We start from the raw sequence: 144,179 nt of genomic DNA, 5'->3' as shown, positions 1-144,179 counted from the left end.
ACCACCATCGTATATATATCGTATATTGACGCTTCCTGACGACGTGGCAACGCGAAACGTATGTCGAGGCGCCTGGTTACGCGCAATCACGTACTTCCGGTCCCGCTGGCTCTCCGAATCTGAGGGTTGGAACGCACGCCAGCTTCCCCAGCGAGGATTATTCTCTGCTTACATTGCAACGCTTCATAGCCTCAGTGCCGGGACTAAGGCACCAACTAAAGTAAGGGGCCACTTGGCAATGTTATGCTTTTAATTTTTTTACAATAAAAGTTATTATACGATGGTGGTCTTCTCTTCTCTCTGTTGGGTACTATGACATTCGGAGTCTGGCTGCTTTAAGCACCAACACTAAACAAAACGGACACATGTGAATGGACTTTTATTGATTTGTTTGCATTGTATATTGGTAGTGATTTCATTACCTTCATCACTGGTTTATTATTGGTATTGTAATATCATCATAATAATCGTTTCTTTAATTATGCGCTCACTTAATGTTGGTTTACCACTTTAATCATTTTATTTATTTACTCAAACAATTTATTTCAGCGCCCCCAATTTTCACTTCGCTTCCGAGCATGCGTCGACTTGATTCTGAGCATGTGTGGATTTTTGACCGATGGATTTCCCCACAGACAATGTTTTTTTTCTATTGGTTTTTTAACCATAAGAAAAATTTAAAACAGGTTCTATTTTTTTCACGGATGGATAAAAAACCGATGGGGCCCACACACGATCGGTTCATCCGATGAACCGATCGTGTGTACAGGGCTTTACTCTACACTATACCATATAATATACACACTATATATGCACTACAGCAGTGATCATCAACCCTGTCCTCAGGGCCCACTAACAGGCCAGGTTTGCAAGATAACTGAAATTCATCACAGGTGATATCATTTGCTGCTCAGTGATTGCAGTATTCTGGTCTGCATCTCCCCAAGGTAATACATAAAACCTGGCCTGTTAGTGGCCCTGAGGACAGGGTTGATGACCACTGCACTACAGTATACTACAAAACTCAGCATTCAGTAATACGAAGCCAATATTTATCTATTGTATTTTTCATTGTGATACCTGTATTTAGCAAAAAGGGTACTGTTCCGTAAAAGTTACAGGGCTGTAGCAATAACAAAAGCCTTTCTGTGATATCCCTTGCCTATTCGTGTTACAAACATAACTTGCTGTTGTACACAGCATGCCTCCCTGCAGTCAAATGTCACAAAGAACTGTATGCGCTGTCCATAACTTTGAAAGTGATTCCCCTTTCTTCTCTAATTTATACTGGAGCAACTAAAAGAACAATGTGATTGGTTGCTTTGTGCAGTATGGACAATTCATTTTTCAGAGACCTATTTAATATAGACAGCATGTATCAATGTCTTATAGTCTATAAGGACATATATTTGCACCACTGGCCTAAAGACACAATGGGGGTTATTTACGAAAGGGAAGTGCACTTGAATGTGCACTTGGAAGTGCAGTCGCTGTAAATCTGAGGGGTAGATCTGAAATGAGTAGAAGCTCTGCTGATTTTATCATCCAATCATGTGCAAGCTAAAAAATGTATTTTCCTTGCATGTCCCCCTCAGATCTACAGCAACTGCATTTTCAACTATACTTTCAGTGCACTTGAAGTGCAAATTGGATTTGCCTTTAGTAAATCAACCCCCATGTCACCAGACCAGTTAAACCAAAATCTTTCAATAAGATTAAATGGGCAACTAATGCATTTTACATATTTTATTTAGCTGTAGAAACCTCCCTTATTGGATGTCATCTTAGAATCCCCAGCAGACGCAAAGCTGTCATTAAGTGACTCTCTTTAGTATTTCCCGTAAATTTTTTCCCCAGAAGCTACATAAAAGGTTATGAAGGGGAAGGTAAAGCAGTTGGACCAGCACAGATTGTATTTAGACATTGCAAATATGCATTTAAAGCGGGGGTTCACCCTTAGAGGGCACTTTTCCCCCTTAGATTCCTGCTCGTTTTTACTAGGGGAATCGGCTATTTATTTTAAAATATGTGCAGTACTTACCCGTTTACGAGATGCATCCTCTCCGTCGCTTCCGGGTATGGGCTTCGGGAATGGGCGTTCCTTCTTGATTGACAGGCTTCCGAGAGGCTTCCGACGGTCGCATCCATCGCGTCACGATTTTCCGAAAGAAGCCGAACGTCGGTGCGCAGGCGCAGTATAGAGCCGCACCGACGTTCGGCTTCTTTCGGCTACGAGTGACGCGATGGATGCGACCGTTGGAAGCCTCTCGGAAGGCTGTCAATCAAGAAGGAACGCCCGCTCCCGAAGACCCATACCCGGAAGCGACGGAAGAAGATGCAGCTCGAAAACGGGTAAGTACTGCTCATATTTTAATACAAATAGCCGATTCCCCTAGACCGAACGAGCAGGAAGCTAAGGGGAGAATTTTTTTTTTTTTTATAAATGGGTGAACTCCCGCTTTAACAACTTGCCGACCAGCTCACGCCGATATCCTGTGCAAACTGACTTACCTGTACTTCAGTCCACAAAAATAGCAGAATAGGAGGCTCACGCTCGTGTGCCACGTGCTGTAGGAGCGTGCCTGCAGTTCTCGCGGACTTGGTGTCTGCCGGTGGCCCGCGATTGTGGTGGGGAGAGGCAGAACGGGGAACTGCCTGTGTAAACAAGGCATTTCCCTGTTCTGCCTAGTGACATGACAGGAATCTACTGCACCTAGTGATCAGTAGCAGTGATCTCTGTCATGTCAGTGGTAACCCATCCCCCCTACAGTTAGAACACATTGAGGGAACACACTTAACCCCTCGATCGCCCCCTAGTGTTAAATTCCTTCCCTGCCAGTGACATTTATACAGTAATCAGTAGTCATTATTTTTAGCTCTGATCGCTGTATAAATGTCAATGGTACCAAAATAGTGTCAAAAGTGTCTGATCTGTCCACCGCAATGTCGCAGTCCCGATAAAAATCGCAGATCACCGCCATTACTAATAAAAAAAAATGCCATAAATCATCCCCTATTTTGTAGATGCTATAACTTTTGCGCAAACCAATCAATATACACTTATTGCAATATTTTTTTACCAAAAATATGTAGAAGAACACGTATCAGCCTAAACTGAGGAAAAAAAATCGTTTTTTTATATATTTTTTGGGGATATTTATTATAGCAAAAAGTAAAAAATATTGTTTTGTTTTTTTTTTCAAAATTGTCAGTCCTTTTTTGTTTATAGTTCAAAAAAGGTGATCAAATATCACCAAAAGAAAGCTCTGTTTGTGGTAAAAAAAAAGGACATCAATTTTATTTGGGTACAGCGTTGCACAACCGCACAGTTAAAACAACACAGTGCCGTAGCGCAAAAAATGCTCTGGTCATTAAGGGGTAAAATCTGAAGTGGTTAAAATGTTTTGGATTTGGATTATTTACACTTGTGATTGGGGTAGTAAAATGTAAGCAGCATTTCAGGAAAATGCCACATTATGGCCAATAGATGGAGCTGATGATCATAGAAAATATACAAGATAGATAGATAGATAGATAGATAGATAGATAGATAGATAGATAGATAGATAGATAGATAGATAGATAGATAGATAGATAGATATGCAAATGAAAAGCTGTACATGTGTGTTAAAGTCTTGCTTTTGGGGGTACCACCTAAAAATGTTATAATTTCTTACCTCTGCAGATTTTGCAAACAAAAAAGCCATTATACACAATGGGCCAGATTCACAGAATAGATAAGACGGCGTATCTCCTGATACACCATCGTATCTCTTGTCGTATCTATGCGGCTGATTCATAGAATCAGTTCCGCATAGATAGCCCTAAGATCCGACAGGTGTAATTGACTTACACCGTCGGATCTTAGGATGCAGTACCTCGGCCGCCGCTGGGTGGAGTTCGCGTCGTTTTCCAGCGTCGGGTATGCAAATTAGCAGTTACGGCGATCCACGAAGGTTTTCGCGTTCGTTACGTCGGCGCAAGTCTTTTTTTCCCGTCGCAAAGTTAAGTGTGCTATTAACATGGTGTAAAATTACTCCACCATGTTAAAGTATGGCCGTCGTTCCCGCGTCGATTTTGAATTATTATTTTTTTCGGCGTAAGTACGTTACGCACGTTGCGATTCACAAACACGTCGCGCCGCCGTAATTTTGCGCAAAGCACGTCAGGAAAATTGCGAACGGAGCATGCTCAGAACGTCCGCCGCGGCAGCGCGCCTAATTTAAATGGTACACGCCCCATTTGAATTGGGCGGGCTTGCGCCGGACGTGTTTACGATACACCGCCGCAAGTTTGCAGGTAAGTGCTTTGTGGATCAGGCACTTACACTGAAAACTTGCGGCGGTGTAAGGCCCCGTACACACGGTCGAGGAACTCGACGTGCCAAACACATCGAGTTTCTCGGCATGTTCAGTCCTGGAGCCGCCGAGGAGCTCGGCGGGCAGAGTTTTCCCATAGAACAACGAGGAAATAGAGAACATGTTCTCTATTTCCTCGCCGAGGTCCTCGTCGGCTTCCTCGGCCGAAAGTGTACACACGGCCGAGTTTCTCGGCAGAATTCAGCTCTGAACCGAGTTTCTGGCTGAATTCTGCCGAGAAACTCGGTCGTGTGTACGGGGCCTGACGTAAACGGGTTACGTTGCGCCGCCGCAATTGTACCTGAATCTGGCCCAATATACTTATTATGGAAGTCAACCTTTGTACATCATATATGAGATCCTCACGAGAGGTTGATCTGAAAATGTTGCCTGTAAAGTTAACCTATGATTATATATATTTTTTCTTGTTAATCACATACACATACCTCCCAACTTTTGAGATAGGAATGGGGGACACCTATTACCAAAAGGATGTAGGCATAGGACACACTTAAAGGAGAATTATACAAAATAAAATGATTGGTTGAAACCATATCTTATTTGAAATAAAAACATTGTGAACGGCATTCATGTTGGTAATCCAAAGCGATTCGATTTAGCTGCGTCTTTCTCACAATATTATTTTTATATATTTGTAAGTTACAGTTTAGGTACTGATACTCAGTGTACCTTTATATACTAACCAGGAACTTTTCAGCTGCCTCACTTATTTCTCTTATGCAGTGACAGCTATGTGGCAATCAAAGACCCACAGAATTGAAGGATCTTCAAAAGCAGTTCTTATGTGTCAAGCAACATTTGCGAGGGATCCTTGCCGATGTACAAAGATACAGATCAGAAGGGACATAAAACGGTTAAACTAGCTCAAAGGCAATGTCACAGTCTAACAATTACATGCATTCTACGCCTGACAGAAGAAATAGCACATTCTCAGCTACGTGCTCCTGGCTGTAGGCATGCCAGGAAGATTATAAAAATGCCATGCTGTGATATGCTGCCCTCCTGCCTGAGAGGCTACTATTAAGAGACTTATTTACTGCATCTGTGCAGTCTGCAGTGCAGTTCAGAGTGCTACCTGTCTTGTTGTTTTATAAATTAGTTGTGGCTGTCACAGGATTATTACTGTCTAAGTATTCTGTCTGCTGAAGGTGCAGACAGATGAAAGGAGATGATCTGACCTTGTTATGCTTTTTGTGAAACATAAGGGGCTTGTAGAGTATAACAATACCATCCAGGCTAAGTAAAATCACGTTTTAACTGAGAATAACAGACGATGCAATGTGTAAATAGGGCCCACAAAAACCATGTAAAATTTATTTTTTACCAATCATATTTCACATAAGCCTTTTGAGTAGAGATGAGCTTCAGGCCCTGGCAGATCATGAGTTCAACCCAATCACAGCCTGTCTAAAGCTTAGAAAACAAACTATCCATATTTTTGGCCATTTCACCTGCACAAACCTGTCATTTAGTGGCCATAGCATCACGTGCACTAAATGACATGATAGATCCCTGGTGTTGCTGGAACATAAACAACAGCACCAGGGATTGTCAATGTCTATTTGGTCATTGATGTCACGCCGGAGCCCCCCGGCGCTGTTGTATACACTCCAAAAGCACTAGGGATCTGCCATCTGTGACAGTAGTAGTGTATCAGAGTAGTATTATTGTGGCAAAGATCGTTGTGGCTGTGGTCAATATTCATTGTCATTGATGTGGATCTACATCACTGAATGAGGTTATTGACATGAATCTACATCGGAAGACATTGTAATTTCTATTTTTGTAAACAAAGGACTTTCTCAACAATGTGGTATTTTTAAAAACGTATCTTTTTTTGTGAATAATTAAACTCATTTACATGGTAGGCTAGATATCTATAGACTCTCTTTTTTTAAAGTGGGCTCCCACTTTTCGATAAGTCCCCCCCAAAGACCCCCACATTCCTTTTAGGGAAAAGGATTTGCGGGATGAGACCCATTTACCCATCAACATAATGACAAGGTGTCTTGCAAGAGCGGGAGACCTTGCAAGAGGGGGGTGTTTGACCCGATCTTTATCATTTGACGGTTCCATTCTTGGGCTAGATCTGAAATGTCAAAGATGAAATATGAACATTCATACATTGGTGGTTGGACATTCTCTACAGCAGGTGATGTTTTCCATACTAGGCCAGAATCATGGTCTATGGCAATGGTCTGGCTAGAAGATCCTCAACTTAAAGTGGATGTAAACCCTCACATATACCCAGTGAATAGCCTGAGGCCTCGTACACACGACCGAGTTTCTCTGCAAAAACTGTTTTTTTTTTTTTTTGCAGAGGAAACCGGTCGTGAGTACACTTTTCGACGAGGGAACTGTCGAGGATCCCGTCGAGAAATTTGGCTCGCTGAGATCCTCGACAGCCTAACAAGGGACTCGACGAGCAAAATGATGTGTTTCGCCCGTCGAGTTTCTCGGTCGTGTGTACGAGGCTTCAGATGATACACAGAGATGAAGCAAATCCTCCTACATGTTTTACTTGCGCAGTCTTCCCCTCTCTACACCCCTCCACAAGTGCAGATGGTGTTAAAAATCTTTCTTTGACTGTCAGCAGCTCAAAGGGAAGGACAGAGAGACTTCAGTTACACTGTGTGAGAGCTGATTGGAGGAAAGGTACACACAGCAGAAGGACTGTGTCCCGAATGGACAAGATCCGTTCTGAGCTCTCTCTCCCGACACAAATTTATCTCATGTGTCGGAAAACATCTCAGAAGTGACTCGTGCTGATAACAGAGGAATGAAGCACCATAGAAAAATGACACTTAGAGCTTTGGAGAGAGATAGTAAACACTGCAGATATAGTGTGCTTCGTTCTAATTCCATGAATGAGGTTTACAACCACTTTAATGTATGCCAGCAACAACTGGGCAAAATTGAGGTGACTATTATCATCAGTGTTAAGTAGTACAGAAAATTTACACTTATAATGTATTAATGGGTTAAGCTATGCATGCTTTTAACACCATGTTGTTTGTTTGTTCTTTGGGTTGTTTCTTTATTGTACCCACTTTATTAATATGTACTCGGCAACGATTCTGCTCTAACATGGCATTAACAATGCTGTGAATTATAAATAAGCTGATGGCATTAAAGCAATTCTGAAATAAACTTTGTTAGATAAATGGCTTGCTTATTTTACAGTGTAATTGAGGACGCTGTTTACTGATTTTTTTTTTCTTTTGAATATAAACATGATAACTTTTAATTAATTCTAAGGCTTATTTTCACTTGAAAACACCACGCAGTCTACAAAACTACCAGAAAAAAAACTTCAACTTGTATTAATATCATCAGAAATACACAATAAAGGAGATATTTTTACAACCCTGCAGGCTTAATTACAGAGTAAGGACAGAAATGCAGAGAAAAACTAATTTCAAAACTCTTTGCCATACAATATAAATAAATGATTATCTATGGTACCATTTGACCTAGATCAAAGGAAAATATACCAAAATATGGTCTAAATATGTAATTATTTATTTGTCCTGCTACATTTTATATGTTGAATTAGTCATATGTTTGTGTTTTTATGTGTACTTAAAAAAAGAACTTTGTCATTAAATAAACTTAGTATGCATTATAGAACCACACTGACATTTTAATAGTCATTACGATTTTTTGCTGTTTCTAAATGATTTAGGAGAGGAAAACTTCAAATGTTCTTTAATTTTAATTTGCACATTTGTGTCACGCATTTCTTTTCTATAAACAACATTTATTATTATCTTTTATTTAACAAGTACCACCATATACTGCAGTACTGTAGAAATAAAAGGAAATAGAGTGTAGCTTACTGTTATACGATATTGGGTATAACAAGAACTCCTTTTATCAAACAGAGCTTGAATTCTAAATGTGAGATCACATTCACATTTAACTCACTGTTACAATAATGTTACAGAAGTTAAATGAAATATTGCATACCAATTAATAATTTTAATATAATTTATTAGTGAACAGTTTTACAGATTATTTTAGGAAGAAACAGTTAATAGTAGTAAACTAGTTAAAAGGCAAGCCTATTAACCACTTAAGACCCGGACCTTTAGGCAGCTAAAGGACCCGGACAGTTTTTGCGATTCGGCACTGCGTCGCTTTAACTGACAATTGCGCGGTCGTGCAAAGTGGCTCCCAAACAAAATTGGCGTCCTTTTTTTCCCACAAATAGAGATTTCTTTTGGGGGTATTTGATCACCTCTGCGGTTTTTATTTTTTGCGCTCTAAACAAAAATAGAGCGACAATTTTGAAAAAAAATCAATATTTTTTACTTTTTTCTATAATAAATATCCCCCAAAAATATATAAAACCTTATTTTTCCTCAGTTTAGGCCGATACGTATTCTTCTACCTATTTTTGGTAAAAAAAAATCGCAATTAGCGTTGATTGATTTGCGCAAAATTTATAGCGTTTACAAAACAGGGGATAGTTTTATTGCATTTTTATTAATATTTTTTTTTTTTTACTACTAATGGCGGCGATCAGCGATTTTTTTTGTGACTGCGACATTATGGCAGACACTTCGGACAATTTTGACACATTTTTGGGACCATTGTCATTTTCACAGCAAAAAATGCATTTAAAATGCATTGTTTACTGTGAAAATGACAGTTGCAGTTTGGGAGTTAACCACAAGGGGGCGCTGATGGGGTTATGTGTGACCTCATTTGTGTTTCTAACTGTAGGGGGGTGTGGCTGTAGGTGTGACATCATCGATTGTGGTTCCTAATAAAAGGGATCACACGATCGATGACGGCGCCACAGTGAAGAACGGGGAAGCTGTGTTTACACACAGCTCTCCCCGTTCTTCAGCTCCGGGACCGATCGTGGGACTCCAGCGGTGATCGGGTCCGTGAGTCCCGCGGCCGTGCCATTCTGCCGACGTATATCGGCGTGAATGGGTCGTTAAGTGGTTAAAAAGATATATTTTTGTTAGTGGGATCTGAAGAATATGGGTTGATTTACTAAAACTGGGAAGTGCAAAATCTGGTGCAGCTCTACAAAGAAATCAATCAGCTTCCAGTTGTTTTTTTTTTTTTGTCAAAGCTTATCTGAACAAGCGGAAGTTGGAAGCTGATTGGCACAGCTGCACCAGAATGTCCACTCTCCAGTTCTAGTAAATCAACCCCGCCAGTCCTGCCTGGCTGCTTATATATCGTGTAATCTCCAACAGTGGGATCTCACTCCCATCTTTGTTCCTATCCACTGCTCCTTTCACAATCTCCATAAAATTAGTCAGAAAGAATGCGACCCATTCATAGGTGTGCAGACCTAGAAACCCGCAGAGATCTCACCTATATGGACAAAAACAGAGTTTACAGAAATGGTTTAAATCTCCAACATCTACCAAAAAAATATGATATTTTTGAGTTGACTGTTACACAAATTGCGTGCTTATTTTAGTTGGTTTTGTAAGGAAAGTCTATTCATTTACATCCTAATTAGATAGAACGGGTAACAGTAAAGGCTGGTTAACACTAGCCTGCATGATAAAATGCAACAATTTACCGTTGAGGAAGCTGTCAGTGTGAGATCCGGGAGAGAGCGATGTTATACTGTTTTTACGTTTCCTTTTTATTTATTTTATTTGAACCGTACAGCAGCTTGGCGCATTATGCTGCAGTACAGTGACATGTTGTGTCATCTAGTATGCTTCAGACTCCTGTCATTTTCCTGCACTGCACATCACATCATGACAGTGTAGGGTGACCACGTGTCCCGGATTGCCCGGGACAGTCCCGCATTTTGCAGGTCTGTCCCGGGCACCTTCATTTCAGGACAATACAGTGTCCCCGAATGAAACTGACAAAGACACCCCCCGTGCCAATCTGATGCCCCCCAAAATGGCCACCACATCACTGCTTTACTCACTGACAGTACTTTTTCTGTCTGTGAATGCCTGGAGGAGCACAATCCCACCCCATGCATGTGATTGGAGAAATCATAAATCCCGCCTCTTGTGTCCACTCACTGTGCTGTGATTCGTTACAGCACAAGCTGATTTTTGGGAAGGGAGGGTGTCCCTGAATGGTAGTTTGGAAATGTGGTCATCCTATATCAGTGTGGTAGTGTAAACATGGCAAACAACTGCTTTCTATGTGCCTTTGCAGTGACTCGATTTTATGCAGTATGGAAAAACACCAGTCACTTCACATAGTGTGAAGAAGCCATAAAGACAGGCACACATGGATAAAAATTCAGCCAGTTGAGCAGGGACTGGCTGAATTGCAATCCATGTGTGGGCAAAGTGGATGTAAAGAAGTCAATCAACCGATCGACTTCTGTACAACTGCCCTGTCAGAGTTTTACTGCTCGATCAGCACTGCCAGCTATAGCTGGCAGCACTGATCAGTGTATTCTAACGGTGAGGAAGTCTCCCCACTGTCCCCACAATGCAATACAAAGACCCAGCAGGGATGTGGATGGGGGAATTAAGGTGGAACTTCACCTAAATAGGGAAGCACAGCCTGTTTGCATCCCTCCTTCGCTGTCACATTCAGCACTTTTCGTGGGGAGGGGGGAGCGGGTACCTGTCAAAACCAGTGATCTATGCTGAAGTTTGGTCACCTCCTCCTTCCCCATGCAGCCTCCTGGGACACATCACAAGTCCCAGAAGACTGCTGGACCATTCACAAAGTGCAGCGCAGCTCACTCAGTAGGAAAACCAGCTGTTAAAATAAGGACACTTACCTGTCCAGGGATCCAGCGATGTCCTCACCTGAGCTTCACTGTAAGCTTCACAGCCGATTTCCCTTACCTAAGATGCAGATGCCTACACCCAAAGCTGATTTAAGAATCGGCTCAGGTGAGGACATCGCTGGATTCCTGGACAGGTAAGTGTCCTTATTTTAAAAGTCAAAAGGCTACAGTTTTTGTTGCTGCTGTCTTAAAAAATAAACTGGGGGGGGGGGAGACTGGAGCTCCTCTTTAAGTCAGTTTTTGTGTCCTTTTTGTTTAACATGCTGGTTGAATGAAAAAAACAGAGCCATCTATAGGCTGTGTATTGTTGATTGTCATGCTGCTGACAATCTTATCCCAGTGGGGGTTATTTACTAAAACTGCATGGTGCAAAATCTAGTGCAGCTCAGCAGAGAAACCAATTAGCTTCTTTTTTTTTTGTTGTTAAAGCTTAATTGAACAAGCTGAAGTTAGAAGCTCATTGGTTACTATGCCCAGCTGCATCAGATTATAAGTGCACCAGTTTTAGTAAATTCCCCCTAGTGATACCAGTAAAAGAAATCATGGGAACAGGTGTTACTGGAACAAAAAGGCATCAATAAAACCTGATACAGGTTCTAACCAATCCCCACACCACTATATATATATTTTTATTGCTGTCTGTAGCTATACCAGAGAAAGTTCTCATTATTCCCATCAATTTAACACCATGTGATGGGAAAACTCATTGCAAACTGGAAGATTTTTGAGCCTTCTGTACTCGAAAGCCAAGCAATCTGGTTGTTATTGTTGGAGTGTAACATTTCATAGTGTTAAGCTCTGTACACACGATTGGTTTGTCCAGGGGTCAAGTCCTGGGGAAAAATGTGTGGGAACTCCCACCCAAGATCCACTCCCCCACCAAAAAAAAAAAAAAATGATACGCTCATATGCATAATTACTAAACCGCATGTTTTTTTTTTTTTTTGATCCACTGTACCTTAGTAATTTTTTATGTTACTGGCCGCTTCCTGTATATGGATTCATCGGGTGGTGTGCGGGTATTCGCAAGTTACCCGCAAGTTTTTTCGAAATCCCACGATAACTCACGGCAGACCTCCGCAATGTCTCCTGGGAACAATGACAAAAGCTCCCAGGAGACATTGCGGCATCGAGGAAGTGACGGAATACCCGCACACTACCCAATGAATCCATATACAGGAAGCGGCCAGTAACATAAAGGATTACTAAGGTTCGCCTGCCCCTGACAGTGACTCGAGCTGGGCATCGCCGCTTAGTGAAGGATTGGCTCGGGCGGCTCGGCTGCTCTAGTCCTGCAAAGGGAACTGAGTTCCTGCTGTGAAAAAAGTGCAGGAACTCCGTTCCCATGCGTTCCCGCAGGACCTAAGCCCTGGTTTTGTCCGATGAAAACAGATCGATGGACTGTTTTCATCGAACAAACCTATCGTGTGTGGGCCCCATCGGTTTGTTTTCCATCTGTGAAAAAAATAGAACATAAAAAAACGATAGAAAAAAACGATCGTCTGTGTGGAAGTCCATCGGTCAAAAATCCATGCATGCTCAGAATCAAGTCAACGCATGCTCGGGAGCATTGACAATCAGCATGTCGTAGTGTTTTACATCACCGCGTTTTGGCACGGTAAGATTTTTGACTGATGGTGTTTAGGCGAGACTGATGAAAGTCAACTTCATCGGATAGCCAACAAAAAAAACCAACGGACTAGATTTCATCACATATCCGATCGTGTGTAAAAGGCTTTAGTGTTCAGTAAAAGGTGAGGTGCATTTTGTCAATAGAAACTGAGAAATATGTTATAACATTGAGTTTGCACTTGTTTATCACTGGTGCTGAATTGCAACTCCCAGGTAGACAATTGTTTTGCAATTGGGGAGAGCTGTAAGGCAAGAAAGTGAATCAGCTTTTCAAAATTTGCAGAAAGATGCATACTATATTCTAAGTGTAAATGTCACCAATATACTTTTAGCCATTAGCATTAATTTTTCCAATTTTATTACATAAGGTATTTTTCATTCATGTTTTAATTAATTATTTGTACTTTTGAATAAAGGACATTATTTAATTCTTTGAGGGATATAATTAAAATATATATGTACTACATTGTTAATACAGTTGACAGTCAAGTTAACCCCAGGGTTATAACTGTAGTTAATTATCGACTCCAATAGTTGTTATGCACTTGGTACAAATTTGCTGAGGTAAAGGTCTAATGTCATTTTATATTCTCTCAGACAGTTGCATTTCACATATATGTGCATATTTACATACATATATTAATCAAAGAAACCCATCTGAAAAAAAAAAAAAGTAGATAACCAGATGTATCAAAGTGAGTGCCTCTGGCTCATATTAATAAGCATGTGGGGATTTGGTCTTGTGGATATGTACTTGAAGATTAGGTTCTTGAGAAGGTTTGATGGCATCGAGGGCAGCATGCAAGAAGGAGTGACTGGAGCCTTCCTGTTACGGGTCACAAGCACCGTGTTGAGTCAGCAAGATACCTGGGACTGTTGCTATTTTCTTGTGATCATTAATCAAAGCATTCTGACTATATTAATGGTACAATAGAGTTGAAAAAAAAAAATGAAAACAAGACGTTTTGACCAAAAGAATTTCCTTTTTTTTTTTTTATGGCTATTACAAATGATTGAAAAAAAATGTAGTTTAGTACGACCAACAAAGGATATTACGAGATTTATTTAAATTGCACATGCTAGGTCATTACACAAATGACAGTTGTCCAATATTGGATATTACATCATTCACATCCAACATCTGCACTATTAAAATATGTAGATAATGATCAGACTTTTAGTGACATAACATCAACCTAACTAGAAGTCCTTAAAGGATAAGGGGCAAAGGCATCCGTTAATTCGGTTATTTTGGTATATTTCTTATTTTCCCCTGTTAGATATGCACAGTGCTGGGTGCCACTGTTCTAAACAGTTCACATATACTGTACATGAACACTATTAGCATATCACAGGTTAGGTCAAGCACACATCAATATCAATATTTTAAATATGTTTTTGGTAAATTTTACATATACAGTTGAATCTCGGATTACGAGCATAATCCGTTCCAGAAGTAATCCAAAGTACTCGCATATCAAAGCGAGTTTTCCAATTGAAGTCAATGGAAACTAAAATAATTTGTTCCACATTGACTTCAATGGGATGCAATACCGAATGCGGCCAGAGGTGGGGGGCGCCAGAGAGCAACGAAAACGGTCGAAAAGGCCCGAGGACACTTCCGCTCATTTCCTGCTCCCCCGTACCTAAGGCCAAATGAGGTACTGCAGGCCAATCTTCGGCTTTTCTCTGTTCCTGCACCCCCCTACCTCAGGCCAAATGAGGTACTGCAGGCCTATTTTCGGCTCTGCTCGGCTTCTGCGACCCCGTACCTCAGGCCAAATGAGGTACTGCAGGCCTATTTAGCTTGAATTCTGCTCGTCTTGCGAGTAAACACTCGCAAACCGAGTCAGAATTAAAAAAAAAAGTTGCTCGCAAATCAAAACGCTCTCAAACCAAGTTACTCTTAAAGCGAGGTTCCACTGTAGTAAAATGAACAGTTCTTATAAAAAAACAAAGCTGTCTATAATATAAAATAGTAATATAAGATGGACATAGATTGTACAGCATATGGTGCTGCGAGCAAGGAGCAGGAGGGTTTTACAAGAGTAGGAGTTTATGATATACAATACTTCCTGTATGCCGAGTTAGGAACAGTATAGAATGAGTGAAGTTGAAGACCTCACATTTCTTTCAATATGACCTTCTTAGTGAATGATTTCCTTTTAAAAAAATCTTAACAAGTATTTTAGGGTTATATTCTGGATATAACTAGGACAAGAGTAAGATTTTGCACACAAAAAAATAAAAGAAGGCATTTATTAGGATCATTTAACCTCTTACCATTTAACCAGAATTTGATTTTGTCCTAGCAAACAATCTGCATTATTATTATTTATTTTTAATTATTATTGAATTGCAAAACAAGGGTGGGCATTAATGACTTCGTTTTACAAGCAGTTATGACTGATAACTATGCAATTTTGAAACTGTAAAACATTCAATAGGGATAAAGGCAGAACTTTCAATTAAAGTGTAACTCTACTTTTGTTGAGAACAAAATCATTACCCTGTGTGTGATCTATGTACATTACAAGGATTTTAACAAACTTTGATGCAGATTTTGTTATTCTGAAGAAATCCCTGTGTGTTTCTCTGTGTCCATGTGAAAAAGTGAGTCTAATGGGAGTGGTTTCATAATTATCAATCAGCTACTGCACCTCTACGACACTAATGAGCAAAGCTACAGGGTCTGTATCCCTTTAGACATGATTTCCTATTGGGAGTATCTCACCAAATGTGACATTTTTGTTCCAGGGGAGGGCTGAAATCTGACTTGTATCCTAGTGCAGACTTCTGGGAAAATCAATGAGCCAATCACACAAGCAGGAAATTATATATCTGGGGGACGTTCTGTACACATTCTCCAGGTAGCCATATTGCATTTTCAGAAAATTACAGGGGCTGCAGATTAAAAAGGAAAGGTAATTTTTAATAACATTCACTTACAATATGATTTGTGTCACAATTGTATATGCTATATTATATATTCTTTATTTTTTATTTTTTCCCCTAACGAAAGTGGAGTTACCCTTTAATTTACTTAATCAGTTCATCCATTCACATGATTTCCAAAGGGCTCTGCAGATTTTGATCATATAATTTTCCTTTGTACAAATTCTATGGCCTGGTCTACAATCAGAAACACTTGAAGCGCATATTCAAAAGGTTCAGACCTCAGGACAGGATGTTTACATCAATAATGGATTTTCAGCAGTGTGGTTGCTTGATGCTTCATGGCAAAGCCACCTAAGAAAATACTAGAACTTAATGTTGTTCCCTGCTAAATGACCTAACAAGAAACGGATCACTCATAAAACGAATGTTACATGTGCATGTCAGTAAGTACAAAGGAAAAAATATATTTTGGTTGTTTTTAACGGGTTCCTTACCGAGTCATTGTAAAATTACATCGGCAGGAAACTTCCCTCCCTCCGGGTGGACGTCATATGACATCCTGGGCTACCCAGCCATCTAGGGGGCGCGTGCGGCCGCCCCATCGCTCAGGACACAGTGCGCATGCCCGGCGGCCGCGATGACCGCCGGGCACCCGCGATTGCCCGCGATCACGGCAGGACATGGATCTGTGTGTGTAAACACACAGATCCATGTCCTGTCAGAGGTGAGGAGACCGATGTGTGTTCCCAGTACAGAGAAACACAGATCGGTTTCCTCCCCTTGTGAGTCCCCTCCCCCTACAGTTAGAATCACTCCCTGGGGAACATATTGACCCCTTGATGCCCCCTAGTGTTAACCCCTTCCCTGCCAGTCAAATTTACACAGTAATCAGTGCAGTTTTATAGCACTAATCGCTGTATAAATGTGAATGGTCCCAAAAACATGTCAAAAGTGTCCGATATGTCCGTCACAATGTCATGGTCACAATAAAAATCGCAGATCGCCGCCATTACTAGTAAAAATATAAAAATAAATAAAAATGCCATAAATCTATCCCCTATTTTGTAGACGCTATAACTTTTGCGCAAACCAATCAATATACGCTGATTTCGATTTTTTTTTTACCAAAAATATTTCGAAGAATACATATCGGCCTAAACTCAGGGAAAAAAATGTGATATTTATTAAAAAACATGTCAAAAGTGTCCGATATGTCCGTCACAATGTCACGGTCACAATAAAAATCGCAGATCGCCGCCATTACTAGTAAAAATATAAAAATAAATAAAAATGCCATAAATCTATCCCCTATTTTGTAGACGCTATAACTTTTGCACAAACCAATCAATATACGCTGATTTCGATTTTTTTTTACCAAAAATATGTAGAAGAATACATATCGGCCTAAACTCGGGAAAAAAATGTGATATTTATTAAATCAAAAAGTAAAAAATATGTTTTTTTCTAAATTGTCGCTCCTTTTTTGTTTATAGCGCAAAAAATAAAAACCACAGAGGTGATCAAATACCACCAAACGAAAGCTCTATTTGTGGGGAAAAAAACCTATAAAGATTTCATTTGGGTGCAGTGTTGCATGACCAAGCAATTGTTTTTCAATGTGCGACAGTGCTGAAAACCAAAAATTGGTCTGGGCAGGAAGGGGGTAAAAATGCCCTGTATTGAAGTGGTTAAACAACTCTCTCATCTCATCAGAAAAAATCAACCAGTTAATGGGACTTTTTAGGTACATAAATGTGAACAGCTATCTGAAATATTAGCATTCAAGATTTTCATTTATTGAACTTTCTCTGTGCTCCCCTGATAATCTGTTCATTTGTTGGAGTCATAAGCCGAAATGTGTAAGCCAGTGTCAAACCTTAAGGTTAAAGTGGTATTAAAGTCAACAATTGCCTTTTTCTCTAAATCAGATAAAAATAACATAAATAAATACATTTACTTTTTGGAGCTTCCCTTTTCCTGTCTGCCCAGGCTGCAAGGCTATATTTCTGTTCTCTTGTGCCCCCTGTACAGCCAGAACCTATGGAAACCTGTGTAAGTATCCATAAACTGCGTGCTCCTGCTCTGTGCTACAACTCTATGTGCAGCCATTCAGAGAGCCACACATAGCAGGTGGGAGATGGGCACAGAGTTGCTGTCAATCACCACTGTGAAGGAGGAGGAGATGCATGGATTTTATGTGAATGTCCCTCGTGCGCTGGCTGTATGTGTGCTGCACCCAATGGCTGCATGGAGCGTTGTAGTACAGAGCGGGATCATGATCACTGCAGAGACTCACACAGGACTCTGTGGGTCTCAGTGGCACAGAGGGAACAGGAATATAGCAGTGTGGGCAGGGAATAATAATAAAAAAAAGGAGCTCTAAGGAGTACATTTTAAAAAATTCAAATGCATGTGAGTTATGTTATTTTTATCTGATTTAGAGAAAAAAGATTTTGACTTTAATATCATATTAGCTTCCCTGGCGGTATGATTATGTCAGATTTTTGAATCTCAAAGCGGTACATTGTCTTGAATAGAAATGTGGTGTTTTATATTGTAGGCCTGTAATTCTTAGTAATAACACACTTAAAGGGTCACTAATGGAAAACATTTTTTAAGCTAAATAGCTTCCTTTAACTTATTGCAGTCCTGGTTTCATGTCCTCATTGTTCGTTTTTGCTCTAATCCTTCTCTGTTCTGAACACTTCCTGGTTGTCTGTTTCCTGATGAAAAAAGTCATGGGAGCTTTCTCTCTGTGGTCACTAATCAAGGAGGTGTGATTACTGTGTGTCTAAAACCCCACAGCACCAATCAGTTTCGTTTTCTAAACCATCACTGCCCTGTATTGGCTCTGTGCAGCAGAGAAGCAGGAAACATGCAAAAACGAAACTGAAACTGCAGGTACATTATATGATTGATTTTTATCTATTTTTAATCATTTTTAAAAGGAATCCGTTGTCTCTATACCCTGTAAACAGTAATTTCAGCAAAAAAAAAATGTTCCTTTACAACTCCTTTAAATCTGTCCAAACAAGAGTCTAGTAGACATCCCGGGTATGATAAAGTTTGAAACACAAAATCATAAATTATAATATAATAAATAACTATAAATAATTATAAAAAATATAATAATAATACATTTCCCCATGAATCACTATGTTCTAATGTAGAATCGCTGTGTTCTAGCTAAAACCACTTTTGACATAAAGGGACACTTTTTGGTTGCCATGGACAATCTCAAGTTTCCAGGCAGAAAGAACTGTGTATATATATAATATAAAAGTACAGGCAGGGCACTGGACAAAGCATTAGGGACAAAAGGGATGTGAAAGGATTTCATACAGTAATATAATCTGTAAGATTCTGCTTTTTGTACTTTTTGAATTTGCCGCCGGGCTCTGCCCCCATGCGTCACAACGTTTGCAGGGAACGAAGCCAGGGGCACAGGACATCGGGCAGACGATCTGGCGTGGGACAGAGCAGGTGGATATCGCAGGATCCTGGTGACAAGATAAGTATGTTGTGCCAGGATTTTGCAATGCAATCCTGAGTGTGGCTCGGGGTTATCGCTAATGGTACTGAAATTTAACCCCGAGCCACACTCGGGAATACCGCTAGGAGGGTTAATACATTGTTCTCCTCCCCCACATGAGAATGTTTGAGCACAGAGATTTGCACTTTAGGCACCATGCATTTCATCCTGAGCAGAAAGCGAGATTATTACATTTTCACACATATCGAGAAGCTCAGCATGTTTTCCAATGGCTTTGACTAATGGCTGGAGTGGCTGGGAAGTATTGGTTTCAGGCTGGGTTCACGCTATTTTCGCATTCGTCTCACAGCAGGTGTCCAGTGCGTCCTCGTTCACCGTTTCAGGTCTGATTTCAGCCCCAATTTGTGACTGAATTCACACCTGAAACGGACCAAAAAAATTCACACCTGAAACGGACCATAAAAATTTGTATCAGAGCCACTGCGGAGATGTGTAAACCGACTCCATAGAGAGCCGGTCAAAATCTCTTGCAATTGCGAATTAGATGCAGTGAATCCGCATCCAATTTGTAGTATGAACCCAGCCTTAGGGGAGGTGATCTTTCAAAAAAAAAAAAAAAAGCTTTTTTAAACAATACTTATTACAATAATACTAGTAATACCATAATACTGGCATACCCCTACTTTTAAAGCGGTGGTTCACCCTAAATAACAAGTTTCTACCATTAAATCAAGCATACTAGCGTGAGCTACAGTATGCCTTTATTTTATTTTTTGGCGCCGTACTCACAGTTTAATCCCGTAGTGAAGTTTCAGACTCCCCGCGGGGAATGGGCGTTCCTATGCAGAGGGAAGATGATTGACGGCCGGCTATGGCACATCACGCTTCCCGAAAATAGCCAGAGTAGGTCTCGGCTCTTCACGGCGCTATATGGCGCCTGCGCACAGACTAGGAGCTGACTGCGCAGGCGCCGTGAAGAGCCAAGTCCTATTTCGGCTATTTTTGGGAAGCGTGACGCACCATAGCCGGCCGTCAATCATCTTCCCTCTGCATAGGAACGCCCATTCCCCGCGGGGAGTCTGAAACTTCACTACGGGATTAAACTGTGAGTACGGCGCCAAAAAATAAAATAAAGGCATACTGTAGCTAGCGCTAGTATGCTTGATGGCATGCTAGAATTTTTTTTTTAGGGTGAACCCCCGCTTTAAGTACACAAAATCAGGTTCACTTGTCCATAGAAACCAATGCACTTCCAGTTTTTTTTTACCAAGCTTAATTGAACAAGCTGGGGTTAGAAGCTCATTGGTTTCTATGCAGAAGTGAGCCTGATTTTGCACTTTCCAGCTATAGTAAATAAACCCCATTATGTACTTCAAAGTGGGGTATGCCTATAACATGCTTTTATTACATGCATCCATACAATATGTTACTAAAAAATCAAAAAAATACTGACTATCTCATTTCACTTTAAAAATGCAGTCAATCTACTGTTTAGTCTGTTGAGTGTTGGTTTTCCTTTAGTGAGACTGATGAGGGCCAGGGTTGAGTAATCCTTTTGTCCATGTGGCATTTTGTCAATATAGTATTGGCAGTTCAATTAGGAACAGGCTAAGGGAAATTATTTTACTGTTGGAGGTTAGTGAATTATCTTGTCTGACATCAATCAGCACGTTAAGCTAGAAACCAATGGCCACACAGAGCTGTTCCCCAAAAGACTGACTTTATGAAACAATTTTTTTTTTAACATTAAGTGAGAACCTAAACAAAGTACAGGACAAACAGTCAGTAATAGACTGTGAATCAAAGAGTTTTGTTGAAAAAAATCAAATACTTGATGTTGAAAGAAATGTGATAACATAATGCAACTTTACATTTACAAGCATATAAGGCCTCATGCACACTGGATGTTAAAATAACTTTATAAATATGCCATTAGCTTTGCAGTGAGCTTTTCAAAGTGTGATAATGTTTTTGCAATAGCGTTTTTCCGCGTGAGCTTTTTTTTTTAATATATATATATTTTTCTCAACTCATCAAAAATGTTAAACGCTGATGAGCCACGTTTTTGAGCGTTTATCAGCGTTTATCAGCGTTATATGATGTTAGAGCATTTAAAAGCCCAAACATGCCCCAGCCAAAAACTGCTGATAACAGCCTATGTGTGCATGGACACATAGGATAACATGATGGGGAGTTTAGTGACTGTAGAAAAAAAATTCTAAAGCCGAAAACAGCTGCTGTAAGGCCTCATGCCCACAGGCGTTTTAAAAAAACGGGTATCGATGCCAGAAAAAAAACAGCGTTAAAAACGCAATTTTATCGGTGTTTTGCATTTACGTCAGCGTTTCTCTGCCTCTATTCAAAATCAATGGTTCCCTATGGGATCCCATTGATTTGACTATAAGTCGCACCAGAAGTCGGATCACGATGATGTGTACTGAGGATCTTGAAGGGGAACCCCTACCAAAACAAAAAAATTGGCTTGGGGCTCCCCCAGGACGACACCAAACCCTTCAGTCTGGTATGGATTTTAAGGGTACCCCCTCCACTCTAAAAAAAATGGCATGGGAGTCCCCCCGAGATCCATACCAGACCCTTATCCGAGCACTCAGCCTGGTAGGTCTGAAAAGGGGGGGGACGAGCAAGCACCCCCCTAGACCATACCAGGCCATATGCCCTTAACATGGGGGGTTGGGTGCGCCCTCCACCCCAAAGCACCTTGTTCCCATGTTGATGAGGACAAAGGCCTCTTCCCGACAACCCTGGCCATTCAAAGATTACATAATTCATAATACATGATTTCACATCCCTTTTGTCCTTAGTGCTTTGTCCAATGCCCTGCATGCACTTTTTTATATTATACTGTTCTTTCTGCCTGGAAACTTGAGATTGTAAATGGCAACCAAAAAGTGTTAAAATGTTAAAACTTTTTTGGCAATGCAGTCCAAAGCCATTTCGAACACATGAAAGCAAACCATTTTACATTCTTTTTGTATTTTTTCCCACAAAAAGTGCATTTGAAAGACCGCTGAATAAATACTGTGTCACATATAATATTGCAACAATCACCATTTTATTCTTTAGGGTCTCTGCTAATATATATATATATATATATATATATATATATATATATATATATATATATATATATATATATATACATACATATATAATGTTTGGGGGTTCTGAGTAATTTTGTAGCAAAAAATACAGATTTTAATTCCTAAGCAACAAATGTCAGAAATAGGCTTAGGCATGAAGGGGTTAAACAGTAATAGCATTCCTGTTCAAATCACATATGATTCTTCAGAAGTGTGTTTGAACCATTATTGGGTATGGCTCAAACTGCACCAAATTCGCACCAAAGTTGTGCAGGACCCTTTTTTTGGCTGCTCCAGAATCGGATCGCTTGGATGTTCACACTCATGCAATCTGATTCTGCAAATTGCACTGTGTTTTTGAGGTATCATTACCTTAACATGCACGCCCGCAGCGGTTCACATGAACAGGGTGCGATTTGGATGCAGTGCAGAACCAGCGCACAAGTGTGAACCGGCACTCAGAGAAAGGAAAAGCATAAGCTGCAGCTGCTCCTTCACTGACCAGTTGGTGGGCTGGGGAAGTATTTTAGGCCTACAGTAGTTAGGCTGCTGCCCAAAATTTAGGGACCGGACTGCTTGGAAAACAAGACTGACTGCACACAAGATATTTGCATATTTCTGTGTTTTTTTTTTGGGTGATATGACTAGCCAAAATAGTAGATTTCGTGGTCTTAATGTATATGTAACACCATAAAGCAAAGGTAGACACATCGTCACACTTCTTAACAACCTTGATAAAAAAAAATCTTGAACAATTCAAGAGGAAAGACTTGTAATGCTATCATTATTCAATTTTTACAACACAGTATGTCTTTCATTAAAAATATCATTTAAAGAACTGGGTAATTGACCTGCATTTGATTAAAGCTGGCTCTATTGGCTTAACTTGATGAATAGGTAATATTATGGGGAAGCCTGTCATTGTTGGGCAGCCATGGAACATAACATTGTTCAAACCAAATTATTAAATCAGATGTTGGATTTATATGTAGTCCACTGCTTGACATCTGATATCACCTATCCTAGCTTGAAGCTAACCACTAGAAAGCTGATTTCTTATTTCTGTATAATCCTTTCATTACCAGAAAAGCAAATGTCTGATTATATTTATTTAAGCTTTTAGGGGTTCTAGTATTACAGTTTGATCATCAGGCATAAGTGGGGAACTGAGCCGATATACAGGCATAATCAAAATAAGTGCAATCTTTGTATCTATTCAGATCCAATGTGAAATGAAGAATATGGAGTTATGTTGTATAAGGTGAAAGACAAGCTTTAGTTTGTAAGGGTTATAGTGTAAGTACCTGGGTTAATATACTTCTAGTGATATTGGATGACCGATAAGTGAGTGCTATCCTTTCTTATGAACTCTTCTTTGGGGTTAATAGGCATAGAAAATACTGCTTTTTTTTTTTTTAACAGCACCATTTTTATAGGAAATGTCACAGGAGAAATACAGGGGCTTACATTGCTTTGCTGAAAATGCTAGTTGACTGACTGCCATACTCTTTGAGTAATTAATATGGAAAAAGAATGCAGGTCAGCAGTTTTGACATCACATAGACATCACTTGCTAAATGGTTGGTGTGGGTAAGTGAATCAGAAATTCCTGAAGCCACAGAGGACAGCTAGGCAATTAACATTTTGGATTAACATGGCTGCATATGTATTTATTTTTACCACATACATCCTAGAAGGTTCCCCTATACATGTGTAGTTGGGGGTCACACGCCATAATTAGTAGGCTTACAACAAGACCGTAATTATAGTCAAGGCAGACAATGCAAACTGCTATAGGTTTACGTTATCACAAGAAGATTTGTACTGACTATATAAATGCTTAGGGATTCAGTTAGCTTAAAAGTGAACTCTAGTCTTTAAATATAAGAATTTTGATTCCCTTCACTAGATAAAAATGGTTAAATGATAATTTACCAGTGGCGGCTGGTGGGTTCTTCTTTTGGGGGGACGGCAAACAATGAACACCCCCTGGCAGTGTGGCAGGGCACTGTAACACCCCCCACCCCCCGGGTGGTCTGGCACTTACCTGCGGGGCTGTGGTGTCCTCTCCTACTCTCCTGGAGTGCAGGCAGCGGCCGCGGTTGCTCCGGTGTCCGCTCCTCAGGCTTCCTCCGCCGTGTGTCTCCTCTTTAGCCAAATCGCTAAGCATCCAATAGGATCGCCTGATTGGCAAGATGGAACCTTATAGCCAGATTCAGAAAGAGTTAGGCCGGCGTATCAGTAAATACGCCGACCTAACTCAGAATCTGCGCCGACCTATATTTAAGTGTATTCTCAAACAGAGATACGCTTAAACATATCTAAGATACGACGGCTTGCGCCGTCATATCTTAGGATGCAATATTTCTGCTGGCCGCTAGGTGCGCTTCCATTGCGGTCGGCGTAGAATATGTAAATTAGTAGATACGCCTATTCACGGATGTACGCCCGGCCGCCGCAGTACATTTACGCCATTTACGTAAGAGATAGGCCGCCTAAAGTTATTCCATCAAATAGATGGAATAGTAATGTTAAGTATGGCCGCCGTTCCCGCGTCGAAATTAGAAAATGTTACGTCGTTTGCGTAAGTCGTCCGTGAATAGGGATTTACGTCGTTTACGTCCACGTCGAAATCAATAGGCCCGTGTGGCGGACATAGCCGCAATGCATACTGGGAAATGTAGGCGCACGGCGCATGCACAGTTAAAAAAAACGTCAAAAACGTCAGGTCAAGCCCCATTAACATAAAACACACCCCCTTAGACAAATTTGAATTAGGCGTCCTTACGCCTGCACGCTTTAGGCTACGCCGCCGTAACTTAGCAGGCAAGTACATTGTGAATCATGTACTTGTCTCGCTAACTTACGGCGGCGTAGCTTAAATGCCTTAAGCTACGCCGTCTTAAAGTTGCGGCCATGTATGTGAATCTAGGCATTAGTGTGAAAATAGGGAAAGTTCATGTGCTATGGTCACACAACTGGGGAGGCCACTCTTTTTTGAAGCTTATTAGAGCCTCTGGCTATTAGAGCCAGGTGCATCAAAAAAAACCCCACACTGCATTGAAATCCATGGTCCGGCACCACTGATATATAGATCAGGGGGCCAGACACATGGATAGGGGAGGTGGCGCCTGTGCGCCTTCTATGGACCGGCCACCACTGCCATTTTCTCTAGGAAGTAAGGAATAGGAAGAAATGTGTAATTTAAGGCTCCCACAGGTACCCTCCCCATTAGATGACCAGTCCCATGAAGCTTCTACTCTTTGCTAGTCTTGCAGCCATCCCTTTACTGACATTATTATGTACAATGCAGAACCACTAGCTCTCCATTTTAATATGCATGGGTGTCTTGGGCCCATCCACATTCTGAAAGAGCAGAAGAGTGTAATCTGTTGGGAAAGTGGGAAATAAGATAAATATTCCTTTAGAGCCCTTTCACACTGGAAACGCCTATATTGGAGCGTTAAAATAGCGGTAAAACACTGCTATTTTACTGTGATTTTACAGCGTTTTTACAGCAATTGTACCACGTTTTTACCGCGATTTTACCGTGTTTTTACAGCGTTTTCAATTCATTTCAATGGAGGGGCATTTTTGGAGCGTTTTATGAGCATTTTAATAGCGCTATTTTTAGCGCGAAAACACGGCAAAAATGCACCAGTGTGAAAGGGCTCTTAATGTTCACCATATTGTAGACTAAATGAGCATTTAACTCTCACTACCTTACATTTTATTGGCCAAGGTGAGTTCAGTTTTAAAGCCTACTGTCAACCATTTATATATTTATTTATTTTAATTGGAACAGGAAGGCACAGACAGCAAAAAAAACGTGTTTTTGCCTGAATTCCTATTAAAAATACTTCTCATTACATCCTGCGTTCTTGTACTTGGACTGAGCTGTGCAATCTCATAAAACATCAGACTGCAAACAGATGCATGGCCCATCTTTAATATATTTTCCAGCTTCTTTTTTAAAGAATCCATCTTTGGGCAGTACATGACAATAGCATCCAGCTTCTGTTCTAAAAAAAAAAGAAGGCATTGGTTAGTCAGGATGTTTTTACTTTGACCATAGATAACATAATGAAAAGCTGACCTTCTGCCAAGCCAGTATAATAATCATTTAATTAGGGTTCTCAAAAGGGCAGCAGTGGCTGTTTTCTTGCCAACGGCTCCAGACTTTGTTGTGCTTGTCAGTGTTACTTGACATTTGATGATTGTTACTGTACTCCTGTTTAAAGATTGTATTTGGTGAAAGAAGGTCACAAGGAAAGTTTGTTGATTTTCTGCTTACCCACAATCCACAATGTGCAGTTGGTTGTCTGTACACACAGGCTATGCCAAGTAATTGCCATGCTTGCCTAAAGCATTTAGACTAAATTGGAGTATTCAGCTTCTTGGGTTCACAAACACTTCCAGGGGAAAGACCATCATGTGCCAATCCGCAGTTTTGAAAGAAAAAAAATGGTAGCGCCAAGCTGCATCCTGTTAAACAATCCTGAAAATATATGTGGGGTCAGCTTCTTTTTCCACCAAAGACTTTAAATGAATTTTACCTTACATGAATTGTACCTTAAAGTATAACCTATGCTTCAGGTTGGGGGGCAGTACAAATGTGCAGTTGAGCTGCCTTTTTGCTACCTGTCAACTGCCCCCACCCCCTTAAGCTGCAATAAGCTTACATGTTGCAGTAGAGATGTTTCTCTTTGTGAAAAATCCCTTATTTTGAAGGCTTATATGCAAGTAAGTGGTCATAAAAAGGGTATGGGGGTCCGGGCACTGAACTGTGGGGCATGAATCAACGCAATTATTTTTTTTTTTTAAAGATTGTTTTCACATGAGCAGTGATTTTAATGATGCTTAAAGTGCAACAATAAAAATGAAAAATTATTTTAAATATAGTGCCTGGGGAGAGTCCCCTTAGTCTGCCTGTAAAGTGGTGCATCTGTAGATAGCATGTATAGAACATGCTGCAGAAAAAAATGACATTTCTAAAGAAAAAAAAATTATGAAATTACATTTAAATTGCTGGCAGTTCAATACCATTGCCGGCAATAAAAAAAATAGACAGTTTTTGACTCCTTTATAAAAAAAAACACCTGCAGAAGATCTCTGATCACTTCTGCAAAAAAAGAGAATCACTGGCTGAAAAGATTGATACCGGTATAACCACTGAAACCCAAGGACGTCAATGTATGTACCTTGGGCATCAAGTGGTTAAGGTTTGCTGCACAACATTTAGACAAGCCTATGAAAAATTGGGAGAATATAGTCTGGTCAGATGAAACCAAAATTAAAGTGGAGTTCCACCCATTTTTTTATGTTTGTCTGTGCTGCATGCCCTAATCTCATAGTGTTCAGAATGGACAATTTTTATTTATTTTGTTGCTTGTAAATACCTTTATTTTGTAGTCCTTCATTACTTCCTCCTCCTTATTAGCCTAGGCTATTAAGTCACAAGGCTATTCGCAAGGGCTTCTGGGATAGGCATCATGTATCCCAGTAGTCCTTGCAAATAGCCTATTTGCGTAGAGAAGGAGCGGCAACTTCCTCTGACACTCCCGTTGCTATGGAAACCTGACTGAAACCTATTACATCGCTTGTAAGCAGCACTGAGCATGTGCGAGATCTGCAAGGCTGAAATCCAGGAAGTCACACAGTCTGGCTTCATGATGCCCACACTTAAGATGGCCACGGTCTATTTCTAAATTATAAACTAACTAAATGCTCTAACAACCTAACAAAACGGACCTTAGTTTACAGACTAACTTTACTAGACTACATTAAGCTTGTGTATTACAGGGGTATTTATTAAAGTGAAATCTTCAGTTATTTTTTTATCTTTCCATCTATTAAATCTTCTGCCCTTGTCGTTTTAACTTTGGATAGTAAAACATTTTTTTTTCTACCAGTAAATTCCTTATATACACCACTTCCTGTTTCTTGTCTGGTCATTTGCCTAGGCTTATGACATAATTTAAGCATACAGCAATGGCAAACTTAACTACTTGGGACCCGCGCTATAGTCAATTGACGGCTACAGCGCGGATCCCAAAATCCAAGTGGACGTCAATTGACGTCCGCCCCTTTGGGCGGTCCCCGCACGCGCTTCAGAGCGCACAGCGGGGAAAATCTGTGTTGGCCGTGTCCCTTGGACACAGCCAATTACAGATCGCCGCGAACGGCCAATCAGAGTGGCCGTTTGCGATGCGATCTGTGCGACCAATGAGAGATGATCTCATATGTAAACATATGAGATCATCTCTCATTGCCGTTTTACACAGAGACAGCGGTGCTGTCTCTGGAGAGGAGACCGATCTGTGTCTTTTGTACATAGAGACACAGATCGGTCACCCCCCCCAGTCACCCCCCCTCCACCTACAGTTAGAACACTATATAGGAAACATATTTAACCCCTTCCTCACCCCCTAGTGTTAACCCCTTCAATGGCAGTCACATTTATACTGTAATTAGTGCATATTTATAGAACTGATCGCAGTATAAATGTGAATGGCGCCAAAAATGTGTCCGATGTGTCCGCCATAACGTCGCAGTCCCAATAAAAATCGCAGATCGCCGCCATTTCTAGTAAAAAAAAAAATAATAGAAAATAATAATTCTGTCCCCTATTTTGTAAGCGCTATAACTTTTGCGCAAACCAGTCGCTTATTGCGATTTTTTTTTTTTTTTTTTACCAAAAATATGTAGAAGAATACGCATCGGCCTAAATTGAGAAAAAAAATGTATTTTTTTTTTTAAATTGGGGTATTTATTATAGCAAGAAGTAAAAAATATTGTATTTTTTTCAAAATTGTCGCACTTTTTTGTTTATAGCGTAAAAAATAAAAACCGCACAGGCGACCAAATACCACCAAAAGAAAGCTCTACTTGTGGGGAAAAAAGGACGTAAATTTTGTTTGGGAGCCACGTCGCACGACCGCGCAATTGTTAGTTAAAGCGACACAGTGCCGAAAGCTGAAATTTCACCTGGGCAGGAGGGGGGTATATGTGCCCAGTAAGCAAGTGGTTAAAGAGGTTGTAAAGGTACAATTTTTTTTCCTAAATAGCTTCCTTTACCTTAGTGCAGTTCTCCTCCACTTACCTCATCCTTCGATTTTGCTTTTAAATGTCCTTATTTCTTCTGAGAAATTCTCATTTCCTGTTCTTCTGTCTATAACTCCACACAGTAATGCAAGGCTTTCTCCCTGGTGTGGAGTGTCGTGCTCGTCCCCTCCTTTGGACTACAGGAGAGTCAGGACACCCACTAACACACAGCTCCTTTCTCTATCTGCAAAGTAGAGAGCATCCTGACTCTCTTGTAGTCCAAGGGAGGGGGCGAGCACGACACTCCACACCAGGGAGAAAGCCTTGCATTACTGTGTGGAGTTACTGACAGAAGAACAGGAAGTGAGGATTTCTCAGAAGAATTAAGGACATTTAAAAGGAAAATTGAAGGATGAGGTAAATGTAGGAGGACTGCACTAAGGTAACGGAAGCTATTTAGGAAAAAAAATTGTAACTTTACAACCCCTTTAATATCATTGAAGGAAGGATGAATTGAAAAATGTACCAAGACATTCTTGATAAAAAATTTGCTGCCATCTACCAGGATGATGAAGATGGAATGAGGCTGGAGAGTTCAGCAATACAATGGTCCCAAACACAAAGCCAAGGAAAACCTCAATTGGTTTCAAAGAAAGAAAATAAAGCTGCTAGAATGGACCAGCCAATCACCTGACTGGAATCCAATAGAAAATCTATGGAAAGAACTAAAGATCAGAGTTCATAGAAGAGGTCTACAGAACCTTAAAGATTTGAAGAGTGTGTGGAAGAATGACCAACATACCACCTGAGCAATGAATGCGACTAGTTTCCCAATATAGAAAGCATCTTGAAGCTGTCATTACCAACAAAGGATGTTGTACAAAGTATTAAATACATTGAAGTTAGTGTGTTCCTTTTTTTTTATTTATTACACTTCTAGCTAGATTCACGTAGGGTGTCCTAACTTTGCGGCGGCGTAGCTTAGCGTGTTTAGGCTACGCCGCCGTAAGTTAGCGAGGCAAGTACTTGATTCTCAAAGTACTTGCCTGCTAAGTTACGGCAGCGTAGCCTAAAGCGGACGGGCGTAAGGGCACCTAATTTGAGGGGGCGTGTTTTATGATAATGAGGCTTGACCCGACGTGATTGACGTTTTTTTTTTAACTGCTCATGCGCCGGGCGCCTACATTTCCCAGTGTGCATTGCGGCTAAGTCCGCCGCACGGGCCTATTGATTTCGACGTGGACGTAAACGACGTAAATCCCTATTCACGGACGACTTACACAAACGACGTAAAATTTTCAAATTTCAAAGCGGGAACGGCGGCCATACTTTAACATTACTATTCCATCTATAAGATGGAATAACTTTAGGCCTGATAAAGCGTTACGTAAACGGCGTATCTGTACTGCGTCGGCCGGGCGTACGTTCGTGAATGGGCGTATCTAGTGATTTACATATTCTACGCCGACCGCAATGGAAGCGCCACCTAGCGGCCAGCCTAAATATTGCACCCTAAGATAGGACGGCGCAGGCCGTCGTATCTTAGATAGGTTTAAGTGTATCTCTGTTTGAGAATACACTTAAACTTAGGTCGGCGCAGATTCCGAATTAGGTCGGCGTATCTACTGATACTCGACCTAACTCTACCTGAATCTAGCTATTCATTTCTGAACCTATTTGTTTTGGGTTCGTTGTATGTATGGGTTGCATGGGTTGTTATCGACATGTGGTGGAAATTTCATGTCAATAGCACCTTTAGAAATATATTTACCTAGAAAAATAATGACATGTTTAATACTTATTTTACCCGCTGTATTTCCAACCGCAGTGACGAGAAAATTTGAAGGAGCAGAACGCAATATTTTTCTCGTACAAAATTTTTTCTAACAGTGTATGTGATTTTTGTTTGATATAGTTACAAAATCGAATGTCAAAGGGGTTGAAAAGGTTTTTTTTTTTTTTTTTTCTAAATAGGTTCCTTTAAGCTAGTGCACTGTTGGTTCACTTACCTTTTCCTTCGATTTCCCTTCTAAATGTTTTTTTTCTTTGCCTGAATTTCTCACTTCCTGTTCCTCCTCAGTAAGCTTTCCACCATCATCCGAGCCGTTCTGGCTGGGGGTTAGTCAGCATGCTCGCCCCTTCCCTTGGGACTACATCCCTGCGGGGAGACGCTGTGTTCAGCTGTAGGGATGTAGTCCCAAAGGAGGGGGCGAGCACGCTGACTAACGCCCAGCCAAAACGGCTTGGATGATGGGGGCAAGCTTACTGAGGGGGAACAAGAGGTGAGATATTCAGACAAAGAAAAAAAACATTTAGAAGGGAAATTGAAGGAAAAGGTGAGTGAACCAACAATGCACTAGCTTAACCTGCCTGGCGGTATCCCCGAGCGTGACTCGGGGTGGATTTTTTCTGCTGCGATCGGTATCCCCGAGTCACGCTCGGGGTAAGCTATGCAGAGCCTGCAGCGCGCGCTGGCTTACCTTGTCCTGGATCCAGCGATGTCACCGCGCTGTGTGAGCGAGCGGGACCTCTCTCGATTCACACAGCGTCCTCCTGTGCCGCCGATCTCCGTTCCCTGCGACGTTACGACGCACGGGAGCGGAGATCGGCACCAAATTCAAAAACGTAAACAAACACCTTACATACAGTATACTGTAATCTTATAGATTACAGTACTGTATGTAAAAAAAACACCCCCCCCCCCCTTGTCCCTAGTGGTCTGCCCAGTGCCCTGCATGTTCTTTTATATAATAAAAACATTTCTTTCTCCCTGCAAACTGTAGATTGTCCATACCAACCAAAAGTGTCCCTTTATGTCAAAAATGGTTTTAGATCAGCTAGAAAATTATAATCACTTGCAGACTTGTGCGATAGCGATTTGTGGGGAAATTCGTCATAAAAAAAAAAAATAATGACAGCAACAATTCTGCAACTGAGCAAATTTCAGTGATTTTGAGTTGATTACATTATTGAATAATTTTTATTAGAATTATATTATTATTTGTTATAATTATTTATAATTATTTATTATATTATAATTTATCATTTTGTTTTAAAAAAAATGTCATACCCGGGATGCCTATTAGATTCTTGTTTGGACAGATTTAAGTGAGTTATTCCTAAGAATTACAGGCCTACAATATGAAACGCCAAATTTCCATGCAAAATAATGGTACCGCTTTTGGTACGTAATTCCAGACAGAATTATACCGCCAGGGAGGTTAAAGGATCCTATTTAGAAAATTAAAAACAAACCTTTACAACCCCTTTAAAAGTGAAAAAAATTGTAACAACATTCAACAAACATACTTGAAATTTTTGCACAAACGTTTGTATAAATGTTCATAAGAACATTCATTTGAAAATGTTCTAGTGTATGACCCGCTTTAGGCTACAGACTATGTGGGATAGGTGGGATACGCAAACATTTGACCTGATTGACTTGTGTAATTAAGTAATTTTAGTTTTATTATGATATGTTAGTATACTGTGTAGGCTGTTATCTGTTCACATATATAATTTTATGTTTTATGTGTAAATAAGTCAATTTTCAATTAGCAACGTAAAAAGATACATTTATATGTATCAGCAGCACATTTGTGGAAGCATACAGTATTTTGTTATGCCAAAAAACATAACAATAAGTCATTACAAAGACAATATCTGCAGGACATGATGAAAAGTTGGATGATAGAGAAAGCAGAAGTAAAAAGCAAGGCTTTGCTGATAAAACGGAACAAAGCTATATTAGAAGCTAAATAAAAATGTAAAACCTGTCTTATACATCTTATTCTCTGTAGCCCCCCAATTGTTTCTCTGATGTAATTTTAAGACCTTTAAAGAATAAAATACCTTGTAATATTACCTCTGCTTTCCCAATTAGCTAATAAAAACCATCATGTTTCTCTCCAATTACTTGTTTTTTACATCTCTAAATGTTACTGAGCTAAAAAAGATTTCATCAAAGGCTGTTGCAATGCTAACCCCTCCAGCTAGCATTAAATTGGTCCACTCTATGTCCTTTGCTTACAAATCATTATACTCTAGAGCCCCACCAACCATGGAAGTGTCTCAATTAAGGAAAAAGATAAAGATGCATAAGTATTATAAAGCTATATGGCTCTCTGTTATTCAAAACACCTTCAATAAGAAAGAGAAAACTCATGTCTGCCTTAATAGTACCTCCGATTCTCAAGCCTTTTTCTATAATTTTTACAACATGAATCACTGTAACTAGACTATACTTCACTGTTTGATTCCATACAAAACTGTCATATAAGGGTTTGGCAAGCCTCTCGCTGAATCACATCACATTATGTTGATGCATAGGGGATCCCAAACTAGAAGACTGCAAAACCACAGTTAAAATAAAAGATAAAATTATATATATATATATATATATACACACACACATTATGGGGCAGATCCACAAAGCGAGTACGCCGGCGTATCTACTGATACGCAGGCGTACTTTCAAATTTCCTGCAAATTTCCTTTGTTTTGAATCCTTAAAACAAGATACAACGGCATCTGGGTTAGATCCGACAGGCGTACGTCTTCGTACGCCTTCGGATCTAAGATGCAATCCTTCGGCGTCCGCTGGGTGGCGTTCCCGTCGTAATCCGCGTTGAGTATGCAAATTAGCTATTTCCGACGATCCACGAACGTACGAGCGGCCGTCGCATTCTTTTACGTCGTCTCTAGTCTGCTTTTTCCGGCGTATAGTTAAAGCTGCTGTTTGGTGGCATACTCAATGTTAAGTATGGCCGTCGTTCCCGCGTATAATTAAAAAAAAAAATTTGTTTGCGTAAGTCGTCCGTGAATCGGACTGGACGTAATTTACGTCCACGTCAAAACAATGACGTCCTTAGTGTTCCTGTGGCAGTGTCACAACCCGCAACCTACCTGTACCAACCGCAGGGGACCTCACACTCACAGCATGTCAGTCTTTGGCACTTTTGTTGGTGGTCTGTGGCTCCCGTGTGAGTATAGTGAGGCCTCTAGCACATGTCTTATGGCATTTTCATATCAAGATGGCAGCAAAATGCTTCCTGTTATAGACAGCAATTGCATCACTTCCACCATTCCCTCCGGAGGTCATTTCCTGTTTAATCACTATAAAGCTGAGAGGTTCCAGAGAAAGAGTGCTTAATTGTTTTAGAGCTACCCACAGTGTGTACCTGGTCCTTGCCATGTGATATTGCTACATTTATTGACTCTGATCCTTTGCTGTCTGCCCTGACCTTCTGCTACATTTGACTTTGATTATTGGACTTTCCCTTTTGTACCATTTTTGGAAACTGTGCTGGATTCACCTCCTGAGTACCCTTATCCAAGGTGTGTGCCCCTGCTATTGCTGTCTATATCACATATATCACACTGGAGAGACAACAGCAGCTGTTTCAGGTCACTTTGCAGGCGCTATTTTAAGTGTTATAATGCCTGAAAAGCGACCCAGTGTGAAAGGGGTCTAATTGCTGGCTTTATGAAAGAGTGTAACATACACTCTCAGCTCAGACAACTGCAGCTAGCAGCAACCCTGCTGGGAAGCCATAGTCCAGTCTATATAATATGTCTGGGTTTCAGGCAGTCTGAAACCCGGACGCATGATTTCAAGCCCGAACTGTCAGGGTGAATCCTGGACAGGTGGCAATCCTAGGGATCGGGGATGCTCTGTGCAAAACAATTGCACAGAGCAGGTAAGTATAATGTGTTTGTTATTTAAAAAAAAAATCCTTTATCACTTTAGCTTTATGAAAATGTCACAACAGTATTTAGATGGATGGAGCACATTATGGTAGAATGGTAAACAGGATGGTGTAGACACTTCATTTTTGCAAGGTATCATTATGCTTTACCCACAACACCTTCTTCATGTGTATTGGGATCCTGTATATGTGCTCCATAAGTAGTACTTTGTGTGCATCTGACCGCTTACTAATTGAAAATCTTTGTAGACTTTTGATTCCCAACCACGGCACATACATACACACACAGGGCTAGATTCAAGTAGGGGCGCGCATTGTTACGGCGGCGCAGCGTATCGTATTTACGCTATGCCGCCGTAAGTTAGAGAGGCAAGTGCTGTATTCACAAAGCACTTGCCTCCTAAGTTACGGCGGCGTAGCGTAAATGGGGCCGGCGTAAGCGCGCGTAATTCAAATGAGGATGAGGGGGCGTGTTTTATGTTAATTCTTGGTCACCCGACGTGATTGACGTTTTTCCCGAACGGCGCATGCGCCGTCCGTGGAATTTCCCAGTGTGCATTGCTCCAAAGTACGCCGCAAGGACGTCATTGGTTTCGACGTGAACGTAAATTATGTCCAGCCCTATTCGCGAACGACTTACGCAAACGACGTAAAAAATTAAAAATTTGACGCGGGAACGACGTCCATACTTAACATTGCGTACGCCTCATAATAGCAGGAGCAACCTTACGCCGAAAAGTCTAACGTAAACGACGTAAAAAAATAGCGCCGGGCGTACGTAAATTTGTGAATCGGCGTATTTAGGACATTTGCATATTCTACGCCGAAAACGACGGAAGTACCACCTAGCAGCCAGCGTAAATATGCACCCTAAGATACGACGGTGTAAGAGACTTACGCCAGTCGGATCTTAGGCTAATGTCGGCGTATCTTGCTTTCTGAATACAGAAAGAAGCTACGCCGGCGCAGCTTTGAATTTATGTGGCGTATCTATAGATACGCCGGCGTAATTCAATGCTGAATCTAGCCCATACTCTTGAATTATTCTGAAGGAATGGATGGCTCATAAATGCAAAGTTATTTCATGAAAAATGTAGGCAAACGTTCTATTGAATTTAGAAAATACATCTATTATGAGGCTCTTTTGAGTTTATGGCAAAATTTAAATGTTTACAGTGGATTAAATAATTTCAATAATGTCCGGATTTTTGTGTGACTTTATAAATTATCCAATTTAAACTATTTATGTCTGCTGTTTCTTAGGAAAAAGATTAATGTAGCCTAAAGCCTGGCATGCAACTTTGCTTTTAAATGCAAATATTATAACAAGTATAACACACAAGGCATGAACTATATCAATTACCACCAATTGGCATATGTAAAATACCTTGTTTGTCTCTCACTATTTTAATTGAGCTACAAATCCAGGATACCTTTATACAAAAAAGATATTATACAACCCCCAAAAAGAATCTAAATGACACACCTTTTTCGCATATGTTGTAATATGGGGGAAGTCTATACATTTTCAGTGAGTTCACAACCAAAAGGAACTTTGGGTTTTAGGGTGTGGTAGCCCACTTTTATTAAAAGTAACAAAAATAGAAGTTCATACATGCATGGCTTGCCCACACAGGAGTTCTTCTGCAAAAAAAATACAAAACAAAAAGGCCAAGTCACCTAGCTCTCAAGGCTCACTCAGCCTTGGTCGCAATACAAAGCTGCGCAGGCCCACTCCTGGCCTCTAGGAAGGGGCTCTCCTGACACTCCAGGCTTTTACACTCCTCTAAGACGCACGGTCCCCTCTGGTCCCCAGGACACTCTCTTCTAGTTGTCTCAGCTATGATCTCCACAACTGGCCCAACTCTCTCAGTCCACTGACCTGGAACCTCTCCCACATGGAGTGCCCTCTCAAGTATATTGCCTGGGTTCCAAAACAGGAGAACACAATATATACCAAAAAAAATACCAAAAAAGATAAAAGCATGGAGGGATTTTTTTAGGCGCCTTACATAACACTAAAGTCTCCATTAAACCATTAAACCAGTAATATATTTAAAATCATTTTTTGTAAAAAAAAAATCCATAAAAACACATATAGGTTAGGCTGACAAAGAATAATAGTGATGAGGAGGCACTAATATGCTGCACTGATAGGTGACTCTGATATGCGGCACTGGTGAGCACTGATAGATGGCACTGGTGGGCACTGAAAGGCGGCAGTGGTGGGCACTGAAAGGCAGCACTGGTGGGCACTGATAGGATGCATGGATAGGCAGCACTGATGAGCAGGCACTGATGTGCATTGACTGGCATCACTTATGGGCACTGACTGGTGGCACTGGTAGGCACTGATTGGTGGCACAGGTGGGCACTGCTGGGGCTTTCCTGTAATCAGGACACTGATGATCAGTGCCCTGATTACCTGCCTAGGTCTCCTCTGCGAGAAGATGCTGCTGACTGGCACGCCTTGCCACACACTGTGTCAGTGTGAAGCGAGGAGAGCCATTTTACGGCACTTCCGTATTTACATGTGACCGGCTGTGATTGGACATAGCTGATCACATGGCTAAAAAACCACAGCTCTTTACAGAGACTGGGGTCATGCCATATCCAAGCAACATGGCGCTGCCATGATCGCGGACGTTCTGGGGTGCAGTCATATGACTTCCTTCCAGAACGAGAGCCGCACCGTCCCTTCATCATTTCATGGTGGGCAGGCGGCAAGCGGTTGAAGACTCTTCTGCAACAAGTAGATCTAATCTCTAATTCATAATTTTCAAACAGGGCTCTGTGAGCCCTAGAGTTCCTCTAGATCAGTGGTCCCCAAACTGTGGCCTGTAGGCCTGGTGTGGTCCTTTGCTTGTCTTTATGCAGCCCTTGGAACATTATTTCTCCTACTAATATGAGGCACTATTCCCCCAATGATGGTGCACTCTTCCTACCACTGACAATGATGACGGGGCACTATTCCTCCTGCTGATATCAAGGATGGGGCACAGTTCCTATCACTGACACCAACAAAGGGGCACTGTTTTTCAAACTGATAACAATGATGTAACATTGTTACCCCCACTGATGCCAGGACTTTTTCTACTCCAACTTGCAACAGTCTCCCCCCCACCCCTTCTTCTTAAAGTCTGAAGGACAGTAAAATGATCCTTTATTTGGAAATATTGGGGACCCCTGCTCTATAGGAGTTGTAGGAGTTCCTTGAGCAATGAGAAAATTCTGTGCCACAGATAGGTAACCAATGGCACCCATTAACTTTTTAGCTATCTGCAAGGGGGGTAGAATTCCATGCAATGACTACTAGTGTATGGAGCCTTCTAATTCACCATGAACTATATTACTATTGTAATTATTAGCAGGCGTAAGGCTGAGCCTGAGACTGAGACCATAAAGTTTTTTCAAGAGTTCCTCCATGTTAAAAAGGTTGAGAAAGACTGCCCCTATCTGTACAAAGGGATTCTGCTTTAGCACGATTTTTTAATGGATAATATTAGTTTTTATATTTTCCTCACTTTTGTTTACTTTGCTTAAATAAATAAATTGCAATAAAATGTAAAAAAAAAAGTTGTGATTAACTTATGTAGTTTGGTGACCTATTTTACAGACTAGTAGTAAAGCTGCTGCTCTTATCTTGTATTTTTCTCTTGATCTTCGTGATAGGTGCAGTGATAAATAACCTATGCCTTTCAGAACACTGTAAAAACATTATTTTTTGATTCGGTAACCGATAGCAGAAATTGGAAATTAAAACAAATATTTTTGTTAAGTAGGTGCAATGAACATAGACCTAATGCCTCATGCAGGCTCCCTGCTCCTGACCTTGACTGCACTCGTATGCTTTGGTGCTCCTTTGGACAGCTTCTACTTGCATCTGAATAGATTAAACCTTGATCTCATTTATTATCTCAAGAAATGGTCTCAAGGTCACAGGGCTGGAAATTTAATTATGGTGGCAGTATATTAAGTGGCAAATTTAAAGATGCTGAATTGCAGTAATTAATTTTTTGGACGGTGGTCTCTAGGGAGCAGGTCTCTTTTCCCACTGGCTGTTTAGGCATTTATCACGACCACTGAGCTTGACAGCTGTCTTTTAGCTTTTAACCTGCTTCATTATTCTTCTTTTATGGCAGCCTTTAAAAACACTAGACAACTATATCTTCTTTTATTGTAATATATGTTATGTGCTTGTATTAAGCTATGCTTCACCTTCGCTATAAAACATGATTCCTGTATGGCCATGAGCTATTGTACCAAAGCCAAGTCTAAGCTATTGCAATGATTACCTTTGACTGACACCTAGTGTCAAGGGATGAGATGCATCAGCCAAGCAAACTACAATTTTCTTAATGATTTATCAATAAAAAACACTGAATACGGCAGCTTTCAGAAGATAATGCATTGAAGGAAATCAAATGTATTTTTAAAGTGTTTGTCGATACAGATAAATGTGATGTGCTTAATTACATTAGCTTATCAATCTTATATCTTAAAAACCTCTTTTGTTTGTACAGCTGTCCATTATTTATGTTCAGGGGAGCAGCCATATGTACTCATTACACACACAGGCTCAAATTCCTTCATAGTAATGATGAACATTGACAGAAACAGCATCACTATACTGTACGTAAAAGAAAATATCCAACATAACCAATGATGTGGTCAAGTCGGAGGAGGAACTGGGGACACACCTAGTGGAGGAAGAGTGAGAAAAAATGTCGACATTGCATCATATAATTGACTATTAAGCCTCGTACACACGATTGACACAACCAGCTCTCTTTTTTTCCGCCGGGATTACCAGCGTTTTTTAACCCGGCAGTTTTCCTATGGAAAACACTGCGATTGGAGCATACATACAAAGCTTCATGGCTTCGTGTGTAGGGGAAAAAAGTTGCCGAGCAGGTTCTCGGTTTTCCCCTTGGGTTTCCCGGTGGATTTTTACCGCTGGAAATCCCATACTTGTGTATGAGACTTTAAACATAAATTCACTGAAGTCCAATGATAAGCTCCTTATCTATTGGTATTTAACCATCAACAAAATATCACATGCTGTAGCCACATACCCTCCACATTGCTTTTCTGGTTGCTGCACAGATGAAAAATGTAAACATATTTCCTGACAGACTCCATGGCAGCCTATGTGTGGCTTTACCCCACCTCCTCTCCAATTGCTTACATGCACGACAGTGGATTGATGTCCCAGTCTTTAGGAATAAGCCCCAGTTACAAGCGGGCTTGTTTCGGGCATATTGGATAAGCGGTGTAGTAGCCCAGGGCCCAGCCACAGGTGGGCGAGTGGCAGTTAAGGTGGTTAAACCTTGCGATATGGGTAGCCTGTGTATGCCCATGATGAACGTTCTCCCAGTGCCCATAAATTCTGCATAAACCTTTTTATAGCTTTTTCTGATAAAAGATGAGTGGACCTTCAGAAAAGGAGCCATGCTACGAAGCATAATTATTAAAATATTATTCATATCAATACTGTCAAAACGGCCTCTTATTATAAGCATCTGCCATTATGGTTTTTACAATGTAGTATTTATAGTAAACGCACAGCAATTAGTTCTTTGGCACTACTGCTATTGCTCTAGTTGTACTTTGTGGCTCTCCAACAGAGTTTGAGGTACAGAGGAAGTGAACATGTACGTATATCTTTCCTAAGGCTCGATTCCAGAGGCAGCTCTTTAATTAGGCAAATTACCTAAGGCTTCGCGACCACCTAATTTGCCTAGTTATAGAGCAGCCCCTGAGGCTGACAGCAGTGATCTCCCTGCCATCAGCACAGTGTCAAGTCCCAGCCGGTCTGTAAGCTCTGCTTTGGAGCTATGATCTGGACCAATTTACCAGAAGACGGGAGCTAACTCACAGCACCGGATCACCACAAGATAGAGCCACTGCGCTGACAGTTCCCCCCTGCCGCACAGACCACAGATGGGAGAGGAGAGAAAGCTGCTTCTGCTCCTCCTCCTCCTGTCCTCTCCTCCTGTGCCTGCCCCACCCACGTTCCCAGACAGTGTTCTGCCTAAGACAAGGGGATGTGTGGGCGGGAAGTTCGAAGACCAGCAATCAGAAGAGGAAAGATGGAGCCTGATGTATCCATTCGTCCACTCCCTCCCTTCTCTTTCCTGCCTCCCAGTGAGTATTCTGATGTAAGGGGCACTGTTCCTTGCTTCCTCCCTCATTGCTTCCACCCATCTATTTCCCCCCCATCACTCATGCCAGCACAAATCATCCTTCCTTTTTTAGCCCCTGAACCTGCCCCCCTAAAAAAAAAAAAAAACAATTGCAGCTCCCATATTTTTTTTATTTTTTGGTTTCTTCCAAGTTCCTGTCCTCTCGGAATAATCGGAAACAATATACAAAAAATATTGTATACAATTCACCGCGCTACTTCAAAAGGCATATAAATGGCAGCCAACACAACAGAACTAGATCAGTCCCGCAGGTAAGAAACAAAGAAAACAAAAAATTGTAGCGCTAAATATATACATCAAATGAATAGGAGACTATAAAAATTAAATCTTATAATCATGAAAAGTTAACACCAAAGTGCTCCAAAGTCCATAGTAAGTGGTAAACGGCAGTAAAATTAGTGAAGTTCAAAATCTAAAACGTTCCAAAACAGATGTGACATATTGTGGGTTTGTAGAGAGAAGAATTGATAGTAGATCCACCACCAATGTATAAACTGGAGGCTTCGCCGTCAACACTACATGTTTACCATTAAAAACGGCCGGCGTAATGTCGCGATGTCGAGATGTCGCGTGATTACAGGACAGCGCGTCGACCGAGGAGTTCCTAAATTGGAGTGACAGGACGGGGGAGAATGGACTTACATGCCCATTCCCCGCGGGGGATATTAATTGACAGGTCGAAACATCGAGCTGCAAACGGGTAAGGAGGACTCCAAAAAAAATAAAAAAATCGTTTGGTCTTTCTTTTTGCAGAGCATTTGAATAGACAGAATGTTGTAAAACAGGGTGAACCACCGCTTTAATAGGTCATAAACGCTTAAAGAGGATAGCGATATCCCAACTCCAAAGCAGCTTTTAGACAGGAAGGTAGACCTCTGAGGGTTTCCACTATATATGCGATGTAATTGATGAAGGATGATACCAAATAGCAACCAATGAAGACCATGGGAAGTATCCAGAAAATCCAGAGGCATTAGGGGCCAGCTGTGTGCATAAACCTCTGTCCAGACCAAACTTAGCGTCACTTGTTTCCTCATGTTCACTGCATGCTCCATTCTGTCAGTTTCATCACCAACATCTTCGTATGACAGCGGCCTCGTCCTAGTCTCCCTCTGAAGGACATCCTGACTGTCTTGCCACTATGAGGTTTTTGAGACATGTGACTTCTTCCCGAGCTTTGGGCTATTTCCCTCCAACCATTGTTTACCAGGATGCTTCTCAGATCCTAGATGTTCCTCAAACCTCAGGAAACCTTCCCCAGAATTACCCTTCTGGACCTGTAGGGGGCCTAATTCTGCTTTACCTTTTACCTCTGTGTCAAACCTATCATTTCCTGTATCACTACAATTTTCAGGGTTTGCTACAACCAGATCAACTTGACCAAGACCATCAGGTCTACCATTTTTTTTGTTGTCACCCATGGTAACCAAACCATCAAAAATCGCCAACATGCTGCATTTTTCATCATGGTCAGAAATATCACCAATGCATTTGTCATATTTCTTTTCACCCATGTTTGGCAGGACAGTGTCTGGAGAGGAACTGCACCCAGCGGAGTGGTTGTCTCCGGCAGCTTCCCTATACACAAACTCCATTGGCATGAGATCCTCTGCCAGAAACTGTCCCACCGCTGAACATCATCGCATAACACAACATTTGGACCTTTGACTACAATCACTTCATTTACTGCTGTGTCATCTGGCACTTCCACCAACATTAGCTCATTTGGCACGGCGCCATCCATTACCACATCATTTGAAACTTTGTGGATCGCAGACATGACCTCCTCTGTGCGGTCGCCGTTACTTGGCGCTTCCATCTTGTGAGCAGCATCTGCAGCAGCAAATGCACCATTGCATATAAGTTTCTCTGCAGGTCCTTAATCTGGCACTGCAGAAATCATGTCTGCTCCACTTTTACCAACAGAGACGTTTTCCAACAAAGCCAACAGGCGTTTTGCCCATCTGTCCCAGTCTGTTATCTCTGCGCTACCAGAGGGACAAAGTGGCACACCAACAGACACATTTCAAACGTCACTTTTGTTTAAACCAGACTGTGGTAATACATTTTTAACCCGCGCAGGCTGCAATACCACACCCTCACCACCTTGCTCTGGTGGCGCTTCATTAAATGCATGAACACCTTTACACCTGTCATTGCCAGACTGCAATAACACACTTCCATCATGAGTGTTTTCAAACATATCAGTTTTAGCATTTAACACTTCATTATCACCATGTTCATGTACCATCTTATCCCTCAGAGCGGCACCATAGTTGTCCCGGGCAACCTCCGGCTCCAAAATGCAGAGCTCCCTGGGGGTTTCTAGGGACACCTCTATAACCTTTGTCTCAGTTGCTAGGGGAGATAGCACATCTTTAACTGCATTCATAGCAACATATTTTATCTCTAGTGAGCTGCACTAGCCCATTAGCAACTGGACCATCAACTTAAGACAACACAATATTATCAGTTTTACCCATCACATTGTCATATTCAACTTTACCACTTGCCTCCCCACTGGACAGGGCACTGCAGCGAGGCAAGTCCTTTTCCACACAGACAATGGATCTCCCATTTGGGGTCACTGCAACTCCAGTGTGCACATTCACATAGTCAATCTTTTCCATGCATTTACCAGCAACAGTCTTACCGATCACTGTAACAGGGGTTGTCATGTTCATTTGAGTACGTTGTCTATCCTTTATCGCACTTTCACTGGTCAACTCTCCCTGGTGGCCATGGGATGAAATTGCAGCAGCCATTTCTGACTCCTTAGCACCCCCTGCAGGCACAACAGGTACTTCCTTACTGTTGCCAGAGGTGATTGCAAACACACTTGCACAATATCTGGGCTTGCAGACAAAGACTTCTGCCCAGTAGCCATGTCTCCAGCCATGTTCCATAACCTGGGACAAGAAAAAATGCCATGCCCCAGCCGACCACATTCAAGGCATGGTACATTTTTGCACACATCTTTAGTGGGACGCCTCTCCACATCTCCACTGTAGCTCCTCCTTCCGGTTACTATTTGATCTCTCGTTGCTAAGGGAGACGGCGCTCTTCCAGCTGTACTTTACTGACTCTCCCAAACGCGGCGACTTTGCGATCCTTGACCCATTGTTGCTTTCAACTTGCTACGCTCCTCTGTCGGCAATACGTTTCTCACGTGGTTTGGAGACTTGATATCACCACATACCTCTCGAACTTCGGATCCGACTTTTGGACACTCCTGGCATTCAAATCAGGTTTTCCAAACATGTTCGCAGACTTTTGTCTGGCCAGGTCACCTTGTCTTGGCGACTCAGACAAAGGGCACTTGGAGACAACATGCCCCCACTCTCTGCACCGCAAACAGCGCTCTTGCTTCAGAGCCTTAACAGGGCCTCCCCAACTGCATCCTCTTTTAAGCATGGGACTTTGCATATTAACAGCTGGCCTGCCTGCACCAGCGTTGCCAGGGGCAACCACATGCACTTCCCCTTTAACTGGAGCTGGTGTAGCAAAAAACAGTCTGCAATACTCTCCAGCAGGCTCAAATGCTTGCATCATCTTCAGTCACTCCACCACACTTTTGCGCCGTCCAGCAAAAAATGAAGCACTGTCACTTTAAAGCAAGTTGCTTTTCACTTCATGCAAGCTTTCCTCAGCTGCACACACAGATTGTGCTGTCTCAAGCACACAAACACAGTTCATAAAACAGATGAACTTACTTTTCCAGGGATCTCCAGTTCTGCCAAGATTCTCCTTTCACAGGTACATAACCTGCAACATGCAATGCCTTTTGCCTGGCTGCACTTCCGCACACAGCCAACTGTTCCTGACGTGATCTCACTGTGGAGCAAGGACCCGGATTCCACCGTCTTGTGCCCGCATTCTCCACCACTTGTAAAGTTGGGGGTTGTTAGCTCTCGTGGTATATGCGTTTTTAAGTGATTCATGCCAGTCCGGAACTATATTTAAAGGATCACTAAAGGATTTTTTTTTTTAGCTAAATAGCTTCCTTTACCTTACTGCAGTACTGGTTTCATGTCCTTATTGTTCGTTTTTTCTTTGAATTTGCTGTAATTCTGCTGTGATCTCCACACTTCCTGGTTGCCTGTTTCCTTAGAACCACAGTACTGGGAGCTTTTCACGGTGGTCTAAGCTGTCATTACTGTGTGTCTAAAACTTAACAGAACCAATCAGATTAATTTTAAAAACAAAACACTGCCCTGGATTTGTTTGTTTTTGTTCTGTGTGTCTCTCTAGTTCACAGGAACATGAAACCAGTTTAAAAGTGAAACTAACCTGCAGGCACATTATATGATTGATTTTTATCTATTTGTAATCATTTTTAAAAGGAATAAGTTAACTATTATGTCTCTATACCCTGTAAACAGTCATTTCAGCAAAAAAATATGTTTTCCTTTAGTGACCCTTTAAGGGCATGGTAGCCCATTTTATTAAAAAAAGCAAAAATAATAGTCCAAACAAAGGTTTCCCACGCAGGGGTTCTTCTCAATCAAACACAAAGCCGAAAATACTAGCCCACCTGGCTCTCTGTAGCAGTACTTCTGCGCTTTGTCCTGGTCACCCAGACCAGCGGACTCCTCAACGTAGACGGCTTCCCTTCAGCATCTACAGCTCTGCCTCTTGCAGTAGCCAACGTTCTGGCTGTCTCCTACAGCCTCTCTGATTTCTGGAGACCTCCTGTCTCTTACCATGGAGCTGTCTCCAACTGGGAGCCATGAGGACTTCCCACACTTGCATTATAAAGGCTGTGCTCACCTGAGCACACACCCTGCTGATCATCCACAAAATCTGGATACAGGGTTGAAGATTCCGTCCCACCCCAGACACTGTGGAATCTCCAAACTACAGAGCCCCATGTCAAAGTACCAAAACCTGGAGAAAGCTGCAAAAGCAGTCTTCTCCAGTCCACATATTTGCTCTGTATAGTTGCACCCAGCAAATGTGCATACCCTGCGTCCAGCCAACTGTTAATTTTACCGTGACAGTAGCTCCTACTGTCACGATCCTTATAGATCAGCACTATGGCAGTAGTTTAGAAAGGATGAGAGTGGGTTTACATCCACTTTAAGGACAAAAAGATTATATGGATTTACATGGATTTTGAGCGTGGACACTATTATTGGACATTCTGTATGTATCTATATACACTATAATTGATTAATGTATTTTATATTGCTGCGCAATATAGTGGCACAATTACAGTAATTTAATTCAATATAATGTAATATTACATTTTTTTGGTGTTTTTCACTAATCAGTGCAGGCTAGCTACAAAGTTGCCATAAGAATGATCCCAGCACAGGTGAATTAAAAAAAAAAATACAATTAACGCCACAATGATTTGGTAAAATACTCCAATAAATAACACATGCAGTATACCGCATGTACAACTAATGTGTTGTAATCTCTTTTGTGATATTTCTGCATTTAATAAAAGTACATAATATATGCGGTATAAGCTTTTGTGAATCGACCTTATTCTCCCACAAATGCAAAGAAGCCTCAGGACCTTTTTGTGATAACTCCCTCTGGGGCCAGGGGCGCAGTAAATCCGCTCTGGTGATCACTCTATACACCTGGAGGACATAGAAGAATACTCTGTATATATCTTTTTTACATTAGCGTGCATTTCCTGGACATATTTGTTCCATCTAGGTGTGCAGTTGAATTTTTGCTTTGGATTAAATGACTTGTGCCCTTTCTGTTCTCCAAGGTGAATTAACACCGCTTATGGCACAAAGTCATTTTTCTCCAAGCTTAAATTCATAACACAGCGGGAGAACGAGCTTGGCAAGGAAGAATATTACATCAGTCTTTCTGTAAAACAGAACATTATACCATGTGACATGATCCTGAGTAATAAGTAAAATAAAGGCAATTTATCCAGGAGCTACGTGAAATTGTATCGTCATTTTCCCTTATAAATAGATAGAGATCACCGCCTAGAAGTTCTTCTAACCATCCACCCTGAACCTCATTCAACTTTCGTAAATGAGATTTTATTGGAGCTGATTATGATTAGACAAATGGGCGACTTCACTAATGTATAATAAAATTTCCAATTACAGCATATGTGGTGTCATTTACATTTTGTGTTTGATGGTGTAATATTTATGTGACGTGTTGTGGAGTACATCTGCAATTGTTTACACAACACTTTTATATGAGTTCCCCAACAAAGATTGTTTGTTCATTTTAATATGCTGTAATTATAGAATATACAAACACACAGCGTGTTGTGTGTGTGTGTGCGGGAGGTTTAACATTAAAAAAACAAGATATGTGCAAGCTTATCTTCATCATACCCATTACATGGTTCATAAAATTCTCCAGTTTCCAGTTACAAATTAAGATACTTTAAAATAATCAATGTACAGCCAAGGCCAAATATTAAAGTGACAAGTCCGCAAAAAAAAAAAATTACATTACAGCAAAATCATTATATGGCCCCATAGATCGAAAACATTCATCTCGTTCAGATCCAAAATAAAAAAACATATGCGATTACAAAATCTGTGACTGCTGTATTGTGCTCCTAGGATCGCTTTATATCTAAACTCCAGGCAGGTAAAAACACCAACTCATTAACCACTTAAGGACCGCCTCCTGCAGATATACGTCGGCAGAATGGCACGGCTGGGTACAAGCACATACCTGTACGCCCTCTTTAAGTGCCCAGCCGTGGGTCGCGTGCGCACGCCCCCCGACCCGGTCCGAAGCTCCGTGACCGCGGCCGCGATCGGTCCCCGGAGCTGAAGAACGGGGAGAGCTGTGTGTAAACACAGCTTCCTCGTTCTTCACAGTGGCCGCTTCATTGATCGTGTGTTCCCTGATATATGGAAACACGATCAATGACGTCACATGTCCAGCCCCGCCCCCCCTACAGTTAGAAAAACATATGAGGTCACATATAACTCCTAAAGCGCCCCCTAGTGGTTAACTCCTAAACAGCACTGTAATTTTCACAGTAAACAATGCATTTTTATAGCATTTTTTGCTGTGAAAATGACAATGGTCCCAAAAATGTGTCAAAATTGTCCGATGTGTCCGCCATAATGTCGCAGTCATGAAAAAAATCACTGATCGCTGCCATTAGTAGTAAAATAATTAATAAAAATGCAATAAAACTATCTCCTATTTTGTAAACGCTATAAATTTTGCGCAAACCAATCAATGAACGCTTATTGCTTTTTTTTAACCAAAAATAGGTAGAAGAATACGTATCGGCCTAAACTGAGGAAAAAAATAGTTTTTTTATATCTTTTTGGGGGATATTTATTATAGCAAAAAGTAAAAAATATTGCATTTTTTTCAAAATTGTTGCTCTATTTTTGTTTATAGCGCAAAAAATAAAAACCGCAGAGGTGATCAAATACCACCAAAAGAAAGCTCTATTTGTGGGAAAAAAAGGACGCCAGTTTTGTTTGGGAGCCACATCGCACGACCGCGCAATTGTCAGTTAAATCGACCCAGTGCCGAATCGCAAAAACTGGCCAGGTCCTTTACCTGCATAAAGGTCCGGGTCTTAAGTGGTTAAACAAATCACTAATGGATATAAAAAAATGTGTTAATCCATCAAACTGCATGTAAATTGGTTCTGTACAGATGGGGTGAAATCGAATGTTCTCAGGCTATATTATCTGCAGAAAAAAAACAGTCTGAATGGGGAAAATACTGCATTGTGACCACTAGATGGCACTGAGCATTGTATGAAATAATTATGCTCCTCAGCTCCATCTAGTGGCCATAATGCAGTATTTTCTCCATTAACCTTTGTTCAGTGAATAACATTTGATCTTGTCCCATTCACACAGAATTCATTATGTGCAGTTTACTTTGACAAACAGCTCCGCAATTTTTGTTAGTCACTTGCCGTCTACCTACCGCACTTTTACTGCAGAAGGTCAGCTCTGTTGCGCGAAACTACGTACCTGTACATAATTTCCTGCAATAGACACTAGGGGGCGTGGGCGTGCTGCTGGAGGCGTGATCCCATGCTAATTGGACACAGGGGATGCTGGTTGACTCGATGTTCGCCGGCCACCCGCAATCGCTCCCCGGAGAGAGGCAGAACGGTGACCTGACAGGGAAGAAGATAGAGATCGGTGTTCCTGCTTAGCACCGATCTCTATCTTCATCCTGTCAGAGCACCACCCACACAATTAGCAAGCACCAGCTAGGCACACAGTTAACCCTTTGATCGCCCCTGATGTTAACCCCATCCCTGCCAGTGTCATTAGTACAGTGAGAGTGCATTTGTTTGAGCACTGATCACTGTACTAATGTCACTGGTTCACCAAAAAGTGTCAGTTAGGTGTCTGATTTGTCCGCCACAATTTCGCAGGCCTGCTAATAATCGCTGATCGCCGCCACTACTATACTAGACTACAATACTGCCTCTTACCGGCTGGATTGATCTCTGATTAGGAGATCAAAAGTGCATGAGACAGATGACTCTTAGCAGCTCTCCACCAAGGGGGTCCTCGTAGTAACTTTCACAAGTATAGATGTGCCATGAAAAAGAAGGACTCGCATAGTATAAAATCCAAGGTGATTTATTATAAAGTATTAAAAATGCGCACTTACAATTAGCCAATTGTTATGGAGCATATAAATAAAATCGAGTCGGCCGGCTCCTCGATGTGCCTGCCCGTGTCTTCCGGGTTCAGCTGTTGTCGCGGTGACGTCAGAACGTCGCCTGCCCAATGTTTTGTCGCAAATAGCCACTGAACATAATATAGTATTGGGATGTAAACAAACTCACAAGTTTTATGATAAGATGTAAACAAAGCCACAAGCTTTATTACATTTTGTACAGCAGGCTCAGACTGTCATATTAAAGTGAATCGGGTGGCTTTGTAGCTATAAAGTTGCCCAAAACCTTTTATGTTTTATAAATCATGCCTTCCTCCCTCGAACAACACCTCCCCCGTCCCCATTTACACATTGTGCTGGGCTCACCTGTGCTGTTTGGCAGCCCAGAACAATTGGCTCTGTCGGGAGGGTGAGCAGAGATGAGATGAGAAACATCCATTTCTCAAACTCCTCCAGAAACAATTAACCCACATGAACTCTGCTCTGAGCACTTCCAGGTTCAGGACTGTCAGATCCTGCCCTATGTGACCAGGAAAACAGCTTCAGTATAACCTGTTCTTAACCTAGTGCAGGTGACACATTAGGTGTACAAGAGACCCATGATGCCTTATAACATAGGGTCAGCACTGTTGCTATAGTCCAGACAGGAGTAATGTTCCATGCACAGGTGGTGTTCATGATTTTAATACAACTGGATTGATATAATGCTTTACATGTAGCAGAAGTCAAATGTGAATGTATGATTTATATGTTGATGTAAACCCCATTAGTGTGAACTACTAATCCCATCATCTTCCATCTCACGCTGAGGCGCTTTTCAGACACTTTCACGCTAAAAAAAGCGAATTAAAAGCTCTCTAAAACCTATTTCCATTAAAATCAATGAATAAAAAGAAAAGAAAGCCCTAGCGCTGACGCTGCGCTATGAAATAAAAAGTGATAAGTATAATGCTAAGTTAGAAAAGAAAGCAGCTAACACTATAGTTCAGTACAAAAAACTTGGGTAAAGATAAAATTCAAAAGAATTCAAGAGAAAAAAGTGAAGAACAAAAAATGTTCCCAAAAGAACCAAAACGTGTCTTCAAACACCCAAAGTGTGGTTACCTGCTTACCAGAAAGGGTGACTGTTTTAAACCAGTCTTACCAAGCTCAGGGATATGGGTCTCCCCAAAACCAATCAGGACCACAGCTAGTAAATCCAGGGGTAACTCAGAAAATAAAAACAGAATCTCTCATAGCGCAATATTTTGATGCAATGAATTTAATGAAAAAAGTAGTGCACTTACAAAAGCGACGAGTAATCCAGCGTGACGAATCATAAAAACTGTGGCGTCTCCATCTGCTTCCTCTCACCGGCACCCTACGCATGTTTTGTCTCCAAAGGACTTCTACGGGGGATTACTCGTCGCTTTTGTAAGTGCACTACTTTTTTCATTAAATTCATTGCATCAACATTTTGCACTATGAGAGATTCTGGCCCAGATTCACAACGGAGATACGACGGCGTTTCTCCAGATACGCCGTCGTATCTCAGCGTTGTGCCGTCGTATCTATGCGACTGATTCTTAGAATCAGTTACGCATAGATATCCATATCTTAACTGCATTTTTTTTTTCCGCTAGGTGGCGCTTCCGTCGATTTCCAAGTTGAGTATGCAAATTAGCTAGATACGCGAATTCCCGAACGTACGCGGGGCCGACGCAGTAAAGTTACGACGTTTACGTTAGGTTTTTCCCGGCGTAAAGTTGCCCCTGGGTCTGTGAGGCGCAGTCAATGTTAAGTATGGCCGTCGTTCCCGCGTCCAAAATGTAAAAAGTTACGTCATTTGCGTAAGTCGTCTGTGAATGGTGCTGGACGTAATTTACGTTGACGTCAAAACCAATGACGTCCTTGCAACGTCATTTAGAGCAATGCACGCTGGGATATTTTAGGGACGGCGCATGCGCAGTTCGTTCGGCGCGGGGATGCGCTTCATTTAAATGATACACGACCCCTACCCGCCGAATTTGAATTCTGCCGGGTGATTTACGTTACGCCGCCGCAACTTTACACGCAAGTGCTTTGTGAATAAAGCACTTGCCTGAAAAACTTGCGGGGGCATAACGTAAATCAGATACGTTACGGCCGCCCAAATTTACGCCCATCTACGTGAATCTGCCCCTCTGTTTTTATCCTGGATTTACTAGCTGTGGTCCTGATTGGTTTTGGGGAGACCCATATCCCTGAGCTTGGTGAGACTGGTTTAAAACAGTCGCCCTTTCCGGTAAGCAGCCAACCACACTTATGGGTGTTTGAAGACACGTTTTGGGAAGATTGGTGTTCTTCACTTTTTTTCTTTGGAAGTTAACCCTTCACACGGACCTTTTCCATACTATTGTGAATGGGACTCTGCCTTATGCCGCGTACAGACGGACGTTTTTTGTGATGAAAAAAAACGACGTTTTAAATCATGAAATAAAACAACGTTTTTGAAACTTCATTTTCAAAAACGACGTTGCCTACACACCATCGTTTTTTCAAAATGCTCTAGCAAAGCGCGGTTACGTTCAGCACTCTTTTCCATTGAAGCTAGCTTCATAACTTGCTTCTGAGCATGCGCGGGTTTAAAAACTTTGTTTTAAACGTTGTTTTTCCCACACACTATCATTTTAATTGACACAAAAAACAACGTTTTGAAAAACTACACAAAAAATTCAAGCATGTTCGAATTTTTTTTTTTGTCTTTTTTCAGAAGACATAAAACGATGTTTTCCCCACACATGGTCATTTTAAATGACGTTTTCAAAAACAACATTTTTTTTCATCACAAAAAACGACCGTCTGTACGCTGCATTCGTTTCTCATTCACCACACTCATTTTTTTCTTTTTACCTTTTTTTCTTTTTTTGAGTGTTCATTATTATTATTCATATTAGTTTTGCATAGATCACTGTGTTTTATATTTTGATTCATGGTTCATTACCTATTTTCTTCATATGTATTTATTTAATTTCACAATTAGCGCTGCACTCTTTTGAATTAATGAATGCTTTCACACTGGGGCAATGCACTGGCAGTGTGGTGAAAGAATGCCCATCTCCATTGAAATTAATGGAAAGCTCTTCAAAAGCGCTCAGTGTTTTACTGGCAGTTCAGAAGCACCTCGGTGTGAAAGGGGCCTAATAGAAATGAACAAAGGCATACAGAGAGGGGAAAACAAATATTTGATCCCCTGCAGATTTTGTAAGTTTGCCCACTAACAAAAATATGATCAGTCTATAATTTTATTGGTAGGTTGATTTTAACAGCAAGGGACAGAATGAAAACAAAAAATATCCAGAAAAACGCATTTCAAAAAAGTATAAATTGATTTGCATTTTATTGAGTGAAATAAGTATTTGAACCCTTCGCAAAACATGACTTAGTACTTGGTGGCAAAACTCTTGTTGGCAATCACAGAGGTCAGACTTTTTTGTAGTTGGCCACCAGGTTTGCACACATCTCAGGAGTTATTTTGTCCCACTCCTTTTTGCAGATCCTCTCCAAGTCGTTAAGGTTTCAAGGCTGACATTTGGTAACTCGAACCTTCAGCTCACTCCACATATTTTCTATGGGCTAACGTGCTTATTCTTGAGCCACTCCTTTGTTGCCGTGGCCGTGTGTTTTGGGTCATTGTTATGCTGGAATACCCATCCATGTCCCATTTTCAACATCCTGGCTGAGGGAAGGAGGTTCTCAAGATTTGGACGATACATGGCCCTGTCCATCTTCCCTTTGATGCAGTGAAGTTATCTTGTGCCCTTAGCAGAAAAACCCCCCCAAAGCATAATGTTTCTACCTCCATGCTTGATGGTGTGGATGGTGCTCTTGGGGTTATGATGCCACAGAGCTTAATTTTGGTCTCATCTGACCACAACACTTTCACCCAGTTCTCATTTGAATCATTCAGATGCCCATTAGCAAACTACAAACAGGCCTGTACATGTGCTTTTTTGAGCAGGGGAACCTTGCGGGCACTGCAGGATTTCAGTCCTTTACAGTGTAGTGCGGGGGCGGGTCCAGGGGGGGGGGGGGGCAATGGGACAATTGCCCCCCAGAAAATAATACAGTCATACATGTCATATTGGGATAAAGCGGCTGTGTGTCTCAGTAGGAATAAATGGGATGCCGTCATTGGGAAGCATGTAACACTTTAAAACAGTGTCACTGTTTAAAACAAGGTTAGGACTGTATGATACGTTAAATACGTTAAATACAGTTCTTTAAACAACACCTTATTTTCCGACAGTGCCCCTCCCGAAACCAGACTCTGGATCCACCCCTGGTGTAGTGTTACCAATTGTTTTTTTGGTGACTATGGTCCCAGCTGCCTTGAGATCATTGACAAGATTCTCCCGTGTAGTTCTGGGCTGATTCCTCACCATTCTCATGATCATTGAAACACCACAGGGTGAGATCTTGCATGGAGCCCCAGACCCTGGGAGGTTGACAGTTATTTTGTGTTTCTTCCATTTGCGAATAATCGCACCAACTGTTGTCACCTTCTCACCAAGCTGCTTGGCAATGGTCTTGTAGCCCATTCCAGCCTTGTGTAGGTCTACAACCTTGTCCCTGACATCTTTGGACAGCTCTTTGGTCTTGGCCATGGTGGAGAGATTGGAATCTGATTGATTGATTGCGCCTGTAGACAGGTCTCTTTTATACAGATAACAAGCTGAGATTAGCAGAACTCCCTTTAACCACTTGACCACTGGGCACTTAAACCCCCTTCCTAACCAGATGTCAGGTCACCTGTGGCCAGGTGACAAATGCACCCCGATGGAGACAGGGGTGCACCGCAAGGTAGTGAACCCTATAGCAGACTGCTGCGGATGGACAGAAAACGTGAACCCAAGATTCCCCAGGGTGCGGAGTCTAAGGTAAAAAAGGTGTTCACCAGAGCCTCTAGTGGTGAGGATGGCCTTCGCTGCAACTGAACCCAGGTCGCGGCCCCCGGGGTCCCCCAGGTCACGCTCCGTAGGGAGAGAGGGGAAGCAGTCACTGAGGACACAAGGGATGGTGATGGGTAAGCCGAGGTCGGAGCAACAGGCAGACATGGGTAACCAAGGGACAGGCCAAACGGTCAGGGTCACAGGCAAACAGGAGTAGTCATAGACAAGCTAAAGTCGGTACACAGAGATATTAACGTAGCACACAGCAAGCAGGAACACAAGCTAACACACAACATTGATCAGCAATGCAGACCTGAAGTGCACTGGTTAATATAGAATTCCTGGAATGGCCTGGAGTGGAGCCATACAGGGAGGAAGAAGATATAGGAAGCCAGGTGAGGGGGCCTGGCCTCTAAGATGAACACATGAGAGCAATGTAAGCTGCCAGAGATTACTGCATATCCATGACACCAGATCAAATTTCAGCTTTTCGGTGCTCTCACAATTTCAATGACAATTACTCATACAACACTGTACCCATATGAAATTTGTGTCCTTTTTTTCACACAAATAGAGCTTTCTTTTGGTGGCATTTAATCACCATTGGGTTTTTAATTTTTTGCGCTATAAAAGAAAAAAGACTTTTTAAAAAAAAAATTGTAACAAAAATGAATTTTTCTTTGTTTCTGTTATAAAATTTAGCAAATTCATATTTTTTCTTCCTAAATTTTGCCCAAAATTTATACTGCGTTCTGGAGCACCCAGGCCAATTCTGACATTTCTCTCCTACATGTAAAAATCATCATTTATTTGCTAGGAAATTACATAGAACCCCAAAACATTATATATGCTTATTTAGCAAAGACCCTAGAGAATACAATGACTTTTTAGCTTGCACGGTATTTGTGCAGCAATTTTTCAAACGCGTTTTTTTTTTTTTAAACTGTTTTGTGCTTAAAAAAAACAAAACAGTGAAGTTAGCCCAATGTTTTTGCATAATATGAAAGATGAAGTTAAGCCGAGTAAATAGATACCTAACATGTCACCCTTCAAAATTGCACTCGCTCGTGGAATAGCGGCAAACTTTGCTACTTAAAAATCCTCATAGACGACACTTACATTTTTTTTATTGGTTACATGTTTTGAGTTACAGAGGAGTTCTAGAGCCAAAATTATTGCTCTCGCTCTAACGTTTGCAGCGATACCTCACATGTGTAGCTTGAACACCATTTTCATATGTCGGCGGCAATTACGTATGCGTTTGTTTTTGCATGCGAGCACACCGGGACAGGGGCGCTTTAAAAAAAATGTATACATCCCTTGTAATAGGAATATAGCATGACCGGTCCCCTTTACAGTGAGATGTGGGGTCAATAAGACCCCACATGTCACATATAGGCTGGGAAGCCTGAAATAAAAAAAAAAAAAATGATCCTGGCTTTGATCGTAGCGGTGAGTCAGTAGAAGCACCGGAGGGTGGCGGGAGGAGGGGAACGCATTGCGGGGTATTACAGAGTATTGGCAGGGTATTGCGGAGTATTGCAGAGTATTGCAGAGTATTGCAGGTTATTTCATAGTATTGCAGGGTACTGCAGAGTATTGCAGGGTATTGCAGGGTATTGCGGAGTATTGCGGGGTATTGCAGAGTATTGCGGGGTAATGCAGGGTATTGCGGAGTATTGTGGGGTATTGCAGAGTATTGGCAGAGTATTGGCAGGGGGTATTGCAGAGTATTGTGTATTGCAGAGTATTGGCAGGGGGTATTGCAGAGTATTGTGTATTGCAGAGTATTGGCAGGGGGTATTGCAGAGTATTGTGTATTGCAGAGTATTGGCAGGGGGTAATGCAGAGTATTGTGTATTGCAGAGTTTTGGCAGGGGGTAATGCAGGGTATTGTGTATTGCAGAGTATTGGCAGGGATGGCTGAGCACGGAGGGATGGATGGCTGGATCTGTGACTGCAATTGTCACAGATCCACCCCACAGCACTGCTGCTGCCATCCGATCCCTCCCCCTCTCCTCTCACACTGTATCGATCGGTACAGAGAGGGGAGGGAGGAACCGGCGTCATCACATGACGCGGGTTTGTTTACAAGTGATCGCTCCGTCATTTGACGGAGCGATCACGTGGTAAACGGCCGCTATCAGCGGCAATTTACCACGATCTGTGATGCGCCGGGTCTTCTAGACCCGGCGGTCATGGATGATTCCGGAAGTGTGCCCCAGGGGGAATAACTCGACCGCACTCTAGACGTATTTTGTCTATAGCGCGGTTTGCAAGTGGTTAAGAAAGTGCTTCTAATTACAGCTCATTACCTGTATAGAAGACACCTGGGAGTCAGAAATCTTGCTGATTGATAGGGGATAAAATACTTATTTCACACATTAAAATGCTAATTCATTTATAACATTATTTAAATGCGTTTTCTGGATATTTTTTGTTATTCTGTCTGTCACTGTTAAAATAAACCTACCATTAAAATTATAGACTGATCATTTCTTTGTCAGTGGGCAAATGTACAAAATCAGCAGGGGATCAAATACTTTTTTCCCTCACTGTACATGCTTGAAGTCCAGCCTGGTTAAAAACAATGGCTTTTTCCATAGACACAGTGGGGAGTGAGTGTAGCCACTGTGAGGAATTAGCTCAGAAGTGGGTTGTGCGTCACTCTCTGCATGAGTCGCAGCACAGTTAAAAAGACAGCAGGATCTTTCTAAAACACAGCTGTGGTTTATTTACAAAGTCTGTGTTTACAAAATGCAGGAATCAAAACAGCAAAACAAAAACAGCAAATACACCCAGGTACATAACTACTTGTCCTGGAACAGTCTACTGCTACCCAGACACTTGACTTTTGCCCAGAATAAATGAGAGGCCGTAGTCACACAGACTAATGCCGCATACATGCGATCGGACATTCTGACTACAAAACCGTGGATTTTTTTCAGACGGATTGTTAGCTCAAACTTGTCTTGCATTCCGAACGTCAAGAGAGCGGTAACGTACAACACTAAGACGAGCTGAGAAGAATGAAGTTCAATGATTCTGAGCATGCGTTGAATTGATTCCGAGCATGTGTAGGATTTTTGTGCATCAGAATTGCATACAGACGATCGGAATTTCTGACAAGTGATTTTGTTGTTGGAAACATTTAGAACCAGCTCTCAAACATTTGTTGTCGAAAATTCCGACAGCAAATGTCCGATGGAGCCTACACACGGTCGGAATATCCGACCAAAAGATCACATCGAACATTTGATGTCGGAAATTCAGAACGTTTGTACGCGGCATAAGGTTACTTTCACACTAAAAGTGCCGACCATAAGTGCAAAAGCGTTGTTTATCGACTTGATTCTGAGCATGCATGTTTTTTTCTCCGTCAGAGTTCCATACAGACAAACGGAATTTCCGATGGGGCACACACCCAATGAAAAAATTCCGTCTGACTTTTTCCATAGGAAATTCCGATAGTGTGTACAAGGCATAATAGTTCCAATATTTGTAGGATCTGAGACATCACAAAGCTATATATTGTAGAGAACCATACTTAATGTAATTTCTATATGATTACTTAAAAATATGAACATTATCAATTAACTGGTGGATTTTGCCATTTTACAGTTTATGTGTTATAATCGTTCTGTCATAATTTACATTCATTTGATTCTACTGAGCATTTGCATTTCTGATTCATAGGCTATCTATACTTTGTGCCAAGTTGCCACTGGTAATTAATGGCTAGCAAAGCCCTGGTTTTTATTAGGGTAATACCTCTACAGTCTATATTTATAGATCTATTAATGAATCTGGCTCATGTGGGAATGGTAGCTTTTACACTACTGAACTGTTTCCTTACTGGAATTAGACTTCTGTTTCAAAGTCCATCAACTTTGGTAAAAGTCACTGGAATAACAGTGTCAACTTTGACTATACAGTATCTGTTTTTAGACATTAAATACATTTATTGTAGGCCAATTCCTGAAATAAATGTAAATTCTAATTGAATGACATATTGTTTGCTAATCGAGGTGTATCATAAAAATTGCTATATTTTAATAAAAGTAAATGTATTACCTTATCTTAATCATGTTTTGCACCTCAGTTCTGCAGATCACTTGCAGTCTATTTGCAGCCACTCATTGTCCACATGTATAAACTCCAGCAATGGCTACATGGCATGGTCTCAGGAGAGGGGGCAACAGTGAATCATGCTTGCATAAAGTCTGTTTAAAAAGGCACCTGTATTTTCCATCAGAAGCCCACATTACATAATGATAATGCAGGAACACAATAAGGAAACCCTAGAACAGGAAGCATCTCCTGAAGATAAATACAAGAAAGACAGCATGGCAGACATAGATATGTACATAGAGAGAGATGACAATAGATATTTTCTGATATATGTTTTAAGACTCATTTATATGGTGTAGTGCTGACGCCGTAGGAGCCGCTGGATGATGCTTGTCCTCTAGTGCTGCCCTAACCTTGCAAGTTCCTCGTCCCCTCTGACACTCTAGGTTCAGACATGGTTTAATCAATCATAGTTCAATAAACGGATAACCAATAATACCCAGTTCAGAGTAAAGGGAAATAGACACAGATTTCAGTAACCACAGTTGTATTAGGTCATTCAGATTGGTATTCAAGGGGTTACAATTGGTTTATATATATACACACTCCAAAGAGAACAAGTAAAGGTAACCCAAACCAGGCAGCAAGTAATTAGTATTAACCCAGAAAATGTCAAGAGGGTGCAGCAGTGGTTGTGGGGGAAGAGGGCGTAGAAGAACAGCCAACTCCCTGGCAGCCACTGGCACAAAGTTAAGGGAACAGGTGAGTCATATATATACAGTTGCGTTCAAAATAATACCAGTCCAACATCACTAACCAGATCAATCACTGTTTTTGGTATAAATCATATTTCTACATGGCAAATCATTTACTAGTAGGTGTAGTAGAGTAATAGAAAACCAACAGACCCAACAGTCATGACATGCATGCTGCTGATTCTGTGTAATTGAATCAATAATTGAAAGGGGCGTGTTCAAAAAAATAGCAGTGTGGAATTCAATGAGTGAGGTCATTCATTCTGTGATAAAACAGATGTCAAGCAAGTGATCCTTATTTAACCGCTTCCTTACTGGGCACTTAAACCCCCTTCCTGACCAGAGGACTTTTTGCGATTCGGCACTGCGTTGCTTTAACTGACAATTGCGCGGTCGTGCGACGTGGCTCCCAAACAAAATTGACTTTCTTTTTTTCCCACAAATAGAGCTTTCTTTTGGTGGTATTTGATCACCTCTGCAGTTTTTATTTTTTGCGCTATAAACAAAAATAGAGCGACAATTTTGAAAAAAATTATAATATTTTTTACTTGTTGCTAAAAAATAAATAGCTAAATTTTTTCTCAGTCTAGCCCGATACGTATTTTACATATTTTTGGTAGAAAAAAAAAAAAATCGCAATAAGCGAATGGTTTGCGCAAAAGTTATAGCGCCTACAAAATAGGGGACAGAATTATTATTATTTTTTTTTACTAGTAATGGCGGCGATCTGCGATTTTTATCAGTACTGCGAAATTTTTGGCACCATTCACATTTATACTGCGATCAGTGCTATAAATATGCACTAATTACTGTATAAATGTGACTGGCATTGAAGGGGTTAACACTAGGGGGTGAGGGAGGGGTTAAATGTGTACCTTAGTGAGTGTTACTAACTGTGGGGGAAGGGGGGTGACTGGGGGAGGTGACCGTTCTGTGTCCCTATGTACAAGAGACACAGATCGGTCTCCTCTCTCCCTGACAGGACATGGATCTGTGTGTTTACACACACAGATCCACATCCTTGTCTCTGTAACTGCCGATCGCGGGAGCCTGGCGGACATCGCGGCCGCCAGGCACGCGCATCGGCATCCCAGTGATGCGGCGGGCGCGCGCACGCCGCCGGCGCGCCCCCCAGTGGCCAGGAGGAGCGGAGGCCGTATAAAGATGGCCTCCCAGAGAAGTAGAACCACCCTGCGGCCGTACAAAGTCGTACGGCCGTCGGGAAGTGGTTAACGAGGAAACCAGCAAAGATTGTACATGCTGGGTATAGTACATTTCTCTATAAAAAAAAAAATCTGAGTACAATGAGTTGTTCCATACATTGTTCAGAAGAACAGTGTACTGTGATTAAAAAGTTGACTGGAGAGGGAAAAACTGATAGGCTGCTCAGCTAAAATGATCTTAAATGCTTTAAAATGGCAACCAAAACCAGAAAGACGTGGAAGAAAACGGAAAACTACCATTCCAATGGATCGAAAAATTATCAAAAATGGCAACGATTCAGACAATGATTAGTTCCAGGGTGATCAAAGAAGGCCTAAAGTTATCTGTGAGTACTTAAAGAATTAGAAGACACCTATGTGAAGCCAAGCTAATGGCAAGAATTCCCATTGTGGAAAAAACGACATGTGCTGAAGAGGTTATAATTTGCAAAAGAACACATTGACTGGCCTAAAGATAAATAGTGCAACATTTTGTGAACTGATGAAAGCAAGAGTGTTCTTTTTGGGTCTAGGGGCTGCAGACAGTTGTCAGATGATCCCCAAATGCTGAATTCAAGCCACAGTATACTGAAGAGATTGAAGCATGGTGGTGCAAGCATCATGATATGGGCACGTTTCTCATACTATGGTGTTGGGCCTATTTATTACATACCAGGGATCACAGATTAGCTTGAATACATCAAAATACTTGAAGAGGTCATGTTGCCTTTTTCCAAAGAGGAAATGCCCTTGAAATGGGTGTTTCAGCCAGACAATGACCCCAAAAACACCAGTAAGTATACAGCATCTTGGTTCCAGACCAACAAGATTAACGTTATGTTGTGGCCAGCCCAAACTCCGGAACCTTAATCCAATAGAATACTTATGGGGTGACATCAAAAATTCTGTTTCTGAGGTAAAACCAAAAAATGCAGAGGAATTGTGGAATGTAGTGCAATCGTCCTGGGCTGGAATACCCTTTAACAGGTGCCAGAATTTGGGCAACTTCATGCAACACAGATGTGAAGCAGTGGTTATACAACTAAATATTAGTTAAGTAATTCACAAGAAAGCTAAATCTTCAAGCATTAATCATTTTATGCAGTAGATGTTTGAGTTTGTGAAGAAAAATGTAGGCACTGCTATTTTTTTGGAAAAGACGAATATTCCTTTTTCTGCACTTTGTATAAAATAATAACAAATCTGAAACATTTTACTAAGGCATCCCATTTTACTAAGGCATCCCTAAATAAGCACTTGTCCAAAGAACTTGAAATGAGTGGTTTCACTTTGTAAAGCCTCATAGTTAACTAGTCTTAAGTACAAAAACGATTTTGTATGCCAATGTCATGCAGTCTTTTTTTTTTTTTAAGTCTGCATCATTTACTTAATAGGCTTTGAGACCATAAGTATTGCAGCTACTGATTATTGGTGATGTCATTTTAAGCTTACCGGTATATACCTTGTAATGAGCATATTACATAGGTCAAACCAGATTATGAATGGTTGCCACGATATATACGGTATATATATATTTTTTTAGGTGGGTCATATTAGTTTATTGCATAATGTGCTAAGGAGGGTCTTTTTTTTCCTCCATGTCACTACTCTGAGAATATCTTGATGTCAATCTTGGCACAGATGGTTTCCTCCATTCCACCCATCTTTTGGATAGATTGTATTGTTGTTATTTTGGTTAAGATGAGGTTATCTTGTAGTTGTTATTGTGTTGGGATAGGTATGCAGGTATCGAAATTCCTGCTGAACTGGTTGAATTTTCATCCTTGTGTATCCCTTTCTGTTCACCATAAGTTGATTGTTAGACTAGCTTCTGTCGAACGGTCCTGCTGAGAAAACCAGCATTCGAACAGCACTGATCAGTGTATGCTGTAGGGAAAGTTGTCACACTGTTATGCCGTGTACACACGATCGGACATTCCGTGAAGTATTTTACGACGAATGTTGGCTCAAACTTGTCTTGCATACACATGGTCACACAAATGTTGTCGGAAATTTGTAACGTAAAGAACGCGATGACATACAACACGTACGACGAGCCGAGAAAAGTGAAGTTCAATAGGTAGTGCAGCTCATCTGATTGATTCCGAGCATGCATGAATTTTTGTGTATTGGAATTGGCTACACACGTTCAGAATTTCCGACAAGAACTTTTGTTGCTGGAAATAATTAAAGCGGTGGTTCACCCACACTAACAACATTTGAGCATTAAATTAGGCATAGTAGCGCGAGCTACAGTATGCCTGTATTGATTTTTTTAGCCCGGTACTCACTGTGCAATCCTCTATAGAAGATTCCGACTCCCCACGGGGAATGGGTGTTCCTATCAAGAGGGAGGATGATTGACGGCCGGCTATGGCACATCACGCTCCCCGAAGATAGCCGGAACAGGTCTCGGCTCTTCACGGCGCTATACGGCGCCTGCGCACAGACTATGCGCAGGCGCTGTGAAGCGCCAAGTCCTATTTCGGCTATTTCCGGAGAAGCGTGACGTGCCATAGCTGGCCATCAATCATCCTCCCTCTTGATAGGAACGCCCATTCCCCGCGAGGAGTCGGAATCTTCTATAGAGGATTGCACTGTGAGTACCGGGCTAAAAAAATCAATACAGGCATACTGTAGCTCGCGCTACTATGCCTAATTTAATGCTATAAAAAAAAAAATGTTTCATTAGGGTGAACCACCGCTTTAAGAACCAGCTCTCAAACATTTGTTGTTGGAAATTCCGACAGCAAATGTCCGATGGAGCATACACCGGTTGGATTTTCCGACAACAAGCTCACATTGAACATTTGTTGTCAGAAATTCTAACCGTGTGTACGCCGCATTAGAATACATTAGTGCAGGGGCAGAGATGCCTGCATACACATCGCTTGTGTTGATGCAGGACTCTGAATGAAATCTTAGAGACTCCTGTTGCTTTCTCAATCATTGCACAGTAAATTTTGGTAACTCTCTCTCCTGGCAAGGGCTGCTTTGTGTTCATGTACAGTAAAACCTTGGTTTGAGAGTAACTTGGTTTGAGAGCATTTTGCAAGATAAGCAAAATGTTTTAATACATTTTGCCTTGATATACAAGCGATGTCTTGATATAAGTAGCGCCCCTAATTCCCTGTACACACGATCTGTTGGTCTGATGAAAAGGGGCCGATGGACCGTTTTCATTGGACGAACCGATCGTGTGTGGGCCCTATCAGTTTTTTCCCATCGGTGAAAAAAAATAGAACCTGTTTTAAAAAAATGTTATGGTTAAAAAAACGATAGAAAAAAACGATCGTCTCTGGGGAAATCCATCGGTCAAAAATCCACGCATGCTCAGAATCAATTCGACGCATGCTCGGAAGCATTGAACCTAATTTTTCTCTGCACGTCGTTGTGTTTTACGTCACCGCGTTGGACACGATCGGATTTTTAACCGATGGTGTGTAGGCAAGACTGATGAAAGTCGGCTTCATCGGATATCTGATGAAAAAATCCATCGGTTCATTTTTATCAGACGAACCGATCGTGTGTACAGGGCATAAGTGTAGCAATATGGTTACATTTAATGAAGGCACAGCATTTAGCAACTTATTGCTACACTTAGGCTGCCTACACACGATCAGTCCATCCGATGAGAACGGTCCTAGGGACCGTTCTCATCGGTTAACCGATGAAGCTGACTGATGGTCTGATGTGCCTACACACCATAGGTTAAATAACCGATCGTGTCAGAACGCGGTGACGTAATACACAACGACGTGCTGAAAAAAATTAAGTTCAATGCTTCCAAGCATGCGTCGACTTGATTCTGAGCATGCGTGGGTTTTTAACCGATGCTTTTGCATACTAACGATTGGTTTTGACCTATCGGTTAGGCGTCCATCGGTTACATTTTAAAGCAAGTTCTCATTTTTTTGACCGAAGGATAACTGACCGATGGGACCCACACACGATCGGTTTGGACCGATGAAACCGGTCCTTCAGTCCGTTTTCATCAGTTTTGACCGATCGTGTGTACGTGACCTTAGAGGGGCCTCTCTTCTCTTTTATACCCTGTAAAAAAAATGCTTTGATATATAAGTGCTTTAGATTACAAGCATGTTTCTGGAACGAATTAGGCCTCGTACACACGAGGGAACATGTCCGATGAAAACGGTCCGCGGACCGTTTTCATCGGACATGTCCGCTCGGAGATTTCGGTCTGATGGTTGTACACACCATCAAACCGAAATCCGCGCGGCCAGGATACGCGGTGACGTGCGCGACCCTGGAAGGTCAATGCTTCCACGCATGCGTCAAATCACTTTGACGCATGCGAGGGCTTTCGGCCGAGCGGACATGTCCGGTAAGTCGTACAGACGACCGAACATGTCCGATGGAAGTGCTAAGAAACATTCGTCCGCTGGAAACCTGTCCGATCCGCCTGAAAATTGTCCGGTCGGCCGTACACACGACCGAACATGTCTGCTGAAACTGGTCCGCGGACCAATTTCAGCAGACATGTTCGGTCGCGTGTAGGAGGCCTTATGCTCGCAATCCAAGGTTTTACTGTACTTCCCATTTGAGTCTATTATTAAAACAATTTTAGGAGTTTGTCCGAAGGATTTGACGACTGGTTGTCTTTTCAGGATTATTTGAGTTGTTTTTGCTGTAACTTGTTTTTGCCATGTTAATTTTGGAAACTCCATAAGCTTACTAGTCTCTTGATAATTGTCAGATACTTTTCTGATCCTTTTTTAATTTTCTCTCCAGGTTGTTAAGCTGCATTTGTGTTTTTTTCCTTTTGTTATCTTCTCTCAGCTGAACATTTTTTTCTCGTAGTTATTGGATTTTGGACTTATTTTCCTGTAGAGCAAATCTGTGTTCAGATTTCAGTTTGTTTGTCTCTTCTCTCAGTTGATCATTTACATTTCTCTCTCTTAGCTTTCTTTGAAACTCTTCCTAAATTTAACAAACAACAAGGACAAAGAGAAGTTTGATAGGACTTTTCAGATACAAAAATAAGGTCATACAAAACATATGTAGCACCAGAGCTTTTTTTCTCAGAAAATAGGTGCACAAACTCAACCACGACCCCGTTCAGATTTCACAAACAGTAGAAGGGTCTTAAAGGGGCATTAAATACCAGGATTGCATTACATACAGAATGCAGAGTTCAGGTGGTTACACACAGAGTGCAGAGCTGTCACTTGTAAACACAGAAACCAGACTTCTGTGTTTACAAGTGATTGTGGTGAGCAGGCACCAAAGGGTCTGAGCCAGAGGTGGTGGAACTGAGTTTCCCCAAGTTCCCCCTTAAAAAAAGCCCTGTGTAGCACTACCCCCGAAGGAGCTGCTGGTTTGTTTTGGGTGGAACGTTACCTCTGTATCTCCGCCCTCTAGGGTACTTGATGAGAGTTGTAGTAAATGGAATGTCCACACAACTTTTCTGTGCTTTTATTACCCAGCCGGGTAAAAAAGGTTAAACAGTAGAGAGGTGAAGGTACAGCAAATAGGAGACAGTAGATCCAGGTATAACCGAACACGGGAAACAGTCCTGCTCCCAACGACACTTTACTTTGCCACTCCAGCCGGAGAGGGTATAGCGCACCTGGACAGGCCTCTCTCACCAGCCTGGCAGCCAGAGTGTCACTCGAACTTAGGATTAAGTCTCTGCCACAGACCCTCCTATAAGATTGGAGACAATTATGGTCCGGAATCCTTTCTTAGTAGATTCAGCACCCGGATCTCCTTCAGGTAGTTTTGTACAGTCAGTAGCTAACAGGCGACCAACATCCAGCCTGTCAGAACTCAGGTGGTCCCCGATGAATAGACGGGTCCCTCATGGGACACCAGCCTCGTGCTAGGTATCTCCCGGACAGACTCCTCACCGATAGGCTTCCTCCAATTGGACGGACAGCTCAGGACCCCTTCCAGATTGGGGACCCAGTCGACTACTGGGCCCACACAGTGGATCAATTGCGGTGGTGGGAGCCACACAAGGAAGAACCTCGAGGTAATGGCGTCTGCCCCCTTTATACCCGTCCCCAGCATGCACAGCGGAAAGATCAACTCCACTGGCCTCTAAGGAGTGGCACTCAGAGCACTTGACCACACTGCTGCCCCCTGCCGTCCGGGGGTGATGGGAATCCCCGGCCAGAAGGTCAGCCCACAGCACAGCCAAGCTAGAGCAGAGACACAAATTTAAACGATCAAATGAACTCAGAGCTAACTATTTCTCTGAATCCTTCCCCTCAATTTAACATAGCACCGGCTCTGAAAGTAGCCAGGCGCTACACATATACATATAAAATTGTCTAGATTAATTTGTTTATACTGTACATTGAAATATAATTAAAGAACTGTAATTGTAAGTGTTAAATGCCTTAAGCCAGTCATAGACCGTTTGAATCCTGGTTGATTCAGCAGGAACCATCCGAGATTCAACCCATGTATGGGGCAGGCTAAATGTACCAAGTTGATTTTTCATCAGCCTGTCGGATTTTACATGCAATTATTGCTAGCGGCTATTAAAGCTGCTAGCAGCATTGGCTGTGTCCTCCTGGCAAGGACGGCTCTGTGGTTGGGATTTCTCCATCAACACTGATTGTGTTAGTGGGGGAATTGAGTGATTTTCTTTCCTGAAATTCGTGACTTCTAGAAGAAAAAATGCTCCGTCTATGGCTGCATTAAGGGTACCTCCGCATTAAATCCGTCAGGTAAATAATCTGAATATATGAATCCAACAAATCTATATATACGAAGTTGATAGGAAGTCAATGAAATCTCAACGTGTTTCATGAATCAAAGGTCCACTTCATCAGGAAAACACATCTATAATCAGTATATTGTTATAACTCGCAACCACATATAATTAGTCAATCTCACAATCAATACAACTTTTGCTCACATTTGTGGTAAAGCATTAGGCCCCTTTCACACTGAGGAGTTTTTTTAGGCAATATAGCGCTAAAATAGTGCCTAAATACCACCTGAAAAATTCCTGCCCAGCCTTCTCAATGTGAAAGCCCGAGGGCTGAGGAGATGCGGCTGGCAGGAGAGAAAAAAATCTCCTGCAAGCAGCATCTTTGGAGCGGTGTGTATACCGCTCCTTCACCGCTCCTTCCCATTTAAAACAATGGAAAACCGCGGTAATACCGCCTGCAATGCGCCTCTGCAGAGGCGCATTGCGGGTGGTATTAACCCCTTTTCGACCGCAAACGGGGGTTAATACCACACCGCTAGCGGCCGAATCCAGCTGCAATTCCGACGGTATAGCGCTGCTATTTTTAGCGGTGCTATACCGCCACTGCACCTCTCGCCCCTGCGTGAAAGGGGCCTAAAGTACATTTTTTTTTTTTTTAAAGTGACAAAAAACTGAGAAAAATAGTGTCGGGATCCCCTTGCAATCCACCCCTTATTAAAATCCGAAAGCCTCCTTTATAAAAATGGAACACCCAGATATCTTCCCCACCCCCTCCCCAAAAAAAAAACTCATGAAGGGTACTTTACCACTTCTTATTACCAATTTCCAGAAAGAGTTACATTTAACCAAACACACAGATTGATTAACAAACACCATCAGTTGAAAGATAAAACACACACATAAAAAAATAAATGTATGTCCCTTGTTGTAATCCAGTGTGATTCAAATTGCCCAGCAATGTACAATCTTGATGACACACTGAACTTTACAAGCCGCACTCCTCTGTAATATGATAGATATCCAGAGCTGCGGGAATGTAAGCACAGCGTGGGGCATCCTGGGTTATGTGATATCATTGATCATATTTTATCCCATCAATTTCAGTGGGGTTCAAGTTCAGCTCATTTTAAAACAAATGCACCAAAAAAAAAAAAAAAAAATGCACCAATTCGATTTTACACCAATAGATTTTTGCGATTCGGCACTGCGTTTCTTTAAACTTCCGAACAAAATTGCCTTCTTTTTTTTCCCACAAATAGAGCTTTCTTTTGGTGGTATTTGATCACCTCTGCGGGTTTTACTTTTTGCGCTATAAACAAAAATAAAGCGACAATTTTGAAAAAAAAGCAATATGTTGTACTTTTTTCTATAATAAATACCCCCATTTTTTTTTTAAAAAGCACATTTTTACTCAGTTTAGGGCGATGCTTATTCTTCTACATATTTTTGGTAAAAAAATAAATCGCAATAAGTTTATATTGATTGGTTTGCGCCAAAGTTATAGTGTCTACAAAATAGAGGGTAGTCTTATGGATTTTTTTTTTTTACTTGTTATGGCTGCGATCTGCAATTTATTTTCATGACTGCAACATTATAGCTGTCACATTGGACACTTTTGACACTATTTTGGAACCATTCACATTTATACAGTTATTAGTGCTATAAAAATGCACCGATTAATGTATAAATGTGACTGGCAGTGAAGGGGTTAACCCAAAAAACACCTTCACCTTCACAAACACCTGGACATCAGCATTGTCAATCAGAGTAAACAATAGTGTGAAGCCTCGTACACACGATCAGTCCATCCAATGAAAACGGTCTGAAGGACAGTTGTCCTAGATTAACCTATGAAGCCGACTGATGGTCCGTCGTGCGTACACACCATAGGTTAAATAACCAATCGTGTCAGAACGCGGTGACGTAAAACACAACGACGTGCTGAAAAAAACGAAGTTCATTGCTTCCAAGCATGCGTTGACTTGATTCTGAGCATGCGCGGATTTTTAACCGATGGTTTTGCATACTAACGATCGGTTTTGACCTATCGGTTACCATCCATAGGTTAAATTTTAAAGCAAGTTGACATTTTTTTAACCTAAGGTTAAATAACCTATGGGGCCCACACACGATCGGTTGGTCCTTCAGACCGTTTTCATCGGTTTAACCTATCGTGTGTACGAGGCTTGAGATGCACTAGGAAATTAGATAGATTTGACTCATGAGTTAAAGCTGAACTCCTGCAAACGGTTTTTAACCACTTAAGGACCAGCCCATGTACATATACGTCCACAATATGGCACGTACAGGCACATGGGCGTATGGGTACGTCCTCCCCTATTAGCGGGTGGGGGGTCCGATCGGGACCCCCCCCGCTACATGCGGAGGTCGGGTCCGCTCGGGGAGCGATCCGGGACCACGGCGCGGCTATTTGTTTATAGCCGCTCCGTCGCGATCGCTCCCCGGAGCTGAAGAACGAGGAGAGCCGTGTGTAAACACGGCTTCCCCGTCCTTCACTATGGCGGCGCATCGATCGCGTCATTCCCTTTATAGGGAAGACACGATCGATGACGTCATTCCTACAGCCACACCCCCAAACAGTTGTAAACACATACACAGTGATCCCTAACTCCTACAGCGCCGCCTGTGGTTAACTCCCAAACTGCAACTGTCATTTTCACAATAAAGAATGCAATTTAAATGCATTTTTTGCTGTGAAAATGACAATGGTCCCAAAAATGTGTCAAAATTGTCCGAAGTGTCCGCCATAATGTCGCAGTCACGAAAAAAATTGCTGATCGCCGCCATTAGTAGTAAAAAAATAAAAAAAAATAAAAATGCAATAAAACTATCCCCTATTTTGTAAACACTATAAATTTTGTGCAAACCAATCGATAAACGCTTATTGCGATTTTTTTTACTAAAAATAGGTAGAAGAATACGTATCGGCCTAAACTGAGGAAAAAAAATGTTTTTATATATGTTTTTGGGGGATATTTATTACAGCAAAAAGTAAAAAATATTGCTTTTTTTTCAAAATTGTTGCTCTATTTTTGTTTATAGCGCAAAAACTAAAAACCGCAGATGTGATCAAATACCACCAAAAGAAAGCTCTATTTGTGGGGAAAAAAGGACGCCAATTTTGTTTGGGAGCCACGTCGCACGACCGCGCAATTGTCTGTTAAAGCGACGCAGTCCCGAACTGTAAAAACCCCTTGGGTCTTTAGGCTGCATATTGGTCCGGGGCTTAAGTGGTTAAGCAGTCATAGCTAAATATTTTTTTAGAATAAAATCTTTACATAAATGAATAAAAGTGGGTCATTGTAACCACCCTTGTCAGTGTTAAAGGCTTTGTTCACCTTTTTCTTTTTTTAATTGGAAAAAGCCAACTTTATTTGGATAAAAGTCATTTTACAAAGTAGTTGCTTATGTAGAATAATAAAACAGTACACTATAACAGTCATTTTGTGTGAGATTCTTTGTACATACATGTTAAGCCTTCACCTTTTCTGGAAAATAGACTATGCTGTAAGGAGACCCAGTAGATAATAACCCCCCCCCCCCCAGAAGTCTGGCCCAAAAGCTCCCAGTTAGCAATCCCCACATCCTACCTTATTGCTAGGACATGAAAACCATTGGACGCTTATTCCCAGCATTACAGGGTGAACTGGTACAGTTTTGTAGAAAACATTACGCTACTGTGTGACCAGACCCATGCACAGCCATGGCAAGTTCAATTAAGGACAGGATCATATGAGGAGCAGAACCCCTGGATTATATAAGGTTAGACAGTTTGTGGGTAAGGGGCTGCAGACTATGATCATGTTTTATGTTAAACTCTAAATATGAATGTAACATAAGACATGATCAGAAAGGTGGACTTCTCTTCTAAGGAAAACTAAAAATAACAGTACCTGAAAAAACATGCTTTAAAAAACAGAGCTGGTGTTTACACACAATGGGGCTAATTGCCTAAAGACATGGGCCGGATTCACATACATCGGCGCATATTTATGCGGTCGTAGCGTATCTAATATACGCTACGCCGACACAGCGCACATATGCAAGCACTGGATTCACAAAGCACTTGCTCCCTCTCGCTCTTAAAGATACGCTGGGTTTCCTCGGCGTAAGCCAGCATAGGTGGAAGTGGGCGTGAGCCATGCTAATGGCGTGACCCCATGCAAATGATGGATTGAGCGTCATAAAGATACGAATAATGTACAGCGCATGCGCCGTCCCGTGGACACATCCCAGTGCGCATGCGCAGAATCACGTCGGAACTACTCCCTAAGATATGACGGATCACTGCCTACGACGTGAACGTAACCTACGCCCAGCCCTATTCACGTACAACGTAAACGACAAAAGATACAACGGCTTGTGTTCCCTGGTCCATACCTTTGCATGAGTTGCGCCTCCTATATGGGGAATAACTTTACGCCGGACGTACGACTTATGCAAACCGCGTATATTATGCGCTGGGCGCAACTACGTTTGTGAATCGGCGTATCTCTCCCATTTGCATATGTGCATAGAAAATCTATGGGAGCGGCAAATGCGCCCAGCGTAAATATGCGCCCACGATACGACGGCGTAAGAAAGTTACGTTGGTCGGATGAAACCTATTTTCAGGCGTATCTCAGTTTATGGGCACGGCGCATAGATACGACGGCGCATACTTACACTTACGCGACGTATCTGGAGATACGTCGGCGTAAGTGCTTTGTGAATCCGGGCCAAATAGGCAGTTCACTTTGCTATGAAAGTTGCATTGTGCAAGGAAAGCATCCCTAGAGCATAGTGATTGTGGTGAATTTTCACTTTGCAATGGAATACCCAATCAAATGCATGGCAAATAAAAAAGACAGCATCCTTGCTTGCACATGATTGGATAATGGAAGTCAGCTTCACCTCATTCACCAAGTTGTGGGGAAGATTCCCTTGTATTGAAATATATTGAAAAATATATTTTTAGTAAATCAGCCCAAATAAAATGGGGTACCCCCCCCCCAAAAAAAAATACAAAGTTAGTGGTGGGTTAACACAGCCCACAAGTAAAGTGCCAAATTTGGGCATCATTTGCAACAACTTGGGGCTTCTCTAGGGGGTGATAACCATTGCCTCTGGCTTCTGCACACAAAGTTTTCAAATTGTTTGTGTGTGACTGGTTGCCAATTATTCCATTTACTATAAAAAAAAAAGTAAAGCCTCATACACACAATCAGATTTTATGCGGACAAAGCGTAGGACTTTTGTTCGAAGGGCATTGGCCAGGAACTTGTATTGCATAAAAAAAGGGCAAAGAATTTTCGGCCAAGAAACACAAAACTACGTGGTTTTTCAGCTCTATAGCACCACCCTTTGGGCAACTTCTGCTAATGTTGTGTTATAGTGAGCATTGCTTCTGAGCATGCGTGTTTGTACTTTGGAGTTTTGCCCGACGGACTTGTGTACACAGAATCAGAAAATCCGACAACACACAATTGTAGGCGGACAATTTTAAAGCATGCTATCCCACATTTGTCTGCGGAAAATCAGTCAGCGATGGAGCATACAAACGGTCTGATTTTCCGACAACAGCCTGTCATCACACAATTCCTGTTGGATAATCCGATCGTGTGTACGAGGCTTAAAGGGGTTGTAAAGGTTCATTTTTTATTTTCTAAATAGGTTACTTTAAGCTTGTGCATTGTTGGTTCACTTACCTTTTCCTTCCATTTCCCTTCTAAATGTTTTTTTTTTCTTTGTTTTCTTTGTCTGAATTTCTCACTTCCTGTTCCTCCTCAGTAAGCTGTTCAGTAAGCTGTTCTAAATGACTTTCCACCGCTCGGATGATGGTGGAAAGCTTACTGAGGAGAAACAGGATGTGAGAAATTCAAACAAAGAAAAAAAACATTTAGAAGGGAAATGGAAGGAAAAGGTAAGTGAACCAACAATGCACTAGCTTAAAGGAACTAATTTAGAAAATAAAAGACGAACCTTTACAACCCCTTGAACTTAGATGTCACTCGCAATCACCGTAAATACTTTACGTTGCCCATTTGTCTGATAAGTAAGAGACAACTGAGGACATGCTGATAAATATCACCAGCTGTTTTCTGTGAGATATCAGTCTGTCTTCAGTCAGCTAAAGCAGGTCATACATGGGTTGAATTTCAGAAAAAAATCGTAACCAAGAATGTTCTTTCAAATTTTGCACCATTAGTGGGCTGCGGCGATTGCCGATTTTCGTGCAGCCGTCAAATTTGAGTGATCATTCATGTTGGAAATTTTTGGAAAAACCAAGGAATTTCTAATTAATGATGGGAGAATCATAATCAAAAAATAAATGTGCATGAGCTGTAACCTAAAAAGAAAAGAAGATTCCCGACCACCAAAAAAAAAATTCTGTAACAACATGAAGTAAAATTGAAGGCTTGGTTGGTCGAATTTCAAAATCACCATTGGATTACAAAATGCACAAAATTTCTGATTTTCTAAAGAAAATGGGCTAGATTCATAAAGGACATACGACGGCGTATCTTCAGATACGCCGTTGTATGTCCGAATGAGCGCGGTCGTATCTATGCGCCTGATTCATAGAATCAGTTACGCATAGATTTGGCCTAGATACAAGCGGCGTAAGTCTCCTACGCCGTCGTATCTTAGGGTGCAAATTTACGCTGGCCACTAGGGGCACTTCCGTAGATTTACGCGTAGAATATGCAAATGAGCTAGATACACCGATTCAGAAACGTACGTCCGCCCAGAGCATTGATTTACGTCGTTTACGTAAAGGGTTTTTTCAGCGTAAAGTTACCCCTGCTATATGAGGCGTAGCCAATGTTAAGTATGGACGTCGGGACAGCGTCAAATTTTCCGTTGTTTGCGTAAGTCGTACGCGAATAGGGCTGTGCGTAAGTTACGTTCACGTCGAAAGCATTGAGTATTTGCGACGTGATTTTGAGCATGTGCACTGGGATATGTTAACGGACGGCGCATGCGCCGTTCGTTAGGAGCATCAATTACGTGGGGTCAAGGCTCATTATAATACAACACGCCCACTGCCTGGACAATTTGAATTAGGCGGGCTTACGCCGGCCCATTTACACTACGCCGTCGTAACTTAGGACGCAAGTTCGTTGTGAATACGGTACCTGCCTCACTAAGTTACGGCGGCGTAGTGTATCTGAGATACGCTACGCCCGCCTAAAGATAGGCAATTCTATCTGAATCTAGCCCGATGTGTTCAATCCATGTATGGCCTGCATTATTGTATGTTTTTGAAAGTCTGGAAATTTTTCAGGATTCAACCATTGCAAAACTCTAAAGGAAAATAAAAACTTCAAAATTGTGTCTTGCCAAAAAAATGACATATTGTTGTGATGATTAATGCTGGACTATATGCAAACAGATATAAGCATCAATATGAAATCAGTCTATTTTTAAACAGAAAGGGCCAGATTCAGGTACAATTCCGGCGGCGTAACGTATTGCATTTACGTTACACCGCCGCAAGTTTTACGGGCAAGTGCTTGATTCACAAAGCACTTGCCTGTAAACTTGCGGCGGCGTAGCGTAAATCTCTCCGGCGCAAGCCCGCCTAATTCAAATGGGGCGTGGATCATTTAAATTAGGCGCGTTCCCGCGCCGAACCGACTGCGCGTGCTCCGTTTTGAAGTTTCCCGCCGTGCTTTGCGCGAAATGACGTCGCACCAACGTAATTTTTTGAACGTCGACGTGAGTTACGTCCTTTCCTATTCACGGACGACTTGCACAAAAAAAAAAAAATTTAAATTCGACGCGGGAACGACGGCCATACTTTAACATGGCAAGTCTAAAGATAGGCCAAGAAATAGCAACTTTAACTATACGCAGGGAAAAGCCGACTAGCGACGACGTAAGAGAATGTGACGGCCGTGCGTACCTTCGTGAATCGCCGTAAACAGCTAATTAGCATACCCGACGCGGAAAACTACGCGAACTCCACCCAGCGGGCGCCGAAGTATTACACCTACAATCCGAAGGCGTACGAAGCCGTACGCCTGTCGGATCGAAGCCAAAGGCCGTCGTATCTTGGTTTGAGGATTCAAACTAAAGATACGACGCGGCAAATTTGAATGTACGCCGGATTATCAGTAGATGTGAATCTGGCCCAAAGTGTACTTTTTTTTTTTTTAATGTAACGATTGTAAATATAATAATTTCTCTTGATCTCAGCCACTTGTAAATCCCTGTACAGTAGTGCTTTGAGTAGGAGACCAAGAGTCACTCAAGCTCTGCTACATCAGCATATGCTGTCAAGGAACATAGTGATAGTAGAGGACAGCAGAGATATGACCCCATCAATCTTCTGCTGCCCCTTCACTGTCCAATCGCAGTCTGGCGGCAGGGAGTTGACCTACTTTAGCGTTACAGTGATGTTAATTTGCATTGCCTTAAGGCAGCCCATTAATTTCAATGGGCTGCCTAATGTACCACAATGGTCCAAAAATTGTGTATGCAGCATTTTGTCCAGGATAGTACACTGAAACACATAATAGTGTGATGCTACACAATGCAACTTGCTGCACTGCAGGTGTGTTAGGGTGCCATTTAAAATGAATGCCACCAAAGTATACTGGTGTAAATACAGTGCCTTGTAAAAGTATTCATACCTCTTGAAATTTTCCACATTTTGTCATGTTACAACCAAAAACGTAAATGTATTTTATTGGGATTTTATGTGATAGACCAACACAAAGTGGCATATAATCGTGAAGTAGAAGGAAAATGATAAATGGTTTTCAATTTTTTTTACAAATAAACATCTGAAAAGTGTGGCGTGCATTTGTGTTCAGCCCCCTTTAGGCCCCTTTCACACTGGGACGGGAGCCGCGGTGGCGGTATAGCGCCGCTAAAAATAGCGGCGCTATACCGTCGGATTTGCCGCGGGATTCAGCCGCTAGCAGTGCGGTATTAACCCCCGCTAGCGGCCGATAAAGGGTTAATACCGCCCGCAATGCACCTCTGCAGAGGCGGTATTGCCGTGGTTTCCCATTGTTTTAAATGGGAAGGAGCGGTATACATACCGCTCCTATCACTGCTCCAAAGATGCTGCTGACAGGAGATTTTTTTCTCTCCTGCCCTCGGGCTTTCACATTGAGGTTGCTGGGCAGGAGTTTTTCAGGCGGTATAGCAGCGCTATTTTTAGCGCTGTACCGCTTGAAAAACTCCTCAGTGTGAAAGGGGTCGAACTCTGATACCCTTAACTAAAATCTAGTGGAACCAATTGCCTTCAGAAGTCACCTAATTAGTAAATAAAGTTCACCTGTGTGTAATTTAATCTCAGTATATTAACAGCTGTTATGTGAAGCCCTCAGAGGTTTGTTATAGAACAATAGAACAAACCTCATCATGAAGGTCAAGGAACATACCAGACAGGTCAGGGATAAAGTTTTGGAGACATTTAAAGCAGGGTTAGGTTAAAAAAAATATATCCCAAGCTTTGAAAATCTCATGGAGTACTGTTCAATCCATCATCCAAAAATGGAAAGAGTATGGCACAACTGCAAACCTACCAAGACATGACAGTCCACCTAAACTGACAGGCAGGGAAAGAAAAGCATTAATCAGAGAAGCAGCCAAGATACCCATTGTAACTCTGAAAGGGGCTCAGGTGGGAGAATCTGTCCAAATACCAAATATTAAGGCCTGTATACACGATACGAAAAAGTGAAATTTCGTCCGACGAACGATCTGCCGATTTTCAGATCAGGGGTAGGGTGCTTTCAACAGCTGATTCTGTTTTTTTGTCAGACAAAAGCTGGATGTGCAGACTATACATTTTTTGTCGTACATGAACTCAACATCCAATTTTCGTTTAATTAGTATGGTTTTCCTATGAAAAAAAGTGGAAGACTACGCATGCTCAGAAACTAAAGAATACATACAAAACTAGCCACATTATGTCACTTCTGAAGTTCTATTCTGCCATACCAAAATTTTTCTTATAGTCTTCAACATGAGACTAGAGTGCAACAAAAAATGGACATTCGGTCGTCCAAAAATCTGATCGTGTGTACAAGGCTTTAGGTGTGCACTCCACAAATCTGGCCTTTATGAATGAGTGGCAAGAAGAAAGTAATTTTTTAAAGAAAGCCAAAAGAAGTAAGGTTATAAAAAAATATCCCAAGCTTTGAACATCTCATGGAGCACTGTTCAATCCATCATCCGAAAATGGAAAGATTATGGTACAACTGCAAATCTAACAAGACATGGCTGTCCACCTAAACTGACAGGCCATGCAAGGAGAGCATTGATCAGAGAAGCAGCCAAGAGCCTATGGTTACTATGAAGGAGCTGCAGAGATCCACAACTCAGGTGGGAGAATCTGTCCACAGGACAACTATTAGTTGTGCACTCCACAAATCTGGCCTTTATGGAAGAGTGTCAAGAAGAAAGCCATCGTTAAAAGAAAGCCATAAGAAGTCCTGTTTGCAGTTTGTGAGAAGCCATGTGGGGGACACAGCAAACATGTGGAAGAAGGTGCTCTGGTCAGATGAGACCAAAACTAAACATTTTGGCCTAAAAGTAAAATGCTGTGTGTGGCAGAAAACTAACACTGCACATCAGCCTGAAAACACCATCCCCACCGTGAAACATGGTGGTGGCAGCATCATGTTGTGGAGATGCTTTTCTTCAGCAGGGACAGGGAAGCTGGTCAGAGTTGATGGGAACATGGACGGAGCCAAATATAAGGCAATCTTAGACGAAAACCTGTCAGAGTCTGCAAAAAAAAACAAAACAAGCCAAGCAGGGTTGCAAAGGAGCTTCAATATGGAACTCACAGTGGCATAGATACAGAGTTTATTAATAGAAAAGAGACACAATTCCAATAATTTATGGCTATTAGCCACAAAAACAGTAAAACCTTCACTAATATTAAAAAATCATGACAACGTTGTCACAATAAAAGTGAAAAACATAGCAGCCCTGGCTCACTTGCACACACACAGACACTCAGCACACATGCAGGGGAGGGGTGGGTGTAAGGCCGCGTACACATGGTCGTTCCAAACCGATGAGAATGGAACGAAGTTCAGTTTCATCGGTCCAAAGCGACCGTGTGTATGGCCCATCGGTCTGTTGTCCTTGGGTCGAAAATTTTAAAACATGCTTTAAAATCGAACCGATGGACCGCTGACTGATCGGTCCAAACCGATGGTTAGTACAGAAAAGCATCGGTTCAAAACCCGCGCATGCTCAGAATCAAGTCGACGCATGCTTGGAAGCATTGAACTTCGTTTTTTCAGCACGTCATGTGTTTTATGTCACCGTGTTCTGACCCAAAAGGTTTTTGGAACAATGTGTGTACGCACATCAGACCGTCAGGCCACTTCATCGGTGAACTTATGGAAACGGCCCGTTGGACCATTCTCATCGGTTTGGATCGACCGTGTGTACGCGGCCTTAGACTTAATGTTGAAAGTCTAAAGTCAGCCTTCAGTGACAACAGGTATGGATATACCAAAGAATCAGGAAACTCCTGAGTATAGAGGAAGTAGTGGTGTCACAATAGGAAAAATTGACATTTCAATCCTGAAAATCAGTGAGATAATACAGTCAGCTGGGAGGAGGATAATCCAGCATGTATTTCAAAGTTACTAACATATGGGCATATGTATGGATGAGCTTCAAAATATGATAGGCATCTAGACTTGGCTATAGGGGAGCATGTGAAATAGGTCTTTGGTCCCTGGTACATGAACCCGCCACAGCAAGATGGCACTGGATTTAGCATATGCAATGCATGGAGAGAAATTTTAAATGATGGGACTGCAGCGTCCCTGACATAATATCACCTGCCGTGCTGCTTGCTTCCTGAACCTCCCTGGCGGTATGATTATTTCAGATTTTAGGTGCTGAAAGCGGTACCATTATTTTGTATGGAAATTTGGTGTTTTACATTGTAGGCCTGTAATTCTTAGGAATGACTCACTTAAATCTGTCCAAACAGGAGTCTAGTAGGCATCCCGGGTATGAAAAAGTTTGAAAAACAAAATCATAAATTATAATATAATAAATAATTATAAATAATTATAACAAATAATAATATAATTATAATAAAAATTATTCAAAAATGTAATCAACTCAGAATCACAGAAATGTTCTCAGTTGCAGAATTGTCGCTGTCATTACTTTTATTTTTTTTATGACGAATTTCCCCACAAATCGCTATCGCACAATTCTGCAAGTGATTATAATTTATTATCGCTGTTTTCTAGCTGCTCTAAAATCACTTTTGACATAAAGGGACACTTTTGGTTGCTATGGACAATCTACAGTTTGCAGGGAGAAAGAACCGTTTTTATTATATAAAAGTACATGTAGGACACTGGGCAGACCACTAGGGACAAAGGGGGTGTGTATTTTTTACATACAGTACTGTAATCTATACAGTATACTGTATGTAATGTGTTTGCGTAATGTGTTTATTTACTTTTTTGAATTTGGCGCCGTTCTCCCCCCCAGTGCGTCGTAACGTCGCAGGGAACGGAGATCGGCGGCACACAGGCACTGTGTGAATCAAGCGAGGACGCCACTCGCTCACACAGCGGGGAGGCATCGCAGGATCCAGGGACAAGGTAAGTAACTTTGTCTGTGGCTGCTGCAGGCGAACCCGAGTCTGGCTCGGGGATACTGCTTTTGGTACAGAAATCTTACCCCGAGCCAGACTCGGGAATACCGACAGGGGGGTCAATCCGGTACCGATTGACTCCTCAGATGTCTAAAAAAGCCAGTCTCTGGGATGGTTCAGGTAGTGGAAGCAGTCATCCTTTGCCTGGCTAAAGATGTAGATATACACTGATTCTCAGTAGTGGCCCCGCTTTGTATGGTGATGAGTGGAGCGGATCTACAATACACGTGTGTGGCTCCAAGACCGGGCTGCTAAACATCGTGGTGTTTATGTATTTAGCTTAGATGGATAGGTGAATTTGCTTTGAATATTAAAAATGAATTAATTACCGTTTTGAGTTTGTGGTGATCAGATACAATTTTCTTCTGCTTTAAGAAATTTTTCTTTAATATAAAACAAGCCTATCATCTATGAATGAACAAAACTCGTCTTTATGTGCTTAAAAATTTCCTACATTACATTTTACCTTTCCCATACCCAAAAATGCCACAAAAAAATGTGTTCATAGTGAAACTAAAATGTAATTTTTTTTTCCACAAATAGAGCTTTCTATTGGTGATATTTGATCACTTCTGCATTATTATTTTTTTGTGCTATAAACAAAAAAAAGACAGACAGTTTTGAAAAAAAAAATATATATATGTTTTTTACTTTCTGCTATAATTCAATAAAAAAAAAAAAAAAAAATGTCTTCATAAATTTAGGCCAACATGTATTGCGCTACATATTTTTGGTAGAAAAATCCTAATAAGTGTATGTTGATTGGTTTGCTCAAATGTTATAGCATCTACGAACCATAACAAATATTTAATTTATTTTTTTATTAGGAATGGCAACTATCAGCGATTTATAGCGGGACTGCAAAATTGTGGTGGTCATTCTGACACTGACGCGTTTTGGGAACCAGTGACACTAATACAGTGATCAGTGCTAACAATATACACTGTCACTGTACTAATAACACTGGCTGGGAAAGGGGTTAACATCAGAAGCGATCCTCTTCTCAGGTCCCTCTTTGGTGCTCCTGGCCCCTCCCTCCTGTGTTGAGTGTACCCACAGCAAGCAGCTTGCTATGGTGCAATCGAGCCGCAGCTGCAGCTCCCTGTGTCCATTCAGACAGGAGCTGTGCCCCCGGCCCCGTCCCCCTCTCTCTCCTCATTGGCTCACTGACTTTGACAGCAGCAGGAGTCAATTGCGCGTCACTGCAGTCCTGGGCAGCCAAGTCTCTCGTGCAACATCACTGGATCGAAATTGGCTCAGGTAAGGTAAGTGTGCAGAAGGCTTTTTCTCTTAATGCATACATAGAGGGATATTTACTAAAGGCAAATCCACTTTGCACTACAAATGCAAACTACAAGTGCAAAGTGCCCTTGAAATTGCACTGAAAGTGCACATGGAAGTGCAGTCACTGTATATCTGAGGGGGACATGCAAGGGAAAAAAACAGCATTTTAGCTTGCACATGATTGGATAATAAAATCAGAGCTTCCCCTCATTTCAGATCTACCCCTCACATTTACAGCAACTGCATTTCCAAGTGCACTTTCAGGGCAATTTCAAGTGCACTTTGCCCTTGTAGTTTGCACTTGTAGTGCAAAGTGGATTTTCCTTTTGTAAATAACCCCCATAGTGTCTCTGCCTGACAATCAGTGGTAAAACTGCTATAGGGTGGACAACAAGCAGTAAAAAAACTATTTTTTTGGTGTAGGGGAGCACAGATACTGTCATAAATTCAAAATTTTATGAAAGTCACCTTTTTTTTACTGCTTGTTGTCCACCCTATCGCAGTTTTATCATTGATTGTCATGCAGATATACAATGGGGGGGTTATTTACAAAAGGCAAATCCACTTTGCACTACAAGTGCAAAATGCACTTGAAATTGCACTGAAAGTACACTTGGAAGTGCAGTAGCTGTAAATCTGAGGGGTAGATCTGAAATGAGGGGAAGCTCTGCTGATTTTATTATCCAATAATGTGCAAGATAAAATGCTGTTTTTTATTTTCCTTGCGTGTCCCCCTCGGATCTATAGCAAATGCATTTCCAAGTGCACTTTCAGTGCAATTTCAATGCACTTTGCACTTGGAGTTGGAACTTGTAGTGCAAAGTGGATTTGCCTTTCGTAAATAACCCCCAATGTTTGCCTATTCAGAAAGGGCAGCACTCTGCAATGTTTCAGAAAACAATAAATTATGACCTATTGATCTTGCTTCATAAATGTCTTGAGGACATGCTCATTACTAGCTTTGCCATAATACCTTAAAGCGGAGGTTCACCCTAAAACAATTATATACCATTACATGCAGCATACTAACGACATGTACAGTATGCTGGTATTTTTTTTTTTTTCGCTGTACATACCGTTTTTAAGTTCTTTTTCTTTTCTCACTCCCGCGGGAAATAGGCATTCCTATGAAGAGGCGTAGATGATTGACGTGCGGATAAGGTGCGTCACGCGTTCTGAAAATAGCCGAACTGAGACTCGGCTATATACGGAGCCTGTGCAGTCAGCTCTACTCGGCTCCTAGTCTGTGTGCAGGCGCCGTATAGAGCCGAGTCCCAGTCCGGCTATTTTCGGAACACGTGACGCGCCTTATCCACACGTCAATCATCTACGCCTCTTCATAGGAACGCCTATTCCCCGGGGGAGTGAGAAAAGAAAAAGAACTATAAAACGGTATGTACAGCGGAAAAAAAAAAATACCAGCATACTGTAGCTGTCGGAAGTATGCTGCATGTAATGATATATAGATGTTTTTTAGGGTGAACCTCCACTTTAATGGCACAGAAACTCACTGCATGATGTAGCATAATATTGTTTTCTCCTAATAATCTTTTCCAGTCTTATCTATATAGGTAACCTTCTCTTAACACCATTAACAATTTTCAACTCAAATATGTTGATGGGGTAGTATAAAAATGCAATCCCAGGGCCAGATTCACATACATTTGCGGTGGCGTAACGTATGTCATTTACGTTACACCGCCGCAAGTTTTCAGCGCAAGTGCTTGATTCACAAAGCACTTGCTTGTAAACTTGCGGAGGCGTAGCGTAAAGCCGTCCGGCGCAAGCCCGCCTAATTCATTTGCGTGTAGCATTTAAATTAGGCGCATTCCCGCGCCGAACGTACTGCGCATGCTCCGTTTTGAAATTTCCTGCCGTGCTTTGCGCGAAATGACGTCGCAGCGACGTAATTTTTTGAACGGCGACGTGCGTTACGTCCTTTCCTATTCCCGGACGTCTTAGGCCCTTTTCACACTACAAAATAAATCCGTTTTAATAATCCGTATTAAAATCCATCAGATAATGTTAAAAAACAGAAGTTATACGTCCTTTATAACATATCATTAAAGTCTATGGGATTTTTTTATGTTCCGTAAAGATCCGTAATAGTCCGTTATAACGTACGGACGTTAGTTATTACGGATTATGTGACGGGTCTTGCACTAATTTTTTTTCCGTTGCAAGTAACGGATATATTAACGTCCGTTATATTTTAACATTGAAGTCTATGGCGCACGGACGTTAGTAAATGTCTCCGTAAATGTCCGTTATGTTAACGGACGTTAATTTTACTGAGCATGCTCAGTAAAGACTTCTGGAGCTGGACTTCAAGAAAGGGTGAAATGGTTTTTATTAACGGACGTTAGAAAGGAATGATATAACGGATGTATACAGATATATACGGATAAACATTATCCGTTTTCAATAAAGGAAGAATGGTAAAATATTTATCCGTATGTATCCGTTATTAAATCTGTTAATAAACGTCCGTTAATAGGTGTAATAACAGTAATAACGGATATTATAAAACGGACATACAATCCATAGTGTGAAAGAAGCCTAACGCAAAAAAAAAAATATTTAAAATTCAACGCGGGAACGACGGCCATACTTTAACATGGCCTGTCTAATTTTACACCACCTAAATAGCAATCGCAACTTTACGACGGGAAAAGCCGACTAGCGACGACGTAAGAGAATGAGACGACCGCGCGTACCTTCGTGGATCGCCGTAAACAGCTAATTAGCATACCCGACGCGGAAAACGACGCGAACTCCACCCAGCGGGCGCTGAAGTATTGCATCCTAAGACTCGAAGGCGTACGAAGCCGTACGCCTGTCGGATCTTAGCCAAATGCCGTCGTATCTTTGTTTGAGAATTCGAAATAAAGATACGACGCGGCAAATTTGAAAGTACGCCGGAGTATCAGCAGATACTCCAGCGTACTTTTTCTGTGAATCTGGCCCCCATTGTCTACACGATACCAATTTGTAGCCTCTAAGTAAACGTCTGCCGGCTTGGTAAGAGAATTAGGTTAAGAAAGCTTGTTCTTCTGCTTGGGTAAAATAATGCAAATAGCCAGGCTGGATTTATTTAACCTTCAGCCAAATGCTCAAGCAGCTTGATATTACTGATAGGTCATCAGCAGTGATCAAGATGAAGAGGTTTAAATGAGGAGGGGCCTCTTTATACAAGAAAACCAGTGAACTGGTAAGAGCGCTTGAAAGGCCGTGTCAGCTCAGCCAGCATGGTCAAGGAGCTCAGCTGCAGGAGGGATATAAAACTGTTAAGTGAGGGCTGCCCTCCAATCAGTCACAGGGGCAATGATGTTTGGCTGTAGTCAGGTTACATGTCAGCAAATATACATCTCCCAGACAGCCCTTCTAGAGACCCTTAAAACTATGCTTATTATTTTCTACAGATAAGGGTGAGAAAGTGATGTATGATGGTCAAAGGGCAGAGAAATAAATTTCCCATCTTTCAGCAGGTAAACTCAATCTCAATACACAAAAGACTGCGAGGGGCAATTTTTGATTGAATATTCATTGCATTGGTAGTGAAAGGACAATTTTTTACAAATGTTTGTGCAAATCACTGGACAGAGGATCCGTTCATGCTCATTTATCAAACACAGTGAGAACTTCTGGGAATTCTCAGCTAGTAGCAGACTGCAGTTGTGGTGGGCATTAATTATAAAAACTCTGTGTGACCTTGTAGAAGCTTCTGTAAACGACGTGCGTCGCCCACATTCTCACCAGTGCCGCTACTCAGGGAACAGATGCAAGAACTTATCTCATAGATTTTATTCTGCTTCATCATCGGCGAACTCGCTCGGCTAATCTTGATGTGATATATGCAATATATGTACTGTTTACAACATTTTTAAAATACATGTGTTTATACAAGTTTGTCTGCATGTGTTCTTCATTAAGAGTTCAACATGAAGAAACTTTAGGGCTAATTCAATAAAGAGTAAAAGAGCAAAGCCCTAAGTGCAATAGCCTATAGCAACCAATCAGGAATAACTTTACTGAAGATAGACGAGTATTATAAAAATCAACTCTCATTGGTTGCTATGGGTACCACTTTGGGTACTTTACACTGCTTTATTATGAAGACCCCATTGTGTTTTTGAAAATATCTGGCTGATAAAATAGCAAAGGGTTTTAAAACAAGAATTATGAGAATTTATTAAAGTCTAGATTAAAGCGGGGGTTCACCCAAAAATAAATATTTTTTTTGTAAAATCTTTATTTGTGAATGGCATAACAATACATCACAACTGATGTTGTCAAAAGCATCTTACATCAAACAATAAGCCATCTATATACGGTTTTTCAACATAACATAGAAAGAAAAACAAGGCTGTCTTTGAGAAAGAAGGAGGGAGCAACTAATCCCATTGGAACCCATTACTTATGGTAGTATCACAGGGAGCCTGAGGGTCAGGCAGCGGGCCGAAAGCGGAGACCACTCCCCCCTTACAATACACATAATTTAAGGCCTAGGTTGTAGGGGCGACACATCTCCAACATCACGTCAGTTAACAAAAGGGGTACACCGGTACACATAGGAGGGACAGGGCGACCGGAGGCCAACCCAGCTAGTCACAAAAATTAATTTTTAACATTACATTCAGCCGAGTCCTAATGACAATCGGCTGTTTTTTTTTGTTTTGTTTTTTCGTACATACCGTATTTTCATCGCTGCTTCCGGGTATGTCTTCTGCGGGACTGGGCGTTCCTATATGATTGACAGGCTTCCGACCATCGCATACAGCGTGTCACGAGTTGCCGAAAAAAGCCGAACGTCGATGCGGCTCTATACGGCGCCTGCGCACCGACGTTCGGCTTCTTTCGGCAACTCGTAACGCGCAGTATGCGACGGTCGGAAGCCTGTCAATCAATTAGGAACGCCCAGTCCCGCAGAAGACATACCCGGAAGCGGCGGTGAAAATACGGTATGTACGGGGGGAAAAAAACAGCGATTGTCATTAGGACAACTCGGCTGAATGTAATGTTAAAAATGTATTTTTTGGGTGAACCTCCACTTTAACTAACTATACCAGGAGTCTTAAGGCCTGTACACATGATCGGATTTTCCAACAGGAATTGTGTGATGGCAGGGTTTTGTCAAAAAATCAGGGTTAGGGTTTCCCATTAAAGAATAAGGCTAGGACTCAGGAATTGGAACAGGGACCTCCCCAGAGGTCAAAGGTCAGAAGGCGGGTTTCCAGAGGTCAAAGGTCATGGGGCGTGGCTGACCCACCCCCACCAAAGTCTACCTCCTACCCCAACTAAGTCGGGGAATGAACAAGTCAGGGAATTTTCCAACAACAAATGTGTGATGTCGGTTTATCCAATCATGTGTACACAAGTCCGTCGGAAAAAAATACAAAGTACAAACACGCATCTCCTGACGTCTAAATTATGAAACTTTACTTCTTGTTCTTTAGAAGGGTTTGGAAAAAATGAAGGCAACACAACTTCTTGTTCCCTATGGAATCTCGAGACTACTTTCGGCAGGAATCCTCGATCCATTTTAAAAATGATGCGGTCTGCAAAAATTTGACAAAAGGGGGGTCTGATTGATAGGGCCTCTATCTCACAGACCCTTTTGGCTGTAGTAATTGCTATCAGGAAGACTGCTTTAAGCGTCAGCGTCTTTAGGTTGCAATTTTCTAGTGGTTCAAAGGGATCTGCTGTCAAAGTTTGCAGCACTAATGACAGGTCCCACTTTGGAAAGACTGTACTCTGTGTATGTTTTTGTCTGCTCAGGGATCTGAAGAGTCGGATTATCCATGGATCGGATGCAAATTTATTTTCCTGAAAAACCGAAAGTGCTGATGACACTTGACTCTTTAACCGCTTAATGACCGCCGCATGTACATATACATCGGCAAAATGGCACGGACAGGCAGAACGACGTGCCCGCACGTCGCTGCCTTTCCACGGGTCAGGGGTCCGATCGGGAACCCCCCCGGTACATGCTCGGTAAGCCTCAGGGAGCGATCCGGGATGAGGGCGCGGCTAGAAACGTTTCTAGCCGCCCCCTCGCGATCGCTCCCCGGAGCTGAAGAGCGGGGAGAGCCGTATGTAAATACAGCTTCCCCGTGCTTCACTGTGGCGGCTGCATCAATCGTGTGATCCCTTTTATAGGGAGACGCGATCGATGATGTCAGACCTACAGCCACACCCCCCTACAGTTGTAAACACACACTAGGTGAAACATAACTTCTTCAGCGCCTCCTGTTGGTTAACTCCCAAACTGCAACTGTCATTTTCACAATAAACAATGGGCCAGATTCTCATACATTAACGTTGCTCCTGGGCAGCGTAATGTATGTGCTGTACGCTACACCGCCGCAGGTTTACAGGTTTACATCCTGATTCTCAGAACACTTACCTGTAAACTTGCGGCAGTGTATCGTTAATTCGCTCGGCGCAAGCCCGCCCAATTCAAATGGGGCGGGCACCATTTAAATTAGGCGCGCTCCAGCGCCGAGCGTACTGCGCATGCTCCGTCGGGTAAATTACCCGACGTGCATTGCGCTAAATGACGTCGCCCCGACGTCATTTGCTTAGACGTTTACGTAAATGGCGTCCAGCGCCATTCACGGACGTCTTACGCAAACAACGTATTTTTTTAAACTTCGACGTGGGAACGACGGCCATAGTTAATATTGGTTGCCCCTGCTAATAGCAGGGGCAACCTTATGCGTCGCGTACGCTACGGAAACAACGTAAATTCTCAGCGTCGGACGCGCGTAGGTTCGGGAATCTCGCGTACTTACCTCATTTGCATAGACGACGGGGAAAACGACGATGCGACACCTAGCGGCGGGAAAAAAAATTACTTTTAAGATCTGACAGCGTAACAGCCTTACGCGTGTCAGATCTAATGGGTATCTATGCGCAACTGATTCTAAGAATCAGTCGCATAGATACCCGGGGCCAGATGAGGAGTTACGACGGCGCTAATGGTGTTGCGCCGTCGTAACGCCTTTGAGAATCTGGCCCAATGCAATTTAAATGCATTTTTTGCTGTGAAAATGACAATGGTCCCAAAAATGTGTCAAAATTGTCCGAAGTGTCCGCCATAATGTCGCATTCACAAAAAAAAATCGCTGATTGCCGCCATTAGTAGTAAAAAAAAAAAATGCAATAAAACTATCCCCTATTTTGTAAACGCTATAAATTTTGCGCAAACCAATCGATAAACACTTATTGCAATTTTTTTTACCAAAAATAGGTAGAAGAATACATATCGGCCTATACTGAGGGAAAAAAAATTATATATGTTTTTGGGGGATATTTATTGTAGCAAAAAGTAAAAAATATTGCATTTTTTTCAAAATTGTCACTCTATTTTTGTTTATAGCGCAAAAACTAAAAACCGCAGAGGTTATCAAATACCACCAAAAGAAAGCTCTATTTGTGGGGAAAAAAGGACGTCAATTTTGTTAAAGCGACGCAGTGCCGAATCGCAAAACCTGGCCTGGGCATTTAGCTGCCTAAAGGTCCGGGGCTTAAGTGGTTTAGGTACTAGGGCTTAGTCCTTTCTCTACACCACTCTGTAGAAATTCTAAGACTGCCACTGAGCTCTGTGTGTTGAAGGTGTTTTCTGTGCACCAATCGTTAAAGCACTTCCACACTCTCTGATAGATGATGCGTGTTTCCACTTTCCTGTTTTTTAGCTATTAAGCAGCTTGAGAACCCTTTTGCTTTCAGCAGCTGCTCCTCAGATACCAGGCAGCCAAGTTCCACCTTTTCACTTGGGGGCAGTATATTGGGCCCTGAGAGAGTAGATCTTCCTGGACTGGAGTAACCAGGGGGGCTCTATAGCGAGTTCTTTCAGCATAGAGAACCACGGTCTCCTGGACCAGTGAGGTGCTATGAAAATCAATGTTGTGTTCTCTATGTGGACTTTTCTTATTACCGCTGATATTAGTACTGGTGGAGGAAAGGCATAACATATTTTGAATGTCCACCTCTGTGCCAACGCATCCACCCCTATCACTCCGTCCTCTCTTCAGAGAAAAGAACACTCTGACTTTTTTGTTTTCTCTTGAGGCAAATAAGTCCACCTGAGGTGTTCCCCATTTTTACGTAATTTGTTGGAACACTTCTTGGTTTAATGCCCAGTCGCCTTCTTTCACTTGTTTCCTGCTGAGAAAATCTGGCACTCTGTTTAGATCCCCTTTTAAGTGGACTGCTGATAGAGAGAGTTTGTTTTTCTCTCCCCATTTCAGGATTTTCTCTGCTAGTGCCCACAGGGTTCCACTTCTTGTTTCTCCCTGTTTGTTTATGTAGGCGATGACTGACGCATTGTCGGACCTGATCTGCAAGTGATGTCCTTTTAACTCTGTCTGGAAGGATTGGAGAGCAAGCCCTACTGCTTTCAATTCCTTCCAGTTGGATGATCTTATTCTCTCTTCCTTTTACCACATCCCTTGTGTTATCTGGGAGCCTAGATGCGCTCCCCATCCTACGCCACTTGCGTCTGTGGTAAGGGTCTGGGAAATGGGAACATTTGCAGTGGCCGAAAATGTAGGGCTGCCCATTGTACTGCTTACGTTGGTAACCCCGGTGTTGACATCATCTTTCTGATGGTGCATGGTAAGTTTGTCTGTATTGCACTTCTTTTCGGATTTTTTCTATTTTCTCCTTGGGCAGGAATATTTTTTGTTGGACAGAATCTTTTACATATCCCAAGTATGTTATCTGTTGAGTGGGTTGTAGGTTGGATTTTTCTAAATTTATTAGCCAACCCAGATCTCTTAGGAACTTCTGCGTGATCTTGAGGTTCTTTTGTAACCTTTCTGGGGATTCTGCAAAAAGAAGCAGATCGTCTAAATAGGCGATGATGGATATGCCTTGGACTCGCAAGGGTGCCAAGGCTTCCGCCAGAATCTTTGTGAAGATTCTGGGTTAAGAGGAAAGGCCGAAGGGTAAGGCCTCGTACACACGGCCGAGGAACTCGATGTGCCAAACACATCGAGTTCCTCGGCCAGTTCAGCCCTGAAGCCGCCGAGGAGCTCGGCGGGACGAGAGCTCCCATAGAACAACGAGGAAATAGAGAACATGTTCTCTATTTCCTCGTCGAGCTCCTCGTCGGCTTCCTCGGCCGAAAGTGTACACACGACCAGTTTCCTCGGCAGAATTCAGCCAGAAACTCGGTCGGAAGCTGAATTCTGCCGAGGAAACTGGTCGTGTGTACGAGGCCTAAGGCTCGGAATTGCAGGTGCATGATTTCGTTTTTCGTTTGTATTGCTAACCTTAGAAATTTCGGACATTTTTGGTGTATTGGGATGTGTAAATATGCGTCCTTTAAGTCTAGGGACACTAGAAAACAGTTTGGGGGTAGTAAGGCCTTGCCTAAATATATTAAGTCCATCCTGGATCTTTTGTAAGTTATGGACACATTCAGGGGTTTGAGGTTTAGGATTGGTCTGACCTTTCCGGTGGGTTTTTGTACTCCAAATATGTGGGAGTAAAACCTTTGTCCTCTTTCTTCCTTGGGCACCTCTGTGATTACTTCCTGTTTCCTGAGATCCTTTATGGCTCTCATTAACCCTTCGGCTTTTCCTCTGTTTTTTGGATTTTTGGTTAAGTACAATCTGTTTGGGGGTGGTTTTGAGAACTCCAGATGATATCCATTCCTTATTGTTCTTAAAATAAAATGATTGGAGGTTATCTTTTCTCATTGCGGGAGGAAGGCCCCCAGTCTTCCTCCTACTGTGACTAATTTGTAAATTTTTGTCGTAGGTTTGTTCAGGAGGATGAAAAATCGCCCCTCCTTTGCCTTTCCCCTTCGGGACCCAAGGTCTTTTTTGGTTATCTGCCTTGGGTGTTGTATATCGGAGACCTTTCGGGACCTAAGCCGTACTTTTTTGTCTCTTTTTGTTTTGTTGCGGCTGAATCCAGGGTGATTTGCGTTTCAGCGGAAATGCTTTCTTTTTATCCGCTGTACGATCTAGCACCTTCTCCAACCCTGGCCCAAATAGCAAGTCCCCTGTAAATGGGATGCCGCATAATTTGGTTTTAGACGCGCAGTCCCCCTGCCATGTCTTTAACCATAGGGCCCTTCTTGTGGAGTTTGCTAGTGCGGATGATCTGGCTGCCATCCATATTAGTTCTGCTGAGGCATCTGTGATATAGGCTATGCCTCGTAGCAGTGTGGGAAAGGAGGATAGGATTTGCTCCTTCTCAGTTTCTTCCTCAATGTGTGCCTGGATCTGGTTTAGCCAGAACTCCATATTTCTGGCCACCACCATGACTGCCATTGCTGGCTTTAAACTTCCCAGTGTGGCGTCCCATGATTTTTTTAATAAAGAGTCTTTTATCCATTGCTTCAGATAAAATGCCCATATCCTCAAATGCTAAATCTGTGTGCCTTGACACTTGTGAGAAGGCGGCATCTAGCTTTGGGGTTTTGTTCCATATTGAGGATGGGTCCTCTGAGAATGGAAACCGTCTTTTTAAAGCTTTAGAAAAAAATGGTTTTCTTTCCGGTTCCTGACATTCTTTTTTAATTGCTTCTATTAACACTTTGTGAACTGGAAGATTCTACTTTTTCTGTTCCCCTAATCCCTCATACATCTCGTCATGCAGGGATAGTGTCCTTTTCTCTGTTTGTATACCTAGAGTGGTATATATGGCTCCCAAGAGCTGATCGACATCCACTAATGAGAGTTTATATCTGGATGGCTTTCTGGAATCTCCTTCCTGAGCCTCCTCTGATTCTTGGGAACCGGACACTGCGCTGTCAGGTTCCTCTTCTGCCTCCTCCACTGGTGGAAGGTATTACCTCTGGTACTTTAACCGCTGCCTACACTGGAGGAGAAGCCGACTGAACCTGTGGGATCTGAAATCCTTCAAAGAAGGTTTTAAAGGATTCAAAGGTGTTGGATAACTCTTTAACAGAAGATGCTAGCTTACTCTGTTCTGTAGTATGTTCCTGTACTAGTTTGCTAATACAATCATTACATATTGCTTTCCTCCATGAATCTCTAAGTGTAACATTGCAGGATGGGCACTTCCTCTTTGAGCTGTGAGGAGGCCTATTTTTGTCTGTTTTCTGAAAAGACATAAAGGAAAAGACATTCCAAAGTTAGTACCGTAATCTTCCCCTGCCCACGGCAGGTGCGCAGTGCCTTCATGTGGGCTTGCCTCATTAGGGGCCCCATGAACCACCCTCTGACACTGAGTGACTTTGGCTATCCCCCCTCCCTTTTTTCCCTGGGGCGGGGGGAGGGGTGGTGGGTCTTAGGCTAGGGAAGATCCACCCTAGGTTCCCCTTACCTTGGAATGGCTGGAGCTGGTCTCTGCTGGAGCAGTATCTCTTCCCTCTGCTTCCGACATGTCTGTGTCACCAGCGGCGCTTCTGCTGTCTCCACAGCAAATGAAGCTCCCTCCAGCCTCTGCCTGGCTCCGTTTTCGTAATTCACGGCCGGAACCGGAAGCCGCGAACCTGGAAGTGCGCGCCCCCGTTTGCCGGACATGACGTCACCCGCCGTCAGCTCTGTTGCGGTCCGATACCCAGCGTGGCTGCGCTTTCTGGAATCTCCTTTCTGCTGCTGCCACACGCTGCTGAGATATGGGACGGCTGGCTGTGCACTTCTCCCCACTGCACTCGGTACTGAAAACCGGAGCCCCTCTGACCTGCACCTTCACTCAGGGATGTGAGGGTGGCAAAGATTTTCCCAGGTTAGTGACCTGGCCCGTCCAGGATGCCTCTTTCCAGACTGTCTGCCTGAGCCTCCCTTGGCTCTCCTAGCTTGGTTCCTATGGTGTCTCCCTTCTGGAGGAAACACAAATAACTGAGGAGCCAGCAGGGGAGGAGGAAATTTATAGAAGGCTGGTGCGGTGTTTCCTACAGAGGGGAGGAGCCAAGGTCTCTCAGGTGACTGTCCTGAAAGACGATTAGGGGAAAAACACGTAGTTTCATGCTTGTTGGACTACAATTCTTTGCCGTTTGTATGCAGAACACGTTCACGGCCAACGCCCTTTGGACAAAATTCCACGGCTTTGTCCGATGGAACGCCGATCGTGTGTACAAGGCATTCGATTGGTGTATTTGGTGGACTTTTTAAGTTTAGCATGGAGGTCATATACTGTATAGTGCAGCGCTAAATAAATAAAGTGAATCTGTGCATATACCTCATTAGATACAAACAATATATACTCAATAAACTAAGTATCAAAAATTGAAATGCTATTATGCAAGTATTATGAACAGTGAAATAATCCAAAAAAATAAACTCAAGACTGAAACATAATCCATAAACTCTCTCTTCTAAAGAGAAACACACAATAATAAATGTGATAAATACAAATCAAAAAGTCCTTGATTAAATAAAGTCCAAAAAGTGCTTTGAAGTGCAGTAAGAAACGTGGTTGAGGTGCTCAAACAGCTGTGATACCCGTCGCCGCTTTTGCATAAAAGGCTTACCAGAAAGCCTGTGACCGCCCTTATTCAGGGAGTCAAACAAGGCTTTAAGAAAAATCAGGAGTCAACCCGACAGAAGATCCTCCAATGTGTCTCATCCAGGGAGATCCACAGACTTCAAGCAAGAGTCCAATGGTGTAAACCAGCAGAGAATGGTCGTATGAAAAATAAAAAAAACTCCAATGGTGCAGAGTCCTTCTCAATTTTATTCAAATGAAGGGAAATGGGATTTCCAAAGCATAAACATTTCAAAGTAACATTTAAAAATCAACAGTGCTCATTGCAAGGGAAGAGACATAAAACGTTTAAAACAAAAAATGTACATGTTATACAGCATAGTGCTTGTGCTGTGTCATTTGGCCCCCCTGTATCACCTGAAATACCTGGCTGATCCTGTCTGGTTCTGCTCTCCCCCCTGTAAACTGCCATGGTGTAATCATAGCTGCTGAGCCCTGACACTGTGGGTCAGTTTATGTGCCTCTGTCATCTGCTGTGACTCCTCTCTGCTCTATCTCTCTTGTTTCCTTATCCTGTGTGCCCCAGTCTCTGTTCTTTATTAAAAAAATGCAGTTTATACCCGATTTCAGAGCGACGCTCGGCACTCACGTGACCAGCCAGCTCTCTCCTACTCCCCTCCAGACTGATGTCAGCGGGGGAATTTTCAGCCCCTTCCACTCTAGCTGTCAGATCAGGAGAGGAGAGAGTCGGCCGGTCATGTGAGTGCCGAGTGGCGCTCTGAAATCAGGTAGACTGCGAACAGAGTGAGGCACACAGTTTTAGGAAACAAGGGAGAGCGCAGAGAGGAGTCACAGTGGATGACGAAGGCACATAAACTGACCACAGTGTCAGGGCTTAGCAGCCATCATACACTGTGGTCAGTTTACAGGGGGAGGGCAGAACCAGACAGGATCAGACAGGTATTTCAGGTATAGATTGCATTTTTTTTTATATAAAGCACAGACACTGGGGCACACAGGATTAGGAAACACACAGGATTATATAAATATGTGACAGTGGCTTAAAGCGGAGTTCCACCCTGAAAAAAATCTTTCCACCAAAAAAATAAAATAAAATAAAAAATGAAAAAATAAAAAAAAAGCTTACTTACACTAAATAGCTGTTGCTATGCGGAAGTCCCAAATCGGCCTCTTCATCTTCCGCGGTGGATTCTCTTCCTTCTCCTACACTCGGTTTCTTCTTGTGAATGGGGCGCGCTGCATTCTGGGAACTGTGTGTATCCCAGAAAGCAGCCGGCCCATTCACAAAGCGCCGTGCTGCTCGCACATGCGCAGTAGGAAACGGGCAGTGAAGCCGCACAGGCTTCACTGCCTGTTTCCCTTACTGTGGATGGCGGCCCCTGGAGCTGTCAGGATCGAGGATCGGCCTCGGCGGGGGCTGACATTGCTGGTGACTAGGACAGGTAAGTGTCCTTATTAAAAGTCAGCAGCTACAGTGTTAGCAGCTGCTGACTTTAATTTTTTTCCTTTTTTTTTACCGGACCTCCGCTTTAACAACCACTTTAACTGAACATGCTAAAGTTAGAAGCGGATTGGTTACTATGTACAGCTGTACCAGAATCTGTGAGCACCAGTTTTAGTAAATCTCCCACACTGTGTAAATGTCTTGAAAGCATCCCATATTATTTTTTCACCTAGACTAATCTATTTGTTTCAATTAAAATTATAGTTTATTGATTATTTTTTTTTGTGTACTGCAATTAGGATCTGGAAGATTTAATTTTTTTTATAAAAATTACCATCATATTGAACAAATTTATTGTTAGGTGTATGGCATATACAATGTGTTAGTATTTAGGAATTATGAAACTTTAAAAATGATGAAAACAGCAAGTTTCCTTAGAAAAACATACATGTTTAGGCATATTTATTCAAACAGGCATATACATATGTTTAAGATAGAAGTAACACTTGTTTCGTTTTTTTTTTCCCCAAACAAGTGACAAATTAATCTTTCTAATAAATTAATTGGATAGTTAATAAGCATTTAATTGCAATTTAACAAGTATGTTATTGCAAGCTAATTACATGTCAATGGCACATATTATTCAGCATTCTGTTTAAGCCAAAGGTGGTTTCACGTAAATGTAAAAGCCTTTTACCACAATTCCAATTAAATATTTAATAGAGATGTTTCATTATTGCTATTTCAGGTTAATTAAATTGCAATAGACTGTTAAATATTCCTTCTACTTTAATAACACTTCATTCTTGCCTTGTAACGAATATGTAAAATGGGTGTCAAATGTTGAGATTGTTTAATTTAATGGGTTACTGAAATTAGAAAGCAACAACGAAAAAACACAACATGCCCATTTATCCTTATTTACCCGAAAATAAATTGCCACGCAATAGAATAATCTCTCTTTTTAATTTAGAAACAAATATCACAACAGTTATTGAAGAAGCTCAATAAAATAGAACACAGCACCATTGTTTAATGAAGTGGAAAGATTGGATTCAGAAGGTATTAATGAGATCTGCTGAATAAGACACCATTCACATTCATTCACATCTTAATAATGCCCAGACATGGGGACTAGCATGTTTTAAAATTCAATAACAGCACCGGGTTTTATATTTAAAAACATACATGAGGCGTCAATGTGTAATCCAATGCAGATTCTTTGTAAAATGATAGTTAATAATATTTTATTGATATACAATATTTTATAGTTCCTAAAATGGTGTATTTGATTTTAAGAATAGAGCTTCTGGATGTGGCATTTTAGGAAACATTTTCAAAAAGTATGTTTCTTAAACGCCAACAATTAATGGTAAATCGGTGAATACAACTTTTTTGCAAACACTCTGAAATTGCAAGTTAAAATAGAACATTCGTGCACACTCGCAAAACTATGATGTTGATTTGTCAAATGAATTACAAAGCAAATTTTCACCTAGCTTATTGAAGGAGGTGAAGCTAAATCAAAATTCACTTTGCAAAGAATACCCAACCATGGGCAAGGAAATTGACCACCTCAATACCCTTTCACCCCCTTCCTGCCCAGATCAATTTTCAGATTTAAGCGCTGTCACACTTTGACAATTACTCAGTCATGCTACACTGTGCTCAAATAAAAATTTTATAATTTAAAATTATGAAAAAAAAAACCTGTACAAATACTCTCCAAATTACCCTTTTTTGAAAGTAGACAGTCCAATGTATTTAGCAAAAGGCACGGTGAGTTTTTTTTAAGTTGTGTCACAATTATTTGGAAAATCTTCCACCTAAAAGATTTCAGTTTGTTGTTCAACTGAGCTGTACAGTTGATAGGTCACATTAAAGGGGGGGGAAAAAAAGCTCTATAATGATTTATCTTTTAAAAAAAAAATTTACATCACAGTAACCCATTATATATATTTATTATATATTATATATTTTCTAAAACCCTAGGGAATAAAATGGCGGTCATTGCAATACTTTTGTCACACCATATTTGCGCAGCGGTCTTACAAGCGCACTTTTTTTTGGAAAAAATCACTTTTTTGTATTAAAAAATAAGACAACAGTAAAATTAGCCCAATCCTTTTATATATTGTGAAAGATAAATGTTATGCCGAGTAAAATGATACCCAACATGTCACGCTTCAAATTGTGCCCGCTCGTGGAATGGCGTTCAAACTTTTACCCATAAAAATCTCCAACGGTGACATTTAAAAGATTCTACAGGTTGCATCTTTTGAGCTACAGAGGAGGTCTAAGGCTAGAATTATTGCTCTCGCTCTAACGATCGCGGTGATACCTTACTTGTGTGGTTTGAACACCCGTTTTATATATGTGGTCGCTACTCACGTATGCATTCGCTTCTGTGCGCGAGCTCGTCGGGAAAAAAATGATTTTGTTTTCTTATTTATTTTTATTTATTTTATTAATTTTTACACAAAAAAACAAAAAAATGGATCACTTTTATTCCTGTTACAAGGAATGTAAACATCCCTTGTAATAGAAAATAGCATGACAGGTCCTCTTAAATATGAGATCTGGGGTCAAAAAGACCTCACATCTCATATTTAGACTAAAATGCAAAAAAAAACAAAAAAAACAAATAAAAATGTGTCACTCGAAAAAATGACAACCAGAAAATATTGCTTTAAGAATCATGGGTGGAAGTGACGTTTTGACGTCACTTCCGCCCTGCTATGCTATGGGGACGGGTGGGGGCCATCTTGTCCTCACCCTGTATCCCAGCCGAGCAGGGGAGAGGACCCGATCGCCTCCACCGCTACCGACGGCTCCGGTAAGCGGCAGAGGGCGCGGGAGAGCGGTGGGAGGGGGGGCCCTCTCCCGCCGCTGATAACGGTAACGGCGAATCCGCCGCTGAGACCACCGTTATCGTTGACAGGACCGCTCACTGAAGAGATGGATATCTCGGTTGTGGCAGCAGCTGCTGCCGTTACCGAGATAAATTACATATATATACAGTGAGCGGTCCTTAAGTGGTTAAAACAATTTAATTGTAAACACAGTAAACATGACCACTCACATTTTAGTGGTTGAAATGAGCATGTAAATTTCCCGGTGAAGGGAGGGAGGTCATCAGATCTATATATCTATATGACAATTTACTCATTGCATTTACCCAACATTTACATATGCTATGTTATGTTATGATACATTATAACATACGTGGCACCCCCCCTGCCCTATTTAAATTATTTTTAGATGGGCATATGTTGTCATACATTATAAAATTATAAAATACGCGGGACCCCTCCCCCCTGTCCTATTTAAATTATTTTTAGATGGGCATATGCACATGTACATGCATATGTGTGTGTGATATAGTGTTATAGACACCAACACTAAACATCCCCCTCCAGTCTCTTTAATACTAATTTCCTTCCCTCCCTTTCCTTTCTAATACCCGTCCATTACACCACCAATTATTTTTACCACATCATTAATATTATTCGTTTTTCACTATACAGTGCTCCCTATCATTACCTTCCCCATCATTATTACTATTATTATTATTACTTTTACATTAAAACCTGCTATAGCCTAATACTTAGTATATGTCCCATTCTCTGCGCCACATTCGTCTTCCCCTACTGTCATTACTTCCACTATTGCTTTAGTCTGATCAAATGGATGGGGCAAAATGCCTTTAAATTTTTGAGGGAAATCTGCTGCCCTCTGCCAGAAAGTTGTTTAGCTTCCAACATGACAATGACCCAAAGCACACAGCAAAAAAGGTGAGGAGAAAAAGGTGAATGTCCTTTCATGGCCTAGTCAGAGCCCAGACTTAAACCCCACTGAAAATCTGTGGAATGACCTGAAGACAGCAGTCCACAAGCAGTCACCATCAAATATAACTGAACTTGAGCAGTTCTGTAAAGAAGAGTGGGCAAATATTGCAAAGTCCGATAGCCAGATTCAGGTAGAGATACGACGGCGTATCAGTAGATACGCCGTCGTAACTCAGAATCTGCGCCGTCGTATATTTAAGCGTATTCTCAAACTGAGATACGCTAAAATGTTGCTAAGATACGAGCAGCGTAAGTCTTCCTACGCCGTCGTATCTTAGCTGTCTATTTACGCTGGCCGCTAGGGGCGTTTACGCTGATTTACGAATAGAATATGTAAATCAGCGAGATACGCCTATTCACGAACGTACGCACGCCCGTCGCAGTAAAGATACGCCGTTTACGTAAGGCGTTTTCAGGCGTAAAGATAAACCACCAAAAAGATGGCGCCGCCAATGTTAAGTATGGGCGTCGGAACCGCGCCAATTTTTTCAATTTTTACGTCGTTTGTGTAAGTCGTCCATGAATGGGGCCTGGGCGTAATTCACGTCGAAACCAAAGAGTCTTTGCGGCATAATTTGGAGCATGCGCACTGGGATACGTCCACAGACGGCGCATGCGCCGTTCGTTCAAAACTTCATTTACGTGGGGTCATGCTTGATTTACATAAAACATGCCCACCTCTTCACAATTTGAATTAGGCATGCTTACGTCGGCACATTTACGCTACGCCGCTGTAACTTAGGACGCAAGTGCTTTGTGAATACAGCACTTGCCTCTCTAACTTGCAGCGGTGTAACGTAAATACATACGCTAAGCCCGCATAAACTTTAAGCCGCCGTACGTGAATCTGGCTATAGATGTGCAAAGTTAGTAGAGACAAATCCCAACAGACTAAATCATGTACAGTATGTAACGAAAAAGGTGGTTCAACACAATACTGACACAAGGGGGTGATTATTTTTTCAACTCAGTGATTGTTTTTTATTTATTTTTTCTGACATGTTGGTGTTATAGCTTTCACTTGGATGTTATAAATTGCACACTAAATACAGCTGGATAAAACAAAAACTGTGTCTGTCTTTATTTCAGGCTGCAAAGCAACAAAATATGATTATTTTAAAGGGGGTGATTCTTTTCTATACCCTACTATATATATATTTGAAAAATAAATAATCCTGATGTATTGGCTTCCTATATCCTATTTCTCGAGGCCCTAAAATATATTTTTGGAAGTCCACGGTACTTAGTAGGAGTCATGGCAAGTTTTTTAAAGTTGTAATTTTTTTTGCAAAATTTTGGGGAAAATTAGGAAATTAAATAAAATAAAATAAATAGTGCCATACTCAGTGTAATACAGTGCCATTATATTACTGGTGTGGTGGTGATCAGGGATATTGTCAAAATGTAAAAATAAAATAAAAAAATTATAATAATTTTGTATTACATTTTTTTAATAAGTTTTTTTTCTTTCTTAATTTTTTTTTCCTTTTTTACAATTATTGTATATTAAATTGCATGTTCATACTGTCATCATAGTTCAGTGTGACCCATGTATAGGGATTTTTTTAATATTTTTTTTTACATTGTGATTGCTTGTTACAATGATGATAACTGTAACAGCAATTTTTTGAACACATATTCAGTAGTAAACAATGATGTCATGAATGGAATCCATTCATCAGTCCTGGAGTATGCTCAGACTACCTTTACAAATTTCACAATTATAAAGTACAAAGTGTGTGTGGGTGTCAAGATACGGAATAGTTAAGCCTGACTTTAGAGGCAAGAAAGGAATGAGGGCACGTTTTACATTTCATCATCTTATAATATTTTACACTTCAAAATGTTTGTTTTAACATGACTGTTTTGTGGGATTTATTGCCATGTTTATGAAAGACAAGTGGGTGGGACAAGAGAAAAGTTTAAAAAATGAAGTGCCATCAACAGCCCCAAACCCATCGCCTGGGAATGAAGTTAATTTAGGGGTTATACCGGGATGATGCCCACAACTGTAGGCATCATCTCGGTATCGTTTTTAGAGCGGGCGGTTGGCTTTCCAGGGATAACAACCAATGCGGCTAAAAGCCGCTCCATTGTTATCCCAGAGGAGCAGGAGGGGACGTCCCCCGTCCCACTGCCTTCTGCCGCTCTTACCAGGCCTGGCTTCTCATTGGGAGACCGGATCCTCGATCTGCCACTTCCGGCGGGTAGAGACAGACTGGCACGAAGCCGGAAATGGCTTTGTTCAAGGCTTCTCTCTGTAAACACGGAAGCAACATCACTTCCGGTTTACTCAGCTGCTAATGGCGCTGGCTCTGTGTATGAATGTACACATGGAGCTGTGACTTGGCTCAGGTGCCCCCATAGCAAGCTGCTTACTGTGGGGGCACTGAACAGGAGGGAGGGGCCAGAAGCACCTGAAGAGGACCCATGAAGAGGAGGATCTGGGCTGCTCTGTGCAAATCCACTGCAACAGGGGAGGTAAGTATAACAGGTTTGTTATTTTTAAGTAAAAATGACCTTTTGTACCACCACCCCCTCCCTTTAGAATGTAAGCTCTATGAGCAGGGCCCTCCTGTTTCTTCTGTATTAAACTGTACTGTAATTGTGCTGCCCCACTCTACATTGTAAAACGCTGCGTAAACTGTTGGCGATATATAAATCGTATATAATAATAATAATAAACGCACATATACACTTGTACATACATGAAACAGTTTTAAAAGTAGGAATTGTGTGGAAATTGTTACATGTACAGAAAATGTAAAGTGTAGCTGTCATACTAATAACCAAGTCATGGTGATAAAAATCTTGTAGCTTTGTAACATATCAGTTGGTAGCAAACAAAAATTAATTTCCAGAATAACCTGAGGCAAAGGAGGTAATTTACTACAGGCAAAGTATACCCAATTAAATGCAAGGAAAAAAAACAGTATTTGTACTTGGACATGATTGGATGATGGAAATCAGTAGAGCTTTACCTCATTTGCTGAGATAAAGGTAAAGTCCCTTGCAAAGTGAATAGCCTATTTGCCTTTAGCAAATCAACCCCAAAGTGTCGTAAAGAGAAGTATTGTAGCGCTGCATTGCACAGAATAGTATCGTACACTATACATAGACTTTTACAGTACAATAAGAAAACGTTAATTCTCCATGTATCTCAAAATGACCATTATACAGTATATAAAAAAATCTTTTTTTATTTTTTTTTACGCTGTCCTTCTAAAAACATATTTTGAAAGAAATATGTAAATATAACCATGGAAACGTATACCAGACCTATTATACTTTGTATGGTGGGATATTTTATCTCTGCCAGGGGAACACACATCTTTGGCTCCAACAAAGACTCACAAGCATTTAAATCCCATTAGAGGACTCAACTACAAGGAGGGGAACAAGACTTAATTGGAAGTCAACTCACATTTCAAACCTCAGAGAAATATCTTAGCTATGATTAACAGAAAACTCTTTCCATAGCACTACTAGGAATAATTAAGCTGTAAAATTAGTCTTTGTTTGCCAAATGAGAAACAATATTTTCTGCCATTGACTTTTTTTCAATTTTCTCTGTCTGGATAAATATAATTAGGTAATGGATGATGGCTTGTTAGCATTTTCTTCTGGTTGTTTGTAAATGTATTAGGAAAAAGAGAACTTGAAGCACTAGTGTCTAATATGTATCCTCAAAAGAAGATAGAAAAACATATAAATATTTCAGTAAATGTATTACAATATTTAAAGCATATCCAAATACAAATATTTTGTATATTGCAGCTTACCATTCATTGGTATCCTAAATGTGGTGACTATTATTTCCTTTTAGCCTTTCTATCCTTTATTTTCACCTGTGATTCACACATCCTGTCTTAAGCACCAAACACACTGAGGCCTCGTACACATGACCGAGAAACTCGACAGAATCCATCAAGAAACTTGGTGGGAGAGCTTTTTTGCCGAAGAAACCGGTCGTGTGTACGTTTTTCATCGAGGAAACCATCGAGGAACTCAACGAGGAAAAAAGAGAACAAGTTCTCTTTTTCCTCGACGGGAGTCTCAATTTCCTCGTCGGGCTGGTTTTTGTCGAGAAACTCGAGCGTGTGTATGCTAAGAAACCCTTGCATGCTCAGAATAAAGTATGAGACGGGAGTAAAAGTAGCGTTTGTAATGGAGATAACACATTTTTCACGCTGTAACAGACTGGAAAGTGCAAATCGTCTCTTACCAAACTTTTACTTAACACGCAATAACATGAGATTAGCAAAAGCAGCCCCAAGAGTTGTGCCAGTGGAATCGAACTTCCCCTGCCATTGTATGTGTTTTACGTCACCGCGTTTGAGAACAAGGAGATTTTGTCTTGACATTGTGTATGCAAAGAAAGCTTGTCGAGTTTCTCGACAAGCCTAACAAGGAACTCGTCGAGGAAAACGATGTGTCTTTTCCGACGAGTTCCTCGGTCGTGTGCACAAGGCCTATCAGTTTTCCTGCAGGTTTTTCTCTTCAGGTTTACCAAAACCATCTAATATGAGGTCAAACCTTAATGCCCTGTACACACTATCGGTTCGTCTGATGAAAACGGACCGATGGATTTTTTTCCCCACAGACGATCGTTTTTTTTCTATCGTTTTTTTAACCATAAGAAAAATTTAAAACAGGTTCTATTTTTTTTCACTGATGGGGAAAAAAACTGTGGGGCTCACACACGATCGGTTCATCTGATGAAAACCGTCCATCGGTCCGTTTTCATCAGACGAACCGATCGTGTGTACAGGGCATAAGAGTTTCAATTCGTATGCAATCAGGCAGGCCCTTGCATTACATGGTTTTGGTAAACCTGAAGAGAAAAACCTGCAGGAAAACTGATAGTGTGTATGGCCTCGTACACACGACCGTTTTCGACAGAATCCATCAAGAAACTTGGCGGCAGAGCTTTTGTATGTGTATGTTTTTCATCGAGAAAACTGTCGAGGAACTTGACGAGAAAAAAAGAGAACAAGTTCTCTTTTTCCTTGACAGGAGTCTCAATTTCCTCGCCATGTTCCTCGTCGGGCTGGTTTTCGACGAGAAACACGTTCGTGTGTATGCTAAGAAACCCGCGCATGCTCAGAATAAAGTATGAGACGGGAGCGCACCTTCGGGTAAAGTAGCGTTTGTAATGGAGATAGCACATTTCTCACGCTGTAACAGTCTGAAAAGTGCAAATCGGCTCTTACCAAACTTTTACTTAACATGCAGTAACATGAGATTAGCAAAAGCAGCCCCAAGGGTTGTGCCAGTCAAATCGAACTTCCCCTGCAGTTGTATGTGTTGTACGTCACCGCATTTGAGAACGAGGAGATTTGGTCTTGACAGTGTGTACGCAAAGAAAGCTTGTCACGTTTCTCCACAAGCCTGACAAGGAACTCGTCGAGGAAAACGTTGTTTTATTTACGACAAGTTCCTCGATCGTGTGTATGAGGCCTGAGGGGCTTTAGTGTAGTGGGGGTTTTTTTGCACTATGTTGCCCATTCATACCACAATGCTGGTTTGAAGTGTGGTGCAGAAAATGCAGACATGCTGATTTTTTTTTCTGCAGTTCAGTGTATGACATTGCATGTCATTGCAACACACCATGCTGCTGTATGTAGACTTGAATAAAGTGTAACGATGTGGCACTTCAAACAAAGTAAAATAAAAGTCCTTCATCTTTGGTTCCCTTTATTTTCACCTGGTGATCTGGCCAGTAACACACTTTAGGTTAATTTACTAAAGGCAAATAGACTGTGCACATTTGCAGGTACAGTTGCTCCAGAGCTTAACCGCTTAACCTGCCTGGCGGTCTTCACGAGTCTGACTCGGGGTTAGATTTTCCTGCTGCGAGCGGAAACCCCGAGTCAGACTCGGGCTTGCCTCGCTAGATCCACAGGCACAAGTTACTTACCTTGTCCCTGGATCCAGCGATGCCACCGCGCTGTGTGAGCGAGTGGGACCTCGCTCGATTCACACAGTGCCTCCGTGTGACGCCGATCTCCGTTCCCTGCGACGTTACGACGCACGGGGACGGAGAACGGCGCCAAATTCAAAAAAGTAAACAAACACCTTACATACAGTATACTGTAATCTTATAGATTACAGTACTGTATGTAAAAAAAACACAAACCCCCTGTCCCTAGTGGTCTGTCCTGTGTCATGCATGTCATTTTATATAATAAAAACGTTTCTTTCTCCCTGCAAACTGTAGATTGTCCATAGCAACCAAAAGTGTCCCTTTATGTCAAAAATAGTTTTAGATCAGCTAAAAAACAGCGATAATAAATTATAATCACTTGCAGAATTGTGCGATAGCGATTTGTGGGGAAATTCGTCATAAAAAAAAAAAATAATGACAGCAACAATTCTGCAACTGAGCAAATTTCAGTGATTTTGATTTGATTACATTATTGAATAATTTTTATTATAATTATATTATTATTTGTTATAATTATTTATAATTATTTATTATATTATAATTTATAATTTTGTTTTTAAAAAAATGTCATACCTGGGATGCCTATTAGAATCTTGTTTGGTCAGATTTAAGTGAGTTATTTCTAAAAATTACAGACCTACAATATAAAACGCCAAATTTCCTTGCAAATAATGGTACCGCTTTTAGCATGTTTTTTCTGACAGAATCATACCGCCAGGGAGGTTAAAGGAGTTGTAAAGGATTTTTTTTTTTTTTTTTTGCTGAAATGACTGTTTACAGGGTATAGAGACATAATAGTTAACTGATTCCTTTTAAAAATCATTAAAAATAGATTAAAATCAATTATATAATGTACCTGCAGTTTCTAGTTTCATTTTCATTTTCATTTTTGCATGTTGTTTCCTTCTTCTGTGATGTACAGAGCCACAGAGCCAATACAGGGCAGTGATGTTTTGAAAAACAAAGCGATCGGTCACAGGAGCTGAAGAACGGGGAGAGGTGCAATGCATTTTTATAGCACTTTTTGCTGTGAAAATGACAATGTGTCAAAATTGTCCGATGTGTCCGCCATTATGTCGCAGGCACGAAAAAAATCACTGATCGCCGCCATTAGTAGTAAAAAAAAATATTAATAAAAATGCAATAAAACTATCCCCTATTTTGTAAACACAATACATTTTGCGCAAACCAAACGATAAACGCTTATTGCGATTTTTTTTACCAAAAATAGGTAGAAGAATACGTATCGGCCTAAACTGAGGAAAAAAAACGTTTTTTTATATATTTTTAGGGGATATTTATTATAGCAAGAAGTAAAAAATATTGATTTTTTTTTCAAAATTGTTGCTCTATTTTTGTTTTTAGCGCAAAAAATAAAAACCGCAGAGGTGATCAAATACCACCAAAAGAAAGCTCTATTTGTGGGAAAAAAAGGACGCCAATTTTGTTCGGGAGCCGCGTCGCACGACCGCGCAATTGTCAGTTAAAGCGACGCAGTGCTGAATCGCAAAAAGGGGCCTGGTCCTTTACCTGCATATTGGTCCGGGTCTTAAGTGGTTAATAAATGAGGTAAAGCTTCACTTTACAAATAATACCCAATTACATGCAAGTAAAATAATTAAAAAGCAACATTTTTGCTGGCACATGATTGGATGATGGAGGTCAGCAGAACTTCCCCTCATTTACCAAGTTCTGGAGCAATTGCACAACCTTTTTTTTAAGTAAATCAACCCCAATTTTTTTTTGGCCCGTACATACGATCCGATATCCGACAACAATTGTCTGACGGACGTGTTTTGTCGGACAATCTGACCGTCTGTATGCTCCATCGGACAATTGTTGTCGGAATTTCCAACAACAAATGTTGGCTGTGCATGCTCTCAAATTGTCCGACAAAACATGTGTTACGTCGGATTATCCGATCGTGTGTACACAAATCCATCGGATTAAAATCCAAAATACAAACACACATGCTCAGAACCAATGCTAAACATAAAACAACAATAGCAGAAGTTGCCAAAATGTAGTGGTAAAGAGCTGAAAAACCACAGGAGTTGGTGCATGTTGGCTGACTCCTATCAGTGCACATCAGTGTAGGAGAAAAAATACTTATTAAAAAAATTACTGACAGAAACTAAGAAAAACTTTTTTTCAAACATATTTGGTATTTGTTTTGTTTTTAGCAACAACAAAAAAAACTGTGGTGATTAAATACCACCAAAATAAAGCTCTATTTGTGTGAAGAAAATGATAAAACATTCATTTGGGTACATTGTTGTATAACCGCACAATTGTCAATTAAATTCAACAGTACTGAAAGCTGAAAATTGGCCTGGGCATAAAAGAGTGAAAGTGCCCAGTATTAAAGTGGTTAATGTCATATCAGAATGTGTGGCCTCTCATTTGAAAACCTTACAGCTCTTGATTGACAAATGTACAGCCTGATATCCTGAAATCATTCAGACTGAGGCTGAAATAATGTAAGGTTAAGTCAATTTATAAAAAAGAACACACAGGAGGGCGCAAACGCCTAGCACGTTACCAGAGATTTATTAGAAAACAGAAGTGTGGACAGAATAGATATTAATTAAAGTAGGACATATAAAAGTTTAAAAACATTACGAGACACAATCCAATACAGGAATCTCAAATAAGTCAGTTTATGTATTTCCTTTTTTAGATGGAGCCTGAAACTGTTCAGGGGTGTCACTTAGAACAGCCATTATTTTCTCATTATTTTTCATTAGCAAAGTGTGCTATGCCAGCAGTTCCCAGATACCACTATTTGTCCACCAAAACTGTCCCATTGCTGACAACAAACTGTATAATCACATTTCCAACAAGTCCCTGGACTTCTTGTTGTGTGTCCAGATCCACAGAACTGCCAAAACCCTTAGCAGTACCCACATTCATGAGAGATACATGTATTTCATGGCCTTGTTTATTTACTGCTGATAAGTTTGGGCCCACTGCGCATTTGTTAAACCATGTAACACTTTTGTGAATGCCCAGAATGATCTTTGTGGGTAAACTTACGTCCTTCTCTACTTCTTCCTTGACTCCCAGGGGTTGATTTACTAAAAGCACATAGGCTGTTCACTTTGTAAGGGAAGTTGTACTTTGCCAGGCAATCTTCCTGATGACGCAATAAATTCTGCGAAACGCATAGAAGCTGCTGACACCCACGGGAGAATACGCCGATCGTAAGACAGGCTCGGGGGGAACGCGATAGAGGAACGCCTTTTCTCTCATATATTTGCATACACGGCTAGAGAAGGTTAGTGCCGGCATACAGGCACACTAAGATGTGAGTGCAATATATGCTTTATTTTTTAACCCAATCAATTATTTTACCTACTATACTATGATAGGCATCCTTTTCCTGTGAGCTTTTATAGGGAAAGAGAGGCAATATTAATAATAATCTCAAGATACCTGACAACTGTGGTGACGTAAAATAGGAGTTGTTATCCTGGGAATGAACCAAAGGCATTTATTGAACAGGATCTGGTGAGTTGCCATTTCTAACGATGACGGGATAATTACGGAAGTGGTGCAATCACGTTGTGTTTGAATATTACACAGGAGGAATATTGATGGTCTTATGAGCACTTGTTATCACATTGGGACTTTCCTAACAAAGTGAAGAGGATTCATATAGGAATTCTCCTTTATATATATTTCTTCAACATTTTTTTATTTCAATTTTATATTATTTGCTGTTATTTATGACATAATTTTTTTTTTTTTTTTTTGTGAAACCCGTAATAGGGTAATACACGTTTTTGAAGATTTAAAGAGCACCATTTTGATATATTAAACACGCGCATGTTATATGTATGTGTTTATACACAAGCAGAGCCTTTATAGAAGGATATCTGTATATACGAAGGACTGCTATTTGTTTACACACATATGTGTGGTGGATTGTTATCTAGTTGGAAAAATTGTGGTGGAACAACATAAGTTGATACACATATTTTTATTTATTGATTAGGTGGATGTAAACCACTTACCAGGGTAGCGCAATCCCTACATTACACTAAATCTTCCCCAGAGCTTAGTCAATGTGGTGCAATTTCAGTTTGTAAACACCACCCAATCACGTGCAAGGAGAATTGCACAGCAGTTTTGCATGCATATGATTGGAGCTAATTGGAGGATGAAAATCAACAGAGCCTCACCTCATTCACTAAGCTCTGTAGAAAATTCCCTTTGATAGCGCAACTTCCATTGCAAAGTGAACAGTCGATTTGCTTTTAGTAAATCAACTCCCTGTCGGTAAACAGTAAAATTGCTGAGTTCATAGTGTCCCTATCTGTATACAGTATATATATATAGCACTACAAAGTTGGACACTACTCTGCTTACTGTAACTTCATTCATAGAGACCTATCCATCAAGAAGTTAATCATTATGAAATTAAAAAGGTGGTCTGAATAAGCTGTAGCTTTCTTTTTCCCCATTCGCAGAATAAGCACAGACTCTGCCAGTACTGTTGTTACCAGTCCAAGAACATTCGTAGCTGCCAAGTATGATGGTGTCATCATGGTCCATATCCACCATCCTTGCAATCCAAAGCTACAACCTGTGTTAACCAATGTCGATGTGTCTTTCCAGATTCAGAAAGTTGCTGAGTGTCAGGATTCAACAGCTGAGATGGTCAGGTCTGTGTGGCTACACTTAGAAACTGAGACCAGACTATGTGTGAGATTTATTTATAGTGAAACAAAAACTATAAAAATAACAGCAAACATAAAAATAATATGAACAAAATGCCCAGTGATGGAATGCCTGACTAATAAACCTAGCTAATAGTCAACTATATACAGTATATACAACATCAATGCTGTATCCTGGCCTAGGCCAACAAGGCCCAGGCTTAGGGCAGCACTTTGTAGGGGGGCAGCACGGAAAGAGTACCCACCAGCTTGTGCTACACTGTTAGTGTAGCACTAGTCTCATGGGGAGAACTGGGCTGGGAGGCAAATTAGTCTAGCGCCCCCATAAAGTGGCTGCACTACTTCCGGTATGCGGGTGGCCAGCATTCTGCAACAGTGTGTGAAAGGGGGAAGGGGGCGATGCTTCTAATTTTGACTGTCCTAGTGTGCTGCACCACTGGCATGGTTAGATTTTCTTAGTCCTCTCCATAAAATTATCAGAAATGTGTGCTTAAAGTAGAACTATAGGCAGCACTTTTTTTTTCCATTTTGGATAGAGTAAGGGAGGGTTATAACCCCTGTCAGTTTATTTTTTACCATCCCTGTCTCATTGCAGAGATTTATCTTCGCTTCCTGCCCCATAGTCAAACAGGAAGTGAGAGGAAATCTATGCACATTAAGGGAATTCATTGCCCCCACAGGCCCTCAGAACTAGTGTCCTCATTTGAAAATTTCAGGGCGGGGCTTAAACAGCAAGGGGTGTGGCCTTAACCACAAGGGGTTGGTCATATTTAAATTAGGGGGTGCACGAGTTTAGTCAGGCCTAGGGCAGCACAAAATCTAAATACACTACTGTACAACATGGGGAACAGTGAAAAGCAGGGAAAACTGGAGGTGCAGGGTGCAGATGGGAAGGGGGAACCAAAACTGGGGTCATGAACAAAGGAGAGCAGGTACAAGGCGACAGGATACAGGGAAGAGGGCAGGAGCAAGATCAGGATTACAGGCAATAAAGTCTGGCAGTAGCAAAATACTGAAGCAAGAGCAACCAAAAGGGAGGACCTAAATATCCTCCCAACGATCAGCAATAGGTGGAGCCTGATTACTGGAGACTGCTGGCTGCTGGGAGACCCGCGCTGGTAGAAACTGGAACTGCAACCTCTCACTCTGGGAAGCGCAGTGCCACCAGCAGATGATTCATGATGTGCGAGGGTGCTGCCCACAAAACATTATTCATCCACCATGTCACTCACTGTTGCTGTGCTCAATTATCTTCCCGTTCTAAAATATATATATAAAAAATATTCCCCAAGTTCTAGAGTATTATGTCTATACAATTAATTTTCCACCAAAAACATAGGATATTGTGACAATAAAAGCATTCTGCCATGTATAAAGCCCTTGAAAATCTTAATGTCTCATGTCAGATTCACCCATCTACTGTTAAACTGGAATGCAATGAAAAGGGTACTTGGCTGAAATTGGGTAAAAGGGTTAGGGTAATAAAATGACTCACTTATCTCTTGTCCTATATCAAATACTAAAAAATATTTTTCATTACCATAATTGCCAAGAAGATCATATATTACTATTCAATGCAAAACCTACAGCAAATTATTCCAGAGAAATATAAATTAGTAGCCCTATACAAACACAAAATAAAGCCATTATTGTTTAAAATATTGCTTTTTAATACTGGGGAAGAAATTTCTTTGTCGAGAAGAACATGATGTGCAGAAGCTTAGATTCAGAATTAAATAACTATAAAACCAGACTACATTACAATGACAAATCTGGGCATTCCTCTGTCTGCATAAGCTGCTGTCATCACTCTGGTTTTAATAATCATTAGATATAAACCATTCATACACTTTAAAAACGATTGTCTCTTGTTGTTGGATGAAGTTCAAGCTTAATTTAGCAATATTACTAATTTTTTAAAAGTTGAACCATTTCCATATTCAATATTTTTAATACCAACTGTAAATAACAAGCCAATTTGGTGTATAATAAATGATCCCTTCCAAATTGCAATCATTTCTGAGCATAGTTATTACCCTAGTCAGTGCAATATCCTGCCCTGGAAAAATGGAAAGGCTTGTAGTATGTGCACATCATTTTTAATACCTAGAATAAAAGTTCTGGAGTGAGTCCATTTGTTTAATTTATAGATATAAAATAACCATAAATAGAATTTCATTAAGGATTCATATTTTATCGTGTTAGCAGTGTTTTTGCGCTGTATTTTTTTTTACTCTTAACTAAATGGAATTGTTTTTTCGTTTTTTTTTTTTTCGAATAGCAAGACCGATTCGGACTTTGCTCAGATTTAACTCAAGTTGTTTAATAAACCATTTAAAAAAATGCAGGTCAAAGAATTCTAATAACAGATACTGTAGGTTCTCTAAATAAAACGGAAATAAAATAATCCTCAAAAGGATGGTTAGATTGTCCAGATTTGAACCATATGGATTTTTAATGGGCCTATTAGATGATTTTGGGGACAAAAATCTGTTTTGGATGTTTTAGATGAGGTAATAAGAAAACAGGGATGGTTGAGATTAAAAATATCTTACTAAAGCAAATGCTCTCTATCGCTCGCTCTTCTCTTGCTCGATTTTCTCTTGCGCTCTTTTCTTTTTCCCTTTCTTTATCTTGTACGCTGTTTTCTTTTTCTTGTAAGCGGTTTTCTTTTTTCCCTTTCTTTATCTCACTCGCTCTTTTCTTTTTCCCTTTCTTTATACCGCTCGCCCTCCTTTCGCTCGCAATTCTCTTGCTCGCAATTCTCTCTTTCTTCCTCTCTCTCGCGCGCGCTTCATCTCTCGCGCGCACTTCATCTCTTTCTCTCTCTCTCTTCCTCAATATCGCTCGCTCTTCGCTCTTTGTCTATCTCTCTCTCTCTCTGCCTCTCTCTCTATTACTCGCACTTCTTTTGCTCGCTCTTCTCTCTTTGTCTCTCTCTCTCTCTCGCTCTGCCTCTCTCTCTATTACTCGCACTTCTTTCGCTTGCACTTCTTTCGCTCGTTCTTCTCTCTTCCTATGGATCAAATCAGAGACAGCCTGTGGAATGGAAAACAAAGCGGATTATCTGTTAACTCTAATAAAACCCCCGGGAACTTTAGCTACAATCTCTCCTCTAACTGGCTTCTTGCCTGGATCTCTGACCAACACTTTGCCACCTACCTGTATCCACTTCTGATCCTCCCAATGGACATCAATAGGGAGGAGAGTAAATATACTGATATTTCCCAGAAGATCACTGTTGTTTATTTTGGAAGGTTTGATGTTACAGAGCCTTACTTTCCACTCTTGCTGAGAAGTATCCACAAACCAATTAGAGTCCCAGCCACTGTCCTGAAGCTCATCTGCCAATGCAAATATAACTTCAAACCTTTCTGCCAGATTCTCTCTCATTCCTAGATAGGCTTCAGATATGTCACTTTTGGATTCTATGTCATGGGAAGCAGTAACTTGGTACCTGTTATGCCCTGTTCTTTCAGGAACATTGTGTGAATACCGAACCATGCATTTCAGCCCCAACCATCCTCTCATATGGTGTGCTTTTGGCTATTGGCCTAGAATTTAATAACATGGCTGCCTCTGGAGAGACCCGATCCCACCCTCTTACTTAAATCCAACCCCTTAAAGTGGATGTAAACCCTCACATATACCCAGTGAAGTGAACAGCCTCAGATGATACACAGGGATGAAACAAATCTCCCTACCTAAGTTTTACATGTATATTTGCAGTCTTCATCTGTATATATACACTTTAGAAAGTGCACATCCTGTTAAAGTTTTTCTTTTCCTGGATAGCAATAGGAGTGAGTTATTGGCATACAGCCAAGAAAGCTGATTGCAGGAAAGGCACACACTCCCTCTCCTCATAGGCAAAGGAAGAAAGGAATGTGCATAGCTCTGCCCTTAGCCGGCAAACTGACTGTTAATCTAGTTATAGCAACCTCCCCCGACACACACTTCTATCTCCCATCTCGGAGAACATGTGAGAAGGTATCAGGCTGATAACAGAAGAACGGAGCAGGAGACAGCTTTGGGACATAGTGCTTTGAAGAGAGATAACAAAACACTGCATAAATATGTGCGCAAATTTTATGAATCGGGTTTACACCTAAAGTCTCAGATATTTTTTTAGGTTTTAGCCTTAATCACCCCAAGTCTAATGCCCTGTACACACGATCGGATTTTCCATCGGAAAAACCTTGGATGGTTTTTCCAGCCGAATTCCGCTCAAGCTTGGCGTGCATACACACGGTCACACAAAAGTTCACTGAACTTTCGTCCATCAAGAATGCAATGACATACAACACTACGACAAGCCGAGAAAATTAAGTTAATGCTTCCGAGCATGCGTCAAATTGTTTCTGAGCATGCATCGGAATTTTGCGCATTGTAATTGCTACAAATGATCGGATTTTACGATAGGATTTTTTTTCTACCAAAAATTCGAGAACCAGCTCTCAATCTTTTGCTGTCGGAAAGACCGACACCAAAAGTCCGATGGAGCATACACACGGTCGGAATTTCCGTTCAAAAGCTCACATCGGACTTTTGTTGTCAGAAAATCCAATTGTGTGTACGGGGCATTATTCAAGAGAGAAGTATACTTTGCAAATTCTTTAGCATGAGGCTCCCACTCATTGTCTCTGGCCCAGATAGGCAAATTGCACACTGCCTTCTGGACACCAGAAACCTCTGCAGCCTTGCTTTTCCTTAACAGCTTACGCAGCATTTTTACCTAGCACAAGCTACAGAACACACCACAGAAACAGGTCTGCTTCAGTTGACTTATAGTGCCCCCAAATGTTATGCTTGCGTTCATCTATCAAGGTTACTTTGTGGTATAAGCAAGGAAGCTCAGTGCTGTACATAAAAAAAACTATTACAATATTAGGAATACAGTACAAGACTGACAGATATATCAAGCAAGATGCCTAAAAAATAAGCAGAAACTATGGTCTGTGACAGTAGAAATACGCTTAAAAGTTATTTAACTCCGGTTACTGTGTGTTCGTGATTTCCATTGGCAACGAGGACCCAAAAGTTCTATAAGCTGTTGCTGGAGATCAGGCAAAAGCATCTTCAGGTATCTTCTTCTTGGCTGGTACAGACTTTTCCTGGTTCTAAGGCATGATAGAATACCGTCCAGCCTATTTGTTGTTTACCATAGTTACTGACAATGGTTACAAACTAGTTTTTCTTAGTTACAAAATAAGAAACAATTTTCCATTAGGGAGGTGTTCTCAAGATGGCACTCTGATATCATACATGCCAAAGGTTATAATAAAAAAAAAAAAATAGGTTAATGGTTTGCTTGGCGTCTAATAACGTTTCTTGCGTTAAAAGCCAAGGAAGCTTAGACTTCTGTAGTGTATCAATGCTTTTACTAAACATAAAAGCCACACATACAACTGCACAAAAGTTAATTCATGCACAAACCAATTATAATACACATGTACAATATATATATTGTACATGCGTATTATAATTGGCTTGTGCATGTTGTAGGAATATTTTGTAAGCTATGAATTGTGTAGTTGTATGTGTGGCTTTTCTGTTTAGTAAAAGCATTGAAGTATTACAGAAGTCTAAGCTTCCCTGGCTTTTACCACAAGAACCTTTATTAGACACCAAGCAAAACATTTTTTGGGCTGCCATTGCACTAAAGTTCAACTGAAGTAGACCTGTTTTTCTGTGGTGTGTTGTGTAGCTTGTGCTGAAGAAAAATGCTGCGTACACATGTCTGAATAATAAAAAAAAATCTTAATAAAAAAAATCTCAGCAAAAGAAATAACCAACTGTCGATTGGATTCTGGCATTATGTTAACCTACTTACAAACATCAGAATACTGTCACATGTGTAGACATGACCCTACCGCTGAAGATTATTGTATGAAAAAAATATTACTATAAACATGATCATTTAAATAAATTGAAAGGTCTAGGAGAGATAGGTAGAGCATTGCTAGTCATCCTTGGCACCAACCTTCTCTTAGATTATCAAATATCAATCACGTAAATAACTTGGCAAATCAATTCTTCTATTGGTTAGATTAAGTGAAGTTCATCTTTTGTCTGTTTACGCTTTTAGCTTGTCATGGATATTGTTACCTTGAAGGACATGAACATAACATATAACATTATGTAATTACTAGGGATGAGTCGAACGTACCTGGATTAGGTTCAAGGCGGGTTCAGAGAATTTTTTTTTTTAAGTATGTTAGTTGAATCCCACTGAAGTCAAAAATAATCAAATGTTTAAAAAAAAAAAGGATTTCCATTTTCTAGGCTAATAGACAAGGGGCTGTCAAAAAAAAGAACACGTGGCTGGGCATTGCATGCACCCCTTTGGCGGGGAGCAGCGATTTTAAATGCTTGAAGGGCAATGTTAAAAAAACAAAATTACTTTAAATAACATATCTGGGGGGCACTTACAAAGCACGTAGCCCTGTATGCCGATGACATGCTTCTATTTTTGAGAGATGCGGGTCCATCTCTGGAAGGAGCGTTAGAACTGCTGAATGTCTATTCAGTATATACGGGGCTTAAAGTGAATTGGGCTAAGTCCATACTGTTTCCTATAGATCAAGTAGCACAAAAAACTGCTGCCCCGAATTCACCATTGAAATGGGTATTGGAATTTAAATACCTGGGTATAAAAATATCTAGACAGGTTGAGGATTTCCGGAAATTAAATTTGGATCCGGAGGTGCAGGAGCTTGGGAGGAAAATAAAAATTTGGGCGACACTGCCATTGTCACTGCTGGGACGTATAAACTTGGTAAAGATGAAAGTCCTCCCTAAATTTCTATATGTTTTCAGAAACTCTCCACAGTGGCTGCCAAAAAGCTTCTTTATAAAGCTACACGGAATGCTCTCTACATTTATATGGGCCAATAAACCAGCTAGAATTAAATTAAGTACACTTATGAGACCGGAAGCACAGGGAGGATTGGCATTCCCAGACTTCCACAAATATTATACAGCTGCACAGTTAGTGACAGCAGGGAGATGGCTAAACCCGGATGGGTATGACTCGGCCACCATGTTGGAAGCAGCAGTGGTCCAATCGGTAGAAGCACTGCAGGGACTGTTGTATAGGGGGATTAAAACTAGGGGAGATTCGACCCCAGCAATGAGAACAACAGTTAAAATATGGAAAGCCGTCATAGGAAGAGAAGGAGAAAAAAACATTTTTTTATCCCCAAATACTCCACTGTGGAGGAATCCTGAACTACCACACCTGGGTTCAATCCAGGATCCGGGAGCATGGACTAGATATGGGGTGAAGAAACGATCACAGTTGATACAGGGGGGAAAGGTTCTCTCATATGGGGAAATGAGACAGCTTTGGAATATTCCCGAGAGTCATGCATTTAGGTATAGGCAGCTTAGCCATGCACTATCAGCTCAGTTCCCAGAGGGGACTCCGCAATTAATGGAATCAGAGGTAGAGCAAATGGTAAAAGGTGGGAAGAGAACAATCTCAAATTTCTATGGATATTTAATAGATATTACACCCTTGGATACAGGCAAATTAAGGGAAAATTGCAAGAGAGAGGTCCCGGGTCTGGGGAATTGGGAGGAAGTATGGAGGTTCCCACTGCAGATACTGGTATCACTCCAAGATAAACTGATAAAATATAAAATTATACATAGAAGTCACTATATGCCATATAAGCTACATAAGATCTCATCGCCCAATCCTCAGGACTGCTGGAGATGTACAGATACTCCAGGAGACTTCATACACATATTTTGGCTTTGTCCAAAAATAGTAGTGTTTTGGAGAGAGGTTCTGAAAATGATTGCAAAGAGTGACATCGGTAATTCTGGAACAAGAAGCGGAGATCTGTCTCTTAGGATTGATGGGGGGTAAAAAAAAAAAAAGGGGGAAAGAGGAATGTATTGTATTGGGTGGAAGGATATTGTATGAATGCTTCGAAGAAGCAGAGGAATGTTATTGTAATGTAATTGGAATATGAATGTAATCAATTTGTATGATTTTATTTTTCGTATGGAAAAAAAATTAAAAAAATTAATAAAGAGATTTATAAAAAAAAAAATCAAAGCACTTACGCCGGCATATCTCGAGATACGCCGCGTAAGTATAACTATGCGCCGTCGTATCTATGCGCCGTGAACACAATTTAAGATACGTCTAAAAGTAGGCTTTCTACGACCGACGTAACTTGCCTACGCTGTCGTATCATGGGGGCATATTTACGCTTGGCGCATTTGCCGTTCCCATTGATTTTCTATGCACATGAGGGAGATACGCCGATTCACGAACGTACTTGCGCCCGGCGCATAATATACGCAGTTTGCGTAAGTCGTACGTCCGGCGTAAAGTTATTCCCCATATAGGAGGCGCAACCCATGCAAAGGTATGAATCAGGGAACACAAGCCGTTGTATCTTTTGTCGTTTACGTTGTACGTGAATATGACTAGGCGTAGGTTACATTCACGTCGTAGGCAGTGATTCGGCGTATCTTAGGCAGTTGTTTCGACGTGATTCTGAGCATGCGCACTGGGATGCGTCCACGGGACGGCACATGCGCCGTACGTTATTCGTAACTTTATGACGCTCAGTCCTTCATTTACATGGGGTCACGCCTCATTAGCATGGCTCACGCCCACTTCCACCTACGCTGGCTTACGCTGAGGAAACCCAGCGTAGATTTGAGAGCGACTGGGGGCGAGTGCTTTGGGAATACTGTGCTTGCCTCTGTGGGCTGCGTCGGCGTGGGTTACGCCGGCATAAATATGCACCAATGTATGTGAATCCGGCCCACTGAGTTTGGGCACCTGTAAGTGGATCTTCCAATTGATTTGGGCTCTCCCCATAGAGCATGGGTGCTCAACCTGTGGCTCTCCAGCTGTTGCAAAACTACAATTCCCATAATGCCTCAGCCTTTGGGAGACATGCTTGTACCTGTCAGCGGCTTGCAATGCCTCATGGGAATTGTAGTTCCGCAACAGCTGGAGAGCCACAGGTTGAGCACCCATGCCATAGAGTGTGCTGCTCTCACTAGACTTTCTCTGACGGATTTTAGAATAAGAGACATATGCTTAACTGTATTAAAGTGTGGCTCTTAATGTTTACATGGAGTTCAGCGTTAATGCCTTTGAATCTGCAAAAAAAAAAAGTGTAAGGATTCAATGTAAATTGGAATGATGAGTACACTGCTATTGTAATATATACACGTGTCCATGGTAATAGAGTTTTAATGTATACTAGCTGTCCTGTTATTATATTTGAATAATAATTTTATATGACAGTATAATTACATTAAAAACAATTCCTACTCCCTTGCTATTTCATGTATTTATCATCATTTTTATCTTTACTTTCATCTCCTTCTATAAATGATATTGTAAAGAGAGTTAAATAAGTTAAACCAATGCAATTACATGCCCAGATTTAAATTATTTCAGGTATCAATTTATAAGGCTTTGCTCAGTGTGTGCAATCTGCTCTGTTCAAATAAATGCATTTGTAGCAGTATATTTATGATGTCAGCGCTGTTTCTGTGTTTGCATTCTCTTCTGAGTAATGGCCTGCATGTAAGAACTTGACATTTTAACGGTATTTTCAAACAATTTCATTCATTATCAAATAACCGCTTGTGCACTGCTTCAATTTCATACCATTTACTGGCCCTTTTAGTCACTGCTAAACAATGATTTATCAGTTCCAGCCTAGGTTTAAATGCTTATCACAGCACATAGGGTAAACAGAATGTGGAAACTGTCAAGTTATGTTTTCAAAAGGCCACACTGCATTACGTTCGCTTTTAAGCAATTTTCTGTCAGCCTATGTGAAAACCAGCAGATTTTTATTCAAGTGGAAACATTAGCATTACTCTACACACCGGGGCCCAGATTCTCAAAGGAGATACGACGGCGTATCTCCAGATACGCCGGCGTATCTCCAGATACGTCGTTGTATCTCTGAGTCTGAGCCGTCGTATCTATGCGCCTGATTCTTAGAATCAGTTACGCATACATTTCTATTAGATCCGACCGGCGTAAGTCTCTTACGCCGTCGGATCTTAACTGCATATTTACGCTGGCCGCTAGGGGCGTGTACGCTGATTTACGCCTAGTAATATGTAAATCAGCTAGATACGCAAATTCACGAACGTAGGCCCGGCCGACGTAGTACAGATACGCCGCTTACGTTAGGCTTTTCCCGGCGTAAAGTTACAAATGCTATATGAGGCGTACATGCGGCGTAACAATGTTAAGTATGGACGTCGTTCCCGCGTTGAATTTTGAAAATTTTACGTCGTTTGCGTAAGTCGTTCGCGAATGGGGCTGGACGTCATTTACGTTCACGTCGAAACCAATACGTCCTTGCGGAGTACTTTGGAGCAATGCACACTGGGATATGTCCACGGACGGCGCATGCGCCGTTCGTAAAAAGCGTCATTTACGTGGGGTCACATAACATTTACATAACACACACCCACATCTTCCAAATTTGAATTAGGCAGGCTTTACGCCGGCCTATTTACACTACGCCGCCGCAACTTACAGAGCAAGTGCTTTGAGAATACTGCACTTGCCCGTCTAAGTTGCGGAGGCATAACTTAAATAGGATACGTTACGCCCGCACAAAGATACGCCGATCTACGAGAATCTGGGACCATGTGAATTGCTACATACTGTAGAAGTGATGGAACATAAAGGGCCAGATTCACGTAGATCAGCGGATCTATAGATCCGCTCGATCTACCTGATTTAAGATCCGCTCCCGCAAGTTTGGGAGGCAAGTGGGTAATTCACAAACCACTTACCTCCAAACTTGCGGCGGCGGATCACAAATCCCCCGGCGGAATTCAAATTCCGCGGCTAGGGGGAGTGTACTATTTAAATCAGGCGTGTTCCCGCGCCGATTTAAATGCGCATGCGCCGTCCGCGAAATTTCCCGGCGTGCATTGCTCCCACTGACATCGCTAGGACGTCAGTGGTTTCGACGCTTACGTAAACGACGTCCGTCCGTATTCGAGAACGACTTACGCAAACGACGTTAAAAAATTCAAATTCGACGCGGGAACGCCGGCTATACTTAACATTGGCTGTGCCTGATAAAAGCAGGGGTAAGTATACGCCGGGAAAGCCGCTACGGAAACGACGTAAGAACACTGCGTCGGGTCCGCGTACGTTCGTGAATTTGCGTATCTCGCTGATTTACATATTATTTATCGTAAATCAGTGGGAACGCCCCCGGCGCCATTTTTAAATTGAAAAAAAGATCCGACAGTGTAACACAGTGTAACACTGTCAGATCTTAGCCCTATCTATGCGTATCTGATTCTATGAATCAGGCGCATAGATAGGACCAGTGTAAGTCAGAGATACGATGGTGTATCTGTAGATACACCGTCGTATCTCTTTGTGAATCTGGCCCATTAAGTCTGGCCTGCATTGGGGATGAGATTATTTGTCAGTTCATATACCTGAATCTCTGGCTGCTAGAATGTAAACAGCTGAGGATCCAAGCAATGTCATTGACCAAATATGATATCATGACCATGCACCAGCAAAAGGGATGCACGTTTTTGTGTGCTGAAAGCATACCTCCCAACTTTTTGAACTTGAGAATGAGGAACATTTCAGCGATATAGTGACCAGTGGCACACTATGAAATCAGTCTGACATCTACCAGAACACTGCAACAGTATAACTCCAGCAAATTTTCTATCGGGCACACACTCACCTGCCTCCTGGTCTTCAGCATAGATTGGTATCTGACCCCGCCCCCACAGCACAGAGTGAGTGGCCAGTACAGGATGACTGCTGTGAGTTTCAGCCAATCGTCATGATGCAAAGCAGCCAGGAGGTCCAATCAGAGAAGGTTTTGACACAAAGTGAGAAAACCAATCTGCAGCATTCTGCCTGCATCTGCAGGACAGCCTTCAGTTTCTGGGACGGTCCCAGCGGTTTAGGGACGGTTGCGAGGTATGTGAATGTGGAAATGCATGCAATTTTATCAACTATCCAGTTCCACGCTATTTTGCCTAAATAGCTTCTTTTACCTCAGTGCAGTCCTCCTTCACTTACCTCATCCTTCGATTTTGCTTTTAAATGTCCTTATTTCTTCTGAGAAATCCTCACTTCCTGTTCTTCTGTCTGTAACTCCACACAGTAATGCAAGGCTTTCTCCCTGGTGTGGAGTGTCGTGCTCCCCCCTCTCTTGGACTACAGGACAGTCAGGACGCCCACTAACACACAGCTCCTTTCTCTATCTGCAACGTAGAGGGCCAATAGTAATAAAATATGTATGAAGTAGTTCAGAGTATATAATATCTTGTACAGATGTCCCAGAGTATGTAATACACATCACTGTAATGCAGCAGTGGGGGCCAGTATGTAATGTACAGCATAGCATACAGAATGTGTTGGAATGTAAATATTGTACAACACAGAGTGCATCAGTGACCTATGTAATGTATAGCACAGCATATAAAATGTGGTGGTATGCTGTACAGTATTACACACATATTGCAGCAGTGTAAAGCTGCACAATTCTGGCTAAAATGAGAATCACAATGTTTTTGCTTAGAATAAAGATCATGATTCTCGTGGCGTAACATCATCTTTCACAATCTACAAAAAAAATGGGCTAACTTTACTGTTTATTTTCTTTTATTATTCATTGAAGGGTATTTTTTCACAAAAACTGCTGCACAAATACAGCCTAACATAAAATATTGCAACAATCGCCATTTTATCCCTAATGCCGCATACACACGATCGGTTAAACCGATGAGAATGGTCTGATGGACCGTTTTCATCGGTCCAAACCGATCGTGTGTGGGCGCTATCGGTTATTTAACCATCGGTTAAAAAAAAGCCAACTTGTTTTAAATTTAACCCATGGATTCCTAACCGCTGGGAAAAAAAACGATCGTTAGTAGGCACAACCATCGGTTAAAAATCCATGCATGCTCAGAATCAAGTCGATTTATTTTTTTTCAGCACGTCGTTGTGTTTTATGTCACCGCGTTCTGACACGATCGTTTTTTTAACCGATGGTGTGTAGGCGTGACGGACCATCAGTCAGCTTCATCGGTTAACCGATGAAGACGGTCCATCGGTCCGTTCTCATCGGATGGACCGATCGTGTGTACGCGGCCTTAGGGTCTCTGCTAAATATAAATATATATATATATATATATATACAGTACAGACCAAAAGTTTGGACACACCTTCTCATTCAAAGAGTTTTCTTTATTTTCATGAATATGAAAATTGTAGATTCACACTGAAGGCATCAAAACTATGAATTAACACATGTGGAATTATACATAACAAAAAAGTGCGAAACAACTGAAAATATATTTCATATTCTAGGTTCTTCAAAGTAGCCATCTTTTGCAGCAGACACATCTCTAGAACTGTTAAGAGGAGACTGTGTGAATCAGGCCTTCATGGTAGAATATCTGCTAGGAAACCACTGCTAAAGAAAGGCAACAAGCAGAAGAGACTTGTTTGGGCTAAAGAACACAAGGAATGGACATTAGACCAGTGGAAATCTGTGCTTTGGTCTGATGAGTCCAAACTTGAGATCTTTGGTTCCAAACCCCGTGTCTTTGTGCGACGCAGAAAAGGTGAACGGATGGACTCTACATGCCTGGTTCCCACCGTGAAGCATGGAGGAGGAGGTGTGGGGGAGCTTTGCTGGTGACACTGTTGGCGATTTAATCAAAATTGAAGGCATACTGAACCAGCATGGCTACCACAGCATCTTGCAGCGGCATGCTATTCCATCCCGTTTGCGTTTAGTTGGACCATCATTTATTTTTCAACAGGACAATGACCCCAAACACACCTCCAGGCTGTGTAAGGGCTATTTGACCAAGAAGGAGAGTGATGGGGTGCTGCGCCAGGTGACTACCTCTTGAAACTCATCAAGAGAATGCCAAGAGTGTGCCAAGCAGTAATCAAAGCAAAAGGTGGCTACTTTGAAGAACCTAGAATATGAAATATATTTTCAGTTGTTTCACACTTTTTTGTTATGTATTATTCCACATGTGTTAATTCATAGTTTTGATGCCTTCAGTGTGAATCTACAATTTTCATAGTCCTGAAAATAAAGAAAAATCTTTGAATGAGAAGGTGTGTCCAAACTTTTGGTCTGTACTGTATATGTGGGAGATTAGAAACGTGGGGGATCACCTTTTCTCGGAATGAAGGTCAGCCTGCAGACAGTTTTTTTTTCAAATCTGGCAGGTTGCCAGCTTTATTTACAGGTGGTTTGCAAAGTCATGAAAAATAAACCAACAAATAGTAAATTAAATCCTTGCCATCCGGTGCTAAACTAAACAGTGAACTGCTCTCTATAAGGTGTGGGGCTGGTCCCCGTCACCCACAAAACATGAAGGTAAAGCAAACCTTCCTTTTTCAATCCAAACAAACAGAGCTCCCCACTCTCAGATTCCCCTCTGAGTCGGAGGCCAGAGCTCTGTTGTGTTCTCTTCCTGGTCATTTAAAGTCCACCTGAATGTGGGCTAAAGTGGACCACAACACCCGGACCGGAACCAAGTCTGCCACAGAGGCTGAAAAACTTGGACCGGATTCCGGTCAGTCTCTTATAATGGGAACGAATGCGAGTAAATATACCGATTATCGATAACCTCACCTCGCATACCGTCACAATATATATGTTGTTTTGGGGTTCCAAGTAATTTTCTAGCAAAAAATACTGATTCTAACTTTGTAGGAAACAAGTGTCAGAAAAAGGTTTAGTCTTTAAGTGTTTAAACTTCCCTCATTTACACACAGAAGTTCATTCCTTTAATCTAAAAAAAATAAAAAAAGTTACAATGTGCAGATAATGTTGTGAAAAAACTTTTTGTTTTCTTTTCTTTTGACAGCTGAGTGAGCAGAGAACTCTCTACACTTGCTACATGAATGAATCAGGAAATTCTGTAAAGAGATCGTGAAGGAGGTTAAATCGAGATCAACAATTTTTTTAATGATTAATCGTGCAGCTCTACAGCAGCGGGGGCAGGTATGTAACGTACAGTGCAGCATACAGAATGTGGAGGTGGGTTATATATATATATATATATATATATATATATATATATATATATATATATATATATACACACACACACAGCACAGTCAGTATACATAGGTATGCAGTGTTTAAAAGGTCCGGTACCGCAAACCTACTTTACTGCACAAATTCAACCCATCCCTACCAAAAAGTTGCTGGCGATGCCATCAAGCATCAAGCAGATGGTACCCTACTACACATTTGGTGGAACTGTTCACACATCCAACCTTTCTGGAAAGCAGTTCACGAAATAATGACAACATATAGCCTAAACTTCTCCCCTGCTCAATACCTCCTCTACCACAATCTAGAAACTGACGCCTCATACTTAAAATCACTAACTATGATGATGGTAAATGCTGCCAAAATGCGCATACCCACTTTACGGGAATGGTACAACAGAATAAACAAGATAGCTGACATGGAAGAACTTATTGCCATTACAAAAGACACACCTTCTAAAGTCACCCACATATGGGCCTGTTGGCTTCAATTTACATCAACAAACGAATATCTCCAAGAATGCGGAATAACTCCCCTCAACCACACTCAACGAGACACATAAATACCATTTGCTGTCACATTAACTACTCCCAAATTACAGCCTTCTCCCAATATTTTATTGCTAATACCTTCAACAAATCTAGCCACCCCATAATCTTCTAGGGTGTCACCCATTCATTCTTTTTATCCCCTTTTTTTTTATTCCCTTCTTCTTCTATCTTACTCTTCTCTCCCCATCTAACCCAAATCTGAGCAGACCTAATTGAGTACCCAGACCTGTCAATAATTAAGAGGACTTCATTGGCCTGAGTATCTATTATTTAACCAGAGCACCCACAGCCTACACACTCACAAGCCAAAAAGTTTCAGCCGTATACCACCTGGTAACAAAGTTAGGTTGATTGGATAATAAGCATATTGAACATATGTTCTGGCAAATAGCCATACTTTAAAAGCAACATACTGGTGCAAAAATTTTTCTTACTAATCTGGTGTTACCCGTTTCGGGGCTAGTACAAGAAATTTACACGAGAACCATTGCATATGTTCTTGAATTTTGCATATAACTCACTATTATACTATTAATACTGTTGAAAACTGTTTAGATTGACTTCAACCCAATTGTCATACTGCTGTAACCCATCTTTTTTACTCCCCCTGGGGGCCACAAAAGATATATATCCAAATTACCAGGGGGCCACATTAAACCGGAACGCAGGCCGCAATTGGCCCACGGGCCAGACTTTGGATATGCCTGCCTTAGACCATTCAGAGTAAGAATCATTAAACACTACTCTCTGAATTTTTTCTTTTAGCCAGTTTTCTATCCATTTACAAACTCTTTCCAAGCCTGTAGACTTTACCTTACACATTAGCTACGTGTGGGGAACTGTGTCAAATGCTTTTGCAAAATCCAAGTATACCACGTCCACAGCCACCCCTCTGTTCAAGGTTTTACTTACCTCCGCATAAAAAGAAATCCGATTTGTCTGACAACCCATGCTGTTTGTTGCTTAAAATATTTTTTTCCAGCAAGAACTTATATATGTGGTATTTTATTAAACTCTCCAGTATCTTCCCAACTATAGACGTTAAACTAACAGGTCTATAGTTACTTGATAAAGATTTTGATCCCTTTTTAAATATAGGCACCACATTGGCCTTACGCCAATCCAGTGGTACTATCCCAGTCAATTAGACATTTTTACTTAGAGGTGCACTCGATTTTGTTGCCCGCAGTTTAGACATTAATGGCTGTGTTGAGTTATTTTGAGGGGACAGCAAATGTACACTGTTATACAAGCTGTACACTCACTACTTTACATTGTAGCAAAGTGTAATTTCTTCAGTGTTGTCACATAAAAGATATAATAAAATATTTACAAAAATAGAGGGGTGTACTCACTTTTGTGAGATACTGCAAATACAATATTAAAAAGAATACAAACAAGTGCAATGGTTCTAGGGTTCTAGGTTGCCTTCTGCTCCCTTGTCTATTAATTAGCACACCTGGGTTCCTCTTTTGGAGGCCTTAAAATTCATAGTTAGGACTGCAGTTACATAGAGTGCCGTGACGTGGCCTGCAGCTTCCCAGACATTTGCAAATGACTGCAACCTAAACCTCTGTTTTAATTACATAAAGTTAGACAGATTAATTTGGTTTTGTGCTTCTTTGTTTGGTATTTTTGAGCCTGACTATTATGGTAAGAATTTTTGTATTTTCCATATGTATATTTAATCGCATTATGCTAATCGCATCTCATTTAAAGTCCCAACCTTCCATTTTTTAAACCCTTTTAGGGATGGAGGCCTGTGGTGGTGCAAACCACATGCCTCATATAAAGTCCCAACCCCACTTTTTTCTATAACATTAACTAAGGGATGGAGATGCGATTTCAGGAGTGTTACATAATTGCCTCCACAGATCTGCCACCAACAAGTTAATTCATGCATTGTAATTTTTTGACTAGCTGACCCAGTTTGATGTGGTCCGCATCCAGTTTGGTGGTATTTTAGTTTGGTAGGCATGTTTTGGTTTCACCCCTGTTTTTTGTCTTTTCAGTGCTCTCATTTGCCAGACCAACCATAGATAGGGGGGGCGGTTCTAGGTTGCCTTCTGCTCCTGTCTATTAATTAGCACACCTGGGTTTCCTCCTTTTGGAGGCCTTAAAATTCATAGTTAGGACTGCAGTTACATAGAGTGCCGTGACGTGGCCTGCAGCTTCCCAGACATTTGCAAATGACTGCAACTAAACCTCTGTTTTAATTACATACAGTTAGACAGATTAATTTGGTTTTGTGCTTCTTTGGTTTGGTATTTTTGAGCCTGACTATTATGGTAAGAATTTTTGCATTTTCCATATGTATATTTAATCGCATTATGCTAATCGCATCTCATTTAAAGTCCCAACCTTCCATTTTTTAAACAAGTGCAATGTTAACCATTGTTTTAAGTACTTTGTTCTAAAATAAAATGCATGCCACACTTACCTTCTCTGTGTAAAGATATTGCACAGAGCATCCCCAAACCTCCTTTTCTGGGGTTCCCTGCCAGCACTGTAGGCTCCTTCTCTTTTGCGTGTGCCACCATAGCAAACTACTTGCTATGGGGGTGCATGTGCAGGCTTACTCCAGGGCTGGGCTATGTGCATCCATAGACACACACAGCGTGGTTCTGCCCCACCCCCCTGCTTCTTCCTCACAGGATTTGATTGAAAGCAGCAGAAGCCTATGGCTCTCACTGCTGCCTCTGTGTCCTATGAGGAGAGAGAGTGAGACCAGCACCACTGCAGGCAGACACATCGCAGGGTCAAGAGATTGCTCAGGTAAGAAAAACGGGGGTGAGGAGATGGTACAAATACTGGAATATTTTTTTACCTTAATGTAGAGAATGCATTACAGTAAAAAAAAAGGTCTTCCTTTAGAACCACTTTACGATGCAGTAAATAAAATAATTGCTCCTTTGAATTCTAAATGCTTGCTGCGTACAGCAAAACTGTATGTAGCACCCTCTAGTTAGGTAGGTGCTAGAGTGAGGATTTTTCTGATAGAATAGGAAAATGTAGGCATGCCTAGCTGGTGGCTAGGCCTGTTTGTTTTTATTCTGGGCTAGGAGTAGCTCAGGGCAGGGCTGGGTGACTCACAGGTAGCATCACTGTCAACTCCCTCTTCCTTTTAGAAGATGCTAGAAAGAGAGGAGAGGTGAGGTGGAGCTGTCTGGGGTATTTTGAGGAACCTTGACCAATCCCCAACTTGGATTGGCAGGGGGCAGGCCTCCTCAAATATCTAGGGTCAGGAGGAGTTGTCGGGTGGAAGAGCTGGAGTGAGAGAGTGTGGAGGCTGTCAGAAGTTTGGGTGGGGGGGTGACCTTGGGCCGGGGCTTGGGTGCATCCAGGAGGAGAGAAGGGATCCTGGGAAAGAGGCACATAAGAGATCAAGGAGAGGACAAGGGGAGGGAACACTTCTAAGAGACTTCAGGGAGGACAACTGGTCACAGCCTGGAAGGGCTGGTGAGTGAGCACAGTCGGGAGGACTGTGGAGGCACGCCTGAGAAAACAGGGAGTTTGCAGTTTGAGAAGGGTGCAGAACCAGAGGAGTGGACTGTGGGAAGGGCAGTGGAGAGAGGTAATTGCAGCCGGGCTGGCAGGGCCTGAAGAAAGCTATCTGGGATCAGTAGCTGGCAAGAGGGCAGTTAGTACCAAGAACTTTCTATTTGTTACACTATAAGGGTCCACAGTCCCTGCCTGCGGCCCTTACTGAGGCCTGGCTGAGTTAGTGTCAGGCCTAACCATGTGGTGCTAGCTAGTCTGGAGGAGTAACAGTCTGCAGCAAGTGAAGTGCTGGAGGAGTAACGATCTACAGCAAGTGAAGTGCTGGAGGAGTAATGGTCTGCAGCAAGTGAAGTGCTAGAGGAGTAAGGGAGGAGACAAGGAGTTGTGCTGGAGAGAAGACTGAGTGTATATAGAAGTCCCAAGCAAGTTGCACTGAATCTTTCTGGGCATCCCATAATTTCCTATTACCATCCAATTTCAATCCCCTCAATAAAATACAAAAAAACAAAGCTATGGATTGGTCTGTGTCCCTGAGTGACTGAGAGATGAGTGTCGGGCTGGGGCAGGGTTGACAGGTCAACCACAACATTCAGCAACCCCTATGGGGGCATGGCTACATGTAGATTAAAAAGCATTGCTAATAAAAAATAAAAATAAAAAACCTTTGTATAGCTCTTCTGCTCGGTGTACAATCCCAGCATGCCTTGATGTCGGGATGAATTAACTTTTGTTCGCAAGTGCAGCAGTTATATCATTCAGGGCTGGCTAAACAAGATGGCGGAAGACAGAGCCCAGAAGCAGACTACCCGGTCCTTAAGACCGGGTAGAGATGTCAGTAGGGACGAGGGCAAGGGGGATCATGGACAGAACATAATTTGAGGCAAGGTATCAGAGAATATCTGTAAACCAGCTGGCTTGGGCAGCTGCACAAGTGTATGTATTTGCTCATGGCTCTGTGCATAGTAGTGGCTAGAGGCGCACCTGTGTGCAGTAGTGTGCATGTTTATTTGCGTCCTGCATTGACATTTGTGCATGCCCAGGGTTAGAATTGGTGCCTAGTTAAGGGACGGCCTGACTGGTCTTCAGCTTGCTCTTTGTGTCTTGACCTGCGTTCTGCATATGCTTCTCACTACAAAGCCAGCTCTGTCCTGCCTTGATTTTGGATCTAATGCCGCGTACACACGTTTGTGATGAAAAAAAAACGACATTTTTAAAAACGTCATTTAAAATGACTGTGTGTGGGAAAAACGTTGTTTTATGTCTTCTGAAAAACGACTAAAAAAAAAATCGAGCATGCTTAAATTTTTTATGTCGTTTTTCAAAACGTTGTTTTTTGTGTCATTTAAAATTATAGTGTGTGGGTAAAACGACATTTAAAACAACGTTTAAAACAACGTTTTTAAACCCGCCCATGCTCAGAAGCAAGTTATGACGCGAGCTTGAATGGAACAGAGTGCCGTCGTACGTGCTGAACGTAACCGCGCTTTGCTAGAGCATTTTGAAAAAACGATGGTGTGTAGGCAACGTCGTTTTTTAAAATGAAGTTTGAAAAACGTTGTTTTGTTTCATGATTTAAAACGTCGTTTTATTTCATCACAAAAAACGACCGTGTGTACGCGGCATTACTCTTTTACTCTTTGCTTAATCAGCTCTGACCTTATTCTGGCATTATTCATGACCTTGATTCAGCTTATTATTTTGGCACTGAGCTTGTGTTGACCTTGGCTTGCCCTGTAACTCTGCTACTGCCTCTGATTCTGGTCCAAACTTTCCCCTTGTACCTGCCATGGAATACTCCAAGAATCAGCTACAGACATCTATGCCTACTCCTGCTGCCTGCCTGCAAGTGTCACCAGCAGAGTTTGCTACCTTAACCACTTAACCCCCGGACCATATTGCTGGTCAAAGACCAGAGCACTTTTTGCAATTCGGCACTGCGTCGCTTTAACTGACAATTGTGCGGTTGTGCGAGGTGGCTTCCAAACAAAATTGGCGTCCTTTTTTTCCCACAAATAGAGCTTTCTTTTGGTGGTATTTGATTACCTCTGCGTGTTTTTTTTTGCACTATAAACAAAAATAGAGCGACAATTTTGAAAAAAAAATAATATTTTTTACTTTTTGCTATAATAAATATCCCCCAAAATATATAAAAAAAAACGTTTTTTTTCCTCAGTTTAGGCCGATACGTATTCTTCTACATATTTTTCGTAAAAAAAAATCGCAATAAGCGTTTATTGATTGGTTTGCGCAAAAGTTATAGGCCCAGATTCTTGTACACTGGGCGTATCTCTGCGGCAGTGTAACGTATGTCATTTATGTTACGCCGCCGCAAGTTTTTCAGGCAAGTGCTTTATTCACAAAGCACTTGCCTGTAAAGTTGCGGCGGCGTAGCGTAAATCACCCGACGGAATTCAAATTCGGCGGGTAGGGGGCGTGTATCATTTAAATGATGCGCGTCCCCCGCGCCAAACGAACTGCGCATGCGCCGTCCGTAAAATATCCCAGTGTGCGTTGCTCTAAATGACGTCGCAAGGACGTCATTGGTTTCGACGTGAGCGTAAATGATGTCCAGCCCCATTCACGGACGAGTTACGCAAACGACGTAACTTTTTAAAATTTCGACACAGGAACGACGGCCATACTTAACATTGGCTGCGCCTCATATAGCAGGGGCAACATTACGCCGGGAAAAGCCTAACGTAAATGTTGTAACATTACTGCGTCGGCCGCGCGTACGTTCGGGAATTTGCCGATTTAGCTAATTTGCATACTCAACGCAGATTTCGACGGAAGCGCCACCTAGCGGGCAAAAAAAAATGCACCTAAGATCTGATGGCGTAAGAGACTTACGCCTGTCGGATCTAATGGATATCTATGCGTAACTGATTCTAAGAATCAGACGCATAGATACGACGGGTCAGATTAGGACTTACGACGGCGTACATGGCGCTGCGCCGTCGTAAGTCCTTTAAGAATCTGGGCCTAAGTGTTTACAAAATAGGGGGTACCTGAGATGGGGGTATTTTTATGGCATTTTTATTAATATTTTTTTTTTTACTAGTAATGGCGGCGATCAGTGATTTTTTTTTTCGGTACTGCGACATAATGGCGGACATTTCGATCACTTTTGACACATTTTTGGGACCATTGGCATTTTTATAGCGATCAGTGCTATAAAAATGCATTGGATTACTATAAAATGCCACTGGCAGTAAAGGGGGTTAACACTAGGGGGCGGGGAAAGGGGTTAAGTATGTTCCCTGGGTGTGGCCTAATAGCCATTTATACCCCTTTGTGTCAACTTGTGTGCACATTTAAGGCCGGGTTCACATCTATGCGAATTGAGTGTGGCTTAAACCGCATCCAATACGCAGAACATTTCTAAATACATTGGCCCAGATTCAAGAAGCAATTGCGCCCGTGTAACCATAGGTTACACGGCGCAATTGTTTACTTGCTCCGGTGTAACGAGTGCTCCTGATTCAGGAACCTCGTTACACCGACTGCAGCCTAAAATCTGCGCGGCATAAGGCTCTTATGCCACACAGATTTTAGGCTGCATTCTTGCGTGGGCCGCTAGGGGGCGCTCCCATTGTGATCAGCGTGTAGTATGCAAATTGCATACTACCACTGATTCACAAACTTGCGCGGGCCCTGCGCAAGCCAGGTACGGAGTTTCCGTACGGCAACTTTAGCGCAAGGCTGCCCCTTCTAATAGTAGGGGCAGCCAATGCTAAAGTATAGCAGCCGCTCCCGCGACGTGAAATTAGAATTTCACGTCGTTTGCGTAAGTGATTCGTGAATGGCTCCGTGAATCGAGGGCAGCGCAAAATATTTGCAAAATATTGCAAAATATTTGCGGGGGCGCAGGGCAAAATCGTTGCCCTGCTCCCCCGCAAATATCGCGCAAATGTACCTGAATCTGGGCCATTGTTTTCAATGAGGCTGGTTCACATATGTGTGATGCATTCGCACTGCGCATTGCAGAAAAAACGTGTGCGTATTTTAGGCCTTGCGGTGCGGCTCAGGTGCGAATTCAGGCCCATTATCTTCTATGAGTACGCAGCTGATTCGCAGATGTGTTCATTTCTCTTCAGGAATTCTCTCATTCAGCTCAATACACATCCCCCCTCCCCTCTCCCAGATCTCCAAATTCGCACCTAATCTGCAGCTAAAACGCAGTGGATCTGCTGAACACTTCTCTTATCTCTCTGCAGAGATAAGAGAGCTGAAATTTGCACCGCACAAGTGTGAATCCGGCCTTAGGCTGGGTTCACACTACTACACTACTTTCATCCTACTTTGCTCTGTGTTCAATGTTTCCCTATGAGAGTGTCTTGTAGTGTCCTACACAAGTCGGTCCGACTTTGAAAATGCTCCCTGTACTACTTTTGGTCCTACATTGATCCTACATCAGGCCCATTGAATATCATTGAAGTCGGACCAAAGTAGTATCCTGTTCATGAAAGTAGGATGGATGTAGGACCAATGTAGCAGAGCAAAGTAGGATGAAAGTAGTGTAGTAGTGTGAACCCAGCCTTAGGGTCATTTGTGTAGTTTCTGTTGTCCTTATGATCTAAAAAGAGAAAACAGCTAATTGATAATAAATGGCTTCAGCCAAACACTAACCATTAGTGAAAGAAAAAATGTTGTGTTATCATTCATATTCTCTGAAAAATTGCCAAGAAATCATAAATTCTGCCAGAGTATATAAACTTATGAGCACAACTGTATATAATTATTTTTCTACTATTTTATTTTTTATAATTTGGTTAATTTTTTTTTAGAAGCCCTGTTGGGGGGCTTTGTTTAAATATCAGGGGTCTAAACCGAAGTCTGATATTTCACCTTTAAAGCCTCATACACACGACCGGACATGTCCGCTGAAACTGGTCCGCGGACCAGTTTCAGGGGACGGATCCGATCGTGTGTACAGGCTAGCGGACAGATTTCCAGCGGACAAATGTTTCTTAGCATGCTAAGAAACCTGTCCGCTGGAAAGCTGTCCGGCGGACATGTCCGCTGGTTAGGATGGATTTGATGGTTAGGATGGAATGGATTCGACGCATGCGTGGAAGTATTTTACTTCCTGGTTTGGTGACGTGGCGGCGTCAACGTCACCGCCACGTCACCGCGCTGTCTGTCCGTGGGGATTTCGGTTTGATGGTGTGTACAGCCATCAGACCGAAATCTCAGAGCGGACATGTCCGATGAAACCGGGATATGAGATCAAGGACACAGCCTTCAACCTCCATCTCTGCAGCCTCAGTTGTACATGGCCTGAATGGACAGGAATAGCTCTCTACAGAGCCTACTGTTCATTCACAAACTGAAGCATGGTAAAAACAGTTTACTATTATTCTGTTTTGAGAGGACAGAGTCAGTGATTGGTACTATTTCCATTCAGAAAATGGGCCTGTAAACTACATATTTACCGGCCCCTTTCCTGCTCCCCATCCTGACATATCCCCCACACCAGCCGATGGGAGAGGGGAGAAGCTGGCAGAGCTGTGGGGGGACAAGAGGGGGCTAGAGGAGCATACAAGGGCCTAAGGTGAGTAGAGAAAAGAGGAAGCTGGATGGGGGGGGTTATATATAGGAGGAGCCCCTCCATTTCCCTCCTGCAGCCGCTGAATGCCTGTGGGAGGGAGAGGAGAAGAAGAAGCTGCCTTTCAGCAGCTGCAGGAAGAAGGGGGATTGTTTCCTCTATATGCCACCCCTCCTATCCAGGTGTACAGGGAAACCGCATGGGCTCCCTGGAGCGTGGGGCTGGGACACAATTGCGACCCCTGTATGGCCCCTGTGCAATACTCACGTTTATGTAATCAATGGTGTATACTGAATTACAGCTTCGCACAGCCATTCATGCCGATGGGCATCTGTACACAGCACCTGGCCTTCCCAGACAGGGGAAATACACTGAAAATTATGTTGCATATGCTCAGAGGCCTAAAAGAAAAAACCTTTAAAAAAAAAAACTAAAACAGCTAACACATCTAAGGACTGACAATCTGCAATATATAAAACATTTAGGGGTTAGAAACGACTTTTTTTGCTGTCATTTGCTCTATATACCTTATTACTATTAGCACAGAGAAGTGAAAACTGCACACATTTTAACAAATACATTTAACATTGCATTTCAATAGGTACCAATTTATTTAAATCTAAAAAAGATTTATAGATCCCCATATACATAAAATTAAACTAATATTTTAATTATTTCATTCACACAGGTTAAAAAACGAGCATGTACGACAGTAAAATACTAATGTTATTCAATTGTTGATTCTGCAATGTACCTGATAAATGGCGGTGTCTTTTGTTATTAGCCTAGCAAACCTTTTCTCCTTAGTAAAGCTCTTTCATGGAAGATTTTGCTTGTATTAGCAACATTTGTTTGATGTTAATAAAGCTGCTTTTGCTCTTCTTAGGGCAGCTGGTTTTGGCATCTGGCCTTATGTTTATGTTTTTTTTTTTTTTTTCTTTTCTTTGGGTTACAAATGTAGCAGCTTCTGCCACCATGTGGCTTTCTCGCCTACGCTGCACACAAAATACTAGTTGAATTCTGCTGCCACCTTGTGATCAAAAATAAGTACAGGATGAGATTCATAGAAAAGGCAAGTATTAAAAAAATAAAAAATCACAGAACATAAGCGAACAACAGTTAATTTTGGTTTAAGTGTATTATAAGGTGGTCTAAATTCTGCATTTGCACCCCCCCCCCCCACAAACATAAGCAAAGAATTTAAAATACAACCACAATAAATGAATATACAATGATTGTGTGTATAATCGGTAGGTATATTTATTTATCAGGCAGAAAGTACATAATTTCCAGGCATCAAACAACCTTATCATGCTTTGCATGCTGGGTGTTTATTAACCGCTTGCCGACCGCTGCACAAACATTTACGTTAGCAGAATGGCATGGACAGGCACATGGGCGTACATGTACGTCCCTTTAAATTTGCTGCCATGTAGTTGCTGTGTGGACACTGCCGCGAGCTCCGTGATCGTGCCCGTGGGACCCGCAGACTCGATGTCTGCCGGTGTCCCGCGATCGGGTCACGGAGCTGAAGAATGGGGAGATGTTAGAGTAAACGCAACATCTCCCCGTTGTTCCATCGAGAGCAGCGATCAGTGATGTGTCACTCGTAGCCACGCCTCCTAACAGTTAGAATCACTCCATAGGACACACTTAACCCCTACCTAGCCCCCTAGTGGTTAACCCCTTCACTGCCAGTCACATTTACACAGTAATCAGTGCATTTTTATAGCACTGATTGCTTTATAAATGTGAATAGTCCCAAAATAGCACCAAAAGTGTCCGATGTGTCCGCCATAATTCGCAGTCAAGATAAAAAAAAAAAAAACACTGATTGCCCGCCATTACTAGTAAAAAATAAAACAAAAAAAATGCCATAAAACTATCCCCTATTTGTAGATGCTATAACTTTTGCGCAAAAATATGTAGAAGAATAAGTATCAGCCTAAAATGAGGGAAAAAAAAGATTTCTTTATATATTTTTTGGGGATATTTATTATAGCAAAAAGTAAAAAATATTTTTTCAAAATTGTCCCTCTATTCTTCTTTATAGCGCAAAAAAAATAAAAAACGCAGAGATGATCAAATACCACCAAAAGAAAGCTCTATTTGTGGGAAAAATGGACGTCAATTTTATTTTGGAGCCACGTCGCACGTGCAATTGTCAGTTAAAGCAACGCAGTGCCGAATTGCAAAAAGTGCTCTGGTCTTTGGCCAGCCAAATGTTTCGGGGGTGAAGTGGTTAATAATAATACTACTTAGAACATAAAATGCACTTTATTTTTATTTACCTTCAGCCTCTACCTTCAGCTTGATGAGTAAATATATCTGCTGGTTATAAATACGATCCACATGGACTCAGTGATTAAATGTGGACTTTCTAGAGTGGGAGCAGACGAGGTCCGGGTTCCATGGTACTCATGCACAGCAAGGTCTAAAGTTGAATAAAGATGGCAATCACCCCGATAATGGTCTTTTAAAGTAAGGCACACATGGAAGGGCTTTGCACAGCACATACAAATCAAAAGTTTACCCCAGCACTCTTACCAGCTGGGCAGAAAAAAAATATATACATGGAAGCCGCACTGCCTCACCTAGGTCACCCTGTATACAGTGTATAGTGTGGTCCTAACTCTAATTTTTGAAAGTCTGAATTTGGTCCCCCTTACAATGGTGGGTACTTGTATACTGTATATGTTTTCAAAGAATTGCGAGTGCTGGATGGAATATTCTTTTAGAGTAGTGTCACTTTTAGGAAATTATTAGGCAGGCTTTTTGAAATAGTTACATTGTATATAATGTAAAATGGGTAATGTTTAGCTCAGTGATAGATGTTGTTTTTTTACAGTAGGTCCATGTCACAAAAGCAATTATAGTTAAGAGCATGGTAGCCCACTTTTATTAAAAGGGAAAAACAAATGTCTGCCTAGGATTCCCACACAGGGGTTTCAACTTCATTTAGCAAACACAAATGAAAAATACAGAGCCATCTGGCTCTCTGATCAGCAGTACCTATGCTTGTTTTGGTCTCCCAGGCCACTTGCTCTCTCTCAGCCTAGGTGACAGCACCGTGCTGTTCAGACCCACATGGCCTCTTGACAGGGTTTTCCCAGTACCTCCAGATTGCACCCACCAGAGACTTCCGGATTCTCTCCAGTCCCCCTGGACTTACTGGCCTCCGCAGCTTCCTCAGTCTCCCAGACTCTCGACATTTCACACTCCCAGGGCCAAGAGCCACATGAACACTTCTTCGTAGAGAGACCACTCGTTGTTGTTCATCTGAACCCGAGAAAGGAAATCCGCTTGCACATTCTGGATCCCAGGTATGTAGACCGCTGAGATGTTGGAGGTTCTTCTGAGCCCAGTTTATGATTGGTTCCACTTCCCGAAGCAGGGACCAGCTGCGGATTCCACCCTGCCTCCTTATGTAGGCCACTGCGGTTGTATTGTCCAATCTAAGTATAACAGAGGATTTCTTTGTTAAATGATGGAATGTTAGAAGCGCCTGAAATGCATCCCGTAGTTCCAGCATGTTATACACAATCCTGAGAAAAGGGGGGTTCCATCTGCCCTGTGCCACTTATTGTGACCCATGTTATGGGGACGATTGAATGGCAATTGCGAAGATTTTTCTGCTAAAGCTACCAAAGGAGGGACACTCTCTTATTCCAAGTAAGGTGGATGCGCTGGGGCCTTGCTGACAGACCTCCATTGTTGGAGGAACCCGTTCTGAAAGGGACGTCTGTGCCACTGTTGCCCCCCTTCACCATGGGGAATGTGGCCGCCAGGGTGAAAGTTACCTTCCGACACTGAAGAGCGGAAAGAGGAGGAAAGTGAGGGCTGAGCGGATTCAGAGACTCAGAGCAAGGCAACAACAGCTAACAAGACCTTGGAGAAGACACAAGGTCCGACTGCTGGATCGTGTATAAAGACTTCATTTTGAATTTTTCTTTTTTGATGAATCGGTTGAGATGGGTTAAATTTATAATCGGTCTCCATGTGCTGTTCTTTTTCTGTACCATGAACAGGGTAGAATAAATGCCTTGGCCTTGTTCGTCCTCCGGAACAGGAATGGCTGTGCCTTGCTCCACAAAATAGTCTGGGGGTGCTGCTGAAGACCCAGGTGTGACCTGAGGACACCGTTTTGACGGCCCAAAAGTCCTGGATTGAGGCCGCCCAGACATGCCGAAAACAGAGAAGATGAGCTCCCACCTGGCATACCTGAGTTGGCCCATTTTTAAAAACACTTTGAGGATTTCCAGTTGCCGGAAAAAACACCCTTAGCGGGTTTCTTGAAAGTAGACTGCCTAGCTTTCCAGGATCTTGAAAACTCTCGACCAGGCCTGTAGCTGCGCACCTCTCTGGCCCAATCGTTATTCTGTCTTCTTGGAAAGGTGTGTCTCTGTAAGTGCTGATCCTGAGGGAGGAAACCCAAGTTGCCACCGGTGGCTCAGGTTATGTTTAAGTACCCTTAAAGGGAATTCGGCACCAAACCTGCTTTGAAGCAAAAACCGACAACCAGGGGCGGAGCCATAAGGCACGATGGGCTGTGACCACTGCCAGCATAACCCGAGCCACCAGGCGGACGCCAACAATTTAAGCCTCCCCAGGAAAGCGAATGCCAGCCTGATTTTGTGGATAGGTGAGCTTGTGGCCACCTAACTGGAAATTCCTCTGAGGGTCTCATCAACACTGTCCGACCAGGTTTCCAAGGCTTAGATACTGTGGCTAAAGCTAGGACTGGTTTGAAGGCCATGCCCACCATCAGGTAGATTCGCTTCAGGTTGAAATCGATCCGCCTTTCCAAGGAATCTTTAAAGGAGAACGGTCTTCAAGGGGAAGGGTCACATATCTAACCAGCCGCATCAGCGCTGCATCCACCAAAGGAGCTGACTCGAGGTTCTTACCCTCTTCCTCCTTGAAGGGATACAGTTTCAGGATTTTAGATTGCATGGAAGGCTTCTTGTTCATTTTGCCCCACTCATCAGAGATGATGTCGCCCACTTCAGTGAGAAAGGGGAAATATTGGCGCTCCTTATTAAGCTGCTTGAAGAATTTCCTCTGCTTCGGAGGGGAAGTTACAGGATCTTTCCAATTCAGGGCTTCCCTTACCGCTTTCACCAAAGAGGGAACCAGGGCGTACTCAAAGCCCATCCTCGGATCCTCTACCTCTGACTCACTGTCCAAGGGAGGAGTGGATGGGCAGCTTGGCTGGGAAGATTCCCATGTATCGTGGCCCCCCAATGGAGCATAATGGCTCCACTGGGGAGTCACAAGGCTGACAAGCCTCCCTCTCTTGTAAGGATTTTCTCACCACTTGTTTGACTAGAGAGTCAAGGTATTGGTCTGCACCCTCTCTCTCATCTGCTGCTTTGAAGAAACAATGTTCGCAGAGAGACTTGTCGGCAGGGACTGGAGCCCTACACCCCCAACAGGATTTCTCTATCCCCCTGCTGTGAGATGAGGAGGGTGAGAAGGGTCTTTACTGTGGTGTCTGGACCTAGAAGGAAGCCCACTGTGCTTTGATCTTGAGGAAGAGTGCCGGCGGTGTGACATTGAACACCTGCTAACTCTGCGGGAACTATGCTGTGGATCAGATCTGGAAGGGATGTGGGGGAAAAAAAGAGGAAGAAAAAGTAGAGGAAAATACATTTACACAGGCACCCTTACACTCCACTCCCCCCCAGCAGGCAAAACACAGGGAAATCCCTAATGCATACCTGTTGTGAGAGGGCTGGCCACCAGGAGGCAGTGAAAGATCCAATGTCATCCAGGCAGGGCACTACAGGGAAAGAGAAAAATTAGCTGCCAGGTAGGGAACACTACATTCCCCACGGAACTGGCACTTACCTGGGGAAGCCGTCACAGATGCCAGAGAAGTTGCCACATATGCCCACGATCATTCTTGAGGCTCTGCAGGCTTCCCCAGAATTTAAAAGTGGCGCCGCGTGACATCACCGCCAGCACCAGACATGAGACGATCACGCCTCGTTTTCGCTCTGGGTCCACGCATGCGCAGAACGTACGCCAGGACCCGGAAGGTTTTACCTCCTTCCTGACCAGGTAATTTTTTGCGATACGCAACTGCGTTACTTTAACTGACAATTGCACAGTCATGTAAAGCTGTACACAAATAAAAAATGTTGTCCCTTTTTCTCACAAATAGAGCTTTATTTTGGTGGTATTTGATCACCCCTAAGGTTTAAAGCGGGAGTTCACCCATTTCTAAAATAAAAAAATTTCTTCCCCTAGATTCCTGCTCGTTCGGTCTAGGGGAATCGGCTATTTGTATTAAAATATGAGCCGTACTTACCCGTTTTCGAGCTGCATCTTCTTCCGTCGCTTCCGGGTATGGGTCTTCGGGAGCGGGCGTTCCTTCTTGATTGACATTCTTCCGAGAGGCTTCCGACGGTCGCATCCATCGCGTCACTCGTAGCCGAAAGAAGCCGAACGTCGGTGCGGCTCTATACTGCGCCTGCGCACCGACGTTCGGCTTCTTTCGGAAAATCGTGACGCGATGGATGCGACCGTCGGAAGCCTCTCGGAAGACTGTCAATCAAGAAGGAACGCCCATTCCCGAAGCCCATACCCGGAAGCGACGGAAGAAGATGCAGCTCGAAAACGGGTAAGTACTGCACATATTTTAATACAAATAGCTGATTCCCCTAGAGAAAACGAGCAGGAAGCTAAGGGGAAAAAGTGCCCTCTAAGGGTGAACCCCCGCTTTAACTTTTTTGCACTATAAAACAAACAAAAAAAAAGACTTGTTATACATGTTATATATCCTGCTCTGTGCAATTGCATTGCATAGAGTGGCCAAGAACCTTCTAGGAAGGGACTTATGCCACATACACATGGTCGGAATTTCCGACAAGAAAAGTTTGATGTGAGCTTTTGGTCGGAAATTCCAACCGTGTGTAGGCTCCATCTGACTTTTTCTGTCGGAATTTCCGACAACAAAGATGATTTGAGGGCTGGTTCTCAAATTTTCTGAAGGGTAATGTTCTTGTCGAAAATTGCGATCGCCTGTATGTAAATCTAATGCGCAAAAAAACAAGCATGCTCGGAATCAATTTGACGCATGCTCGGAATCATTGAACTTCATTTTTCTCGGCTTGTTGTAGTGTTGTACGTCACCGCGTTCTTGACGGTCGGAATTTTGTGTGACTGTGTGTATTCAACACAAGTTTGAGCCAAAATTCTGTCTGAAAAAAATCCACGCTTTTCATGTCGGAATTTCCGATTGTGTGTATGCGGCATAAGTGGAGGTGAGCAGTAATGACTAGGTTTTACTTTGTAATGTCTTATCAACGTCCTGGGAATATTCCAGTCAGGCTTCAGGAAGTACCGTATTTATCGGCGTATACCGCGCACTATTTTGCCCTGAAAATCAGGGCAAAATCGTGGGTGCGCGATATACGCCGATACCCACTTTCCCGCCACGAGTTTTGAATACTGCGCCGGCATATACCGAGCGCAGTACACTCGTGTAACTTCGGGCAGTCTCGGCGCCTCTCGCACTGACGTCCTGAGCGTACAGGACGTCAGCGCGACAGTTGCCGAGCCTGCCCGATGTTACACGAGTGTACTGCGCTCGGTATATGCCGGCGCAGTATTCAAAACTCGTGGCGGGAAACGAGCGGGGAGGACGCGAGGACGCCGGACCCGCCGGAAAGGACGCCGGACCCGCCGAAGAGGACACCCGACCCGCCGAAGAGGACACCCAACCCGCCGAAGAGGACACCCGACCCGCCGAAGACTGGCGCTCGACCCGCCGAAGACGGACGCCCGACCCGCCGAAGAGGACACCCGAAGCCGCAGAAGGACGCCGGACCCGACGAGGCCGCTGATGAACGCCGCGCAAGACACCAAAACTGTAAGTACAAAAAAACAAAAAAAAAAATTTCCACAGGAATTCGGGCCACTTTGGGGGTGCGCGGTATACGCGGGAGCGCGTTATACCGCGATAAATACGGTATGTAAATGGCCTAAACCTATAGCAAAGACGTTGCACAGTTTGTTTTTTCTACAAACACCCCTTCGTTTTTTTTTGGTAAAAGTGAACTCACCCTTTAAAAAGGGCAAAAAAAGGACAAATCTGTTGCTCTGGTCAGAAAACTTGACAGCTGATAACTTCATGTGATCTGCACCCTAGCTGACTGTTATCAGTTGGACTACAGAACACCTTCCTCTATCTTATGGAGATGAGCAGGGGTGGTATTCGGTAATCCCAAAACACTTCTTGTCCTAGAGTGATATTGCTGCTCCTCCACAGATACAGTACGTAGAGTGAGTGATGTCTTTCTTGGACTGAAAGTTTGATAGCGGTAGTATCACCAAGTGAAAATAAACAAAAGAGCCCCCCCCCCATAAAAAAAAGAAAGAAAAGCAAGGCAGCTATTACATCAAAGAGCTGGTAAACTGCAATTTTATTTTGTTTGAAAAAAAAAAAAAAATCACCCTGCTCCTTTGAAATCTCTCGTCATTGACCCTACTAATGAGCTCTCAATTTGAAAAATTTCTAACTAAAAATTCTACTAGTGCATAGCCAGTTTTAGATGCACTAGCAGATATATAGATGGACTTAAAGCAGAATTCCAACACTCTTTAAGCCGTTGGATTACAGCTTTTTCTTCCTTAGCCCAGGTTCACACTGTGTGCAGCCGCGACTCACAGCAGGGGTCCAGTACATCCCCGTTCTCCGTTTCAGGTGCGAATCAGGTCCAAATTTCTACCTGAATTCAGACCTGAAACAGAGACAAAAGACACACAGGACCCTTTTCTATGGTTTACTCAAGCCTTCAACTGCCATATTTGCTGGACAGCTTGGCATGTTAACCACTTCAGCCCCGGACCATTTGGCTGCCCAAAGACCAGAGCACTTTTTTGCGATTCGGCACTGCGTCGCATGAACTGACTTTGCTCCCAAACAAAATTAAGTTTTAGTCTGATCTTGCCCTTAGATATTCCCGCACCATGTAAAACAGACGCTGGCGATGGTTGCTGGAACTGGTCATACCTTGAGGCTGCGGACTAAAAAATTGTCTGAATGTATCGTTCAGGCGGCCACCTTCTCCACCGCTCCTTCTTTGACTGACCGAAGCCTCAGCAACACGTTGTCCAGGACCAGGATTTTGTAACCTCCCAGTCTCTGGGAAAGCATTGCACAGACCTTTCTGCAAGGCCTTCCGAAGATGTTTTATCTTCTGCTCCCTCTACGCCAGCAAGATAAGGTGCGCAACCTTACCCTTGTAAGGTGGATCAAGGAGGGTTGCCAGCCAGTAATGATCCCTCTCCTTGATAGCACATATACGAGGATCCTTCCGCAGGCTTTGCAGGATCAGGGAGGCCATGCAGCGTAGGTTTGCTGAGGAATTCGGTGCGGAGTCCTCTGGGTCACTGAGGACGACATGATCCGCAGCCACCTCCTCCCAGCCACATAAAGTCCATGGGTTTCTTTGGACTGTAATTGATCCCTTGAAGACTGCTGCGGCTGCAGAATGCTAGGCTCCACCTCCATGCTGACACAATCCTCCTCCTGTGTGATAGGCAGGCAAGCAGGAACACTGTCTGGATAAGTCAAGGGGGCCTTGAGAGGTAAGGAAGTCCTCCTCTTCCTCCCTCTGTTCTGCCTCAAGTGCCCTGTCCATTATTCCATGCAGCGTGTGTTCCAACAGGTGCATAAGGGGGACAGTGTCACTGATGCATGCACTGTCACTGCTCACCATCCTCGTGGCCTCCTCAAATGGTGACAGGACAGTGCATCCCTGATCA

Source organism: Rana temporaria, chromosome 3 (genome assembly GCF_905171775.1).
Source record: "Rana temporaria chromosome 3, aRanTem1.1, whole genome shotgun sequence".
Taxonomy (NCBI): domain Eukaryota; kingdom Metazoa; phylum Chordata; class Amphibia; order Anura; family Ranidae; genus Rana; species Rana temporaria.
This window is presented reverse-complemented; position numbering follows the sequence as displayed.